This window comes from Pan paniscus, chromosome 21, assembly GCF_029289425.2.
Source record: "Pan paniscus chromosome 21, NHGRI_mPanPan1-v2.0_pri, whole genome shotgun sequence".
In the NCBI taxonomy this organism is placed as follows: domain Eukaryota; kingdom Metazoa; phylum Chordata; class Mammalia; order Primates; family Hominidae; genus Pan; species Pan paniscus.
In genome coordinates, this window is record NC_073270.2 from 69,014,107 (window position 1) to 69,126,540 (window position 112,434).

At 60.1% G+C, this 112,434-nt stretch overlaps 4 protein-coding genes across 29 annotated transcripts; 3 read left to right on the forward strand and 1 right to left on the reverse strand.

The window, feature by feature from the left end:
- Positions 1 to 8,000: 8,000 nt before the first annotated feature.
- On the forward strand, positions 8,001 to 13,111 carry BIRC7 (baculoviral IAP repeat containing 7). The gene is made up of 7 exons (XM_003809900.5): positions 8,001 to 9,017; positions 10,474 to 10,573; positions 10,968 to 11,049; positions 11,141 to 11,186; positions 11,735 to 11,806; positions 11,932 to 12,184; positions 12,834 to 13,111. Exons 1-6 carry the CDS (start codon positions 8,669 to 8,671, stop codon positions 12,177 to 12,179), a joined length of 897 nt encoding a protein of 298 aa, XP_003809948.2. The 5' UTR covers positions 8,001 to 8,668; the 3' UTR covers positions 12,180 to 12,184; positions 12,834 to 13,111.
- A 247-nt stretch (positions 13,112 to 13,358) lies between these two features.
- Positions 13,359 to 27,384, reverse strand: NKAIN4 (sodium/potassium transporting ATPase interacting 4). 6 transcript variants are annotated; one of them, XM_034946927.3, is made up of 7 exons: positions 26,983 to 27,381; positions 22,658 to 22,795; positions 21,538 to 21,618; positions 20,239 to 20,436; positions 16,687 to 16,747; positions 15,110 to 15,194; positions 13,359 to 14,083 (listed from the first exon to the last, which is right to left on the reverse strand). In XM_034946927.3, exons 1-7 carry the CDS (start codon positions 27,034 to 27,036, stop codon positions 14,074 to 14,076), a joined length of 627 nt encoding a protein of 208 aa, XP_034802818.1. In that variant the 5' UTR covers positions 27,037 to 27,381; the 3' UTR covers positions 13,359 to 14,073. The 6 variants fall into 6 exon arrangements, with proteins under 6 accessions (XP_034802818.1, XP_057156903.1, XP_034802822.1 ...); XM_057300920.2 differs by lacking the exon at positions 26,983 to 27,381 and adding an exon at positions 26,824 to 26,957; XM_034946931.3 differs by lacking the exon at positions 26,983 to 27,381 and adding an exon at positions 26,005 to 26,798.
- Positions 27,385 to 47,576: 20,192 nt separating this feature from the next.
- Positions 47,577 to 68,294, forward strand: ARFGAP1 (ADP ribosylation factor GTPase activating protein 1). 17 transcript variants are annotated; one of them, XR_610361.4, is made up of 15 exons: positions 47,577 to 47,733; positions 50,383 to 50,446; positions 50,898 to 51,007; positions 51,287 to 51,458; positions 52,013 to 52,113; positions 52,925 to 53,011; positions 54,551 to 54,647; positions 56,947 to 57,003; positions 58,417 to 58,449; positions 59,449 to 59,478; positions 60,461 to 60,517; positions 61,421 to 61,480; positions 62,129 to 62,205; positions 63,277 to 65,240; positions 65,387 to 65,499. XR_610361.4 is itself a non-coding variant. In XM_008962266.4 (15 exons), the coding sequence occupies exons 2-15, from the start codon at positions 50,387 to 50,389 to the stop codon at positions 63,336 to 63,338; spliced, it is 1,242 nt and encodes a 413-aa protein (XP_008960514.1). In that variant the 5' UTR covers positions 47,577 to 47,733; positions 50,383 to 50,386; the 3' UTR covers positions 63,339 to 65,499. The 17 variants fall into 17 exon arrangements, 16 of the variants coding, with proteins under 16 accessions (XP_008960514.1, XP_063457216.1, XP_008960513.3 ...); XM_008962266.4 differs by adding an exon at positions 61,743 to 61,981 and having other exon boundaries at positions 63,277 to 65,499; XM_063601146.1 differs by lacking the exon at positions 63,277 to 65,240 and having other exon boundaries at positions 65,387 to 68,293.
- A 579-nt stretch (positions 68,295 to 68,873) lies between these two features.
- Positions 68,874 to 107,669, forward strand: COL20A1 (collagen type XX alpha 1 chain). Of its 5 annotated transcripts, none has more exons than XM_055104558.1 (37): positions 68,874 to 68,979; positions 70,988 to 71,079; positions 73,773 to 73,883; positions 81,439 to 81,582; positions 81,947 to 82,126; positions 83,394 to 83,552; positions 83,875 to 83,994; positions 84,446 to 84,610; positions 85,237 to 85,401; positions 85,551 to 85,819; positions 86,300 to 86,429; positions 87,382 to 87,527; positions 87,613 to 87,736; positions 87,904 to 88,043; positions 88,408 to 88,537; positions 88,776 to 88,918; positions 89,101 to 89,233; positions 90,090 to 90,238; positions 90,419 to 90,548; positions 92,130 to 92,168; positions 93,440 to 93,578; positions 95,944 to 96,086; positions 96,373 to 96,482; positions 96,925 to 97,083; positions 97,177 to 97,254; positions 97,899 to 97,985; positions 98,905 to 98,958; positions 102,115 to 102,210; positions 102,287 to 102,340; positions 102,514 to 102,567; positions 102,942 to 102,995; positions 103,602 to 103,673; positions 104,693 to 104,728; positions 104,820 to 104,886; positions 105,072 to 105,239; positions 106,325 to 106,401; positions 107,456 to 107,669. In XM_055104558.1, exons 2-36 carry the CDS (start codon positions 70,998 to 71,000, stop codon positions 106,396 to 106,398), a joined length of 4,104 nt encoding a protein of 1,367 aa, XP_054960533.1. In that variant the 5' UTR covers positions 68,874 to 68,979; positions 70,988 to 70,997; the 3' UTR covers positions 106,399 to 106,401; positions 107,456 to 107,669. The 5 variants fall into 5 exon arrangements, with proteins under 5 accessions (XP_054960533.1, XP_054960535.1, XP_054960534.1 ...); XM_055104560.1 differs by having other exon boundaries at positions 85,662 to 85,819; positions 92,133 to 92,168; XM_055104559.1 differs by having other exon boundaries at positions 85,662 to 85,819; positions 92,133 to 92,168; positions 104,820 to 104,868.
- The last annotated feature ends 4,765 nt before the right edge of the window (positions 107,670 to 112,434 follow it).

Here is a 112,434-nt window from a genome sequence, read left to right on the forward strand (position 1 = left end):
ACAGGTGCACACCACCACACCTGGCTAATTTGTTTTTTTTGTTCGTTTTGAGAGATGAGGTCTCATTATGTCCCCCAGGCTGGTCTTGAACTCCTGAGCTCAGGAGAGCCTCTGGCCTCAGCCTCCGAAAGTGCTGGGATAACAGGCGTGAGCCACTGCGCCTGGCCTGTTTTGTCAGGCTTAAGAGCTGGGTTTTAATGTTAATACTGGTCAGACGTTTCTGAACTCCAAAACGAGGAGGGTCTCATGAGGCCTGTCTGGCCCCCACCTTCCTGTCATGGCCTAAACTTGGTTTTCAGGTTTCCTTGAGTACCGTTGGCCAAGAGGGGGGTCCATTCAGTCAACTAGGGGCTTGGAAATTTTTTTTGGCTCACATATGGTGCCCTGGCGTACTCACTGCTCTAAGTCAGAGGCCACTGAAGGGCGGCAGATGCCGGAAGAGGCTCTGCTGTGATTTTCCCTTTTCTGCCTTAGGGCCGGCCCCACCATGGGGAAGCGCAGTCACCTTCCACCCCTTCCCTGAAACCCCTTTTCTGCCTTAGGCCGGGCCCCACCATGGAGAAGCGCAGTCACCTTCCACCCCTTCCCTGAAACCTCAGAAAAGAGGGCAGCAGCCAATGCAGCCTTACCTGGACGGACCTGTCCCCCAGATAATGTCTCCTCTGGAGGTCATTCGAATTCCAAAGGGAATCACTTACAAGTTAGTTCCTGTCTCTGGAGTCCCTCCCTTCTCCCCGATGATCACTCATGCCCCATCAAAAGAACCATCCACACTCCCCGTCTCCCCTCCCTGATGAAGAAGGGTACAGGAGCACTGGCCTCCCGGCAGGTTCTCAGGCCATCCCCCTCCTGCGGCCCCACCCCACGCGTGGGGAACATGTCTCCCCCGGTAGCGGCTGCCGCTGCCTCCCTGGACAGGCTTCCTGGCCCTCCATCTCCGCTCTCAGCCAACTCATTGTGCCCCTCTCTGAGCCTCGGTTTCCTCACCTCTGAAATAAGCTCTGTGCCCATCTCGAAGGGTAACTGAGGAGATCAGTGAGGGAATGTGGGTGATGGCCTTAGCACAGGGCTTGGCACACTGTCCTGGTTGGGACCCTCCCAGGGAATCCCAAAGCAAGCTGACATCTAGCTGTCAGAGAGGAGACCATTCCTTATATTGTCTTATACTTAATTCCTTGTTTGCTGAAAAAGTAGAAGTTAGAATCGGCAGAAGTGAAAAATCATAGACAACTGGGGACCACATTTCAGGCCTGGTGTTAAAATTCAACCTCTGACCTCAGTGCTTGTGCTTTCTGTGGATTCAGACGTTGTGTAAAAAAGCATTATGAAACTCCCTGTTCCGTTCTGTTTCGTTCTGATTATTGGTGCATGCAGCCCCCAGTCATGTACCCCTTGCTTGCTCAATAGATCACGACCCCCCCCAACAGCCCCTTTAGAGTTGTGAGCCCTTAAAAGGGACAGGAATCACTTATTCGGAGAGCTCGGTTTCTAGGACGTGAGTCTGCCGACGCTCCCAGCTGAATAAAGCTCTTTCCTTCCACAATCCAGTGTCTGAGGAATTTTGTCTATGACTCCTCCTGCTACAGCTGGAGGGAAACTCTCTTCCTTCCTAGCCCCAGTTGTCTCTTTGTAACTATGATAGTTTGCTGCTGATGGACACGACAAGTCTGTATGCTGAGATGCTGGGTTGCAGCAAAGAAGGGGTTAATCATAGGGTCACTAAAGAAGTTGCTGGGAGGGAACCTCAAATCCATCTCCCAGAGGAATCTGGGGCTGGGGTTTGTTGTTGTTGTTGTTTGGTGTCTGTTTGGTGTTTGTTTGTTTGTTTGTTTGTTTTTTGAGACGGTCCCACGCTGGAATTCAAGGGCACAATCATAGTGAAATGGCAAAGATTTCCTTGTCCCCTTGCAGGGCCTGCGATGGGGGACTGGCTCGCTTCTTTGGGGCCCCGCTGCTCAAACCCCTAGGGGAGCATATAGACGGGCAGGGAGCCCCACGGCAGCTTCTAGGGGTGAATGTTTACAGCTGAACCTCCAGTGGGCATGTGCTACAGGGCACTCTCTTAGTTTAGCCATCCATAGGTGACTTGTGTTAACCAGCTCAATTAGGCCTCTGCCTTACCGCAAGGACAGAGGGCTTTCTGTATCCCAGGGTTCTTGCTGTGCCGGAAGAATCGGATCACACACGGGCTTGGAGAATGAGTGCAAAGTTTGATTGAGTGGAAGTAGCTCTCGGCAGATGGGGGAGCCAGAAGGGAGATGGCTTTCCCCTGGAATCAGGCCGCTCAGCAGCCAGGGCTCTTCTCCGACCATCCCAACCAAACTCTGCATCGTTCCACTAGCTGATCGCCTGCCGGAGTCTCAGTGTGCTCTTCTGCCGGCGTGCTCCCCCTGATGGCCTCTCGACGTCCAGCCGCTTGTGTGTTCTGCCAATGGGTTCCTCTCCGTGTCCTGGGCTTGGGTGCCTGCCCGCTAGGTCTCGGGGTTTCTATACGCACCAGGTGGGGGCGTGGCAGGGCAGGGTGGTCTTGGGAAATGCAACATTTGGACATGAAGGCAGGGTGTGTTTATCCTCACCTAGGTCCGTGGGCACAGGCCTGTGCGTGGAGCCCTAGCCAGGGACTGTGCCCTCCTCTAGCTAGCACTTCCCTGCCCACCACTCCTATCAGTAGTTCACTGCAGCCTTCAACTCCTGGGCTCGCATAATCCTGCCGCCTCAGCCTCCTAAGTAGCTGCGACCACAGTTGTGCACCACCGTGCCCAGCTATGTTTTTAAAATTTTTTTGTGGAGATGGAGCCTCGCTATGTTGTCCAGGCTGGTCTTGCACTCCTGGGTTCAAGCAGTCCTCCTGCCTTGAGGCTGGGGTTTTCCAGAGTTTTGGAGTGGGCCAAATGTGCAGATGGTTGATTAGTAGAAGGTTGCAGGGTGAAGCCACAGGACAGAGTGAAGAAGCTGTTCTCATGTGGATCCCGTCCCTCCATGAGGGTCTTCAAACTGGTTGCTGGAATTTGGGGTCTGAAAAACATCTTAAGGAATCAACAAAAGCCTCATGACTCTAATATCAGGGATCCTGTTTGTGGGAACACAGTGGTCACGACCGAGGGCAACGTGGTGATGTTTAGGAGCGAGAAAGCGGGCCACCGTGCAGTCTGATTAGTGCTTAATTATAATAATATTTCTGTCCAGAACCCGACATGCAATTCTTGTCAGCCCTGTGGAGACAGTTTTGTTACAGGAAAGGGGTCCGGATCCAGACCCCAAGAGAGGGTTCTTGAATCTCCTGCAAGAAAGAATTCAGGGTGAGTCTGTAAAGTGAAAGCAAGTTTCTTAGGAAAGTAAAGGAATCAAGAATGGCTACTCCATAGTCAGAGCAGCCCTGAGGGCTGCTGGTTGCCCACTTTTTTGGTTATCTCTTGATGATACGCTAAACAAGGGGTGGATTATTCATGCCTCCCCTTTTTAGACCATCTAGGGTAACTTCCTGATGTTGCTACGGCATTTGTAAACTGTCCTGGCGCTGGTGGAGAGTGAGGACGTCCAGAGGTCACTCTCGTGACCATCCTGGTTTTGGTGGGTTTTGTCGGCTTCTTTGCCACAACCTGTTTTATCAGCAAGGTCTTTGTGACCCGTATTTTGTGCTGACCTCCTGTCTCATCCTGCGACTTAAAATGCCTTCACCGTCTGGGAATGCAGCCCGGTGGGTCTCAGCCTCATTTTACCATTTTACCCAGCTCCTGTTCAACACGGAGCTGCTCTGGTTCACATGCCTCTGACGGTTTCACCTTCTGCTCAGAGCATTTGGACCTCCACAGGCTCTGACTCAGCCCTCTCATCCCAGGCTGATCCCATCCCCGTCTAAAAATCCCACTAACTTCCTTCTGAGAAAGTTGAGAGTCTTGTTTATACTAAAGTGTTAATGACTCACAAAGCATTCCCAGAGGAAAAGTTAACAGGAGGAGACTGTGAGGCTCTGGCGGTGAAAGGTCAGGCATGAGCCCTGGGGGAGATGTTTTCTTCTCTGGAGGCCCCTCCTGAGACCCCCCATCTCTGCACAGGAAGACGAACCCTGTGCCCAGCGGGTCCACCTATCTGCCCACGTGGCCCCAACCCCAGGCTTCATGGAGTAGAGCAGGGCTCATTCGTGTGGCACCCACACGCAGTTTCAGGGCATGGACTTTCCCAGATGGCTGGGTGGCTTCGGGGGAGGTGGGAGCTGTTGGTGGAGAATGCTGAGCCCGGCCCTGACGACGGTCCTCTTTTCCTGCCCTAATAGGCTAGTCCCCATCACTGTGGGGGCAATTTGGGGATATTCTCCTCCAACTCCTGCTGGTTCTGAATCTTGCAGGGAGCTGCAAATCCCAGTCGCTGTGGGGTCTTGGGGCTTCTAGGAGTCCCTGCTGGGCCCAGGGCTTTTTTCTCACTGACCTGGAGGCCTCTCCCCACGGCTCCCCATCTGACATCTTCTCAGCTGGGAGACTTAATTGTAAAGACTCACAGGGACCCAGGGGGCATCACAGGGGGCCCTCCTAGGTACTGACAGATGTTTATTCATTTTGAAAAATGGGCAAATAGCAAATAAAGATGTTTAGGGTATGTTTGGAAGAAAACAGCAAAATAGTAACAGCAGTGCTTACCGCTCAGCGGGGAGAAGGCATATGGGTTTTCCCAGCTTTTATTTGGAAATCATTGTAGATGCAGAATTGCAAAGAAGCCTAGAGGTGTCCATGCACCCTGCCCCACCCCACGGTATCATCCTGCAAAGCTGCAGGGCAACTGCCAAATCCAGACACACACGCCCCGGTGCCCACAGGGATGGCTCAGACAGTGAACTTCGCTTTCTTTATACTCCCAGTATTCCCGACACTTCTGGAATAGGCACATGACCCTTATTTTTAGCTCCTTATTTCTTTTTATTTAATTAAATAAGCAACATATGGATAGTCCTTGTTTTGAGAATTTTGGGCCGGCCGCGCACGGCAAAGTGGCTGAGCGCCCCTCAGCAGCTCCCCGCACAGTTACGCACTGGGATGGCACTGCGATGCGTGTGGAGAAACACGTGCTGGGTTTGGAGGTGCACAGGACCTCGGGGCGATCCCACCGGAGGAGCGGGGCTCGGCTTATGGCCCAGCTAACCCCAACTCCCCAGTGGGCCCCAGGGCCTTTCCTTCCACTTCCAGGAGTGACCCCAACCTTGTCTTCTCTCCGAGCCCCAAGCAGTGGGAAGAGAGGGTCCCATAACAGGCCATGGCAGTGGCCTCTGCTGCCTGCCCACCTCAGAGGGTCCCCAGCTTCAGAGTTCAGAGCAAACCTGGGTGCTGCATGTGTCTCTCCCCTGGAAGAAGCAGGCTGGAGACAGTGGCCCCTCGTCCCACCTCCCCAGTGCACTGCAGGCGGACTGGGAACCAGGCAGCAAATCCACCCAGCTTGAGGCCCACATCCTCCTGAAAGGGCCCCAGGCCCACACCCGGGGTTTTGCTGAAGTGACCAAAGGTAACCGCTGTGCTGAGGGGGCGCTGGAGGACAGAGAGGGGGCGAAGGCGAGGTGGGCGCTGGAGGACAGGGAGGGGGCGAAGGCGAGGTGGGCGCTGGAGGACAGGGAGGGGGCGAAGGCGAGGTGGGCGCTGGAGGACAGGGAGGGGGCGAAGGCGAGGTGGGCGCTGGAGGACAGGGAGGGGGCGAAGGCGAGGTGGGCGCTGGAGGACGGGGGGCGAAGGCGAGGTGGGCGCTGGAGGACAGCGAGGGGGCGAAGGCGTGGTGGGCGCTGGAGGACAGGGAGGGGGCGAAGGCGAGGTGGGCGCTGGAGGACGGGGGGGCGAAGGCGAGGTGGGCGCTGGAGGACAGGGAGGGGGCGAAGACGAGGTGGGCGCTGGAGGACAGGGAGGGGGCGAAGGCGAGGTGGGCGCTGGAGGACAGGGAGGGGGCGAAGGCGAGGTGGGCGCTGGAGGACGGGGGGGCGAAGGCGAGGTGGGCGCTGGAGGAGAGGGAGGGGGCGAAGGCGTGGTACCCTGAGATCATCCCAGAAAACACGCTGGGAAGTTCTACCTCGTGTCTAGCCTAACTCCTTTGCCGGCCCCCAGGCCCTTTCCCGACAGCCCTCCCCTCCTATGCCCCTGAGCTTCCTGCTGCCTCTCCCTCTGCCCCCTGCAGCCCTGGCTTCTGGGCTCTATCCTCAGCAGGGCCTGCAGACACCCCAGAGGCCTTAAGAGCCTGGGAGGGGTTTCCAGCCACACCCTTCACTTTGATTTCTGCAGGAAACCAGGTGGCTCTGGGCCTCGCATAGGAAAGGGTTGGGGGTCTCGCTGGGGCCTGGCAACACTGGCCTGAGTACGACCAGAACAGTCACCAGAGGCCTCCTGGGAGGGCGGGTGCAGCCCCCGCCGTGAGTGGGGGTGGGGGGGCAGGTGTGAAAGTGTGGTGGGCAGCAGCTGGGTCTATGCGGCTCAGCAGTGGGAAGAGAGCGGGCCAGGCTTCCAGGCGAGCTCAGGGACGGTTTTCACTGCAGCTAACCCTCTCCTGCCCGCCTGCGCTCCCCGTGGCAACCAGCGGCCCTGCAGCGTGCGACTCCTCTTTATTCTTCCAAACTCTGTGAGCCTGCACGCTCCCATCCAGGACGGAACAGCAGGGGAGAGTGGCTGAAGGATGACAGGGAGTTTTAGGGCCAGGTGGGTGGATGAGCTGGGTCTGCTGGGGTTGAGGGCTCAGTCGGGGGTTGGGGGGTGTCGAAGTCTGGGCCCCATCCAGCTGTCCTTTTTGTCCCGCCCAGGTGTCCCTGGCGTTCCTGTTCTGCCCCTGGCTTCTCTGGGGTTCAGTCCTCCTCCCTGTTCCCTCACTGTGGGGTTTGGCGGCGTGGCACAGTGTGGAGCTTGGACTGGCAGCCAGGGTCACAGCAGACCTCAGGAACTCCGATTCCAGTGCCAACACTGAGTAATCCTCTTTTGGGGGCATCAGAGCCTCTCCCTTGGCTACCTGGGGAGGCTGGTACGGAGGGAGGTGGAGGGAGATGGGGGAAAGTGAGGGGAGGTGGGGGAAGGAGGGAAAGAGGGGGGAGGGGGAAGGGGAGGAGGAAGGGGAAGAAGGAGGAGGAGGAAGGGGAGGAAGGAGGAGGAGGTAGGGGGAAGGGGGAGGAGGAAGGAGAAGAAGGAGGAGGAGGAAGGGGGAAGGGGGAAGGGGAGGAGGAAGGGGAGGAAGGAGGAGGAGGAAGGGGGGAGGGGGAAGGGGAGGAGGAAGGGGAGGAAGGAGGAGGAGGAAGGGGGGAGGGGGAAGGGGAGGAGGAAGGGGAGGAAGGAGGAGGAGAAGGGGGAAGGGGGAGCGGGAGGAGGAAGGGGAGGAAGGAGGAGGAGGAAGGGGGGAGGGGGAAGGGGAGGAGGAAGGGGAGGAAGGAGGAGGAGAAGGGGGAAGGGGGAGCGGGAGGAGGAAGGGGAAGAAGGAGGAGGAGGAAGTGGGGAAGGGGGAGGAGGAAGGTGGAAGGGGAGGAGGAAGGGGAGGAAGGAGGAGGAGGAAGGGGGGAAGGGGGAGCGGGAGGAGGAAGGGGAAGAAGGAGGAGGAGGGGGAGGGGGAGGAGGAAGGGGAAGGAGGAGGAGGAGGGGGAGGGGGAGTGGGAGGAGGAAGAGGAAGAAGGAGGAGGAAGGGGAGGGGGAGCGGGAGGAGGAAGGGGAAGAAGGAGGAGGAGGGGGGAGGGGGAGCGGGAGGGGGGAGGGGGAGCGGGATGAGGAAGGGGAAGAAAGAGGAGGAGGGGGGAGGGGGAGCGGGAGGAGGAAGGGGAAGGAGGAGGAAGGGGGAAGGGGGAGCAGGAGGAGGAAGGGGAAGGAGGAGGAGGGGGGAGGGGGAGCGGGAGGAGGAAGGGGAAGGAGGAGGAGGAAGGGGGAAGGGGGAGCGGGAGGAGGAAGGGGAAGGAGGAGGAGGAAGGGGGGAAGGGGGAGCGGGAGGAGGAAGGGGAAGAAGGAGGGGGAAGTGGGGAAGGGGAAGGGGGGAAGGGGGAGCGGGAGGTGAGGGCAGCTCGGGCCCTTCTTTTTGCTCTGATCTTCCTGGCCTGAGGACAAGAGCTGCTCCCAGACCTGTGGAGGCCCCTTGGGGCAGAGGGATGTTTCAGAGAACAGCCGGGTGACCTGCCTCCCTGCTCTGCGTGATGCAGCCCTAGGCCCCTGTGAGGCTAGAGTCACCCCTGCAAGGTGGGAGGTCACGGCCCCTGCCTGCACAGGCAGCACAGCTCACATGTCCTTCCTTGAGCCTTCTCTGCTTCCGGAGGCTGCCCTGGGCACCTGACCCTGGAGCCATCATCTCCAGCTCCCCAACCCCTCCCCTACAGCCCTGGGGCAGGCACCAGCCTGGGGAGGGGTCTCCATGCTCAGTTCCTTCCTGTCTTGTTCAGAGAGACGTGGCCTGCCCACGTGCAGTCAGCGGCATCCGCAACCCTGCCAGGGGCCCCATGACACGCCCCCGCTGCACAGAGCATGTGACCCCAGAGGCCACCCTGGCCACTTCCAGAAAGCTGTGGGCCCTGGGATACTCCCCTCCCAGGGTGTCTGGTGGCAGGCCTGTGCCTATCCCTGCTGTCCCCAGGGTGGGCCCCGGGGGTCAGGAGCTCCAGAAGGGCCAGCTGAGCATATTCTGAGATTGGCCATCAGCCCCCATTTCTGCTGCAAACCTGGTCAGAGCCAGTGTTCCCTCCATGGGGCCTAAAGACAGTGCCAAGTGCCTGCACCGTGGACCACAGCCGAGCCACTGGGCAGCCGGTGATGGTCCCACGCAGGAGCGCTGTGGACCCGGCTCTCTGGGCAGCCCTGTCCTAGGCCTGGACACCTGCAGAGCCTGGGACCACGTGGATGGGCAGATCCTGGGCCAGCTGCGGCCCCTGACAGAGGAGGAAGAGGAGGAGGGTGCCGGGGCCACCTTGTCCAGGGGGCCTGCCTTCCCCGGCATGGGCTCTGAGGAGTTGCGTCTGGCCTCCTTCTATGACTGGCCGCTGACTGCTGAGGTGCCACCCGAGCTGCTGGCTGCTGCCGGCTTCTTCCACACAGGTCAGTCCCGGGCGGGGGGGCCTTCCTGCCGTGGGCCTGGGCACGATTCTGGACCCTTCCAGCCCAGGGCTCTGCCTCCTCCGTAGCATCCATCCCCCAACAGGAAGGGTCTGGCCTGATGACGGAGCAGTGGTCCTGCAAGCCCCTCCAGTGCCCATGGGCTCGTGCCTGACACCCTCCCCCGGAGTCTCTGCTGGCTGAGTTTTCAGACCGTGGGATGTGAGGAGGGGCTGCCTCTGGCCACAGTCTGAGGGTCTCAGCTGTGGAGGCCGCCAGCTTGGTGCACAAGTACCCCTTTGTGATAGAAGTGGGTGGGGCTGACATTGCCTGGGGCCCTCACCTTCCCCGCTGCTGTTCTGCACAGGGAGAGGAGGTGTTTAAAGAACAGGATCAGGGTGACCAAGGCAGGCAGTGGTCAGCCAGAAGGTCCTGGATGCTCAGCCTGTGGGGAATGTCTCCAGGTCCCAACCTGCAGCTACTGTCTGGTCTTCCCCAACTGAATCAAGTCCCCGGAGTACCTATCCTAGTCTTGGCCTGGGCCTGTTCCTCCGCCCTACAGCTGCAGACCATGTGGTCAGACCTGAGTTCAGGTCCCAGCTCTGCCACTTCCTGGCTGAAGGACAGGGCAGCAGGGCCCACCGAGGGCTTTACAAATACTGGCACAGCCATGGTCATTGTCAGCAGTGGGCTCTGGGGGGGCACCATCCTGGTAAGGCTGGACCAACTTAAGACAGCTGGTCAGGGGGACAGTGGCTGGGACAGTCAGAAGCCGTGGCGTGAAGGGGCAGGCCCAGCTCACCCACCTCCCTGGAGGTCCAAGGCTCAGCAGGCAAAGGCCAGGCAAGAGGCATGGCAGGTGCAGAGCCGGGGTCTTTGGGGCTGGTAGAGGGCCAGTGCCCGATGCGGCCCAAACCTGTGATGTCAGTGGCAGGTGACGTATCGCATGGATGCCGATGAGGGGACAGGGTCGCCAGGAGGTAGAGAGATGACGGGTCCCCCACCCCCAAAGGGAGGCGTGAGTTCCTAAAACCAAGCCTGGCCCCAGACTGGCCTTCTAGGGCAGCCTCCCTTCTTCTTCTCACTGGGAATCCATCTTGGGGAAGCAGAGACCTGGGGAGGGGCCCTTCTGGCTCCTGAAGCCCCAGGGCTATAGATGTACCAAGCCCTGGGGGGCCCCCACTGCTCACTCTGGCAACAATGCAAATGCCAGCTCAGTCCTTTCCTGAACATTCTCGCCCATCCTGGCCGGCACCCCAGTCACCCTTGTCCCCTTTTCACCTTTGATGCTAATGAGGTACAAGTGACATCCCCCACCAAGCCCCCTGCCCACCCCCTCCTCCTTCTTGCCACCTGGGAGCTCCCCTCCAGCTGAAGCTCTCATAGCCTTGGAAGGACACACCGGGGGCCCGGGGACTGGGTGGGACCTGGCTGGGGCCAGCATCTCTCCGCACCCCAGGCCATCAGGACAAGGTGAGGTGCTTCTTCTGCCATGGGGGCCTGCAGAGCTGGAAGCGCGGGGACGACCCCTGGACGGAGCATGCCAAGTGGTTCCCCAGGTACCGGCTGCCCCTGCGGGGCCCCGGGTCTGATCATGGGTCGGGGGTGGGCCCCCAACGGCTCTGTCGACCCAACACCAGGCCTGCTTTGCCTCCCTGGCCCCACAGGGCACTGGGGAGGCCCTTCTGTGGGAGGTGCTTCTGGCCGGCAGGTACCCACTTTTCCTGTGAGGGCCCCTTTTCAGAAGGGCTGCTGGGGGCAGAAATGCCTCTCCCATGGGACTACCCTGAGGCCCCATTGGAGGCGTCTCCAAAGCAGCCCTCCTCACCCATGCCCACGGGCACTGCAGGGTGGCGGGAGGAGGGGGCCCAACCCTGACCCCTGGGGATCCAAGGGCTTGAAGCAGACAGTGGGGGCCCTGAACCCCAACCTACACCTCTGGGGCATCTGCAGCTGTCAGTTCCTGCTCCGGTCAAAAGGAAGAGACTTTGTCCACAGTGTGCAGGAGACTCACTCCCAGCTGCTGGGCTCCTGGGTGAGTGCCACCTCTCCTCGGGGCTCCGGGTGGCAGTGGGGTCCTGCCCCTCCTATTTCCCCAAGGCCTGATGGTCTCTGGCTCCTTCCAGGACCCGTGGGAAGAACCGGAAGACGCAGCCCCTGTGGCCCCCTCTGGTGAGAGCTGACACCACCCCTGCTGACTCCTTGTGCGCCTGCAGCCTGTGCTTGGCCAAGGCCACTGGGTGTCCCCACCCTCCCAGACAGCAGGGAGAGTGACGGGCACGTGACAGGGTGTGACGTTGCTGCCTGGGTTGGCTTCAGGGGGCTGTGCCATGTGAGGGTGGGGGCCGGGCGGCAGGGGCCTCCCCCAGTGCCAGGCCCCATTCTGCTTCTCTCCCAGCTTACCCCTTGGGCACAGCCCATTGCCCGTCGCCATACCACCCCCAACAGTGCCCAGCACACAGCATCTGCAGCTACTGCCAGATGGGCAGGATGTGCAGAGGGCCTTGGACAAGGGACAGGCTCTCTGGTGGCACCTCCAGGAAGCCTCTGGATCCTGTTATGCTGTGGGAGGGGTGGGAAGAAGTGTCGGGAGCGGGGATACTCTGCAGCCCCTCCACTCCCGGCCAGAACTGGACCCCACAGGCTGCAGACCTGTTATCTGGGCCGGCCCGGCCTTCTCCCTGGGAGTTAGGCCTCAAGTCTATCCTAACTGTCCACAGTCCCTGCCTCTGGGTACCCTGAGCTGCCCACACCCAGGAGAGAGGTCCAGTCTGAAAGCGCCCAGGAGCCAGGTGCAGGCTCGGGACCCCCTGGGGTGAGGGCTGGGGCAGGGGAGGGCTGGGAGACCCCGACCTTCCATGGCCCATAGAGGGTGGGGGCCAGGGTGTGGGGACATTTCGCAGGCCTGTCCTCCTAGGAGGGGTCAGTCCAGCCCAGGCCCAGAGGGCGTGGTGGGTTCTTGAGCCCCCGGGAGCCGGGGATGTGGAGGCGCAGCTGCGGCGGCTGCAGGAGGAGAGGACATGCAAGGTGTGCCTGGACCACGCCGTGTCCATCGTCTTTGTGCCGTGCGGCCACCTGGTCTGTGCTGAGTGTGCCCCCGGCCTGCAGCTGTGCCCCATCTGCAGAGCCCCCGTCCGCAGCCGCGTGCGCACCTTCCTGTCCTAGGCCAGGTGAGCGCCCCAGCACCAAGCGCAGCCAGCCCTCCTGCGGAGGGGGCCCTGAGCCGGCCGTGCCCGGCCCTCCTGAACCCATGCAGGCCCTTCCCGGGTGGCAGCGTCGGCTTGTTTTTACCCCGCTCCCAGGTCCCGCTGATAGCGCCCATCAATCTTACTGCCTCCCTTGACGCTTAGGTTGGGGCCTGGTCCTTCTCAGCACCGTGCCCTGGCGGCCACCACAGCTCTGCCTGCCTGCATTAACTGACGCCTGCTGGCTCCTCTCGGCCTTGATTTTCCTCAGTGGTCAAGGAAAGCCGGCTTTGGAGGCGTTTGGGGAAACGGGGTGGGCCAGGTTGGGCTTACACAAGCGAGACACTGGCCTGGCTTCAACCCGGGGCCAAGGCATGGTGGGAACACCTGCACGGGAAGGGGGTGTGTGAACCTGTTCTTAGAGAAGTGGGTGGGATACCCCATGCTGGCCGAGGGACAGGTGCTGTGACCGCTTCGGGGCTCCCCAGGGCCTCTGTAGTTACCCCCGGGATGTGTCTGAAGATCTTCTGGTGGGGGACAGAGTGGTCGGGCAGGGAACTCTGGGATCTGAGGCCCCTGGCTAGGTGGGCCCCGTCGGTTGCCATTGACTCACCCACCCCTCCTCTCCCTCTAGGTGCCATGGCCGGCCAGGTGGGCTGCGGAGTGGGCTCCCTGCCCCTCTCTGCCTGTTCTGGACTGTGTTCTGGGCCTGCTGAGGATGGCAGAGCTGGTGTCCATCCAGCACCGACCAGCCCTGATTCCCCGACCACCGCCCAGGGTGGAGAAGGAGGCCCTTGCTTGGCGTGGGGGATGGCTTAACTGTACCTGTTTGGATGCTTCTGAATAGAAATAAAGTGGGTTTTCCCTGGATGTACCCAGCAGCCTGTTCCAGACCACGAGCTGCCTCCCCACCCGCCCAACCCGACACAGGTCACCACCTCTCCAGGCTGGCAGGGCAGCACCTGCCCAGGTCCAGCTGGCTCCAGGCTGCTCCCCAAACTTCCCCCACTCCCACAGACACCCCCTTCCAGGCCCCTCACCTCCTTCCCCTCGCGCTTATCCTCCAGTATTTTAAGGACTGTTGGAACGGGCAGGCCACAGGCCCCACCTGAGATTGTACCCCTGACTGTCCCCCAAGCTCGGCATCTTCCAGAGAGTGGGCGAGGGCCATGTTCCTGTTTATTTACCAAGTTGATGATACCTGGGGGAGCCTTTGGGACTGTTTGCCCAAGACCCCCCTTTACAAGAGTACCGCCTGCTCGTCACCACCTTGTGCCCTGCCCTATGCCTTGGGGCCTGGCTCTGCTGTTCCTGGTCAAGCCCAGCCCCCACCCCAGGGCTCCATCAGCCTCAGCTCCTGGGTGGGGTGGGGGTTCTTCTGGCACGAGTTTGGGGTTAGGAACCCTCCATGTTCAACAGGGGCCCTCACCGCTTGAGGGGTCTCGGGCCTCACATTGACTTCCTGGGGAGGCTGCATCCCAGCAGCAGTGCTTGCAGCCCGAGGGTCCAGCAGCCCCAGGTGGGCACCTGAGGGAGGGGCTCCTCGACGAGACGACGGCCTGGGGGCAGAGCTGTGACCCCCACGTTGCCAGAGGAGGTGGGCATGTGGAGTTTTGCCTTTTCTTTTGTATGTTTTCTTTTCTTTTTTTTTTTTAAGAGAAAGGAAATTACAAACTCTCTTGACGCTGCAGCCAGCCGTGGCACTGCCCTGCCGCCCTGGCTGGTGTCCAGCACTTAGAACCCAGGGCAGGTGCTGCCGGCCGCCCGGGGGGTGCTGGGTGGGGGCGCGTCCCAAGGCCTGGGAGCTCCTGTCATTGTCACTGGTCGGTCGCTGAGGCTGGAGGCCACAGGAGCAGGATCAGCTGTTTCCTCACTTACGCAGGCCTGTGGGGACAAGGTCAGAGAGCACCTGGGGGAACAGGGCTGGGGCGGCCACTGGGGGCTGCCACCCCCTCCCCTTGGAGAACCTGAAATGGAACAAAGTCCAAGCAGGGGACGGCTTCAGGCCTTTGGCAGAAAGGAGATGGGTGGGGCTGAGGCTCTGGAAAGCCCCCACTGCCTCTCCCTGTGCCGGCAGGTCAGCGTCTTGTGCCTGTTTGCTGACATCTCAGTGGGGTCTGGCCTGTGGGGCTGGGAGTGGAGAGGGGGCTCACCCAGGGGTGTGCCTGGGTCCCTGGCTCAGGGTCTGCGTGTGACCCCACCCCTTCCCAGGTCTTTATTCCCCTGTTCTCTGACACGGGAGCTGGGCTCCTGCTACCTTGAACGGCCCCTGCCGGGACAGCCCTCATTTTTAGGAGAGAAGGGCCAGGGGCCACCCAGGGGCGTGCCATCGGGTGTCTCTGGGGGCCTGGGCAGCCCGGGGCGGTGCAGTCACCTATTCTGAGCCCCAAACTAGGATTGTGTACGGGGCGGGCTGTGTGGCAAAAGCTATTTCAGAGGAGGCCAGCTGGGAGCCCCGGCACCCCATGCCAAAGTCTGGGGTTTGCAGAGCTGTGGACACTGCCTTTCAAGAAACAAGTCTGGTTCTGCCAGATAGGAAACCAGGGCCCCAGCTCCTGCCACAGAGAGACCCCTACAGCACCCCCATGCCGCCTGCTGGGAAGTGGTTCTTCAGGACACCCTTGCGGCCCCTGACTCAGAGCCGACTCCTGGACCCAACCCCCTTCCACAGGCCCCATCTCTGCTGGGCTCTGAGCTTCTGGGACTGGGTCCTAGGTCTCTGCAGCCCCAGTACCACCCCAGAGCCTGGTATGAAGCAGATATTAGAAAAGTGAGGGTGGATGGATGGACGGATGGATGGCAGAACAGACAGGCAGGTGCCTGGTGAGGCCCCCAAGGAAGGCAGCCTCTCGCTGTGAGGGCCAGATTGGCCAGGCTGGCCGCAGAGCAGGTTCTGCCAGCCATACTTACAAGTACGCCTGCTTGGACAAGAGACTGGGTGGCTTTTCATTGACATGGTAGAGAGGAAATGGATCAAATCCACCAATGAAATCAACTGAAAGAAATCAAGACCCAAATAAAACAAAACCCACACAATGGAAAGGATGTCAGAGTGGAAAACAAGCCCAACCAGAGAAAGAAGCCCAAGGGGTCCCTGGGGGCACAGACAGTGCCCAAAGCCCTGACATGACAGCAGAGGGGACATGGCCTGGGGGGACAGGGGGGTGGGACAGCCCGGGTCCTCGGCCTGTGTGGGGACGGCATCGGGGGACAGTGGGGGTGGGACAGCCCGGATCCTCGGCCTGTGCGGGGACATGGCCTGGGGGGACGGCGGGCGTAGGACAGCCCGGGTCCTCCAGCCTGTGCAGGGGCTGCACCGTGTTCCACCCACTCTCCCACCGCCCTCCGTCACGTTCAGACCGATGGCTTCCTTGACACTGTGTCTGCACAGCCAGCAGGCGGCAGGGGCTTGCTGGGCAATGTCGAGGCATTTTGAACCCCAGGTTCAAATGGGGTTCCCATCTTAAAATGTTTGAATGGAACCAGTCGTTTGCCTCCTCCCAGGAAGCTGGCTGAGCTCTGAGTGATGGTTTAGGATCAGCAGCAGAGTGGCTGAGGGATGCTGGGCACTGGGGGCCGAGGCTCTGAGGGCATTCCTCGCCTCTGGAATCAGGCCTGGTCTGAGGGTAGGGTGCCCTTTGACACGTGGACTGCTGACCCCATGGCCCCTGGAGTCCTGGGGACAGATGGTTCTGAACTGGATTCTGACCCCAGGGATAGTTCTGTCCATAGGAACCGGGACCCCTGGCCACACCCAGACCCTGCTTGGCGTCTGCCCTTCCCCACCCGGCTCTATCCTTCTCCACAGGGTCTTCCTGTGAGACCACACCAGGACGAGGGGGCCCAGCGAGGGCGCCTGAGTGTGGACCACTCGTGTTGCAAATCACAGGAAAGCTGACAGGGGCTGGCGAGCAAAGGGAAAATGAAACCCTGCCTAGATGGGTCCAGGCTGCCACCGAGGGCCTGATGTGAGCGTCCCGGCCAGCGGGGCCCGGTTCTGAGCTGCCTAGATGGGTCCAGGCTGCCACCGAGGGCCTGATGTGAGCGTCCCGGCCAGCGGGGCCCGGTTCTGAGCTGCCTAGATGGGTCCAGGCTGCCACCGAGGGCTTGATGTGAGTGTCCTGGCCATGGGGCCCGGTTCTGATCTGCCTGGAGGCTGCAGCGGCCTGGACCTGGGCAGTCTGAGCTCAGACCTTCCTCCCGTGGCCACTGCGGGGATCATAAGGGCAGGCCCAGCCCGAAGCACAGGAGTCCTTGGACCGGGGGGCAGCTGACCCCTGGAGCCCCCAGGCTAGGACCTCTGCTAATCTCTTCCCTGGTGTGTGGCGAGTCCTCACTCAGGTCTACGGCCGTGAGCAAGGCCCTGCTGGGCGTGAGGTCCCTTCCAAGTGGGGAGGTCTCTCGCCTTGCCCCAGATGGGACAGACTCAGAGCTGCCACCTCTGTAGCCGTCTCCCGCCCCGCTGCCTGCAGAGGCCCCATACTCACAGCTGTCCTCTTCCTCCGTAAATACGCTGACCACATGGCAGCCACAGACAAAGCCCAGAAGCTGAAAGACACCACAGTCAGGGGCGTGAGTGCGGCCAGGTGAGCCTGCGGGGTGTCATTGCAGCAATGTGGGCGGAGGCACCGGAGCGCCCCTGACCACCAAGGCCCTGCCTCTCCTGGACCTCAGGTCCCTCCTCTGTGACTTGGAGTGGGAGAGCTGAACCGTGGGCATCCTCAGCTCTCAAGCTCCGGACGCGCCCCTGCCTTCCACCCCACCCCACTCAACTGGGTAGGGGGCAGGTGGGTGAGGATAATGGATATTGGGTGGGGAAGATGAGCAGGTCAGCCTGAGTGGCTGCAGGGAGCGGGGTGAGGACACAGAAGCCCAGGCTGGATGAACCCCAGGCCAGCACAGTCCCAGCCCTGCGTCCCCTCGGGCCTCTTGCCTTTGGCCCCAGCCCACTCCAGCCAGCAGCCACCAGGGGTTCCTCCTCCTCTGTGGAGCAAGCCATCTGGGATTCTGGTTTTGAGCCCGGCAAAGTGCAGGAGAGACAGGCTGAGGACTCGGGGTCCAGCGGGCAACTCCGGGCAGAGTTGGGGGCTGGCTGCTGCCTGTGGGGCAGGGGTCAGGCAGGGAGAGGGGAGGGACTGGGAGTCCAGGGCAGAGGGCAGGCCACTGCAAAGCCCCACACACCTCGCAGACACCTGCATCCAGGGCCACTGAGGGAAAAAGGGCTCTGGCAAAGGGGGGGCAGTGCTGCCGCAGCCAGAAACACCAACAGCATGAGCGAGAGGGCCTGGCCAGGGGCACTCCAGGCCACAGACACCGAGGGAGGCAGCAGTGGGTCTGTGACTGGAGGGACCCCGGAACGAGGCAGGAAACCTTCCTGGCTGCACCTCAGGCCAACCGCTCAGCAGCCGGGTGACCTCAAAAATTCACTTCATCTTCTGGTCTTGGTTTCTTCCTCCATAGACTTGGCCCAACAGCCCCCCGTGAAGGCCACCGTGCCCAGGAGAGGAGACAGGACATGCAGGCCAGGCCCCAAGGCTGGACATGCTTGGGCTCCGTCCCCCCGACCCCCCACCCCATCTGGTACAGGCAAGTTGGCAGTTGCTTTCCTGGAAATCCAGCTCCTTTCTAGTAGGGGTCAGTCAGGGGCCCGGAGACCTCTCTTACCACCAAGTAGGCAGACCTATCTCCTTGATATTGAGACAAACTCAAGAAGCTGTCCCAAATGGCCATTTCTGGTTCCATGCCATGGCCAGGGTGGGAGCAGGGGTGAGGGTGGGCAACCTCCATGGCTCGTCCCCCTCCTCACCCCAAAGGAGCCCAAGACGCCCCCATCCCGGAGCTGGCCGTGGCGCTGAACAGGCAGCCAAGCTTGGGGAGCCATTGGAAGATGCCCCTTCCAGCCAGTGCCCTCCTGCCTGGGGACCTGCAGGCCACCTCTGTCCCACACCCCCGTGCTCCCCGCCCTGCACACCACTGCCTCCTGCCCATCCTCCTGGCTCCAGCCCCAGGTCCACCCCAAAGCTCTCCCCTCTCCCTGCTGCATGGAGGCCTGGGATCTGCAGGCCCCGCACCCCACCCCCCAGAGCCTGGCCTTGTCAGACGACTCTCTTGCCACCACCGTTTCCGTCCCCAGCACAGCTGGGCAGAGGCCAACCAAGCCGCCAGCCTCTCCCAGACCCTCCAAAGCAAACAGCAGGGGCGAGCTCCCAGCGAGGACTAGCTGGCTGGAATTTAGAAACTACATCCTATCAAAGAAATTCCCATCCTTGGGAGTCAGGATAAAAGCCAACAGGAGGCCCCATCTCCCCAACCATGCAGAGCGCCCACTCCTCCAGCCTCGGCTCCCATAGCACGCCAGCTCCCTCCGAGAGACTCTTCATTCATTCCCCTCAAGCTTCCTTTTTTTTTTTTGAGACAGAGTCTTGCTCTGTCACCCAGGCTGGAGTGCAGTGGCGTGATCTCTGCTCACTGCAAGCTCTGCCTCCCGGGTTCATGCCATTCTCCTGCTTCAGCCTCCCGAGGAGCTGGGACTACAGGCGCCCGCCACCACGCCCGGCTAATTGTTTTGTATTTTTAGTAGAGACGGGGTTTCACCGTGTTAGCCAGGATGGTCTTAGTCTCCTGACCTCGTGATCCGCCTGCCTCGGCCTCCCAAAGTGCTGGGATTACAGGTGTGAGCCACCGCGCCCGGCCTAGCTTCCTTTCTGTTGCCTCCTCACAAAGCCTAACCTCAGGAGCTTTGATGTGCACACTTGGGAAATTGGCTCTTTCTCCTCCAGTGGCAGGTACCTGGGTTCCACACATTTTGGGGGCAATTGGGGCCCCCTCTGTGCCTTGCTGACTGGCTTTGGTGGGAGAAACAGGCCCTGACTGGAGCTGGTAGGGTGCGTCTGTGGCCCCTTGCTATGGGGCAGCACCTTCCTGGCCTGATTTCCTGCAGGACCAGAGCAGAGCCCAGGAAGGAGCCCCGGGAGCTCACGAGGCCACCCGCACCGTCACGTGTGCTCAGGCCACAGGCTCCTTAGATTTGGAATTCAGCTCCCACTGCCAGCTGCCGGCCACGGAGCCTCCTCCTGGAAGCCCCAGGTCCACCTGGTGTGTTGCGTCGACACCACCGTGCGCACCAGGGAAAGCCAGGGAGCCTCGAGATCGGTCAGAAGTTCCTCCAGCGACGGCACCAGCCGTGCTGCAGTCACATTGGCCCTGCCCCCGGAGCTCTTGAGGTGAAACACTGACCGAGCACCCTCCACACACCCGCCTCAGCTTTTGCCTCTTTCTGAGCACTTCAAGGAAGGCACTGGCACCATTTGCATTTTACAGAGGCGGGAGCTGAGGCACACAGAGGTTGTTAGGCTCACAGAGGCGGCACAGCGGGGAAGTGGCCGTGTGGCCATACCGGGAGCACATCGTAGCCCCTGTTCTCTACCAACCCATGCAGGGCCGGAGAGGACGGCAGAGTCCCGTTCCCGCACAAGCAACAGCTGCTCCTCAGCGCCACCCGGGGCCACAGAATCCCTGTCCGGTCAGACCTGGGTTACGTGGCGCCAGCCTTGCCAGGTGCATACTCCAGGGTTCCCGACAAGGCTGAGGGGCTTCTTGCCAGCCCAGCCTCAGGCTCTGTCCACTTCCTGTGACTGGCATGGGCTCGGGGCAGCCGAGGGAACAGGCGGGACACGCATGGATGGGTTTGTCAGGAAGATGCATGCCCCTCCTCCTTGGGGCCGTCAAAGCCAGAGGCGGGGTGTCTCGGCTGATCCGAGTCCTTCCCACTCCCCACAGCAAACACCACGCTCAATTGAGAAAGCGCCTGGGTTGGCCCCGCCTGGGGGAGGTGGTTTGCAGAGGAGGCACCGAGGTGCCAGCCACATGGGACCCACCCGTGATACCTTAACCTCTCCAGCAAGGGTGGGGGATGAGGAAGGCAGAGACAGGCCTGAGGCCAGATCAGCTGGCCCCGCCCCAGGGAGATGAGCCCCCAGCTCCGTGTCCCCTCCCCCATCAACCCATCCCCACCCGGGGGCCCCCTTCCCCACGCTCACCGCGATCAGGATCTGCAGGCCGCTGTGTAGGGCCTCCACATAGCTGGGCTCCAGGGCACAGCCAGCACCTGACACCAGGGCCTGGCCATGGGGGGCCCCGAGGCCCACTGCCGGCACCTCCTCATGCAGACAGCCTGGCCAGCGCTCACGCCACCAGGAGCGATGCCGGGAGAGGCTGAAGGTCAGTAGCTCGCTGTCCTAGGGGAGAGGTGCAGGAGCAGGGCCGGTTAGTACCAGGAGGTGGGCGGCTTCACCCACTGCAGCCTGCGGGGACGCCACCACACCGAGGCAAGGGGAGGTCCTGTCCTCCCACCTCCCCTGTCCTCCCACTGCACCCCGCCCCCGGGGCTCCAGCCATGGTGGGGAAAGGAGTACCAAGGCCCTCCCAGCCGCTCCTGCGCCTGCCCTCGACCCACACACCTCCTCCTCCAGGAAGGCCTCCCTGCCCAGACCCCAGAACTCGCTCTCAGGGGCACCGGGCCCCTTCCTCGTGTCGCTGGCCAAAGCTGCCATGTGACGTGTGTCTGCCTCGGGACAGTCTCCCCGGCTGCAGCCCCAGGTGTGGTTCCAGGAAGCGGGGGCCCGTCTGCCTGGCTGGGCACCTGCCCCAGTGCCCACCTGTGCTACACCGGCCAGAGCAGAGAGCCCCTGGGGGAGACCAAAATCCACCCACCCTGGCTTTAGGACCAACCTCTGAGCTGCAAGCAAAGTGCCTGAAACAGCCTCGGTTAGGGTCGGCTCAGCAATGGCCCCCGCCCTGTTTCCCCTGAACACCCTCGGTCAGGGTGGGCTCAGCAATGGCCCCCCACCCCCCCCCACCCTGTTTCCCCTGAACAGCCTCGGTCAGGGTCGGCTCAGTGATGGCCCTTCCCACCGCCCCCTCCTCCGTTTCCCCTGGTTCCCTGCATTGCAGGAGGCATGAGGATTTACCAGCCTGGAGGGTTGGTCGGGCTGGGACAAAGGACCCCACGTGGCCCCAGGAGGGTGGTGTCCATTCACCTGCACATCTCTGCCAGGGTTTGCCCCTGCTCTGAGGCCCCTCTTCCCCAGCTGGAGCCCCCTCGCCTGCCAATACCCACAGACGCCTTTCTTTCACCAATCAAATCACTGGTCTTTCCCCAAACCTTTACTGAGTTACCAACTACAGACCAGGGCTGTTCTGGGTGCTGGGGACAGAGCCATGCACAGACTGAGCCCCTGCCTCAGACGACAGATGAAGAGCAAACACAGGGGGTGTTACCAGGGGCCCGGCCCAGACCCCAGGGAAGGACCTCGCGCTGCCCCCCAGTCTGCACTCACCTGTAAGAGGCCACCGACTTCCAGGTAGAAGCAGATGATGAAGACGTTCCAGGTGACCCAGACGGCTGCCCACACCGTGTACTAGGGAGAGGAGAGGATGGGGCGGCGGCTGAACGCAGCTCCCGGGCACACCTGCTTGCATCCAGCCCCCGGGGGAAGGGGTCCCATGATCGCATAGGAGAGGCGGCCTCTGCTCCTGAGTCTGGCGGCCCCCAGATGCACAGCATGGAGAAAGGGGTCCCCCAAGCCCACCCTGGGACACGTCTCAGAGCTTTCCCACGTGGGTGCCCCAGGAATGAGGCGGTGGGACAGGCAGCTCAAGGGAGCCCCAGCGCAGGTCAGCGTACGGACACAGCATCCCTGGCTGAGCTGCCATGACCTGTCCTCGCCTCACCGGGCCGACATTACACGTGGACAGCACAGGCCTCCACTGCAGAGCACCCCAAAAGCCACCCCCAAGAGAGCACCCCAAAGAGCTGCCAGCTGCTTTTGTAAATAAAGTTTTGCGGACACAGCCACACCCATTTGTGCACACACAGCCCAGCTGCTTTTGCGCTGGGACTGCACGGGCCACAGCACCTAAGGTATTTACCATCTGCCCTTTACAGGAAAAGTCAGCTGCAAACTACTGGTCTGGACCGATGATTTGGTTCTGCACTGAATGAAAATGCTGACTGAGCAGAGAGACATTTTTCTGAACATTTTTTCAGCTTCTCCAGAGGATGCAGCAAGGACAGTACGGCCAGGGGTCTGCTGGGGTCCAGGTCCCACCCTGGGCTTGCGACAGTGATTCTGTGCCTGATTTCCCATCTGTAAAGCAGGGATCATGGCAGCACCCAGATCTCTGGCTACTGAGGGGATGAATTCGTGAAGGCATTCAGTGCCTGGGGCCCCCCAATATATGCAGCTGCTCCTTCAAGCAGCCTCGGAAAAGCCCCTCCGTCCGAACCAGAATTCTAGATGTCCAGGCAGCAAAGAGGTCTGAACCCAGGGGTCTGGGTTGGCATTTGTGGGGTGTTCAGTGGTGTCCAGGAAAATATGCCAGGATGGTGCCATGGGAGCCGCCATCCTGGTCACCTCAACCCACCTGCCCATAAAGGGGGCCAGGCCCAGGACTCACCACCATGACGTAGCGCAGCCGGTACTGGATGGTGCCGAAGAGTCCCAGGATGACGACGATGATGTGGACAAAGTTGGCCAGGATGGGCGCCCACTGGTAGCCCAGGAAGTCAAACACCTGCCTCTCCAGGGCGGCGACCTAGGAGCAGGGCAGGCGCCATGAAGGGTGGACCCGAGGGAGGCCCCAGGCCCGCCAGCCAGGTACTGGGCCAAGGTGACAGGATCTCAGCAGGGACTTCCTCCCTCACCCGCCCACCACACCTTTGTTTGACGAAGGACGCCAGGGCTCTAACTCCTGCCCCATGACCACCACCGTGCAGGCACTGAGCATCTACTGTGTGCTTGGCTCTTCCAAGAAGAATCCCCAAAACAGCCTGACAGGCCCCCTTGTGTCCCCGTGTGTCGCCGTCTGTCCCCGCGCGAGCGTTCCTCCCTTGAGTAGGCCCCATCCCCTCTGTCCCCAGTTTCCTCATCTGGAGAATGGGAACACCAGGGGCTGCTCTAAATCACAAACTGTAGGGCCAGGTGACAGACACACAGCCCAGAAAACGCCACTCGGGGGGGTCGGATGGCCGGGAGGGACGGACGCGGGTTCACAAGAGTACTGGACGCCGAGGCCCCAGCCTGCTGCCTGCATCTCGGCCTTGGGGACAGGGCTGGTGAGGCTGCTCTCTGGCAGGCAGGCAGTCTGCCCTCCACTTCAGGATATTACAGGACTCTGTTGAACTGGCCCTCTACACAGGGCTGAGAGAGAACCAATGAGGGGGGAGGGAAAGGTGCCTGAGGAATATAAAGTTGGTATTTTATATTTAGGAGACCAAGAAAACCTGAGCAAAGCCATGACCAGGCCGCTAACTGCAGGGACTGGTGCACTCGGCCCCACCCGTCACCAGCTCCTTCCCACGTGCTGGTGAAGCACAACCCAGAGAAGAGAAGATGCTGTGGAACCCACCCCATCCCCCACCCCAGCCGCCCTATCCCCCACCCCAGCCACTCCATCCCCCATCCCCCATCCCAGCCAAAAGACACCTGGGCCCGGGGGACCACTACCACCAAGATGCGGAGACCAGTAGTGGCCCTGAATGCCAGGCTGTGCTGATATTTATTGGATACAAGACAAAAGGGCAGGGTAAGGAGTGTGAGCCATCTCCAATGACAGGTAAGGTCATGTGGGTCACGTGTCCACTGGCCAGGGGGCCCTTGCCTGCCTGGCAGCCGAGGCAGAGAGAGAGGAGAGAGAGAGAGAGACAGCTTACGCCATTATTTCTGCTTATCAGAGACTTTCAGTACTTTCACTAATTTGCTGCTGTTATCTAGAAGGCAGAGCCAGGTGTACAGGATGGAACATGAAGGCGGACTAGAAGCGTGACCACTGAAGCACAGCATCACAGGGAGATGGTTAGGCCTCCATATAACTGCGGGCGGGCCTGACTGATGTCAGGTCCTCCACAAGAGGTGGAGGAGTAGAGTCTTCTCTAAACTCCCCCGGGGGAAAGGGAGACTCCCTTTCCCCGTCTGCTAAGTAGCGGGTGTTTTTCCTTGACACTGACGCTACCGCTAGACCACGGTCCACTTGGCAACGGGCATCTTCCCAGACGCTGGCGTCACCGCTAGACCAAGGAGCCCTCTGGTGGCCCTGTCTGGGCGTGACAGAAGGCTCACACTTGTCTTCTGGTCACTTCTCACTATGTCCCCTCAGCTCCTATCTCTGTATGGCCTGGTTTTTCCTAGATTATGATTGTAGAGCAAGGATTATTATAATATGGGAACAGAGTAATTGCTACAAACTAATGATGAATGATATTCATATATAATCATGTCTATGACCTATATCTAGTATAACTATTGTTGTATTATATATTTTATTATACTGGAACATCTCGTGCCCTTGGTCTCTTGCCTGGGACCTGGGTGGCTAGCCGCCCAGGAAACTCTTAGTCTCAGGCCTCCCCATCCTGCCCGGAGGACACTAACCTACGAGGAGGGATGTCTGCCCTGCCGGAGCCCCAGGGGGAAGGTAAGCGAGCCCCCCAAGGGGAGCAGTTCTTGCCCTGGCCCACTTTGCCTACGCCGGGCACAGTTCTGTGAGGTCTGGGCTGGCGGCTGGGGCAAGCTGCACATCTCGGCTAAGGGGTCTCGGCCTGAGGAGCAGCCTCAGGTCTGACTCCAGAATGGAGACCCTGCAGCACAGAGGGGCTGGGGGCGTCTTTTTCATCTCGAAGCCAAGGCTCCCAGAGGCTCAGGGCTCCATGACATGTGGCGACATGCATGAGCAGGGAGGCTCATGCCACCATGGAAGCAGGTGACCCTGGTGGCCCTGCCAGGACCCAGCCCCAAACCCCTTCCTGGGCCTTTGGCTCCCAGGGTCTCCTCAATGCAGCAGGGCAGAGCCTGGGAATTGGACGCAGCACAGCCCGGCTCAGAGCCAGCAAAGTTCACACTGTTCTTTGGGGAGAAAGGCGCTCAGAAGAGATGCCTGGGCCCTTTGTCCTGTAGCTTGGTAACACAAAATTCTCACACTTGTCAAAAAAAAAAAAAAAAGGGCTATCCAACACCCCCGCCCTTCCTCCCGGGCCCCCCACCCCCATGCAGTGACTAGAGCTGTGGTCAAGGACTCTTCTTCCCCAAGGCAGAGGAGGCACAGTGGGCTGCCAGATTGCCAACCCGGCCAGGACAAAAGGCCTTTGACAGCTCCCTGCTGCGGTTCAGCAGTGACCCTAGAGGCTGGCCCTGAGAGGACACGGCTCTGCCCAGTCCCTGGAGAGTCCCCAGGTCTGCTAGTGAAGCCCTGCAGCCCTCAAGCCAGAATGACTCTTTCCCTCTTGGCTGCAACCAAATTTCCAAGGGCCTGCATGTGCGCCCATCTGTCTACTGTCCACCGCAGACGTGAAACGGGAACACGACCCCACCCACCCCTCTGCACCCTGAGGTCACATCCGACCAGCACAGTCGTGCCTCACCCTGCACCTGAGACTGAAGCACCCACTTCTCCCGCCCAAACCCCAGCACCATCAACCCCAGCACATCCTCACACCACCTTGAACAGATGGAAACCAATGTCACTAGTGTCCCCCAAAGCAGCCTCGCTTCCTGACGCCCACGCATCACCAGCTGCCACTGGCCATGCTCCAAACTGGGGTACCGTCCAGGCTGGTGCCTGTCCTTCATGAGGTCATCCGACGGGCATTGGAGTCTTCGAGTGCACACCCTTGCTCTCCCCATTCCTGCTTCCAGCCCCTCCCCACCAGTCTCCTAAGGGACTCCTGCCGTTGAGGAGCCACTCACTGAAAGATACCAACTGTTCCAAGGCCTGGGATGGTCCTTGGGCCCCCCAGCCTGTTGCAGCACCTCAGGTTATCTCCGCGGCCCCAGCGGGCCTCCCCGGAAAGCTCCGGAAGCTCCTTCCTTCCTGGAGGAAGGACACGATGCCTCCGCCGTCCCTAGGTCCGCCCGCAAGCCCGTGCCCCTAAGCCGAGCTCAGGACACCCAAGCTGCACAGCCACGGACTCCGAGGGTTTTGCTGCTCAAAACTCTGAAACAGCCCCTTCTGGCCCTTCTAGCTTCAAGAGGAGGAGGGAGGCGCGCGGTCCAGCTGCGCTCCGCAGCCCACAAAGCATCGTTTCCTTTTTAAGACGGGAGACCCAGGGCCAATTAGCATCGAAGCAAAGCAGCTTCCCCAGCCTGGACTGGCGAGGCCTTTGTTTAGCCCCCTCCCCCGAGGGCACCGGGCTCCGGGAAAGAATCCGCCTCCCAGCCGTCCCAGGGAGCTTCGGACTCCGGGGCAGAATGGAAACTTGGCCGAGGGAGCCCCGACCAATCCCGACACCGAAGACGCCCGCGCTGCGCCCCGGGCATCGGCTCCAGCCCCTTCTCGCCTCCGTCATCGCCCCACCCGGATCTCAGAATCGGAACTTGGCCGCTCACTCGGCGCCCGGGGCCGGCTGCGGGAAACGCTCGCACAGAGACAGGCGCGCACCCGGGGCCACACACGACTCCCCAGGCGATGGGGTCCAGGCGGCCCCGCCCGAAGGCTTCCGTCCCGCCAGCCCATCCAGCCGCTGCCCCGCACCTGTCCCCGCCGCTCCGGACCCGCGGCCGCCCCCCGCGCACGCACACCGGGGACGGGACCCGGCGCCGCGACTCCCCACGCCCCGCAGGCGACGCCACCTTCGGCCGTAGCAGCCCGGGGTCCGAGGCATCCCCCCTCGGAGCTGGCGCGGGACCCAGCGAACGGGCCCCGGGGCGGAGGGACGCTTCGGGACCCCGCAGCCGCCGTGGGTCGGGCACCGGGGTCTCCAGGAGGCTCGCGGAGGGGTCGCCACTCACCAGCTGAAAAGCGCAGAGGACGACGAGCGCGCAGCGGCCGGAGCAGGAGCCCATGGTGCCCGCCTATACAGGAGGCCCCCGGGTGCCCCGCGCTCGGCTCCCGCCCCCTCTCCGCCCGCTCCCCACGCGCCGCAGCCTCGACCCCGCCCCCTCTGCATCCCGTTCCCCCCTCCCCGCAACCCCCGGCCCAGCCCCACCCCCGGGTAACAGCTGCGCTGCGTCTCCCCTCCCACCCCCGCCTGCGGCCCCTGGGGGCTTCGCGCCGGCCGGAGAGGGGGACCCTTCTTAAAGGGGCGATGGCGCGGCTTCTCGGGTAGCGAGGGGCGGCGCCGCGGCCCCAGGACAGACCCGCAGCTGAGGGGAGCCCGCCCCGGACGCGGTAGGGATGACCGGCGTCCGCCCCCTCCTGCAGAATGACCTGCCCAGCACCGGCTCCCGCCGTGCGCCCTCCGGCGTGAGATCCCCATCAACCTTCCCCGTGGGGGGTCTGAGCGACCCGCATCCGCGAGGCGTTTTCTCTGAGAGTCTCAGAGATTCCTTGGCTTGGAGAAGTCCTGGACCCAGGTCCCCTCCACGGGCGGGCGGGCCGAGGACTCAGGAGGAGGGAGTGAGCCGGGCTCGCCCATCTCCCACAGGGAGCTTCTCTGCTGGAAGGCTGAGACCTGAAGGCCAGGTCTGCTCCAACTGCCTGGACCGGCCTCCTGCCTGCGCGGGAGGGGCCTAGGGAGCCTCGGGTTGGGACAGCCTGAGGCCTTGTGCACGGTGGAGGCAGGACCCAGCTGTCCAGGGCAGGTCCTGGGGTCTGGATGGGGCTGAACCCCGTAAAGCCTGCGCTTCCGGAAGAAGCTTGTGCTGGAGGCAGGGAAGGGTCCCAGCCAGGCCCGAGAGGAGCAGGACGTGGACACAGTGAGCCAGAGTGTCAGCCGGTCGGAAAGCCCATGGGGGCAGAACAGCGGGAGATCAGGGCAGGTGGCCGGGCCAGGGCTGCCACTTGGTCTTTACTCAGTGGCAGGGCAGGCTCCCTGACTGCCACCTACCGCCTGAGGAGCCTGAGATGGGTTTCCCATGGCAACCTGAATTCCTGCCCCACTCGAGATTTTATGAATTACTGAGGATTCTTGCCTTCCTAATTTTGGTTGTGTGTCCCACAGTCCCGGGGATCAGGAGGGGTTAACAGAAGACCAAGGGTCAGGTTTTCTGCACTGCGGGGAGCCACCCCAGATCTGTAGTCCAGGCTCATGCGCAGGTGAGGGGGTAGCTTCCAAGCCCCAAAGGTCGGAGAGCAAAGGTGTGGCCAGTTGTGGAGGGAGGGGGAGCCTCAGGTTGTTTGCAGTGCTGGGGAGATAAGAATATTCAGGAATCAGATGGTGGTGATGGTTGCACAGCTCTGTGAATATACTGCAGCCCACTGAGCACTACACTGTAAAGGGGTGACTATTATGGTGTGAGGATTATATCCCAATTTTTAAAAGATGTGAAAAAATTAATGTTTATTTATACGATATATAAGACATTGATTTTTAAATACAGCGGTACCATCCCCGTCCCCCATAACCCTGGTTCCTCCAGGCACTTGGAGCCATTTGTGGAAGGACGTGGACTCCTAGAAGGTGATTCGCAAAGGTGCCACGTAAGCAGAGGAGCCAGGTAAGCAGAGGCCCGGTGCCACGTAAGCAGAGGAAGGCCCGGAGCCGGCTGCTGAGGTCCTGAGGGAGAGGGAGGGGCACCTGCTCAGCCTTGCCTGTGTGTGTGGATCCTTCTCTCTCAGGGGAAGCTGCCTGGACATGCATGCGCCTTGCAGTTCTGTCCTGCCAGGCTGCCTGCTCTTCCTCTTGAAAGCAAAAGCCTTCACTTGCTGAGGATGCAACGATGCCCTAGTGTCCCTTGCAGGAGCCAGTGTCAGAGCCAGGAGCTGTCGTGGGCATCCCCTGCTCCAAAGTTATGAGTTCTGGTGAAGGGGTCAGGACAGCCCCTTTGAGAGTTCAGCAGAGCAGGTCTGCACCGGACCCACGCTGCGCACAGCCCACACTCCACCTGCCCTGGTGCACACTGACGGCAGCAGCCAGCCGCGGGGACCCCAGGCGCAGTGTTGCCGCGTGAACGTTAGAGCAGCCTCCAGAGGCGGGTTCGGTCTGCACACCTGGTTCGCGGGTGACGCGGTTGTGACTTGGCCCAGGTCGGTTGTTGGGGCCTGGCCAGCTGTGGGTGGTGAGGTTTTCTCGGACGCTTCATCTGCTCTCGTTCTTGTTCGAATTCCTTCTGCCTAAGAATGACAGCTTTAAAAGCGAAATGGCAGCACGTCTCCGTCATTACACAGACTCCCACGTGGGAAGACCCTAGTCGGAGGCCCCCACCCTTGCCCGGAGCTGGACTTTGGGGCAGCAGCAAACTGCAGTGAGTGTGAGTCACACCTGAGGACAGGTGGGCTGTCTTCAGGCTCCCAACAGGTCTGTCGCTTAAGGGGCTGGGGAATGGGGGCTGGAATGCCACGGTCTGCCCACCTGGGGGACTCTGGGCAGAGCTGGAGCAGCCAGGCAGGAAAATATCCCCCAGTTTCCAGAGACTAAAAGCTGATGGTCCTACTGAGGTGTGAAGGACAGTGACGGACAGTGATGGAAGGTGATGGACAGAGGAGGACAGTGATGGACAGAGGAGGACAGTGATGGACAGAGGAGGGCAGTGATGGACAGTGACGGGCAGTGATGGACAGCAACAGAGAGTGGAGGACAGTGATGAACAGCAACAGACAGTGGAGGGCAGTGATGGACAGTGGAGGACATTGGAGGATAGCAGAGGACAGTGATGGACAGTAACGGACAGCAAAGGACAGTGAGGGACAGCAGAGGACAGTGATGGACAGTGGAGGACAGTGATGGACAGCAGAGGACAGTGATGGACTGCGGAGGACAGTGATGGACAGCGGAGGACAGTGATGGACTGCGGAGGACAGTGATGGACAGTGGAGGACAGTGGAGGACAGTGATGGAGAGTGGAGGACAGTGATGGACAGCGGAGGACAGTGATGGAGAGCGGAGGACAGTGATGGACAGTGGAGGACAGCGGAGGACGGCGATGGAGAGCGGAGGACGGCGATGGACAGCGGAGGACGGCGATGGACAGCGGAGGACGGCGATGGAGAGCGGAGGACGGCGATGGAGAGCGGAGGACGGCGATGGAGAGCGGAGGACGGCGATGGACAGCGGAGGACGGCGATGGACAGCGGAGGACGGCGATGGAGAGCGGAGGACGGCGATGGAGAGCGGAGGACGGCGATGGAGAGCGGAGGACGGCGATGGACAGCGGAGGACGGCGATGGACAGCGGAGGACGGTGATGGACAGCGGAGGACGGTGATGGACAGAGGAGGACAGTGAAGGACAGAGAAGGACAGCAATGGAAGGACAGGCACCCCAGTCAGCACAAACGCAGGCCGACTGGGGCCCATGCATTCCTGGGAGGACTGGCAAGCTGGGAAAGGCCTCCAGGGCAGGGAAACTCAGGAGAGTGACAGCTTGTTCAGGCCAGGACCTTGTGCATCTTCTCCTTTTTTCTTTCTTAGTAAACCCAGTGTATTCATTTCTAGTGGCTGCCATAACAAATTCCCATAAACTAGCGGCTTGAAGCCATGGAAGTTTGTTATGTCACAGTTCTGGAGGCTAGACATCTAACATCCAGGTATGGGCAGGGTTGCCCTGCCTTCGAAGCTCTGGGGAGGGTCCTTCCTGCCCCTCCCAGCTCCCGTGGCTCCCAGCGTCCTTAGCCTGTGGCCATTATTGCTCTGGTCTTTGCCTCCACCTTTGCATGACCTCCTCCTCTCCTGTGTGTCACTTGCTATGATGCTTGTGATGCCATTTAGGGCCCACCTGTGTAATCCAGCATGCTCTCATGTCAAGATCCTTAATCACATCTGCAAAGAACCTTGCCCCAAACTCCTGGCTTCAAGCAATTCTCCTGCCTTGGCCTCCCAACGTGCTGGGTTTGCAGGTGTGAGCCACTGTGCCAGGCCTAGATTTGGGGGCCACCATTCAGTCGCTGCTCTCCCACACCTGCAGCAGCCCCAGCCCGCCCGCAGGGCAGACCTTCCTTGTGGCAGAAACAACAGGAAAAGGAAAGGAAGAGGAACCCAGGCCTGGGTTCCCGGCAGAGCTGTCCGCAGAGCCTGTGCGGGGCTGCAAAGGCCCCTCTGTTGTCACACCACCCCTGTCCCCGTTTCAGATGAAACCGGGAGAACTTTCAACTGCAACAAACACTCCTGGAAAAGGAGAGGCCAATCCCCATGGCTCCACAGAGAGCACAGCCAGACCCCTTCATCCAGGCCCACAGGCAATGTTGTCGGCTCTGTTCTTCCTTTGAAAGAAAAGGGTGCTGGTTGGTTTCCAGTTTACTGCAGACACACAGAGAGGCCCCTCTCTGGCTCAGAGCCTGGCCCGGATCTCTCCAGTCCCAGCTTCTCCCTCCCGAAAGGAACCTCCTGCCCAACAATGCAACACGTGTGTGCACTCCCAGTGTGGGAATCAGGCTGAGCTGGACTTCAGGGGCAGCCCAGGATGCTTGCCTCGGGTGGGGCGTTTTCCCAGCGGTTTCTTGGGAGCTGCCTGGGAGTTGCCGAAGCTTCTTCCCAGCTGGCTTCAGCCCAGGCTTCCTGGGTGAGATTCTTGTTCCCTGGCCCCTCACGGTACGCGTGGTCCTGTTCCCCGCAATCCCCCACCCCCTTGAACTCCGTTCCCACACTCAGGACCCACCCAGATGCCAGCTCCCCGCAGAGCAGTGCAGCCCCCCACTTCCAGCCCTGACAGCTCACACCCTGCCCCCCACCACCATTTTGGAATTGTTCTTTGCCAGAAATACCGTTTCCCACCCTGTCTTCTTATTCTCGGAGGCAGAGGCACTTCAGCTTCCTGGGCCGTCTGTCACTGAATCACCCTGGTTTCCATTGGCAGTGCCGCCTCTCCCTCACTCGGATGCTTCTGTGCAGCCACGCGGGCTGTGTGTGCACAACCTCAGGGGACGCATCAACCACGTCCTCGGGCTGGCCGTAGAGACATGGCCTCGGCCTGAGTGTGGCCGTCAGACTCTCCCTGGTACTATAAGCCCTTGGCTGAGGGGGCAGAGGGGCAGCTAGGATCATGGCTGCAGCTCCCGGAGGGGAGCCCCCATCCTCCGGGCCGTCTTCCCGAGCCTGCTCCCCAGGCCGCGCCTTTCCTGACTTCCCTCCAGGCTCCTGTTGCTGGCGACCACAGAACCAGCCTCAGGGCTTTCCTGTCCTTCCTGTCAGGGGTCCTTTCCCAGTAGGAGCTCTGGGCGGGAGGGCCTGTCCCAGGAGAGTCACGTAGCTTGTTTAAGGAGAAGATCCCCGTGGCTCTTGTGTGCACATGTGGGGCCTCTCTCCCCAGGGGCTGCTGTGAGCCTGGGAAGTCCCGGGTGGTGTCTCATGCCCCAGAGAGCAGCCCCCTGTGCACCTTGCACACGCCCTCCTGCGGGTCTGCTGACTTTCTCCTCCGCCTCAGCCAAGTCTCCCACGCGGAGCAGGTGGGAACTGAATGAAGGCCTCACAGGATTCTGAGTCCCCGATCTGACACCCACCTGGCTCAGCACCTGCCTCCTCAGCTTCCAGCTGCACGGGTGGCCACAGGCGTCAGGGTGTGACGGCAAATGTGACGGTGAATGTGGCCGGTCCGGTCAGAGGTCTCTGCATCCTCCACACCTCTGGCCAGGTGAGACCCAGCCTGTGTCCCTCCCAGCTCTACTGACGGACGGCAGGAAGCTGAGACCCCGAGCCCGTGTGTCCTCGGTTCTTGGTGCTTTGCAATGCCCCTGGCCCTGGCTGCAGCTGCGCCCTGGCTGGGCCCCGAGCCTGTCTGCCCTGCAACACTCACCCTTCATGAAGAGGGAGCCTCAGCCGAGAGGAGAGCAAATAAGTGTAAGGGGAGAGGGTGCTTCCTGAGACACGCGGTGGGCCCAGGGCTCCTGCCTTGGCCATTCCGTCCATCTGTGGGAGGGCCTTGGCCTCTCTGCTTTTGGAGCAGGGCGCTGGGGCTAGGGGATTGCAGCCACAGCCACTCCACTGCACTGGTTGGGAGCTCGGATCACCTCGGTGCAGAGGAAGCTTTGACGGCAAGGGTTGGTGTGGCTCATCTGGCCCACCCCACAGCCATCGCCGCCCCGCAGACACCTCCGGATCCCGGCCTGCCATCCCTCCTCCCGAGCCTACATTAGGCTCCATCCTTCCCCAGGCCCCATGCCACCAGCAAGAACAGCCCAGCCAATGCAGACTGCACCCCTCGGCCTCGGCCGGGACCGAGCACACTGCCCTGTGCTTGTCCAGTGTGCTCTCCCTGGCCCCTGAGGCAGGTGGCCTGACCCCTGTCTTCAGAGGGGAAAGCTGAGTCTCGGGAAGGCCACACAGCCGAGGAGTGGGGGCAGAAAGAACCCAGCTCTGCGCCAGGCTGTGTCAAGCCGACATTTAGTGCCTAGCAGCAGCCACGGCCTCTGCAGGGCTTCCTGGAGCAGGTGTGGGCTCTTCCAGCACAGAGCATGGGCTGCACCAGCTTCGGGGTGCACCATGTACAGGTTAGGGCCGTGGCTGTGGCTGCTGGCTGACACCAGGAGTAAACGTGGACACCAGACCAGCGCAGCCTAGACCCAGCTGGGTGGCAGGTGCTGCCAGTGCCTCTCGAGGGGGCAGCAGGGTCAGCTGCAGATGAGGCTGCCCCAGGACTGGCTGCCAGCCCTCAAAGAGCCCCCTGGGTCCCCCCGGCACAACTCTCTGCATGAAGCCCCCAGCAGGAGAAGGGCTCACTGCCCTGAGCCCGACACAGTACGAGACGGAGGCCTCACTGAGTCCAGGCCCCGCACTGGCCCTCCCCTGGATCCTGAGTCCAGGCCCCAAGCCAGCCCCTCCCCTGGATCTCCCCAGACCCTCTCTGTGGGAGCCCAGGGGCTGGAGCCGCTCGACCACATCTTGGTAGCTCTCATTTGGGACCTCATCTTTAATCTCAGCAACTCAGGGATCAAAGAGAAAAGGCCGAGGCAGGCGAGGCTGGGGTTTCTTGCTCAAGCATTCGGATCATTGAACAAACGAAAAAAATCAGAGAAGGAAAGCCAGGCTGCTGCCTGTGGATCTGTCTGCCCTCCCCGGAGGCCAGCGCTGCACGCCCTTCCCTCCCTCTCTCTCCCTCTCCTCTCTGTGGCTCTCCTGATGGAGGCCCCACATGGGGTTAGGATTCCCAAATGTCACATGAATCCAGTGTTTGGGGAGTGTCTCACTCCGTTTGTGTTGCTGTAACAAATGCCTTGGACTGGGTTGTGTTTAAGAACTGGGTTTTTCTGGAGGCTGGAAGTCCAGCACTGAGGCAGGAGCAGGGTCACTGCTTGGTGAGGGCTGCTCTCTGCTTCCAGAAGGCGCCTGATTGCTGCCTCCTCCAGAGGGGACGAAGGCCGTGGCCTCACATGGTGCAAGGTGGGAGGGCGAGAGGGTGCTCCCTTCCCCTGGATCCCATTCACAAGGTGCTCATCCCGTCCCGTTCTCCCAGAGGCCACATGTCTGAATGCTCTCTTTCAACACAAATTTTGGAGGAGATGTCACTCAAACCAGAGCAGGAAGTGTGAGGAAGGACTCAGGAGTGCCCTCCGGCCACGTCCCGGTTTTGGAAGCACAGGAAGCGCCAGGCAGCCTCGCATTCTCCTTGCCCTCGTTAGTTTGGTTTTGCTTGAGGAGGACACACCAGTGCCCCCTCCCCAGTCTCTGCCCCTCCCTCTTCCTGCTGGAGCCCAGGAGGCCCCACCCTGCACTAAGAAGCCCCCACAGCAGCCGTAGCAGGGACGTCCTTCCCCACCGTCCTCCCGTCACCTCGAGGGACGTCCTTCCGTCCCCACCGTCCTCCCGTCACCTCCAGGGACTTCCTTCCTTCCCCACCGTCCTCCCGTCACCTCGAGGGACGTCCTTCCGTCCCCACCGTCCTCCCGTCACCTCGAGGGACTTCCTTCCGTCCCCACCGTCCTCCCGTCATCTCGAGGGACTTCCTTCCGTCTCCACCGTCCTCCCGTCACCTCGAGGGACATCCTTCCGTCCCCACCGTCCTCCCATCACCTCCAGGGACGTCCTTCCGTCCCCACCGTCCTCCCGTCACCTCGAGGGACGTCCTTCCGTCCCCACCGTCCTCCCGTCACCTCGAGGGACTTCCTTCCGTCCCCACCATCCTCCCGTCACCTCCAGGGACTTCCTTCCGTCTCCACCGTCCTCCTGTCACCTCCAGGGACTTCCTTCTGTCTCCACCGTCCTCCCGTCACCTCGAGGGACGTCCTTCCGTCTCCACCGTCCTCCCGTCACCTCGAGGGACTTCCTTCCGTCCCCACCGTCCTCCCGTCACCTCGAGGGACTTCCTTCCGTCTCCACCGTCCTCCCGTCACCTCCAGGGACTTCCTTCCGTCCCCACCGTCCTCCCGTCACCTCCAGGGACTTCCTTCCGTCCCCACCGTCCTCCCGTCACCTCCAGGGACGTCCTTCCATCCCCACCGTCCTCCCGTCACCTCGAGGGACGTCCTTCCGTCCCCACCGTCCTCCCGTCACCTCCAGGGACTTCCTTCCGTCCCCACCGTCCTCCCGTCACCTCGAGGGACGTCCTTCCGTCCCCACCGTCCTCCCGTCACCTCGAGGGACTTCCTTCCGTCTCCACCGTCCTCCCGTCACCTCCAGGGACTTCCTTCCGTCCCCACCGTCCTCCCGTCACCTCCAGGGATGTCCTTCCGTCCCCACCGTCCTCCCGTCACCTCGAGGGACTTCCTTCCGTCCCCACCGTCCTCCCGTCACCTCCAGGGACTTCCTTCCGTCTCCACCGTCCTCCCGTCACCTCGAGGGACATCCTTCCATCCCCACCGTCCTCCCGTCACCTCGAGGGACTTCCTTCCGTCCCCACCGTCCTCCCGTCACCTCCAGGGACTTCCTTCCGTCCCCACCGTCCTCCCGTCACCTCGAGGGACTTCCTTCCGTCCCCACCGTCCTCCCGTCACCTCGAGGGACTTCCTTCCGTCCCCACCGTCCTCCCGTCACCTCCAGGGACTTCCTTCCGTCTCCACCGTCCTCCCGTCACCTCCAGGGACGTCCTTCCGTCCCCACCGTCCTCCCGTCACCTCCAGGGACTTCCTTCCATCCCCACCGTCCCCACCGTCCTCCCGTCACCTCCAGGGACTTCCTTCCGTCCCCACCGTCCTCCCGTCACCTCCAGGGACTTCCTTCCGTCCCCTCCGTCCTCCCGTCACCTCGAGGGACGTCCTTCCGTCCCCACCGTCCTCCCGTCACCTCCAGGGACGTCCTTCCGTCCCCACCGTCCTCCCGTCACCTCGAGGGACGTCCTTCCGTCCCCACCGTCCTCCCGTCACCTCGAGGGACGTCCTTCCGTCCCCACCGTCCTCCCGTCACCTCGAGGGACGTCCTTCCGTCCCCACCGTCCTCCCGTCACCTCGAGGGACGTCCTTCCGTCCCCACCGTCCTCCCGTCACCTCGAGGGACGTCCTTCCGTCCCCACCGTCCTCCCGTCACCTCGAGGGACGTCCTTCCGTCCCCACCGTCCTCCCGTCACCTCGAGGGACGTCCTTCCGTCCCCACCGTCCTCCCGTCACCTCGAGGGACGTCCTTCCGTCCCCACCGTCCTCCCGTCACCTCGAGGGACGTCCTTCCGTCCCCACCGTCCTCCCGTCACCTCGAGGGACGTCCTTCCGTCCCCACCGTCCTCCCGTCACCTCGAGGGACGTCCTTCCGTCCCCACCGTCCTCCCGTCACCTCGAGGGACGTCCTTCCGTCCCCACCGTCCTCCCGTCACCTCGAGGGACGTCCTTCCGTCCCCACCGTCCTCCCGTCACCTCGAGGGACGTCCTTCCGTCCCCACCGTCCTCCCGTCACCTCGAGGGACGTCCTTCCGTCCCCACCGTCCTCCCGTCACCTCGAGGGACGTCCTTCCGTCCCCACCGTCCTCCCGTCACCTCGAGGGACCTCCTTCCGTCCCCACCGTCCTCCCGTCACCTCGAGGGACCTCCTTCCGTCCCCTCTGTCCTCCCGTCACCTCGAGGGACCTCCTTCCGTCCCCACCGTCCTCCCGTCACCTCGAGGGACTTCCTTCCCCACCGTCCTCCCGTCACCTCGAGGGACTTCCTTCCCCACCGTCCTCCCGTCACCTCGAGGGACGTCCTTCCATCTCCACCGTCCTCCCATCACCTCGTTTACTTTTCAAGAACCCTTGGAGGAAGCAACCATCCATTCTCCTATTCTGCAGATGAGGAGACGGGGGTGGTGACGCGCTGAGTGACTTACAGGAGACGGGGGTGGTGACGCGCTGAGTGACTTACAGGAGACGGGGGTGGGGACACGCTGAGTGACCCTCAGGAGACGGGGGTGGGGACGCGCTGAGTGACCCTCAGGAGACGGGGGTGGGGACACGCTGAGTGACCCTCAGGAGACGGGGGTGGTGACGCGCTGAGTGACCCTCAGGAGACGGGGGTGGGGACGCGCTGAGTGACCCTCAGGAGACGGGGGTGGTGACGCGCTGAGTGACCCTCAGGAGACGGGGGTGGGGACGCGCTGAGTGACCCTCAGGAGACGGGGGTGGTGACGCGCTGAGTGACCCTCAGGAGACGGGGGTGGGGACGCGCTGAGTGACCCTCAGGAGACGGGGGTGGTGACGCGCTGAGTGACCCTCAGGAGACGGGGGTGGGGACGCGCTGAGTGACCCTCAGGAGACGGGGGTGGGGACGCGCTGAGTGACCCTCAGGAGACGGGGGTGGGGACGTGCTGAGTGACCCCACAGCTCAGAAGTGGAAGGGCTGAGTTTCACTCCAGGTCCTGGGACCCCCAGTCCCCAGGGTTGGGGCTCTGGCAGCGCCTCCTCACCCCGGTGTGGGAGCGAACAGCATAGGACGCCTGAACTGCAGGTGCAGAGAGGACACCTGGACTGCAGTACAGAGAGGGCGCACCTGCAGACAGGTGGGGGCCCTCAGTAGGAGACACCTGTGTGCAGGCAGTAAGCTGCACCTCGTCACTAGTCACCCACGGGGCCACACACAGACCCTCCTGCTCCCCTGAAACCCCCTCCTGCTGGCCCCCAGTCAGTGCTTCTCCCCCAGAAGGAGTGTCAGAGACAAAACAACACATTTAGTTTCAAGATCTTAGTTGTGTTTTATTTGCTACTCTAGAATCGGGCAACACCTCTTTCCATAAAACAGAACGAATGCTCTCATGAGCCGAGGGGAGGTCAGAGGTCGGTTTCACAGACAGAAGAGGCCCGAGGAAAGTAGACAGAAACCAAAGGCGCACTGGTCACTTCAGAGTTACTTTTCCTGTAAAGGTTAAAGCAGAGGATTAAAGCCCACTCCTGTAATCCCAGCACTTTGGGACGCCAAGGCGGGCAGATCACCTGAGGTCAGTGGTTCAAGACCAGCCTGGCCAACATGGTGAAACCCGGTTTCTACCAAAAATACAAAAATTAGCCGGGTGTGGTGGTGGGCACCTGTAATCCCAGTTACTCGGGAGACAGCAGGAGAATTGCCTGAACCCGGGTGGCGGAGGTTGTAGTGAGCTGAGATCGAACCACTGTGCTCTAGCCTGGGTGACAGAGTGAGACTCTATCTCAAAAGAAAAAAAATAAAAAAGGTGGGCGCGGTGGCTCATACCTGTAATCCCAGCACTTTGGGAGGCCGAGATGGGCAGATCATGAGGTCAGGAGATTGAGACCATCCTGGCCAACGTGGTGAAACCCTGTCTCTACTAAAAATACAAAAATTAGCTGGGCGTGGTGGTGCACACCTGTAGTCCCAGTTACTCAGGAGGCTGAGGCAGAAGAATCGCTTGAATCCAGGAGGCGGAGGTTGCAGTGAGCCAAGATCACGCCACTGCACTCCAGCCTGGGGACAGAGCGAGACTGTCTCAAAAAAAGCAAAGGTTAAAGCAGAGGGGACTTCCTTATCATGTTGGCTTCTTGCTGGCTTCTGGTGGCCTGTTTGGGGATTCGGCTGCTATCTCTTCCTGATTTCTGGGAAGGATGGGGGCGGTCAGATACAGATCTTAGGAACCACAGCATGGGTGACTCCATTTTGGTTTTGTCTGTTGGGCCTCCTGCAGGAGATCCGTCCAAACCAATGACCTCTGCATTCAGTTTTCTTTGACAAGAGCAGGCATTGGCCCCTGCCCAGCACTGGTGGGTCTCGCCTGTTCTGGGGGATCCATGTAAGTGGATGGCGCAGCCCAGACCATGTCCAGTGTGGCGTGAGACTCATCTGTGTCCTGGTGGCAGTGGTCTGCTTGTTTGCGTGGCTGTGCAGTCCTTAAAGACGTGGACACGTGGCCGTCCACTTGCCATGCCCCTGTGCATTTTCTGGTTGCTTCGGCTGCTGGCTGTAGTGGGGACGGCGGCTGTGAGCCTTCTAGACTGTGCTGCTCGGGAACTCCAGGGCCAGGCACATGCCTAGCTGTCCCTGTGTCTCCAGCACACGAGAGGAGGCATGTGGCTTCTCCAGGCTCAAAAACACACCGAGTCTTCCTGCTGCCGGGTCTTTGCTTCCCTTGCTTCCTCACTACCCCGCAGCGCCCAGGGCAGGGCCAACACATGCACTGGGGCCCACAAGCCTGCTCTTTGTGGCGCTCACTGCCGTCCGTCTGATCATCCTTTGAAGGGGGACACCCCGAGTTGTGCCTGCCCCCCTACATACTCCCAGCGCAGAACCTGGAACCAGCAGACGCTCAAAAATGTCAATGTTGAATGAATCGACACTGGCCGTGTTGGATGACTAATTAGCAAAGTCATCTCAAAACAGAGATGTGAGTTGGGGACCCAGTGAGCATTCCTCAAAGTCTCTAAAGAAACAGATCTCATTTCTGAGACCTGGCCCAGCCAGAGCTGCCTGATATGAACTTGGGATTTCAAGAGCTCCTGTTTATCCTTAAAATGCACTTGAATTTCACTTTGTAATGTACTTAAGGTTGTTTTAATATTGAAACAATGTTATTTTTAGTTTATTTTTCTAGATGAAGTCTCACTCTGTCGCCCAGGCTGGAGTACATTGGTGCAATCTCGATCTTGGCTCACTGCAACCTCCACCTCCCCGGTTCAAGCAACTCTCCTGCCTCAGCCTCCTGAGTAGCTGGGATTATGGGTACCCACCACCATGCCTAGCTAATTTTTGTTTTTTTGGTAGAGACAGTGTCTTATCATGTTGGCCAAGCTGGTCTCGAACTCCTGACCTCAGGTGATCTCCCTGCCTCGGCCTCCCAAAGTGCTGGGATTGCAGGTGTGAGCCACGGCACTCGGCCTGAAACAACATTTTAAACTGCTGATCAGGCAAACAGTTTATATGCCTCTGCACAAGCCCTGCCCCCCTTTCCTGGGCAGGGGTGGGGTGGGGAGATGTCTCAGTGCCCCCGTAGCCCAGTCCTTTCTCTCCCCCCACCCTCCCTGCCCCGACCCTCACACTGCCCCGTCCTGCAGGAGAGAGGCATCCCAGTTTGGGAAGCTGGTAATGCCCACCACTCGGTCACCAGTGTTGGTACCACTCTGGCTGTCAGCAACTGGCTGGGCCTGGGGACACATGGGAACAACTCTGATCACACAGGAAGAGTCTCCCGGTCCCTCGGGACCATGGAAGCGCAGCCACACAGCGCCGGTTTGAGGCAAGGCTCTCAATACCTCACCCTCCGTGCCCAACACCTTGGTCTTCTGCTAGGGGTCCTCACAGTCTGGGGAAACTGAGTCCACATGGGCCTCAGGGCTGGAGCTTGGAGCCCAGGGCACCCAGTCAGCACATTCTATCCTCCTGGCCGGTGATTGTTTGGAAGTGGACACATGACCCCAGCTAGGCCCATCAGGGTGGAGCGTGAACTTTCAGCTGGGATGCTGGCGCAAGGCTACTTTCTCTTGCTGGAGGCGAATCATGAAGCTTGCAGCCTTAGAAGCTGCCAGAAGCATCCTGGGGTCTCAGGATGAAGACGGAACTGCAAACATACACAGAGAATCCTGGTTCTCAGCAATAGTGCTGAGCTGCTGGATCAAGCCACACCTGAAATTGAACTTTGTTCTAGAATTCTCATCACACAAATCAATACATTCCCTTTGCTAAGCCATTTGGGGTTGAGATTTTTGCCTCTAGCAACTAGAATCTGGAAAGATTCCTGGCTAAGATACGCACGGGAGGGTCCAAAGCAGGAGGACCCTGCGGGTCCAGCTGTCACAGCCCCAGGATCTGAGCTACCAGTTCTGCAATCTGAGAAGCTGGCCTTGTCTCAGCACATTCTTAGCTGTGACTCCTTAGCCGCCGTGGCCACGCGTAATTCAGCACAGCTGCAAGTTTCTTGGAGCTCAGGACAGAGCGGCTCAGCATTTTCGAGGAACATTTGTACTTCTGGGTGACGTACACACCCTGACATTCTTCCCATTTCCTTCTGTCCTGGGCCCCAGTTCTTCTGGACGCCACGCACAGGCAGCAGAAGTGGGGGCAGACGGGGCTGGAACCAGCCAGGTGGAGTCCCACCATGCAGCAGGCCAGAAGCCAGGACCAAGGCAGCACCGTCGTGGGCAGCCCCGGGCCAACCCCACGCGCTTCTCTCCAGGACCCAGGCGGCACCGTCGTGGGCAGCCCCGCGCCAACCCCATGCACTTCTCTCCAGGACCCAGGCGGCACCGTCGTGGGCAGCCCCACGCCAACCCCACGTGCTTCTCTCCAGGACCCAGGCGGCACCGTCGTGGGCAGCCCCGGGCCAACCTCACGTGCTTCTCTCCAGATACAGGACAAAGCTGTTTCAGAAGGACCTGGTGGTGGAAGATGATCAACAGGAGACAAAAATGGGCAGAGAAAAACACAGGCATCCACAGGACACACCATGGCCAGGGCGTGTTTGCTTGGCCTCACCACCATTAAGATGAGAAAATTAAACATCGATGGCGACGCGTGTGCTTAGAGCCCGGCGGAGACAGCCCCCTTGGTAATGGCAGCCAGGGAGGGGATGCAAGGAACAGGCACACTCCCATCAGCGCATCTGGCACAGGGGTTTGGAGGACAATTTGGTGGAATCTCCCAGAACTTACCTGGCACTTCCACCTCTAGAGGTCTATGTTGTGGAAATACTCGCACAAACAGAGAGAGGTCACCGCACAAAGATGTCCAGTGCAACATCGAAGGTAAAACAAAGTAATGATGATTGTGACAGGAGAGTCCTGTCTTCCAATCAGAGGCCAGTTAGAGAACGTAAGAGACCTCAGTGGTTAAGATGAACAAGCCTCTGCTATAGAGGGGACGCAAGAAAGCCACCAATCAAGGTGTGAGTAGCAGGGAAGCCCAGGCCGTGTGCCTGTTTATGCAGAAGACAAGATCTGGGCAGGTCCACCCCAAACTGCTGGCCGTGCTCCCTCTGGAGGTCCTGCCCAGGACCAAAGGGGCTTTCAAGCCTCCAAGGGGCACCCCCATGGTGCCCTGGGGTTGTAGAATGCCTCCTTCCTGAAAGCCCCTCCTGCGAGTCAGCTCCCCTGCCTCACTTCTTCCCCCTGTCACCGCTCAAGCCGGCTGTGACTGTGGTGGCAATGCAGGACCCAGCAGTTGAGCTACAGGAATTTCCCTGGAGCTGCCTCTGTGTGAGCCCTGGCCAGACACACCAAGAGACAGGGAGAGGGCGAGGGGACAAGCCAACCCTCCAGCAACTCCCAGGCAACGGGGCAGGGCAGGGCCAGGGGAATGACCAGAATTCTCTCAAGTGTTGGGTGCAGAGGGCATGGGTGAGTGAGCAGGGGCTGGAGGCCCCCAGCAGCTGCACGAGAGGGCGGGGCAGAGACAAGACCAGAACCTAAGTTCCTAGGAGGCCTGGAATGATGAGTTTATTCCTGGGATTTTATTCCTAGGATGATGGTGCTGAGCGAGGTCTGGGCAGAAAGAAGGAACTTCTGGGCAGGAGAACTTCAGGGGACTCTACCAGGAAGTGTGGAGCACTGAGCAGGGAACAGCCTGAGCATGGAGCAGCCCAGCAAGTGTGGGGCTCTTTCTGGCTTTGGCTCAAGGTGACCTGACTTGCAGGTTGATGCTGGTGATGGAGAGGGTTGGAGAGAGAGAGGTGACGATCCAGAAGGATTTCCCCTTTGCTATGCTGCTGGCCTCTCCCCTTCACCCCAACTAAGAGGTGCTGGCACCCATCACAGCACATGGCAGCCGGAATGCCAGCTGGGAGGGCTGCTGTCGTAGGTCAGGTTCCCTGGAGGCTGAAGACAGGGATTGCTGTGCCAGTGATTCTTTGGGAGGTGCTTGTCTTAATCTGCTCGGGCTGCTGTAAAAAAATCCACCAGACTGTGCGGCTTGTAAGCAACAGAAATTCATTTCTCACAGTTCTGGAGGCTGGAAGTCCAAGATCAAGGCATGGGGATATTCTGGGCTGGGTGAGGGCCTGCTGCCCAAGAGCCGGCACCTCCTCTCGTGTCCTTACATGGGAAAAGGCGTCGGGTCTCTCTGGGCCCCCTTTTATGAGGGCACTCATCCCATTCATGAGGGCTCTGCCTTTGACCCCTCATCACCTCCCAAAGGCCTCACCTCCTGAAACCAGCACACTGGCGGTTAGGATTTCAACGTGGGAATTTACAGGAACGCCAACATTCAGGCGTGCTCCCTGGAGAAAGGTGGGTGGAATGCAGGATGGGAGGAGCTGAGCTGGGAGGGGCTCTCAGCCACATGCATGGCCATGTGTGCTGGGCTGAGCCACAGGAATGAATGGGCTAAGCCTCAGTTTTCAAGGTGAGCTCCGAGTCCGAGTCCAGGGGAGACTAAGGGCTCTGGTGACGCTACGGTCAGATGCGCCTCTCATGGGGGCCTGGAGCCCTGGACAGTTGACGAGACTAAAAGTCATTTCAAGATGCCCATTGGTTTTGCCATGCAGGAGGGTCCAGGCCACTCCTTAGACGAGACAGCAGGGCTTCCCAAGAGCTGCACAAATTGCTGGAGTGGGAGGGTGCTTTGACCGCGCAGGGGCCCCAACCCTCTGGCTATGCTGGAGGCATTCCAGCAAGGCTGGCCCGGAGCCTCTGGGGTGGGAGTGGCCTGGAGCCCCATCTGTGTGCTGCTGCCATCCACTGTGGGACTTTGGGCATGTCTCTCCATAGCCTGAGTCCCTGCCCTGACAGTTGTGCAAGTGTGGATGCAGTGGGACCTGCCTTGCAAGGAAGCCCTAGGAGGGTGGCTGCCCTTGGGGATGCCCCATAACTGACCCAGTATGGTGACCCTAAGCTGATGAGCCTGAAGGCATGTACCCATACATGCAGTACAAATGCACGCTACACACACATGCACATATACACACATTGCACATACATGTGTGTACACACCCCAGCATTGGGTAGCTCTAGCTGTTCCTCAGGCTCTGCCACCCCTGCTGGGAGCTGGCTGGACCCTGTAGACCAGGCTGACTGGCTGTGAGGCCCATACAGGGTCACAGAGGACCTGTGCTCAAGGCCCTGCCCACTTTCTCTGTTCCTTGTGTTTAGAATGAAACCTCTGTGGTTCTCACCCCTGCAACTGACGCTGTATCTCCCCATCCCAGGGCCCACCTGGTCCTGGCCCAGCGGACAGCTGGCTCCACACACCCTCCCCTTCTATTCCGAAGACGGCATTACAGACTCTGGGTGCAAACCTTCGCACCACCACTTACCATCTTTTTCACTTTGGGCAAATTATTGAATTGTACTGTGCCTCGGTTTCCTCGTCTGAACAATGGGTTCACATCGGAGTGCACGGTTGCGCGGTTTAAATACGCTCTTCCTCATCGAGCCCAGGGCTGAAATTCTGGCAAGTGCTCAGCCAGTGTAGGCCTCTGGCTTGAAAGGGAAATTGGAGACCTTGTTCCGCAGATGGGTGACCTGGGTCTAGGGACCTTGTTCCACAGATGGGTGACCTGAGTCTGGGGAAAGGCAGTGCTTTGCTGCAGGTCCCACAACTTCACAGGTGACCTGGACTCCTGCCTGGCTCACAGCAGCTTCGTTCCTGCTCACCTGCCTGTGCCCCAGGCAGCTCTGCACAGCCATTTACTAGGAAGTTCTCATTTCACTGTTTTTGTATTATTCTGTTTGATTTTATTCACATCAAGACCTTCAAGACCTCGGGGAGGAAAGTACAGAGACGATCACATTACTATAACTGAAAATTAATGGACTGCTGGCACTTCTAGAAGAAAAACAAATTACCTAAATATTTTAGATGGGAAAATAGAACGTTTTCAATTTGCAGCTGCAGGTTCCGCCCTATTCCCCACTCCATTGCCAGATCTCACCACTGTGAGCAAGCTTTGGCCCCTCTGTGAGTTGGCCTCTGCAAGCCTTGAGATTGCAGAGAGGCGAGGCTGCTGTGGATGCTGTGGGGCAGCAGGCTACCCTGTCTTTGGAAGGGCCACGCCTCTAATCTGAGCTTTAGGAACTGAGGCGGCCTTGCTCTGGGGATGGAGATAGCCCCAGACCTCCCAGAGTCCGGGTGGGCCTGGTTGATGAGACAGCACTCTGACTTACTTGCTTTACAATCAGAAAACTGCAAGTTCAGCATCCACTGACTGTTTGGTTACCCAATGCCAGATGTTGGCCCCAACTGTGCCCCTTCCAAGACTGCCTTCCCTTTTCCTCTCCTCCTTTTCAGCTTCTCAACCTTCACAGTCTGCCTCTTCCAGGCAGCCCACTGTGACTAATCCAGCACATGGCTCCCACTCTCTGAACTGATGGTACCCACACAGTCCTGACCACGAGATCGGTGCTGAAATCTACACTGTTCCAACTTCCACTTGTGTAGATGCTGCTGGTGCCTGTGCACGTCACCTTGGCCCTTTCCTTTTTGTGCACGCCAGTGGTTTCTTACTGCAAGAACTGGCGACTCCCTCCTGAGGGCAAATAAATGGCACTGAGACACCATTTTGTACCCACAAGGCCTGCTGCCGTCAAAAGACTGACAATACCAAGTGTTGACAGAGATGCAGAGCAGCTGGACCTCACACATCACTGGCGGAAGCGTGAAATGCTTACCATCTTTTTGTTGTTGTTTAGAGATGCAGTCTCGCTTTGTCACCCAGGCTGGAGTGCAGTGGAGTGATCTCAGCTCACTGTAACCTTTGCCTCCAGGGTTCAAGCAATTCTCCTGCTTCAGTCTCCCGAGTAGCTGGGATTACAGGCATGCACCCCCAAGCCCAGCTAATTTTTGTATTTTTAGTAGAGACGGGGTTTCGCCATGTTGGCCCGGCTGGTCTTGAACTCCTGACCTCGGGTGATCCACCTGCCTCAGCCTTCCTAAGTGTTGGGATTACAGGCATGAGCCACTGCGCCCGACCACTTAGCATGTTTTAATAACGTTCCATACACACTTACCCAGGACCCAGAAATTTCACTTCTAGGTAATTACCTAAGAGGAAGAAAAAATATGCCTACAAAAAGACCTTTCAAGACAGCTTTATTCATACTAGCCAAAACTTAGACACCACCCCAGTGTGCAAAGTGTGAATAAATGAAGGAATGTGGCGTGTTTTCCATGGCACACTACTCGGCAGTTACGGATACGCACAACGTGGCTGAATCTCAGAGATATCACGTAAAGGGAAAGAAGCCATCACGAAAGTGTATTTTGCACGACTCTATTTGTGTGATATTCCAGAACAGACAAAACTAAGATATGGGGATACTGGAATCAGAAGAGTGGCTGCCTCTGATGGAAATGTTCTATAATTGACTATGGTAGACGTTACCTGGGGGTATGCATTTGTCAAAACTCATTGAACTGGACGCTTTGCGGTGTGTAGCTTATATCTCAAAAATGTTTATTCTCCATCATTTCGAAAGTCACCCAGATCAAGGAGGAATACGTGGAATGCACAGAAAAGCACAAAGTAAAAACAAAACAAAAAGTGACCTGCAATTAACCTCCCACAGGTGATCGCTTTTTCAGCTTTGTACCTTCCTAGTGCAGACTCAGGTCCCACCATGGCGCACCTGCGCTCTGGGGCGTCTGCGTGGCAGGGGTGGGGGCCCGCAGACGCTCTCAACCCCGCCGCCTCCTACCAGGGCCCAAAGGCTCGGGTGGTGGGAGACAGAGTCAGACCCCAGGGCGGGAGCATGGGCCCCAGGACGCAACCCTCCACCCCCGCGCCGGTCCCCCGGTCCCCTGCTGCCCACTGCCTGTGACCCTCGCCTCCCTGCCTGTCGCCCGCTGCCCCAGTCCTCCTACCCGAGTCCCCCTGCCGGTCCCCGGCTGTCCTGGCCCCTCTGCCCCCGCCCCGTAGACCTCGCTCCCCTGCCGGTCCTCCATGGCCCCCGGTCCTCCTACCTGCGTCCCCCTGCCCGGCTGTCCCAGCCCCGCAGCTCCCGCCCCAGGCCCCCACCCGCCCCGCCCCCGTTGTCGGCCCCCGGTGAACGCGCCGTCCCAGAAGCACCTCAGCTTGGTTCCGCGGATGAACGGACGCTTCTCCCGCCCGGCCCCCAAAGGCTGCCGTCCTCCGCGGCCACTACGACCAGCTGCGGTCCGGGACCCGGGGTGGGAGTTGGACTGCGTGGCTGCGCGTCCCCATGGCGACCGGGCGGGTGCGCGCCTCAGGGGCTGGGGCCTGAGGCGGAAGTCCCGCCCTTGCCGGCTCCCGTGAGACCTTGCAAAGCGCAACGTAGCCGGAAGCTGGTGGCGGCTGGTGGGCGACCGGGCGCATCCTCATTGCAGTGCGGCGGCCCTACCCCGGCCCTGGCCTGACCCCGGCGGCCCTGCCCGCCCCTCCCTCCAGGTAAGCGCGCGGCTCGGCGGCGCGGGCTCGGCCTGAGGTCCCGGCTGCCGCGGCGTCGTCCCCGGCCTTCGCGGGCGGACCTCCCTGCCGCAGCCTCCTCCACCCGGACCCCGTTCCACCCTGAGGCTGCTGCCCCAGAGCTTGGGGGCGCCCACCCTGACCTACCCCAGTTCCCTCGGCGCTGGGCGGCGGGGCCCTTCTCGCGCGGACGCCCCGCTGCAGCCGCCCCTCCGCCGTGCCGCCCCCCGCCCCTCGTGCCCCCTTCCGTACGAAGCTGCCCTCCACCCGCACCCCGGATCTGGAATCTCCCACCGGTTACGGGAGTCCAGAGGGTCCCTGCCCACGCACGTCGCCTCCCGGGGCGCGAGCAGGACCCTGCCCCGTCCCCTTCAACACCCTTTTCCCGAGCTCCTTCGGACCCAGGACTCGGCCTGGACACATCCCAGTCAGGTGGCCTCTGAAGCCCGGTGGAGCTTCAACCCCCTAAGAAGTGAGGGTCCTAAGAAGGAGATATATTTTTACATCTTGGTTTCAAGCGTTCAGAGTTTTTGCGTTATTTTTCAAGATAAACCATATTTGTACTTTTGAAGGTTAGGAGGTATTTGCTTTCGTGTTACTAACTTTAACATTTCAGGGAACTAGGGCTCTTGAATATCCAAAATAGTCACGTAGAGGAGTTCCTCTTAAATCCAAGCCAAGTCCTTTCCTTTACACACTCTCTCCCTCCGGTAGTTCTGTGAGTATCCTGTATGTTTTACAGTTAGAAATTCAAGCCGTCTCCTCATGGTTCTGACTTTTGTTTGCCTGTGTCTGTTGACCAATACATAAGCCCCGAGGGCAGGCGTGGTGCTATGGAAAGAGTACAGCACCGAGTATGGCGACCAGGATTGGTGTCGTCCTGCTTTGGCGGCTCACCTCCTCTCCGTGGGCCGTGGCTTCTGCATGTGCCGTGGTTCTGCACAGGGCCCTCAGTGGCTGCTGTGACAAGAATGTGTCCCGAGGCCCTTGTAAGCTCAGTCCCGCTCCCCGCTCCGCCAGGGCACCTCTCCACACAGGTTTTCCTTATTCCATCCTCAGTCGGCTGTATGGGTGGATGCTCAGTTTGATGACGGTATCCACCTGAATGAGTCATGCTGGGGTCCAGGTCCTGCGGTCAGGAGTGAGCATTCAGATGTCTGCCTCATGATCTGTGCTTCCTGGACACTCTTACAGAAGGCACAGAATTATGGAGCAGAAGGGAGCCCAGGGTGAACTTTTGGTTTTGTTTTGATGAACTGCAGAAAACAGGTGTTTATTTCCTAACTTTGAATAGGTTTAAGGTGGGCACTGGTCAATACTAGGAGTCATGGGCTTCAGAATTTAGAAACTTTGGCCGTGTGGAGTTGGGACCCCCCCCCCCCCCCAGTGAATATCTTATTTCTGGATACTGAAGATTAGAAATGAAATATAAGACAGAGGTTTTTCTTTTTTGTTTTTTAAAAACTCTGCCTACACTGAATAGGAAAGCTGGTCTACACAGTCCTCTTAAACACAGTGAAGGAGGGAAGGGCTGGCACTGGGAAGGTCAGCAGTACACACGTGTGTAGCTTCCCATGGCTTACAGAGTTCACCGTGTTCTCTGTGTAGTGAGAGGTAGAGGGAACAGCACACGGCTCCGTTCATATTGAGAGGGGGATGAGCCTCAGAGAGACAATGCACTGAGGCATGGGCTGGCAGGCATCCAGGTCTGCTGCCTCCAGGCTGGACTGTCTTCTACAGTTTGCTCGGTGGCGTGGTGTGCAGGGCCACTGGGTCATTCTCCTTTGACGCTGGGGTTGGTACCACCCCTTCCTCTGGCTTTGAATCTTAACTATATCAATTTTCCTGGTCCTGAATTAGATGGGCCACCAGTTGAAGTTGTACTTTGCTAAAGCTAGGAGAGCTGCAGAGACATCCATAGGTTTTCTCTTCACCCTAAACCTTGTTGCTGCTGTCCCACTAGGGTCCCCGTGAGTCACCGTGGTGGGGGCTGATGGTCTGAAGCCACTCTCCTTGTCCTGCAGCAGCCACACTGTCGCCCCCATGCCTCAGAACGGCCCCAGAAGGACCTACTGCAGGTCCCCCAGTAGGCTGGACTTTCCACACACTCCAGGCAGCAGGGCACAGGCGGGAGCCTCCCTGCACTGCGTTGGGAAGGTGGTGGGGAGGCTGGAGCGCAGAGTCCCTGGGCTTCCTGTCGTTGGCAGTGATCAGCCCAAGTGTGGTGTGTCGCCTTTTAGGTGGAAAATCGAATTTTGCAGCCAATCTGTGTGTGTTTTTAAAGACTACCCCTTGCTGTGGATTTCACCATTAGAAAACAGGACTTTTCATAAATGGTGCAGTCTTGGTGATGAATAAGCTTAAGCAAAGAGGCAGCAGTAATTATATGGTCTTCCTGATCATCTCCCTGGCCGCAGCCTGGGAGCCTCCTGGGGGTATGGGGAACAGATTCTTCAGTAAGTGGTCCCCGCGGACCCCTGCTGTGAGTGGCCCTGTGACCGGGGCTTCCAAGCAGCTCAACAGATTGCCCCTCAGGTTTTCTGTTGTGTGGTGTTTTTGGACAGATGTTATTTTCTTTTTTGTAGAGTAGCCTGTTTGTAAGTTTAAAGTGTTTGTTTTTCTCCTTTGCAGCATCATGGCCAGCCCAAGAACCAGGAAGGTTCTTAAAGAAGTCAGGGTGCAGGATGAGAACAACGTAAGCCTCTGTCCCCCCACCCCCCACCCTAAGGCTTGGTCAGGGTCAGTGAGTTCCGGGAAATTGTACTCTGAGCCTGTAGTTCTGGGACCCTCCTGCAGTGGATGGTGGTTGGCGTGGCTCTGGACGTGCGTGGCTTGTGCTGGCTGGTGGCCTGGGTGGCCGGCTCTTAGAGTGGTGCCATTTCTGGCGCTCATCACTGCTGGCTGTCAGGGGTGGGGGCTCCTCCACATTTCTCAGGTCACTCGCTCTAAGGACAGGTCCGCCTCGTCTTCCCGTGTCAACATTTTATTACACGGAGGCTCTTTCCCCTCACGCCTTGCCCTGACCCACACCCCCGGCCACCCTGGGCAGCCCTCTGCATTCGCTCCTTGAGGCCACCTGTCGGGTCTTTGGGGTCCCTGGGCTCTGCCCTGAGCCACCTGGTGAGTCACTTGTGGCCCCTTTGCAGGTTTGTTTTGAGTGTGGCGCATTCAATCCTCAGTGGGTCAGTGTGACCTACGGCATCTGGATCTGCCTGGAGTGCTCGGGGAGACACCGCGGGCTTGGGGTGCACCTCAGGTCAGTGTCCTGCCACTCCGGCTCTGCGGAGAGCCTGCGGCCACCCCAGCATCTGTTCCTGACACCGGAGGTGCTGACGCCAGGGAAGCTTGGGGGCCACCTCCCATTGCTTTGCCAGTGTCCACTCCAGTGACGCCATGGCACAGAGTTCCAGCTGCTGGCCACTCGGCCTCCCTGTGGCTGCTGCTTGCTGTGTCTAATTCTCAGGACGATGCTGGGTCGAGGGTGTCCCTGGGTGTCCCCGGTGCTGGTTGATCTGCTCGATCCTCTGCTTTCCAGCTTTGTGCGCTCTGTTACTATGGACAAGTGGAAGGACATTGAGCTTGAGAAGATGAAAGCTGGTGGGAATGCTAAGTTCCGAGAGTTCCTGGAGTCTCAGGAGGATTACGATCCTTGCTGGTCCTTGCAGGAGAAGTACAACAGCAGAGCCGCGGCCCTCTTTAGGGATAAGGTAGAGATGGGCCCGATTCACTCTTGCCCATGGTGTGGGGCTGCTCTGCCGTTTGTGGCAGCTGGACTGTGGCCTTTAGTGGTTCTGGAGTCGGTTCTTTTGCTGGTTCTAACACACCCACTGGGCCACACACAACTTGCCACCCTGGAGCAGAGGCTTCCTGCCCAGAGGGGAGGCAAATGGCTTGCGGGGGGAGACAGACCTTCCCCGCCTCCAGGGGAGAAAGCAGCTGTGACCGTTTATTGCCTCTGTGACCTGTTGGGCACAGTGTTTCTAAGAAGTTTGGAGGCCAAATAGGTGGGTCCCCCTGTGTTGGAAGTTGGAGCTGCACCAACTAGGAGCTCCCCAGCACTGTTGTTCATTGTAAAGTGAGTCCTGGCCTCGCATCCACACCTGGTCTGTGCACCTGAGCAGGGGCCATCGAGGGGGGCCTGGAGGAGGCTGCGGGTGGTGGGTGCTCCAGGCGGGCCGTGGGGGGTGCGCTAGAGTCAACGGTGCCCGAGGGCATCGCCAGGCGCCTTTATGCTCTCTAATGTCCTGTGTCTCCTTGTCAGGTGGCCACTCTGGCCGAAGGCAGAGAGTGGTCTCTGAAGTCATCACCTGCCCAGAACTGGACCCCACCTCAGCCCAGGACGCTGCCGTCCACGGTGCACCGGTAGCTGCTCCTCATGGGCCTTAGTACAGTTTCCACTGGGTCCTGAACTTAGTAGATTGGGTTTCTCCACAGAATTCTCCCCTTCTTTGCTGTTGTGACAGCTCTTTTCCCAGAAGTCAGTGGGAAAAACAGCTTTTTAAAATTGCCAAAACAATACAAGCTTTTAGTAAATTTAGACACCCATAGAGCTGTCTCAGATAGCACCCCAGGTGAGCTCCACACACCTTCCAGGTGTGCACACAGCCGTGTCTGCCCTGGCGCTGTGGGAGTTCACATCTTCATCTGCTCACGGGGGTGTTGTCTGCCCTTCCCCAGAGTTGCCCATCTGCCTGTGGCACTGGCCCTGGCACCCTTGAACTGACCCCGTCATGGATGCATCCCACGTCCTACTGCAGGAGCGTCCCGGGTGGGGTGACTGGGTAGCACGAGGCCTCCCCACCTCATCTGGAGCCCTGTAGTCCTGCCACGTCCACGTGCTTCTGACAGAAGGCTTTGCACTGTGGGCAACTCCGGCTTGATTCCAGGCCCTCGGCCCTCTTGCCTCACCTCTCCCCGCTGCCTCCTGCCAACAGGGAGAGCGCAGAGCCCACTGTGGAGGCCTCTCGTGTTGCCCATGAGGCTGGCATTGCTGGGGTTTCAGCACCTGAGCCCGAGCAGCCACTCAGAGCTGAAGGCCACCCTGGCCTCAGGTGCTCTCAGGGGTGACGTGAAGGCACTGCCCATGTAGGCCACATGGTTCTGGGGGTGCTTCTGGGGTTACCTCAGACTTCACCCAGTTTTGGCCTTACCAGCCTTCGATTCTCGGTTTCAGAGCCTCTGGCCAGCCGCAGAGTGTGACTGCCTCCTCGGACAAGGCTTTTGAAGACTGGCTGAATGATGACCTCGGCTCCTATCAAGGGTAAGGACTTGAGAGCTGGGGACACCTCGGGTGGGCCAGGCCCACAGGGTTCAGTCTGGTGGGTAGGGCTGCTTCCCTTGGGGCCTCCCATGTGCAGTGGGTGTGGGACCCAGGTATGCGCGGTGCAGGGTATGCAGGTGAATTGGGGGTCTTGGGTGTATTGCAGTGAGTCCCAGCCAGCCCAGGTGTGAATTGGGGATCTTAGGTGTATTGCAGTGAGTCCCAGCCAGCCTGGTGTGAACTGGGGGTCTTGGGTGTATTGCAGTGATCCCCAGCCAGCCCAGGTGTGAATTGGGGGGTCTTAGATGTATTGCAGTGACCCCCAGCTGCCCAGGTGTGAATTGGGGGTCTTGGGTGTATTGCAGTGAGCCCCAGCTGTCCAGGTGTGAATTGGGGGTCTTGGGTGTATTGCAGTGACCCCCTGCTGCCCAGGTGTGAATTGGGGGTCTTGGGTGTATTGCAGTGAGCCCCAGCTGTCCAGGTGTGAATTGCGGGGTCTTAGATGTATTGCAGTGACCCCCAGCTGCCCAGGTGTGAATTGGGGGTCTTGGGTGTATTGCAGTGAGCCCCAGCTGTCCGGGTGTGAATTGGGGGTCTTGGGTGTATTGCAGTGACCCCCAGCCACCCAGGTGTGAATTGGGGGTCTTGGGTGTATTGCAGTGAGCCCCAGCTGTCCAGGTGTGAATTGGGGGGTCTTAGATGTATTGCAGTGAGCCCCAGCTGTCTGGGTGTGAATTGGGGGTCTTCGGTGTATTGCAGTGAGCCCCAGCTGTCTGGGTGTGAATTGGGGGTCTTGGGTGTATTGCAGTGAGCCCCAGCCAGCCCAGGTGTGAATTGGGGGGTCTTGGGTGTATTGCAGTGAGCCCCAGCCAGCCCAGGTATGAATTGGGGGTCTTGGGTGTATTGCAGTGAGCCCCAGCCAGCCCAGGTGTGAACTGGGTGTCTTGGGTGTATTGCAGTGAGTCCCAGCCAGCCCAGGTGTGAACTGGGGGGTCTTAGATGTATTGCAGTGACCCCCAGCTGCCCAGGTGTGAATTGGGGGTCTTGGGTGTATTGCAGTGAGCCCCAGCTGCCCAGGTGTGAATTGGGGGTCTTGGGTGTATTGCAGTGACCCCCAGCTGCCCAGGTGTGAATTGGGGGTCTTGGGTGTAGAGAAATGCTAACACTTAGAAGAAAAGCATAACACATTTTCTGCCTGGAATCTGCTGGACCTATAAATGAATTTTTATCCCCAAAGCTGTCATATTAAGTTGTTTTGATCCTTCTTCTAGTACTTCTGTGGCTGGGTTTGGGGACTTGCTGGGGACCCTGTGGTGATGTGGCAGGAGGGTCTTTTTAAATGAGCAGAAAGCACATCTCTCTGCTGCCGGGGAGCTGCCGAGGCTCCTGCTGCCATAGGAGGCAGCGTGCATGTCCTGTGCGTGGGGACATTGGCACATCCCCCAGAGCCCCAGCCTTGCCTCTGTTCAGGGCCCCACGCCTTCAGGAGGAGCAGGGTTCATGCCAGCATCTTCGGCCGCTTGTCCGCTTTGTTTTCAGGGCCCAGGGGAATCGCTACGTGGGGTTTGGGAACACGCCACCGCCTCAGAAGAAAGAAGATGACTTCCTCAACAACGCCATGTCCTCCCTGTACTCGGTGAGGACTTGGCCCTGCAGAGCATCTCCCATGGGCAGACCCCGGCCTGAGGGCACGACGGGCCATAGTGGGCAGTGTGGCAGTCCTGGAACATGTGCTCTTTGCCTTGTTCTGATCTAAGGACCCCTCTCTTACCTTCAGCGACGTTTTCTTTCAAAAATGTGGCTTAAATTTTTCAGATCCCAAATGTATTCAATCACTTCCTTTTTTTTTTTTTTTTTTAAGACGGAGTCTTGCTTTGTCGCCCAGGCTGCAGACTGGAGGGCAGTGGTGCGACCTCAGCTCACTGCAACCTCTGCCTCCCAGGTTCAAGTGATTCTCCTGCCTCAGCCTCCTGAGTAGCTGGGATTATAGGCACCTACTATCACGTCAGGCTAATTTTTGTATTTTTAGTAGAGATGGGTTTTCACCATGTTGGCCAGGTTGGTTTCGAACTCCTGACTTCAGGTGATCTGTCCGCCTCGGCCTCCCAAAGTGCTGGGATTACAGGAGTGAGCCACCGTGCCCGGCCGTCACTTACTTCTAACACAAAATGTGTGTATTTCAAATCTAACAACAGCCATTCTTCCAAGGAACCCAAGGACTCTGATGGCAGCCACTTGGCCAGGTTCTCTGCAGAGGGGAGTGCTACATGCATTGGGAAGCTGGCTCTGTGCTTGGGTCTCTGGCAGCGCTGGGAAGTTGCTCGGGCGCTGCCTGAGGTCACTCAGGGCCATTTCTGGTCTGGGGATGCCTGGAAGCTCCAGGTCAGATGTTCAGAGTATGACACCCTGGGCTTGTTGCCATTTTGCTATTAACAGGAATATATTTTGTTCCACTTTCTTTTTCCAAGGAAATTTTTACCATCTTTAAAAAATGATTTTTGTAGGTGTGATGGCTCACGCCTGTAATCCCAGCACTTTGGGAGGCCAAGGCGGGCGGATCACCTGAGGTCAGGAGTTCGAGACCAGCCTGGCCAATGTGGCGAAACCCCGTCTCTACTAAAAAAATATAAAAATTAGCCAGGCGGGGTGGCATGTGCCTTGTAGCCCCAGCTACTGAGGAAGCTGAGGCAGGAGAATTGCTTGAACCCGGGAGGCGGAGGTTGCAGAGAGCCGAAACAGCACCATTGCACTCCAACCTGGGCGACAGAGTCCGACCCCATCTCAGAAAAAAAAAAAAAAGATTTTTATTCATTGCAGCATTGTTGTCCGTGACACCAGCAACCTGAGCCTTTGGCCACGGGGGCCGCTTAAACGGGAGCTTGCGCTGAGAGCCAAGGAAGGGCTTATTTCGTTTTTTGTTTTTTTGTTTTTGTTTCTTTTGGAGACGGGTCTTGCTCTGTTGCCAGGGCTGGAGTACAGTGGCATAATCATAGCTCACTGTGGCCTGGAACCCTGGGCTCAACCATCCTCCCACCTGGGCCTCTCAAGTTGCTTAGCCTCCCAGAGTTCTGGTATTACAGGCATGAGCCACCACGCCTGGCCAGAAAGGGCTTTTTAATAACTAACATGACAAGATCTTCTAAGTATGTTAACTGGAAATAAGCAGGTTTAGAACGGGTGTCTTCATCTGCAAGAGCCCCCAAGTGTGTGGAGCTTCCAGTTGCTCGGGGTGGCCTGGTTGCACCTCTGGCCGCTGACGGCCGTGGTTGCTTGCCCTTGCAGTCATTGCTACATCTTTAGGGAAGAAAAGCGCATTTTTCCAGCCTGTGCGTGGGCTTCATTTTTGTGGCCCTTCCTTCTGCTGCCTTTTGCTGGGAAGCTGCTCTCTGGGGAAGGCAGCTCAGCTTGGTGATCTCTCAAGTGAGGGTGCCTTTGCGCTTCCTTTAGGAGGAAGAGGGTGAGTTGTGATTGAAATGAGACGTTTATTTTTTTAAATAGCTTTAATTATCTTGGGAGGCTCAGAAGGAAACCCTGAGCATAGATGAAGCAGAGCAGGTTACGGTGGTCGTGACCCTACACGCCTCACCTCTGCCTGTTCCTCTAGGGAGGCAGGAGGGAGTGCCGGCCGTGGGGAGGGGTCCTGCCCTGCAGGGTGGGCTTGCTTCTTGAGGGTGGTGGGAGCCACGGGAGGCTGGTTTGCGCTGTGTTGGGAGCACTGCAGTTGGCGAGGTGGGGGTAGAGGGTGCATGTCTGTTGTGCCCTGGGTCCAGTTGCACTCCTCCAGCAGCCTGGAGAAGCAGGCGCGGTGGGGTCAGGTTGGGATGGGGGCCTGGGGCAGCCTCTGCCTTGGTCCTTTTCCTTGCTGAGATACTCTGCTCAGCGCCGGGTTCCTGGGCCCCAGTCCTGATGTGGCTGCTCTTTGTCGCCTCCCTCAGGGCTGGAGCAGCTTCACCACTGGAGCCAGCCGGTTTGCCTCGGCAGCCAAGGAGGGCGTAAGTCACTGTCCCCGCCATGCCACTGTCCCCACCAGGCCCTCGGGACACTGGCCGCTGCTGGCCTGGGGTTCTGGGAGCTGCAGAAGGGATGTGGGACACAGAGGGTTTCTGGGTGCTGTAACCATAGGCTGTGCCAACGCAGTACCAGCCAGGGTGGTCCCAAGGCCTTGGAGGTTCTGCAGGAACACAGCAGCCCAGGCTGTCAGGAGCCGCTCCTGTGTCAGACCAGCTGCTGGCAAAGGGGTCCTGCCCTGATGAAAGTGAGGGAGATGTGAGCCCCATTGATTCCTAGACTCCACCCTATCCAAGCAGGGCAGGTCTCCGGCACCCTGTGCCCTGGAGCTTCTTCTGGGGCTCAAGTCGTGTTTTGATAGCGATTTCTCTCTTTCGCCTGCTCCTCAGCCTGAAATGAGGGGAGGATTTGGGGCTTTCGTCAGGGCAGACAGTGAAGCATGAGGCAGAGACCCAAGAGCAGGCCTGACACCAGGATGGGGCGTGGGCCCCCAGGGGCTGGGCTGTGGTGTTACAGGAGAAGGGGAAGCCCAGAGCAGGGCAGCGCGGGGCAGCTGGGTGCCTGCAGCTGCCCGCACAAGCAGCCAAGGCACCTAGGGTGGGGCTCTTGTGAGCGGAAGTCACGGTGCGCACCTGTCAGATGTCCCCGTGGTCACCCTGGCCCCATGTCTTCCCCCGTCACAGCGCTCACCTGTCACATGCCCCTGTGGTCACTCTGGCCCCGTGTCTTCCCTGGGAGAGGAAGGCCTGGGAGGGCCCTGGAAGGGGCAGCAGGCCAGGTGTCCATGCTCCAGCTCCCACGGCCCCGTGACTTTGCCGAGCGTCAGCTTCTGGTTCCCGCCAGGGCCTCCGTTTTCTCGTCTCCACGGGAGGGCTGCGGCCTGGGGAGGCCCAGGTACCTTCCAGCCAGAGTGTCACGACCGGGCCTTTTCTCCTCCCCCAGAGCTTTAAAGTGACCAAGGTGCCTGGACTGTGCTGGGCATGGAGCCGTCCCCACAGCGGGGTAGATGGGGCTGGGGCGGTGGCATTGTCCATTGAAGATAGCGCTGGTGTGGCTTCCCCAGCCTGTCTTCTGCTCCAGCAGGCCCCGGCCCTGTCCTGAAGTCTGGAGGATGGGGTTGGCCCTGATGTTCCCTGGCCTTGCACGCTGCTCATTGTGCCCTCACCCCAATAGCACACCGAGCTGGCCTCCCTCTAGGGAGAGGCCAGCATTTGTGCTAATCCAGTGCCCGCTGCAGCTCTTCTGGGCATCTGAGAGTTAATAGGGCCCGCCCAGAGCCGCTGGCAGCCCGGGGGCCATTGAGAGACAGTCCTGGACCTGAGTCTGTGGGCCCTGAGGAAGGATGCCTGGCAGCCCGTGTTAAGTCTGTCAAGCCTTGTCTTTGTTTTTCATTTTAGGCTACAAAGTTTGGATCCCAAGCGAGTCAGAAGGTAACAGAGGAGAAGCTTCTGCACCCTGGTGCATCTGAAACTATCCTGAGTCTGACGTCACATGCAGCACCTGAAGCTGCCTGGTTGCCTCTTCTCAGGCCACATGCTCAGAGCTGAGGGGTCCCAGCGTAGAAGGGGGTGTTCCTGCCATGTTGTTCCCCTCCTCATGCCTGGGTGGCTGCCTCATGGACCCGCTCAGGGCCTGCAGGGCCAAACTCGTTTCCTGCTCACTGGTAGCTGGTACCGGTGTGCGGCCACTGTGGCCGGCCACCTTGTTGGGAGCAGGACTGCCCGGCTTGGCAGATGGCCCGCGCTGGCGGTGGCCGCTCAGCCAGAAGGGCCGCTGTGGTTGGTGCTGTGCCTGCGGCACACCGGACGCGTCTGCGCTTCGAGGCAACGGGGCGTCCCTTTGCTCTGGCCAGGGCTTCCCCCAGTTGGGGCAGTGTGGCCTCAGGCCTTTGCATGTTTTTTATTCTTTAGGATGTGGGTAGGGGCCCCGCAGTCCCCACTTGGTGGTCAGGGCTGTGATCTGGCTGTCCTCGGGTTCAGAATCACACCCAGGAGGCAGTACCCATGTGAGGCTCACCATGAAAGCTCAGGACTGCAGGCGTGGAGCTGTGCATGGCTCTAGGACGCGCCTTTGCCCCCTGGGCGAGGGAGTCCTTTCTCACGAGGTGCCCATCCGTCACCCCCGTGGCCCATATCACCCCTTCCTCTCTGAGGGAGTCTCCCCACGTGCCCACCACCAGCTGCAGGGACGCCCATCTGGCTTTTTCGCGGGCCTCCCAGGGTCCTGAGGTGCAGTCGCTCGCGCAGTTTCTGAAGGTGGTGGTCAGTTCCAGGGCAGGGAGCGGCTGCTCCAGGGTTGTGTTGCTGAGAGCCTGCCCGGTGCTGCCTTAGTGTTGCGGCACCCCATGGCGGGTTCGAAGGCACTGCTGGTTACTAATGCCGCCCCTCACCTTGCTCTCTCCTCACCTGTCTTCTTGCTGTCGGGTAAAGTTTTGGGGTCACAAGCAGCAGCCGGAGCCGGTAAAGCCCGTGTCTGCTCGTGCATGCCGCCCGCATCTCCGCCGAGAATGTGCTTGGCTTCCTCTGTCCCTCCTGCGTGCTGCCACTGTCTTGTGTCACCTCACATGTGCGCACGCTCAGACCCTCTCCCTGGCCTCGGTCCATGGCTCTCCTTTAAGATCCAGGATCTGCATCAGGCTTGGCTGTGTGTGCCTGTCACTCCTGCGCAGTACCACTGCGCTCCCCCCAGGCAAAAAAATGAGACCCCCATCTGCAACACACAGACCCCCAACCCAGGCCTGCTGCCGGGGAGGTGCTGGAGGGAGGGCGGGGGCACTGGGCGCAGAGCTGCTGAGCAGGGTTTCCTGGCCACCTGCGCTCCCTTGAACGCAGTGGAAAGGGGAGGATCTTTGCTCTATGACGAGTTCTTCCCTTTCCGGCCTTTGATCCGTGCTGCTCCCTGCCTTTGAGGGAAGAGGAGGCCTCACACCACATCCCCAGGTGGCCACGTGGCCCCGACTCCACTGACCCAGGATCAGGAGAGGCTGAGCTCCTTTCTCAGCAGCTTCTTCCTATGGCCCCAGCCTCCGTGCCCTCTTCCCTCCAGGGGGGACTCGGTGACTGCCTGGGGAGGAAGGAGAGGCGTCGCAGGTCAGCATGGGGTGGCTACAGCTGGCGTTGGCCTCAGGCACAGGCTCCACAGGGCATGTTCCCACCAGCCCGGCCCTGCCGGCCGCATGGTGGCGCGTGAGGGAGGACCCTGGAGGGGGACCTTCCTGCAAGAATTGGTGGGGGCCGCGGTCTCCGCCTTCTAGAGGTGGCGGCCTACTGCCCTTCAGGTGTTGTGTGCAAAGCCCCGTTTCCTGCTCCCTGCGCTTGTATCCTGCTGCCTTCCCTCCTGCTGGTGAAGCTCGTGCTGCCCTTTGCTGGCCTGTGCTGCCACTGCCGACCCATGTCCCGTGGTGGAGCTGTCGTGGGGCTCACGTGACTTCCCTTCCTACAGGCGTCCGAGCTGGGCCACAGCCTGAACGAGAACGTCCTCAAGCCTGCGCAGGAGAAGGTAACGGGCAGCTCTGGGTGGTTGTGCCTGGAGCCCTTCACTCCAGGGGACGTGGGTGTGTCAGGGGCGTTAGGGGGATTGTTTGTCCAGCAGCTGGGACTCAGCAAGGCCCAGCCTCACACCCCACCTCTCCAGCACAGGCGTCCTCCTTGGGGCCTGGGCGCCTCTTGGACCCCCCAGCTGGTCCCTTCCCCTGGCCTAGGGCTTCCCTTGCAGTGCCCCCAGCCCAGCACCCCCAGCCCACCTCCGTTCCTCTGCCTCACCCCTACAGCTGGTCCCCCAGCCCAGCACCCCCAGCCCACCTCCGTTCCTCTGCCTCACCCCTACAGCTGGTCCCCCAGCCCAGCACCCCCAGCCCACCTCCGTTCCTCTGCCTCACCCCTACAGCTGGCCCCAGAGCCCAGCACCCCCAGCCCACCTCCGTTCCTCTGCCTCACCCCCACAGCTGGCCCCCCAGCCCAGCACCCCCAGCCCACCTCGGTTCTCTGCCTCACCCCCACAGCTGGCCGCGGAGCTGTGCCCAGAGGAGGCTCTGGTATGGGAATGATGCCTGCCATCCTAGGGGGTCAAGAGCCCCACCAGCTCCCTGCCTCCTTCGGGGCCTGACTGGGACAAGTGGGGAAGACCCACCTGGGGCAGCGTGGGGTGTCCTCAGGTCACGTTGCTATTTGTCAGCAGTGGCTGGCAGGGGCCACGTTTGCAGACACCAGGCCTCACAGTGACATGGTTTCTTGATGCTGGAATCCCTTTGGGGCCACTGTAGAACTTTCTGGGGCTCAGCCTGATGGGTATCCACATGCCTCTGATATTTCGGATGCCCTCACCAGGGAATTTCTGCACTCCTGAAGCTTTAAGCTTTCATCTCTCCCGCCCCCATTAATGCCGCTGTCTTCATCCGTGCAGGTGAAGGAGGGAAAGATTTTTGATGATGTGTCCAGTGGGGTCTCTCAGTTGGCGTCCAAGGTAGGGAGCCTGCCAGATACGCGGGCACAGTCGAAGCCAGTCTCCATATTCCACGGCCCTGGGCGTGAGAGCAGGGTGTGCCCCGTGCAGCCCTCAGCCCAGCTTGGCAGTGGCCGCTGTCCTCTGAGACGGGAGGAGAGCTGCCCAGCCTGACAGCCCGAGGGATATGGGAACAGCTTGGCCCACTGCGGCCCGGTCAGCCACTAACTGTCACTTCTTCCTCTGCTCTTATCTTGCTGCTGCTGGCCTTTTCCTCGGTAAGTGCCAGCACCGTCTTTGCTGCCATCAGTCCCACTGCTCTGCGGGCCATTTGGGGCGTGCATTTTGTCCTGTTTCCTGGCATGAGGCGCTCTGCGGACAGACGGGGAGGGAAGAGCAGGCCTCGCTCCTCTCCCCCAAGCATGTGGTGGGAGCTCTTGAGGTCTGTGCACGAGGCTGTCCTCGCTGCCATGTCCCACACTACCTGGCGCCGCTGCAGAGTGGCCGGGCGCATCTGTGTCTGTACGTGTGTGCGAGGCACCTCTTGTTTCTGGATTTTGCCTGGGTCTTCTCAGCGGGACGGCGCGCGCTGGCTTGCGTGTGGGGGCCTCCTGAAGCTGCTTGTGCCGCGACAGGGCCTGCCTAACCTCTCTTCCTGTCTCCTTCCAGGTCCAGGGAGTCGGTAGTAAGGGATGGCGGGACGTCACCACCTTTCTTTCGGGGAAAGCAGAGGGCCCCTTGGACAGGTACGCTGTGTCCCCTCCTGGGCCTTGCATCCCACTCCCCTGCCTTGGCCACTCCTCCCACAGGGTCTCCAGGAGGTGGCTGGCATCCTTGCTGGGGAGGGAAGGGGCACTGTGGAGCCTCTCCGGGAGGTGGCTGGCATCTTTGCTGGGGAGGGGGCACTGTGGAGGCTTTCCGAGTGCTCTGCAGCTGCAGAGGCCTGTCCTGCCTGTCTCTGTCCTGCTGTGTGCTCTTTGGAACCCTGCAGGAGCTGGGCTCCCCAGGCTAGGGTGGGAGGGAGGGTCTCACCCACACGCCCCCACGTAGGAGGAGCTGGCGCTGCTCTGCTGTTCCTCTGTCTCTCAGACTCTGGGTGGATGGAGCAGGTCGGGGGCCAGGGGACAGGAAGGCTGGGGCCCCAGAGACCTGTCCTGGACCCCATGTCCAGCTCTGCCCTTAGTGCTGGGCACCCCAGGTGCTTGTGCTGGAAGCTGGCTGCTGTTCTCGGCCTCTGACCCCAACAGGGGAACCACCGGGGATCTCATCGGGCCTGGCCTTGTGCTGTCTACTGAGAGGCCAGCCCTGGTGGGCACAGATGCGCTGCCCACTAGGTGGGTCCAAATTTTCCCTGCAGACACCACGTCCCTTCTCTCCCTCTGTGTATGTGGTTTTTCAGTGGTGTGATTGCAGCTGAGGACAGAGGGCAGGGCCAGATCTGGGGCCAGAGTAGCTGAGGGCGTCGCTTGGGAGGGCCTGTGTCCGGGCTTGAGGCCAAGTGCCCCTGCCCCTCCCCACTTGACTAAACCACTGTTTTATTGCAGCAGTTTGGAGCTGGTAGAAAAGGAAGTTTTCTGTAAAACTGTCCTCCAGTTTGGGTGGTTGATAAAGAGTGGGCCCTGGTTCTCCAGCTCCCCAGCAGTTTCCTCTGCTCTGAAGCGGGAGAAACAGATCCCACCTGGTGGGGCTGCTGTGGACCCCGAGTGCTGGCCTGGGAAGGCGGTCACTGTCCAGGTGCAGAGCTCTCGGCGGCACAGAATTCCCAGTGGTGGACTGAGTAACAGTCATTTAGAGTCCCCCTTCTGTCTCTTTAAAAGCCCCTCGGAGGGCCACAGTTATCAGAACAGCGGTCCGGACCACTTCCAAAACAGCAACATAGACCAGAGCTTCTGGGAGACCTTTGGAAGTGCTGAGCCCACCAAGACCCGCAAGTCCCCGAGCAGCGACAGCTGGACGTGCGCGGACACCTCCACCGAGAGGAGGAGCTCGGACAGCTGGGAGGTGTGGGGCTCGGCCTCCACCAACAGGAACAGCAACAGCGACGGCGGGGAGGGCGGGGAGGGCACCAAGAAGGCAGTGCCGCCGGCCGTGCCCACTGATGATGGCTGGGACAACCAGAACTGGTAGGGCCCACCGCGCCCCCATCCCCAGCGCCCCCGGGCGACTTCGTGTTTGCACTCTGCCCTCGTCGTTCCTCCTCCTTCCATTTGACCCAAGAATCAGCAACTGCAGTGTGAGGACAGCGTCTCGGGAGGCAGGACCCTAGGGAGACCCGGGTGCGCGCCGCCTGCGCGTGGGGAGTCTCGGTGCGTGGGGGCGGCTTGCTGTCCAGCCTGTGTGGGGGCCGTCCCGTCCCACACTCCCCTGGGCCTTCTTGGACTCAAGGCCGGGGCTCCGCGTGGCTTGCTGGGAGGTGGGCTGCAGCACAGAGGCCTGTGACCGCGTTCCAGCGGCCGGTTCACTACGCAGTGTCTCTGGGGCCTGGGACCAGCCACGTGCCGAGCTGTCAGCGACGTGAGGTGTCCCTTCTTGTTGAGATATTTAACTTTGGCTTTGCTCTAGTTCTTTCTTTTTGAAGAGAGTGACTGGAGTGGTAAAGATGGAAATGCTGGAAACGATACTGGCGCTCACGCTGCCATCCGACCACCCTCGGCTCCCGAGTCCACGCCTGCCTGGGCCTGTGCTGTCAAACCCGCGTCGGTCGTAACCCTCTGTGGCTCCCCTGCATCAGCACCATCCCACCACCAAGTTCACCAGGTTCACCAGAGACGGCCTCCACAATAGCCACACCCACACCTGAGCTGTTCTCAGTGCTGAAACTTGACCATCCTGGAACACCCTGGAAGAAAAAGGAGCGCAGGGTGGGCCTTCGGCCCTGATGCAGGAGGGTGCGATAGCGGACGTGGCCAGGCAGGAGGGGCCGGGTTCAGGAGCTGAGCAGGGGATGCCTGTGCGTGGTGCCTGGGTCTAGGGAAGCTCCAGCCCCGGGATGGGGCTGCCCTGCACACCGGTGCCCACCACATGCCAACCCTCACCTCCCCGAGGACTGGATGATGTGCTGCCACGTGTGACTCGTCTCCCTTGTCCGCCCTGTGTGACCCTCAGTCTTGCCAGCCATGCATGCGCCCGAAGCTCGTGCAGTTTGTACGTGAGGTGCTCTCTTCCCTGCCACCGTGCTCATCACTGTGGCTTTGGCCACGCTCCCTGGTCACCCCACTTCCTGGTCGCCGTCTGCAGCGCTCCTGGAGCAGCCTGGGCCCTTCAGCCCCTGTGCTCGTCCCACCCTGGGGACTCAGCCACTTGCAGAACAGGATGGGACCGAGATTTCAGCGAGCCCTCCTGGCGCCCGGTCCTCCCTGTGGGCACCAGCCCTCTTGGTAGCTGGTGTGGAGGGCCGGTGTCCTTGGCTGCCACGGAGGGATTTGATCACCGAAGCAGCCACCTGCTGTAGTTGGACCTGAGGTCAGAGGTGGGGGATCAGAGGCTCAAGGTGCTGAGAAGCCACCGGGAAAGCGGCCAGCACAAAGGGCCCAGGAAGCCAGCCCCCGAGAGCTGAGCGTGGGGGTCTTTGCGTGTCTTTCTCCAAGCTGAGACGTGGGCGGCCGCGTGGTATCTCCCGAGGGCTGCTTGGACCCTGGTGGGCTGAGTGCTCCGAGGAGGGGTGGACTCCACCCTGGACAGTGGGATGTGGTGTTCCATGTGCCTGTTTCCACGCCAGCACCTTGACTTGGCAGCAGGGAGCCAAGGTCTGTCCCCACCCAGGAGGGTGCCTTCCTCGGAGGTAGGGGGACGGCCCACTCTGCCCCAGGGAGTCCCTTTTGATGGGAAGTGCAGTCAGCAGCGTGGAGGTGTCTGGGCCACCTTCAGAAGGTGGATGTGGTGGCCGAGACCCCGTCCACGGAGGGTGACGGCCTTTCCCTTCCGCAGGTGCGGGCAGGTGGGCCTGGGACCGGTGCTGGGGCCTCTCCTGGCTGTGTGTGAGGGCCCGTGTGGAAGGCGCAGACCTGACAGCATTCCAATAAAGCATACGGGAACATGCAGAACGTCTGGGTGCATCCCAAGGGGCCACTTCCAGTGCTGTGCGAGTAGGGTCATGGGACCCCCGGGAAGGCAGGGGTGGGACACTAGGAATCGTGGGCGGGCTCCCTCACTGCTCCTGGCCCCCTCCACCTAGCCCTCCTGGGGAGGCCCTGGCATCACCCCATCTAAGCCAGAGCTTCTGGGGAGTAGGGGAGCAGGCAGCTGGGTGACCCAGCCAGGGAAGAGTTTACGGGGTCCTGGCATGTGCCTCCGGCTGGCCAGCGAGACACTGTGGTGGGGTCCAGTGACCTTTGGCCCGGGGAGGTGGGCAGTGGCTCCTGTAGTAGAGGATGGCACCAGGGCCTGTGTCTAGGAGAGCTCCTGCCCCTCCCAGAGATTCAACACCGCTCATGCTGGGGACGATCCCATCCCGTATCCAGGAAACTCCAGGTGCCACCTGATGCTGGGGTTGGAGGGCAAGGAGGGTGGCTGTAGCCAGGAGAGGCCCACAGAGGTCCTGGAGTCTCTGTGTCTCAACTGGGCGGCTCCCAAGGGTCAGCCTGCTCTGCGGCAGCGCTTTAGGGCAGGTGGGCTGAGGTCAGAACTGCCGGATGGGGAAGACGAAAGTGGCGGGTCCCGGCCAGGCTTTGTGGGCCTGGAGTCCGTTCTTGGTTGAAGCCTGGTCTCGGTCTCTGGCCAGCTTGGTGGGGCATGGGCAGTAACGCTGCACAGCTCCCGGCCTCCAGCATGCAGTTCCACCCCTACCGTGGCTCCAGGAGTCCAGGCTGACCACGCTGGGCACCTTCTGCCACCCGTCCCTTCCCTTGAGCCAGCCTCTGCTGTCTGTCCCCAGATACTGGCGTGACCCAGTGGATGCTCAAGGCCAGCTTCTGCCCTTCCCGAAACTTTTCTAAGTGCACTGGGTTTCCCCTGGCCACCCACTCATCACGCCCACTGGCCCCCTGTTGAGCCTTCCAGGGACAAGCCCTACCCTGTGAGCCTTCATTGCTGGCCGACAGAGGAGGCTGGGTGAGGCTGACGGCTGTGGGGCCTGGCCCTGCTCTGTTCTGACCCAGCCAACACAGTCAGGCGGGGGTTGGGGGTCAGTCCCCAGAGCACTGAGGCTTCTCGGGGGCTGGAGGCTGCACAGGAAGCCACTGGGGCCATGTCCCCAATTCTGGGACCTCTGGGCCTGGGATCCCACCTGGAACCGGGTGATGTGTGACTGGCCACAAGCATGCGGGGGGTTCCTGTGGGGTTGGGGCCTCAGGCCACAGTACCCTGGTGAGGAGAGGACAGTGGCCGACCCAGGTTCTGTCCTGTCCCTTTGTCGTTTGTGACCCCGGCAGCTCGCCGGCCCTGCCTGAGCCAGATCACTGCCACGTGGTCTGAGGGGTGCTGCAGAGGTGTCAGGAGTCCAGGAGCAGGGGCGGGGTGAACGGCAGACGGGTCCGCCCTTGGGGAGCTCACATTTCATGAGCCAGGAATGCTGGGTTCCTGACTGCCTGGTCTGTGATGACCCTGACGCTGGCTTGCATGTGTGGGATGTGGGTGCACACGCCTGTTCCCAGGAGCCTGTGAGCCGGGGCTGCACCCCTGCGCCTGGTGCCTGGTGCCTGGTGCCCGTCTGCCAGGCTGGGCGCCCTCCTCTGGCCATGGCCGGGACTGCAGGCACCAGCGGTCCCCTGGGAGCCTGCCACTGCGACGACCTGACACCATCTCCCAGGCTGCTTCCCCGGGACAGCCAGTTGGTGGATGGGCTGTGCAAGAGGTGGCCATGGGCCGGGTGCGGTGGCTCACACCTGTAATCCCAGCACTGTCGGAGGCCGAGGCGGGTGGATCACCTGAGGTCGGGAGTTCAAGACCAGCCCGGCCAACATGGTGAAACCCCATCTCTACTAAAAATACAAAAATTAGCTGGTTGTGGTGGTGGGTGCCTGTAATCTCAGCTACTCAGGAGGCTGAGGCAGGAGAATCGCTGGAACCCGGGAGGCTGAGGTTGCCATGAGCCGAGATTGCGGCATTGTTCTCTAGCCCAGGTGACAACAGCGAGACTCCGTTTCGAGAAAAAGGAGGTGCTCGTGAAGAGGTGTATCCTGAATCCGAATCGGTGTGGCCCAGGGATCCAGGGAGGTGATGGAGAGGTTGGCCCCTCTCCTCCGCAGCATCCAGCCTGGGCCTTTGCCTCCAGCAGGTGTCACCTCTTCCTCTGTGGCCGCTGTGCCAGCGCTGGCCTCTCACCGAGCACCTCCAGCTCATCTTTTGCCTCTGGAGGCTGAGCCTGGGGCCAGGCCAAGTGGTTTCTCTTCAGCTACCAGAGCAGCAGGCGGGGTCGGGAGAGGCTCATCCTCCCTCAGGCCTCAGGCAACCCAGGGTCGGGAGGCCTCAAGGGGGCTGGCCCTTTCGCACTGTCCTGAGTGCAGAGGAGGCATGGACTTGGGGACTGGGCTCACAAGGCCGACAGCTGCCTCCAGTGGCCCTGAAGCACCCATGCGACGCGTGGTATTAGGCTGGGGTCCTTAAAGACAGAGGTCGGGACAGGTATTTGGGTGCACTCGGGTGTATCAGGGCGGCAGATGCCTCGGCCAGATCCACCTTGAGCTGTGGACAGTGAGTTTCTCAGGAGGCTGTGCAGTGAGGCCGGGATGCCTACACTTGCGTCACCACCCAGTCATTGGGCAAGGGCCGCTGGGGTGCATCTGTAATCTCCCAGGCAGTCCCGGGGCAGGGACAGCTGTGAGCGGCGGGCCCTTTATAGCCGGCAGGTGCTACGGGACTCCGCGCTGCCTAGGTGGGGCCTTATGTCACAGCAGGGGTGGGACAGGGGCAGGGCCAGGGCAGGGGCAGGGCCAGTGTTGGGCTGCTCCAGTTGGGAGCAGCCCAGGGTCCCGTCGGGTCAGGGGCCTGTTTTCCAGGCCTGGGCACCTGCTGAAGCTCTGGTTACCGGCACCAGTCTGCAAAGTGGGTTGGGTGGTGGCAGCCTTTAGGATGGGCTGGGAGGGCATACTGGGGGAGGGGAAGGGTGACCTCATGGGTGGGGGACCAGGTGCCGCTGCAGCCTGCTCCCCACAGTGGGCAGCCAGAACCCCTAGTGTCCAGCACCCACACGTGGCGGCCTTGGCATCTGAGTGGCTTTCCCTGTGAGCCTCTCCTTGTAGGATGGACCCTCTGGGAGTGAGAAGTAAAAGTGTTGGGCCGTGCAGCCCCTGCCTCCTCACTGGTGGGACCCTGCCCTGCTGTGCAGTGGGGTCCTTCATGCTGGGATCTTTGTGGTCCCCGTTCTTGGAGAGATGCCCGGGGCGGCAGACAGGAAGGGTGGAGGGCAAAGGGAGGGGAGGAGAGAGAGGCAGGCCGAGGGGTGGGTCGGGGGGTGGGCTGGGGCAGTGACTTCCGTGGAGGAGAAGCCTTTCATAAGCTCCAGCCTTCCTGTGGCCACAGCAGGACGAGAGTGGACCAGCACACCCCAGGAGAGAGGACTGGGGTCCCAGGAGTAGGAGGAGGTGGGTGACTTCCCTGTGGTCCTGAGGCTGGGTGGATAAGGGGCTGCCAGGGGATCCACTCAGCCTGTGATCTGAGGGTGACTGACTTTCAGAAAAGTCTAGATAGAGGCCAAGTGCCCCTGTGAGCCATAGGACTGGGGTGCCCAGCACACACGGGGTGTGGCCAGGAGGGGCCGGGGCAGTGGGAGCCCGGGGCTGCCTGAGCTCTCACCAAGGGCTCCCTTCTGGGGGTCTCATACAACATCCAGGGCTGTGGGGGAACGAGGAGGGTGCACATCGAGCAGAGAGCGGCTTGCACTTCAGGCTGGATGCCTGTGGCCCTGGCAGGGGTCCCACTGAGTCAAGCCAGGTTTCTGGGGTGGGAGGATCCAGGGACTTGGGGGCACTCGGGCTGCCCACTGGCGCCTCTGTGATCAGTTTGGGAGCCCAGCCCTCAGGTGCCTCCTGTTCCAATGCCTGGGTCTTACCTGACTGCCCTTGGCTGGCCGGGCGGGCGTGAAATCCCTGATTTAAGCCGGTGGCTTTCCCACCGGGTGAGGCCTTTCCCTTGCAGAGGAGCAGATTCCCTGGTGGGGATACTGGGGTCACACACTGGGAGGGAGCGTGTATTGGGGGGGTCTCTGTTTGGCTGCAGGGGGTGGGAGGGCCTGGGTCACTCAGGACCCTAGAACCCTACTGTGTGGGAGGCTGGGGCTCACAGAACCAGGGCCTGCACTCAAGCCATGCCCTCAGCTCAGCACAGAGGGGTAGGGGCCCGGCCTGCCGGGAGTGCTCTGTCTGCCTTCTAAAGGCCCGAGTTGGTGCGTGGGGTGAGGGGCTGGCATGAGCAGTCTCGGGGAGCGGGAGTGCAGGGGAGCGGAGTGCAGGGGAGGGGGAGTGCTGGGGGAGGGGGAGTGCAGGGGAGGGGAGTGCAGGGGGAGGGGGGAGGGGGAGTGCGGGGGAGCGGAGTGCGGGGGGAGGGGGAGTGTGGGGGAGGGGAGTGTGGGGGGGAGGGGAGTGCGGGGGGAGGGGAGTGCGGGGGGAGGAGGAGTGCAGGGGAGCGGAGTGTGGGGGTAGGGGGAGTGCGGGGGGAGTGGGGCTGTGGAGGAGCGGGAGTGTGGGGGAGTGGGGCGTGCAGGGGACTGGGGGTGCAGGGGAACGGAGTGCAAGTGAACCCCCGGCATTTCTCCTTCAGCCCTGGGCGTGGTGGCAGGTGGAGGACTCGGGCCTGGCAGCTGACATGCTCCCCACCTCTCCGAGTGGCACCTCTGGGCACTGGTCACTGGGTCACCCTGGCCTCTGAGTCCCCCTCAGCTGCTCCTCAGAGCACCCCAAATCCAACCTCCACTCCCAGCCCCTTTGAGTGGGCCAGGCCTGGTTTTTTCTGGTCCTCCTTGTAGCCCACTCAGCTCTCCAGTGGCCCTGGCCGCCTCCCTGTCTCGGCCTCAGAGCCGTGTGCCCATGGCACACACACCCTGCACCCCCGGCTGGCGTCCCCCAGACCCACCCGCTCCCCACTCCTACTAGGCAGCTCTCACTCTCCTCCACAGGTCTCTGATGACCCTTCCGCCTCCAGGGCGAGGCTGGGGCCGCAGGGACTCCACATGTCCAGCAATCAGACATTGCCTGGAGAGCTCGCCCCTTGCCTCAGCCCTCCACGGCCCTCTGGAGCCCCACAAGCAGGAGGCCCCATGCCCGTCCCAGCCACCCCTGCACTGGGCGTGGGGACAACTGGGGGCTGGGGGTCCTGATGTCACTCAGAGCAGCCCCCAGTGGTGTCAATGCCAAGAGTGGGGTGGGCGTGGGAGGCAGCCCCAGCTCTAGCCTTGGGTCCTTGAGTTTTAGGCAGCTGGGAGGTATCCCCTAGACAACAGGTTGCAGGCCTCTGGTCCTCACACATGTGAGGGGTGGAGCCCGGTGTGGGGACAGGCTGCCTGGCCCTCGAGGATGTGGAGAAGCTCTGGCGTTGTGGTCGGGGAGGGGACAGACGGGGGGACGGCTGAAGGGCATGGCCTCTTTCCCGCCACAGCCCGAGCACCATGAGCTCCGGAGCCCCTGCACACCTCGGCCTCTGCCTCTGGCTGTGGCTGGGCGCCACCCTGGGAAGAGAGCAAGTTCAAGGTAAGGACACTGGCAGTGGGCCCCTGCTTGCCCCGAGGCCACGCCTGCCCCACCAGTGCCTACGCGGGACGAGCCCTCCGCCCCTGAGCCCGGCCTTCCTCCTAAGTTGAATGCCTGCTGAATTCACAGCAGCTCCCACAACAAAGGCAAGACGGGAGGGAGCGTGTGCTCCCGCCAAACCCTCAGCCTCGCCTTGGGAGCGCGTCTCTGTGGTTTAGTTGTCTGTTATATTAATGCTTGGCCGAGAGTTGTTCCACGAACACCTTTCGGAGCAGTCTCCAGGAAGCAGGAGGCTGGGGTAAAGATGGAGCCGCCTTCCCTTCCCTCCTGCCTGCTTCCCACCGCCGCCTCCCACTGGTGTTTTGGGCACATAGCCCTCTGGCTTCTCTCGGTGCGGCACTCGCATTTCCACGCAGCACCACCCACTCCGTGCGCATCCCTGGGCGACAGCACCACGTCCTCAGAAGGCCCCTCCAGTCTGGCTGCTACTGGTTGGGGCGTTTGGGTAACGTAGGGCACCGCCCATGGCAGCAAAGGGAAATGGCAGAGGATGCTGTGGGCTCACCTGTCTGAGCAGCTTCTTCCTCCTGTTGAGAAATGTGGGTTTAGATTGATTCTAGGAAGGTGAATTTCCGTGTCTGTGGAGAAGGCTCCGGGGCCTCGGCCACGCTGTAAACTTGTTCCTGGGCTGGGCCAACGCGGCGCCTCCCGGCACCTGCAAGCTCCTGGGAGGTTCCGGGCTCCCACTGAGCGATGGTTTTGTTCCGCTGGGGTGAAAGGCAGGAGACGGCAGCTCCCCCTTCTACTGTGCGTCTAAAGGACCCCCACCAGGGCCTGACAGGCCGGGGCGAGGGAGCCTCCACGTGCCGCTGCCATTGCAGAAGGGCGGGTGAGATGCGGGAGCCCCGGTGTAGCGTGGAGCCGCCTGTTGAGACCCTTCCGGATTTCACGGCTTGTCTTGCCATGCTGAGGTGCCAGGTTTGCCCTTCACACAGGCAACAGACCATTGCATGAGCAGGTGCCTTGGTCCCCTCAGCTCAGACAGGGTAACCCTGCCCTGGGGCCAGTGGGGGCTGAGATTTCAGTTTGAAAGAAGCTTGCACTGTCAATTTGAGCCAAATCAGTAAGTTGATTCTACAGAAACAACTTGAGTTTAGGTGAAGGCAAATCTAGTTCTATCTAGTTCAGGATTCAGCATGATGGGGCCACCCCTCACAAGGGCCTTTCGGGGGCCATTGAGCCCCTGAGGACAGCCAGGTGGGCTGGGGGCACTGAGTCCAGCTCAGGACGGGTGGGAGCCCACACGCTGGGGCAGCCCTTCCCAGGATGGCCCAGGCTGGGTGCGGCCACAGTCCAGGGAGGGGAGCATGGTCCTGGGTGGGGCCCTTCCCACCAGCCGCTGTCTGCCCAGTGCCCTGCTCAGGCCCCAACAGTGCTGTCCTCCAGCAGGGAGCTGGGGAAGGGGTCCCTGACGTTCTCAGGCAGAGTGGAGCAACAGAAGGCTCTTCACAAGCAGGGGCTGCGGGAGGGGCCCTGCTCACAGCTGGCCTTCAGAGCCCCCTCCTCATCCCCCACACATTCCTGCCTTTCAGCCCCATCCGGAGACCCGGCCCAGCTGCCGCCTGCTCTGAATGGGTCATTGTGTCTGCCCCAGTGCCCCCCAGCCCCTGCTCTTCCCCCCGAGCCCCAGCTTTCCAGGGGGCAGCCCAAAGAAGCCCATCTCTGTCCCCATTTTCCAAAAATAGCTGTCCCTACTGCAGAGCCCCGGAAGCTTTCAGGGGGCACCAACCCTCTCCAGAGCCCTGGGAGGTTGGCCAGGCCCCTGCCGCCCCCTCCTGCTCTCAGATGGCCTGGACACCCATCCCCCATTGCGGGAGGCAGCCTCGTCTTGGGGGCACGGACTCACACATGTACCAACATGCACACACGTGCCAATGTGCACACACTTCCAGTGTGGGATTCTGCACCCACACTCCCCACTGAGGTGGCACGTGCACCTGGCAGTGACCTTGGCAGCTAGGGGTCTGCAGCTGCATGGCCACTTGTCCTGGGGACCCAGCCCAGGGGACTCAGCCCAGGGGCCCCAGCTCAGGGGACTCAGCTCAGGGGACCCAGCCCAGGGGACCCAGCTCAGGGGACTCAGCTCAGGGGACCCAGCCCAGGGGACTCAGCCCAGGGGCCCCAGCCCAGGGGACTTAGCTCAGGGGACCCAGCCCGGGGACTCAGCCCAGGGGCCCCAGCTCAGGGGACCCAGCTCAGGGGACTCAGCTCAGGGCCCTGGGCAGGTTGCCAGCTGCTGTGTTGGCTCGGGGCCTCCGATCATCAGTGGAGTGGTTGCTGTCCTCCCAGACATGGGCCTGAGCCTCTTCCTGGTGGGAGGACCCCCGGAGAGCCAGGCTGGGGCCTCCCTGGGTGGGACTGGACTCCCTCTCACCAAAGCTACCGGAGTGGCCCTGTGACTGTGGACCCCGGGGAGGGCCGGGTTCTCCTCAGCGCCCAGGCGAGGCCTCGTATCCCCAAGTGGGGCTGAGTCCGCCTCAGACACCCTGGGTGGGCTTCTGTCTCTTCGGGGTTCCCCGGGATAGGACTGTGTTCCTCCCAAATGCTGAGGGCAGGATGCCTGTACCCCCCACAGCTGATGAGGTGGATGGGGAGGCCAGGTCAGTCCTGACCACTATGTCCTGTTTCTGTAGCAAGTGGCCTCCTGAGGCTGTCTGTGCTGCCTGAGGACCGGCTGCAGATGAAGTGGAGAGAGTCGGAGGGGAGCGGCCTCGGCTACCTGGTGCAGGTGAAGCCCATGGCAGGTGAGGACCTGCGCCCTCCCAGGCCCCCTTCCCCATCAGCACGTGCTGAGGACAGTCAGTGTGGTGGCCGCAGCCACCACTCAGGCCCACAGCATCCCTCCCACCAGCCCCTTAGTGTCAGCACCTCTCTGGCCTTGGTCTCTGCTGTCCCCACATTCCTTTTCCCCGTCACATATGACATGGAAGAGGGAATGGGGCTCCTCTGTCCCTGGCACGCAGCCCCTGCAGAAGGCATTCAGTACATACGTTTAATTTTTTTGATTTTTAATTTCAATTTTTAATTTTTTTTAAAGGCAGGGTCTTGCTGTGTTGCCCAGACTGGAGTGCAGTGGTGCGATCACAGCTCCCTGCAGCCTCAATCTCCCGAGCTCAGGAGATCCTCCCACCTCAGCCTCCTGTGTAGCTGGGAGTACAGGTGTGTGCCACCACTCCTGGCTAATTTTTGTATTTTTTGTGGAGAAGAGGTTTCACCATGTTGCCCAGGCTGGTCTTGAACTGGGCTCAGGAGATCCGCCCCCCTCACCCCCTCACAGTGCTGGGATTACAGGCGTGAACCACCATGCCCGGTCCATATTTTTTAAAGAAACGACTCCCTCCTCAGAACAAGTCACAATGCGTCAGGGGCATTCAGAACAGCCTGGACTCTGCACAGCGAACCCCAGAAGCACCTGCTCCCCACGCGTTAATCCTTGTTTACAGGAGCAGGGCCTTGAGGACACCTTTTCAGGGAACCCTGTTCCTAGAGCAGGAACAGTCCTAACCTGACAATGGGTGCTAATTTTAAAGCTTTTCAAAACTCAGATGGAAAAGCACACGGGCATAAATGCTAACTGTATGAATCAGCACTGTGGGGTGGCCAACTCAAACCCCTCCTGGGGTGGAAAACGACCGTCCCGGGTGCCCCGGTGCCCTTGCCAACGTCCACCCTCCCCTGCTCCCTGGACGGCCGCCTCCAACAGCATGGACTAGTTTGCCTGTTTCAGAACATTCTCTAAGTGGAATCACACTGTGGCGACTCCCTCATGTCTGTGTCTTTGGTGGGCATTTTGTGAGGTTTGCCCTGTGGTGTGTAACAGCCATCCATTTTCTTTGCTGTATAGTATTCCCCTGTGTGATCTCTTCTGCTATTGATGGACGTGTGGCTTGTGTCCAGGTTGGCTGTTGTGTAGACGCCGTGTGAGGGATCCCGCATGTGTTTCTGGTGTCCGTGCGCCTGTTCTGGGTGTAAACCCAGGAGTGGAAGTGCCACAGTGTGTGCACAGTTTCAACGTTAGTAGAAAATGTTGAACTATTTTCCAAAGGGGTCGTGCCAGTGTATACTCCCGTCGACACTGTATGATTGCTTCCATTGCATGACACCCTTGGCAACCAACGCTTGGCAGCCTGACTGGAGCTACTCTGGTGGGTGTTCAGTGGTATCCTGTGTTTCTTTGTTGAGCTGTAATTTACGTGCAGAAATATTCACCCTTTTGAGAAGAGGTCTGTGATTTGTATTTATCACATGAATTCAATCCTGTAGCCACTATCACAATTGATGTAGAGAACAGTTCTGTTACCCCAAGGTCAGCCCTTAGCCCAGTGCCCGTGACCACTGAGCTGTTTTCTGTTTTGCCTTTTCCAGATAGATGGACCTTATCAGGTTCAGTCCTGTGCTGTTCCTACTTAGGCTGAGTTTTTGTCAAGAGAATGCATTATTTTTTCCAAACTTTTTCTTCAGTGAGGTGGTTATTTTCTCCTTTATTTGATTAATGTAGTAAACTACAGTGATTGATTTTTAAAATATAAACATAATATATACATATATACGTATATATACGTGTGTATACATATATACGTGTGTGTGTATATATATATACGTGTGTGTGTATATATATACGTGTGTGTGTATATATATATATACGTGTGTGTGTGTGTGTGTGTATATATATGTATACCTTAAGAGACAGGGTCTCTCTCTGTCACCCAGGCTGGAGTGCACAGTGCAGTGGCACAGTCATAGCTCACTGCAGCCTCCATCTCCTGGCCTCAAGCAGTCTTCTCACCTTGACCTCCCAAAGCGCTGGGATTACAGGGGTGAGCCACTGTACCTGGCCTGTCCCCTTTTATATATTATTAAATCAATTTGCAAATATTTCATCTAAGATTTTTATACTTATATTCATGAGGGAATATTGGCCAATAACTACCCTTTCTTATAAAGTCCTTTTAAAGTTTGGTATCAGCTTTATACCTCATAAGATGAGGTGGGGAAGGATTTCTCTTATTGTGTTTTCTGGAAGAGTTTGTGTAATGTTGGTGGTATTTTTTTCCTTAAATGTTTGCTAGAATTCACTGGTACTGACTTCTGGGCTTGTGGGGTGTGTGTGTGTGTGTGTAAATACTTCATATAATTGATTCAATTTCCTTAACAGACATAGGACTACTCAGATTTTCTAATTTTTTTGGTCAGTTTTGGTAAGTTAGTTTTTTAAATAGGAATTTGTATTTTATATCAATTTCCTGATTAGTTGGCATAATGTTTTTCATATTACCCCATAGACTCTATAGTTATAGCACCCTTTTCATTCCCGTTATTGATTGAATCTTCTCTCTGCTTTCAAAAGGCAGTCTGGAAGTTTATTTACTTTATTAGTCTTTTAATAAAACACATTTTGGCTTGGTTGGTCTGTCGTTGATTTTGTTTATTTTTTATTGTTGTTTCTATTTCTTTTACTCTGTGTTTAATTTTCTGCTCTAACTTAAGATGGATGCTTAAGTTCATTCATTTTCTGCCCTTTTACAAGATTTGAAATTAAAACTATTGAATTTTCTTCTAAGCAGTAGCTATAGTTGCATTTTGATATGTAGAATTTTCATTATCATTCAGGTAAAAATATCTAATTTTTGTTACGATATTTTTATTTGACCCATAGGCTACTTAGAAGTGTGTTTCTCAGTTTTAAAACATGGGGGATTTTCTACTTATTTTTTGTTTTGGATTTCTTCCTTCATTGCATTGTGGCCAGAAATGTACAATATGCTTTCAGTCCTTTGGAAAGTACCTTGCTGGCCGGGCGCGGTGGCTCACACCTATAATCCCAGCTCTTTGGGAGGCCAAGGTGGGCAGATCACTTGAGGACAGGAGTTTGAGACCACCCTGTCCAACATGGCAAAACCCCGTCTCTACTACACATACAAAAATTAGCTGGGCGTGGTGGCACACACCTGTAATCCCAGCTACTCAGGAGGCTGAGGCAGGAGAATCGCTTGAACCTGGGAGGTGGAGGTTGCAGTGAGCCGAGATGGCACCACTGCACTCCAGTCTGGGTGACAGAGCAAGACTCCGTCTCAAAAAAAAAGTACCTCGCTTTATGGTCCAGCATATGATCAATTTTGGTCAATGTTCCATGTGACTTTGAAAATATATGCAATTTGCAGTTGTTGGGTAGAGTTTTCTAATGTTCTAATTAAGTCATTTACCTTATTTTTCAGATTTTTTATATAGTTACTATGTTTGGGGTCTACGTATGCTGTTACTGAAAAAAGTATTTCAAATCTCCATTCTAATTGTAGATGTGTCTTTCTTGTGGTTGTCTTACTGTTCTTTGCTTTATGCATGAGGCTCTGTTATTGGGTACATACAAACTTAGAATGATTGTATCTTCCTGGTAGGTTGACCCTTTTTCATTTTGAAATGCTCTTCATTATCTCTCTAGTGCTGTTTTTTTCCTTACATCTTACTTGTTGTGATGGTACTATTGCTTCACCAGGTAGTGTTTGCATTAAATCTCCTTTCCCCTTCTTTTACTGTTAATCTTTCTCCAGCCTTTCATTTTAGATGTGTCTTCTAAGCAGCATATAATTGGGTATTGTTTTCATCCAGTGTGACAGTCTTTGTCTTTTTATTAAAAGATTTTTTCCATTTATATTTAATGAAATTAATGATACATTTGAGTTTATATCTATAATCTTCCCTTTTTATTACACTTGTTATAAGTTTTTATTCTCTGCTTTCTTGTCTTTGTTTGAACTGATTTTTCAATGGAAAAATTTAAACACAGGCAAAAGAAGAGACCATAGTATAATGAAACCTCATGTTTTCATGATGTAGCTTTCAGCAATTATCAGCGTGTGGCCAATATTGTTTTATGTCCCTCTCCTCAACCCCCCTTTACATTCTATATTATCTTAAAGCAAATCCCAGGCATTATATAATCCTGTCTATAAATATTTCAATATGTTTCTCTAAAAGACTCAATCATAACCCCAATACCATGAGCAGCTCCCAAATTTAAAATGTTTCAGTACTATCATGGAATATTTAGTTGTGTAGAGTTTTCTAACTTGATGCATGTCTTTTATTAATTAATTAATTATTGAGATGGAGTCTCACTCTGTCACTCAGGCTGGAGTGCAGTGGCATGATCTTGGCTCACTGAAGCCTCCTGCTTTCAGGTTCAAGCAGTTCTCCTGCCTCAGCCTCCCGAGTAGCTGGGATTACAGGCACGTGCCACCATGCCCAGCTAATTTTTGTACTTTTAGTAGAGACGGGGTTTCACCGTGTTGGCCAGGCTGGTCTCGAACTCCTGACCTCAGGTGATCCACCTGCCTCCGCCTCCCAAAGTGCTGGGATTCCAGGCATGAGTCACCGCGCCTGGTCTTGATGCATGTCTTTTACAATTGATTTGTCTGAATTGGGGTGTGAACAGAGTCTACACACTGTGTTTGGTTCCTGTGTCTTAAGCAATTTTTAATCTAAAGCAGTTTCCCCCTCTCCCTTTTCCTTGATATTTATTTGTAGAAGAAGAAACAAGATTGTTCTGTCGAACTTCCCACTTTCTTCTCTTGCCAGTGGCATCTTTGGGGAGCCGTTTAGCTCGCTCCTTCGTCTCTCCACCCTGTCTCCCATAGACTGGCAGTTACATCCTGGAAGTTTGGTCAGACTCAAATTTGATTATATTTGTTAACAAGAATTCTTTATCAGTGGTGCTGTGTGACTCCTGCGTTACCACAGCTGGCGGTACATAATGTCTGGTGTGTCTTGTGAAGTTAAGATTGTTCAGTAGGTATGGGGTGATTATTCCCTGATGCCATCAACTTGGTGATTGTATATTCTTTTACCCTTCAAGTAACCACACTAGTGACCGCAACATGCAGCCTTGATTTATCAGCATATGATATACATAATGGTTGTCTCAGCTGTCCCCAGGCAACGCTAGGACCTTAGAACATCACAATAATATTTATCCCATTTTCAAGTACTTGTGTTTATTTATTGATTTTTGAAATGGGGTCTCACTATACTGCCCAGGCTGGACTCAAACTCCTGGGCTCAAGTGATTCTCCCACCTCAGCCTCCCAAGTAGATGGGATTAGAGGCATGTCCGGCTTTTAAAATTCTATATTTATATTAAATGTCATAAAACTTTTTCATTATTGTCATTGCTTGTTAATCACGTGTTTGTGCAGGAAGCCTTGGGAATATGACAGACCTGGGCTTCTATCCCACTTCTACTGCGGAGTAGCTGTGTGATTGGTCCTTTGTGCCTCAGTTTTCCTATCTCTAAAATGGGTGTAATGGAGTTGTGAAGATTATGAGGCTTGATACCTGTGAAATGCTTAGGATACTGCCAGGCACACAGTGAAAACTCAATAACAGTTAGCTGTTGATGGTAATGACAACACCCCTGCCTCCCATTTGCTCAGCCGAGAACAGAGTGTCCTCCCTGGCTGGTCACTCCCTGGCGCGGGGCTGGGTAGGGCTGTGGGGAGCCACTCACTGCACAGGGAGGATGGTGTCCCTTTTCTTTCCAGGCGTGCAGGTGTGGGTTCCTCCCTCCCTTCCTCCCTCCCTCCCTCCAGGTGTGCAGGTGCTGGCTCCTCCCTCCCTTCCTCCCTCCAGGTGTGCAGGTGTGGGTTCCTCCCTCCTCTTCTCCCTGCGGTGCGCAGGTGTGGGTTCCTCCCTCCCTTCCTCCCTCCAGGTGTGCCAGTGTGGGTTCCTCCCTCTCTTCCTCCCTCCAGGTGTGCAGGTGTGGGCTCCTCCCTCCTCTTCTCCCTCCAGGTGTGCAGGTGTGGGTTCCTCCCTCCTCTTCTCCCTCCAGGTGTGCAGGTGTGGGTTCCTCCCTCCCTTCCTCCCTCCAGGTGTGCACGTGTGGGTTCCTCCCTCCCTTCCTCCCTCCAGGTGTGCAGGTGTGGGTTCCTCCCTCCTCTTCTCCCTGCAGGTGCGCAGGTGTGGGTTCCTCCCTCCCTTCCTCCCTCCAGGTGTGCAGGTGTGGGTTCCTCCCTCCCTTCCTCCCTCCAGGTGTGCACGTGTGGGTTCCTCCCTCCCTTCCTCCCTCCAGGTGCACAGATGTGGGTTCCTCCCTCCCTTCCTCCCTCCAGGTGCGCAGATGTGGGTTCCTCCCTCCCTTCCTTCCTCCAGGTGCGCAGATGTGGGTTCCTCCCTCCCTTCCTCCCTCCAGGTGTGCAGGTGTGGGTTCCTCCCTCCTCTTCTCCCTGCAGGTGTGCAGGTGTGGGTTCCTCCCTCCCTTCCTCCCTCCAGGTGTGCAGGTGTGGGTTCCTCCCTCCTCTTCTCCCTCCAGGTGTGCAGGTGTGGGTTCCTCCCTCCCTTCCTCCCTCCAGGTGTGCCAGTGTGGGTTCCTCCCTCCCTTCCTCCCTCCAGGTGCGCAGGTGTGGGTTCCTCCCTCCCTTCCTCCCTCCAGGTGTGCAGGTGTGGGTTCCTCCCTCCTCTTCTCCCTCCAGGTGTGCACGTGTGGGTTCCTCCCTCCCTTCCTCCCTCCAGGTGTGCAGGTGTGGGTTCCTCCCTCCTCTTCTCCCTGCAGGTGCGCAGGTGTGGGTTCCTCCCTCCCTTCCTCCCTCCAGGTGTGCAGGTGTGGGTTCCTCCCTCCCTTCCTCCCTCCAGGTGTGCACGTGTGGATTTCTTGCCCTTTTCTCCCTTGTCTTAGCACTTGAGACCCAGAGAATCACCCAGTGCCCACAGTGCCTCTCCAGGTCTGACTGCTGCCTCCTGAGTGCTCTTTCAAGGCCATTTCTTCTTACTCTTTCCTCTGAGAATATGGCAGTGTCCCCTTTGGAATCATTTGTTTGCTTTTCACACTTGAAATCCAGACCTAACTTTAGAATCATGGAGTCACACAGCAGAAAATACTTGCAGCTGGTCGGTCCGTGCAGCCCATAGGGTAGGAGCCTGTGGGAGTGGGCAGGGCCCTGGCCCGGACTCTTCCTTCTTGTACCTGGCCCCTCGGGTCGTCATCCCCTCCCTGGGCAGCCCTGTCTTCATACCTTGACAGTATCTCTGAGGGTGGATGGGTTCTCACCTCACCATGCGACGGATTCCTCTAGGGGGGTTTAGTAAGTGACATCTTCTTTTCACTGCCCCAAGACCCCCATTCTCTGTCACATTATTACCCAGGAGCCCACGTCCCTTCCATCAGACCCTCTCCCTTTCTGTCTCCCTGGCTTCAAGGGGAGCAGCTGGGGTGGGGAGGAGGAGCCAAGAGGGTTTCACTCCCCGCCGTGACAGATACACACACGTGTGCCCACCTTGGCCTCTAAAGCTCTCCCCACCCCTACCCAGGGGACTCGGAACAGGAGGTGATACTGACCACCAAGACCCCTAAGGCCACAGTGGGGGGCCTGAGCCCCTCCAAGGGCTACACCTTGCAGATCTTCGAGCTCACTGGCTCTGGGCGCTTCCTGCTAGCTCGGAGGGAGTTTGTGAGTAAGTCCACCGTCTGCCAGCTGGGTACCCCCTCCTCCAGGCCGGGTCCCACCCTCCTCTGGGCTGGGGTCCCACTGTCCTCCAGCTGAGTCCCACCCTCCTCCGGGCCGGGGTCCCACCCTCCTCCAGGCTGCGTTCCAGCCCCAGGGGTTGGTGTGTGTGAAGCAGTTCTGGGCTGTGCTAGGGGCAGATTCAAGTCCTGACTCACCAGCAAGGCTGCCTTGCCCCTGACATCTTTGCATGCCTCCCAGGCTCCTGCGCCCTCAGCACCCACAGATGCGCCCTTGAAGGGGTGTATGTGCAGCTGCCCCAGTGGACCAGGCCCTCCACTCCCACCCTGATGGCTCTTTGTGTCTCCCTGCAGTTGAGGATCTGAAGAGTAGCTCCCTGGACAGAAGCAGCCAGAGGCCCCTCGGCTCTGGAGCCCCGGAGCCCACCCCCTCCCACATGGGGAGCCCAGACCCTGAGCAGGCTTCTGAGCCCCAAGTTGCCTTCACACCAAGCCAGGATCCGCCCACTCCTGGTGGGTCAGAGTGGAGAGAGAGTAAGTCTCCGGGGAGGGAGTGACCTTTGGTTTCCCACATTTCCCACCATGAGGCCAGGAAGTTCTTCCTTGTGTCTGACCACACAATCTCTGACCACGAGGCCGGGAAGTTCTTCCTCGTGTCTGACCACACTGTCTCTGGCTTTAACTTAAGGTTGCCATGTTCCCAGGTTCACTCAAGCCAGGCCACTGGGAGCAGGTTGTCCCACTACCTCTGACCCCTTTGGGAACCTCCAGCCTGGGTCTAGGGGGTGGTGAGAGGGGTGGGTCATGCTCCCCCAGGAGTGGGATCAGGAGCAGAGCTGGTCCGGGGGCCCCGGAGGGAGGGCCCTGCCCAGCCGGCCCCAGGCGTGGAGAGGTAGAACCACACCAGGACAGAAGAGAAGCCAGGTAAGGGGTGGGCACAGACGGGGGCAGTGCACTGTGTCTGCCCATAAGGCCCCCGTAGGCGGGGCTGGGCTTCCCCATAGAACTGGGAGGGCCTGGCTTTGTCTCCTCCATCAGATTGGGGTCCTCAGAAGCAGGATTCTACCTCCCCCGTCAGACTTGGAACTGAGGGAAATGTTCTCCCCAGACTTGGGCATATCCCCTCCAGAGGGTCCTCGGGTCCGCTGCTGTCCTCCCCTCAGGGTGCTGGGCTCTGCTGGGTCCCCTGGACTTGGGCTCCCCTAGGGGAGTGTCCCCACCCATGCAGGCCTCAGGGCAGCTGGGCCTCTTCGGTCGCCCCACGAGGGGCTCCACCGTGATGGCTGCTGGCCTCGTTCAGGCATCTCCCCGGGGGTCTGGCCCTGGCTCTGGGGCCCGCCTCACCAGGCACTGCCCCTGCAAAACCCCAGGGAGCGCCAGACCGGGGATGGGGGCTTTGCCTCCACAGTGCCGCCCTGCGGTGCTCACGGCGGCTCTGCTGGGGCTCTCTGTGGTGCCCACCCTCCCCTCCTTGCCCGGTTTGCACCCGGTGGGCTTCTGGGCCTGATGTCTGGGCGGGCAGCTGCATGCAGCCGTGGAGGGCAGAGGTGCCCGAGCACCAGGCTGCCTCACATTAGCGGTGGCTGGACTGTGCAGCCGTGCCGGTGTGGGGCTGTCTAGTCCGGTGAGGTCTGAGGGCCTTGGAGTCCTTTCCCCTGAAACCTGGCCCAGCCTGCCTCACTCTTGTGGCTGGAGCCCCGGGGTAGGTGATATGGGGGCTGAGGCCAGGCCCGGAGCAGTTTGGGGGTCTTGGACCAGGGATGGGCCTCACCTAGCACCTGACCCGCTCCCACCCCCCCAGCCGGCCCCCAGTTCCGCTGCCTGCCCCCCGTGCCTGCTGACATGGTCTTCCTGGTGGACGGGTCCTGGAGCATTGGCCACAGTCACTTCCAGCAGGTCAAGGACTTCCTGGCCAGCGTCATCGCACCCTTTGAAATCGGGCCGGATAAGGTCCAAGTAGGTGGGTGCTGGCCCGGCCCGCCTCCTGCCCCACCCGGGTGTGGTCCCCACAGCTCTGCCAGAGGAGGCTGTGACCTGTGGGGGTCCCCGTACCAGCCAGGGCTCTCACCTTGTGGGGTGGGACGCCTGCTCCACATGGGGTGTTCTGGGGACCCCTCCATGTGGAGGCCCTGGCTCTGCAAGCGTCCTCTCCCTGGGTACTGGCTACTGTGGCCAGGTGACCCCACAGAGGCACGTGCAGCTCTCAGGTGTGGCCTTGTGCCAAGCTCCCTGGGCATCTCAGCATTGGAAACTCAGTCCGTGGCCATGCCCCTGCTCCCCAGGCCTGACTCAGTACAGTGGGGATGCTCAGACTGAGTGGGACCTGAACTCCCTCAGCACCAAGGAACAGGTGCTGGCAGCTGTGCGCCGCCTCCGCTACAAGGGGGGGAACACGTTCACAGGTACGGCCCAGGCCTGCCCCTCCCTCCGTCCTGAGGGCGGACCTCCTTCTGCCGCCCTCCCAGATCCCGAAAGCTTGTGTGTAAATCGAGCTCCCAGTGGTGTGGACCTGAGCCCTGTTCACACCTTTATAGAGGGCAGAGTCACCCCCTTGTTTACCTTTGATGAAAACGAGGGCCTGTGTCCAGCGCGTGGCTCCTCTGTTCCACATTAGCAGCTCTGGCTGGGTCCACACCCGGCCCAGTCGGGGTGCTCACCTTGCAGGTAGGGTCTGGCTGGGGAACTTGGGGCCCTTCAACAGGCAGACCCTCCCTGCTCCCTTGGGCTGCTGCGGGGCCTCCTGATACCCCACAAGGGAAGGAGAGGAGCATCTCTGCTGTCCGGTTGCTGCCAGCCGAGCACCAGGAGGGGATGCTGGCAGCTGCCTGTCACTTTATTCCTGCTGCTCCCAAGGCCTTGCCCTGACCCACGTGCTGGGGCAGAACCTGCAGCCGGTGGCTGGCCTCCGTCCAGAGGCAGCCAAGGTGGTGATTCTGGTGACGGACGGCAAGTCCCAGGACGATGTGCACACTGCTGCCCGTGTCCTCAAGGACCTGGGCGTGAACGTCTTCGCTGTGGGTGAGCACCATGCGGCTCCCCTGGCCCTGGAGTCTCACCGCCGGGTGGGTTTAGGGTCGCAGCAGGGAGCTTGCATTGGGCACCTGGTCCCTGAGCCCCAGCTTCCACATCTGCGGCACGGAGCTGCACGCAGAGCCAGGCACCGCCTGGCACTCAGAGGCGATGGCACAGGCGGGCTGCTCCTTTCCAATCGCCTGGTGTTGGGTGCCTTCCGTGGAACCCCCCCAACCCTCCCCCTGTGGCGTGAACTTCCCTGGTGAGATATTCACTGAGCAGCTCCAGCTGCCCCCTCTGGCCACCATCCCTGTGCCTGGTGACTCCCGCCTGCTGTGCCCTGGCAAGGAGCTTCCTGGCATCCTCCAGGGCCTGGGACTCACAGGCGAATCAACTCTGTCCTGTGGGGAGGAAACCCCAGATTTCGAGGCAGGAGTCCCGGGAGCACAGACCCTTCCTTGATGCCCCCAACCCCTCGGGAGCGCCTGGCCCAGAATGTGGGTGGCAGGTGGGCCGAGTACAGCCCATAGGCCTCTTTGCTCCTGACCCAGTCTCCATGGAGACCCCCACTGCAGGTGGCCCCGCCGGGTGACCCCGGTGCAGGCCAACCCCACTTCCCTCCTCACGAGCAGGTGTGAAGAACGCCGATGAGGCTGAGCTGAGGCTCCTGGCGTCCCCGCCGAGGGACATCACCGTCCACAGCGTGCTGGACTTCCTGCAGCTTGGCACACTGGCTGGCCTGCTCAGCCGTCTCATCTGCCAGAGGCTCCAGGGTGGGAGCCCGCGGCAGGGCCCAGGTGAGGGGCGGGGTCACCCACACAGGCTGCAGCCCCCCCGGCTGCTTTGGGCAAAGGGTTGGGGGGACGCTGTGGCTCCCGTGTGGTACCTGAGGCCGGCTCCTGTGGCTCTGAGGGGGTCTGCAGCACCCTCTTACATCTGTCCACAGAAGGGCTGGGGAGCAGCTTTCCTGTCCCTCCTGTGAGTGGCCACCAGGGGGAGCGTGGACACAGCTGCCCGTGCAGTGACCACCTGCCCCCCACTCCCGCTACTCCAGCAGCAGCGGCTCCAGCCCTGGACACCCTCCCTGCCCCCACCAGCCTGGTCCTGAGCCAGGTGACCTCCTCCAGCATCCGCCTGTCCTGGACTCCAGCCCCCCGGCACCCCCTCAAGTATCTGATCGTTTGGCGAGCCTCTAGAGGTGGCACCCCCAGGGAGGTGAGGGGGCCGGTATACAGGGCTCCCCGAGCCGGTCCTCAGCTGTAGTGGGATCTGATGAGCCAAAGGGAGGGCAGGATTAAAGGCCCACAAATAACTGGGTCCAGGCTGAGAAGGGGGTGTCGAGGGGCTGACAGCCCAGGGACTCACTGGGGAGCTGCGTCTGGGAGGCAGCCTGGGATGAGTGCATTTTAGTGGCCAAGGAGGGCAGAGCAGGGGGCGTTCCGAGGGTGCTGGGGTTAGGGTCAGACTCAGAGCTCCTTCTCCCTTTGATTGATCGATCGATTGATAATTGTGGTGGGCCTGCCCATGCCATGCCTGGCACTGCTCTGTCGTAGGTACAGGGAGCCCAGGCCTGTGGGAAGTGGGGCACCCTGCGGGCCCCAGCTGAGCTCACACTCCAGCTGACGGAGTTCCTGTCCTGCTCCCCATCCCCCGGCACCCCCCTTCCTGGCTCCGTCCTTGCCCACTCTGTTCCAGGTGGTGGTGGAGGGGCCCGCCGCCTCCACGGAGCTGCACAACCTGGCCTCCCGCACAGAGTACCTGGTCTCCGTGTTCCCCATCTATGAGGGCGGGGTTGGCGAAGGCCTGCGGGGCCTGGTGACCACAGGTAGGTGGGGCAGAGGCAGCGGCCAGGTTCTGGGTGGGAGGCCCCACTCACGGCTGTCCTTTGGAGCCTGGCACCCCAGGGCAGCATAGCGAGCAGCTCTGGATCTTAACCACCCACAGTTGGCACCATCCCCAGCTTGCTGTGTGACCAAGGCCGAGTCACTGGGCCCCTCTGACCCTGGGTGTTCTCTTCTGAACACCAGCTATACCGTTGGTGTCATCACCTCAACTGTAATCACAGCCCATTATGCTGCTTGTCCACGGTGTTCATGGAGCTCCCCCCTGCTTGGCCTCCAGCACGTGGCTTAGCTCGCTGGGTTCTTGGACCCCCAGGGACTGCCATGAGCCCGTCTGTAATAGCCTTGTTGAGATGTAATTTACACACCATACAACCTGCCCATTTAAAGTGTACAACTCCAGTGGCTTTGGTATATTCAGAGCTGTCACCCATGGCCACAGTTCATGTTAGATCATTTTCATCCCCCCAGAGGAACCCTGCACCCCTAAGCACCCGCCCCCCCGGCCACCCCGAGCCACCTTCTGTCTCTGGATGTGCCTGTCCCAGACGTTTCCTGCAGGTGGAATCACACCGTGCAGACTTTTGTGTCTGGCTGTTTCCCGAAGCCCTTTTCATCCCCCGGAGGCCACATTCCTCCCATGACCTCAAGGCAGATGGCCTTAGACAAAACTGTGGGGTGGCCTTGTGTCCCCAGAGCTGGAGCCACAAACCTTGGCCCAAGGTGAAGCCTGGGAAGTGCCACTTCGAATCCTGTGCACCTGCCAGGCGGTGGCCGCGCCCACCCGCTGTGGTGTGAGGGTGCCCCGTGCGTGGGTGTGATCTCTGTGTGGGCTCCTTCCTAAAGCGCCCACCCGCTCTGGTGTGAGGGTGCCCCGTGCGTGGGTGTGATCTCTGTGTGGGCTCCTTCCTAAAGCGCCCCTGCATGGCCCCCCAGCACCTCTGCCTCCGCCCCGGGCGCTGACCCTGGCCGCAGTGACGCCCAGAACCATCCACCTCACCTGGCAGCCCTCGGCCGGGGCCACCCACTACCTGGTGCGATGTTCTCCTGCTTCCCCCAAGGGTGAGGAGGAGGAGCGAGAGGTGAGCTGGGCCGGGGGGTGGCGGGGGAGGCAGAGGAGTGGGGCAGAGAGAGTGGGGGCTGCCCTGGGACGTCATGTCTCTGCAGGTGCAGGTCGGGCGGCCCGAGGTGCTGCTGGATGGCCTGGAACCTGGCAGGGACTATGAGGTCTCGGTGCAGAGCCTGCGAGGCCCTGAGGGCAGCGAGGCCCGGGGCATCCATGCCAGGACCCGTGAGTGCTCCAACCCCGGCTGCCTGCCCACGGGCGGGTGCCCCATCTTGTTCCTCAGCCTTCCATGGCATGGGAGACCTCAGGCCCCCTCGGTCCCAGCCACTGCCCACCCTTGCCCCTGCCATGGAGGCCGCGTGCTGGCCTTGAGGCTCTGCTGTGCTTTGCAGCCGCCCTGGCCCCCCCGAGACACCTGGGCTTCTCAGACGTGAGCCACGACGCGGCACGAGTGTTCTGGGAGGGTGCCCCAAGGCCTGTGCGCCTGGTCAGGGTCACCTATGTCTCCAGCGAGGGTGGACACTCGGGGCAGGTGAGAGCAGAGCCCGCCGGGGGCCCGAGTGTCTTGAGGGACCACGGGGCCCTGTCTGGCAGGCATGGGGTGGAGCCAACCATCAAATAACACACTCAAAACCACAGCGGCCACGAGGCGCAGCGGGGGCACCTGGTGTGGGGGCAGATGTGGGTGTGGGGTCTGGGGGGAACCAGGCTGGGGAGGCCCACCCCAGCCGTCCTGCAGTTCTGTTGCCCTCCCATCCCTCAGGACAAGCCCATTTTCCCCGTTTTTGGGGGGTCATGGGGTAGTCCTGGCTGCAGGTGCTGGGCCTGATTCTCCACCCCAGCAAGTGCTCCAGGCACCGGCTGGGCCTGCCATGTCGCCCTCCCACCTGCTGCAGACAGAGGCTCCTGGGAACGCCACCTCGGCCACGCTGGGGCCTCTCTCTTCCTCCACCACCTACACTGTCCGTGTCACCTGCCTCTACCCTGGGGGTGGCTCCTCTACGCTGACTGGCCGGGTGACCACCAGTGAGTGGGGAGAGGCTGGGGCTGGGGGTCCAGCAGGGTTTCTGTGTCCTTCTGCCCCACTAGACAGTTCACATCAAGTGTTTTGGGAGCCTGCCCTGGGTCAGTGCTGAGCCAGGTGGGGGCGGGCACCTGGACGGGTGTGATGGGGGTATAGGGTGCTCCTGGGTGTGGCTGCCCCTCCTCTGAGGTGCCCAGGCTCAGGGGCTACACCCCCAGCCTGTGTCTCCACTTCCTTCAGAGAAAGCTCCCAGCCCAAGCCAGCTGTCCGTGACGGAGCTGCCAGGCGACACAGTCCAGCTGGCGTGGGTGGCCGCAGCCCCGTCTGGCGTGCTTGTCTACCAGATCACATGGACGCCCCTGGGAGAGGGGAAGGCTCACGAGGTGGGCAGGGGTGGGTTTGTCCTTCCGAGGGGCCCCCTGTGGGCCCCCAGTCCTGAGGCCAAAGTCTAGGGCTCAGAGCCATATGTGCGCCCACCCTGTCTCCCAGGGATGCCTCACTGCCCGGCCCCCCAACCTGAGGACCCCACTGCACCTGGTGACCCCTGGGGCTCTCCTCTCCCCAGATCTCTGTCCCAGGGAACCTCGGCACGGCCGTCCTGCCTGGCCTAGGGAGGCACACAGAGTACAACGTCACCATCTTGGCCTACTACAGGGACGGGGCCCGCAGTGACCCTGTGTCCCTCCGCTATACCCCCTGTAGGTGCCCCTCCACTTCCCCTCTGCTGGGTGTGGGGCAGGGATGGCCCAGGGGATCCCTGACTCACCCGCTGCACAGGCCCAGGACCCTAGACTCCCAGAACTGCTGGCTCCAGAGCCCTGATCACTGGGCCTGGTCGCTGGAGTCTGCAGCACTTCCTTGAGCCCACACGGGGATAGGTGTTCCCCCAGTGGCCGAGTGCACAAACCACCTAGTGTCCCGCAGGGCAGCCCAGGCAGCAGCCCTGGTTGGGGGTATGGTGAGGGCCCTGGCAGGTGGCGTGGTATGGGTATGGCAGGGGCCCAGTGTGGGCTGTGGCAGGGGCGTAGTGTGGGTGTGCCAGGGGTGTGGTGGGGCGTGGTGGGGCACGGTGTGGGCCGTGGCAGGGGCGTGGTGTGGGTGTGGCAGGGGTGTGGTGTGGTGTGGCGGGGTGCGGTGTGGGCAGTGGCAGGGGTGTGGTGTGGCATGGTGGGGTGCGGTGTGGGCTGTGGCAGGGGCATGGTGTGGGTGCGCCAGGGGTGTGGTGTGGCGTGGCGGGGTGCGGTGTGGGCAGTGGCAGGGGTGTGGTGTGGCGTGGCGGGGGCATGGTGTGGGTGTGCCAGGGGTGTGGTGTGGCATGGTGGGGTGCGGTGTGGGCTGTGGCAGGGGTGTGGTGTGGCGAGGCACGGTGTGGGCCGTGGCAGGGGTGCAGTGTGGTTGTGCCAGGGGTGTGGTGTGGGCTGTGGTAGGGGTGTGGCATGATGTGGTGGAGGCATTACACAGAGCAGGGTAGGGGCTGGGCAGCTGGTCCTCTGGCCACCGGGTGCCTCCTTTCTGGAGGGGCCTGAGCCCCACACAGCCCATGCTCTCGGCCAGCCACGGTGAGCAGGAGCCCACCCTCCAACCTGGCCCTGGCCTCGGAGACCCCCGACAGCCTGCAGGTCAGCTGGACACCCCCGCTTGGCCACGTGCTCCATTACTGGCTCACCTACGCCCCCGCCTCTGGCTTGGGACCTGAGAAATCCGTGAGTCTTGGTAGAGCCTGAGGCTGCCCCACCTCGTGGGGCCTCCTGGAAGGGGCATGGCCACACTGTCTGCGAAGGGTGGCAGCTCTGCCATGGCAGGACGCAGAGGGAGGCAGCTGAGCCGCATGGACGAGTAAAGTTGCCCAGGAAGTGGGGACCAGGCACCCTCCCTTCTCCTAGGTCTCTGTGCCAGCACCCAGGAGCCACGTGACACTGCCCGACCTGCAGGCAGCCACGAAGTACAGGGTCCTGCTCTCAGCTATCTATGCAGCAGGCAGGAGTGAGGCTGTGTCTGCCATGGGCCAGACAGGTGAGTGGGCACCAAGACCCCAGACCCAGGTAGACCCAGACCCTGGCAGGCCCTAGCTCCCAGCCCCAGCCGGGCCCTAGACCCCAGACCTTGCCAGCTCCAGACTCATCCAACCCCAGACCCAGCCAACCCCAGACCTAGTTGACCCCAGGGGTCACAGGCAGGCAGGGGTCCCGGGTGGCTGGAGATGACTGGTTCCGGGCTGGCCCCACCTGGATTCTCCAGGGATGAGGACGTGGTCACACTTGCCTGGGGTCTTCCACGGTGGGAGCTGCTGTTGCTGGTTTTTTGTCTCTTGCTGGTTTTCCTGGAGAACCACAGGTCCAGGGCAAGGGCTCTGAGAGGCATCCATCCCAACCTTCCAGCTTCCCTCTGGGCTCCCCATTGTGGGGTCTTCCAGTCTTGGCTTGCACGCCCTTGGGGACGGGGTCCTCACTGCCTGGACAGCTTCCCCGGCAAGGCAGCCTTCCCATGGGAGGGGAGAGCGGCTCCTCCCATCAGGAGTGCTCCTTCCTGCCTTCTCTGCCCATGAAGGGTTCCGAGCACCTGCCATAGAGCAAACCCAAGTCCCTGGGCCCCCAGGACACGCATGCCCCCAGCCTGCCCGCACACCAGGCATCTCCCTGGCCCCCAGGACATGCGTGTCCCCAGCCTGCCTGCACACCAGGCATCTCCCTGGCCCCCAGGACATGCGTGTCCCCAGCCTCTCCTCACACCAGGCATCTCCCTGGCCCCAGGACACGCGTGTCCCCAGCCTGCCCACACACCAGGCATCTCCCTGGCCCCCAGGACATGTGTGTCCCCAGCCTCTCCTCACACCAGGCATCTCCCTGGCCCCAGGACACGCGTGCCCCCAGCCTGCCCGCACACCAGGCATCTCCCTGGCCCCAGGACACGCGTGCCCCCAGCCTGCCCGCACACCAGGCATCTCCCTGGCCCCAGGACACGCGTGCCCCCAGCCTGCCCGCACACCAGGCATCTCCCTGGCCCCCAGGACACGCGTGCCCCCAGCCTGCCCGCACACCAGGCATCTCCCAGGCCCCAGGACACGCGTGTCCCCAGCCTGCCCGCACACCAGGCATCTCCCTGGCCCCAGGACACGCGTGTCCCCAGCCTGCCCGCACACCAGGCATCTCCCTGGCCCCAGGACACGCGTGTCCCCAGCCTGCCTGCATACCAGGCATCTCCCTGGCCCCCAGGACACGTGTGCCTCCAGCCTGCCCGCACACCAGGCATCTCCCTGGCCCTGCCAGTTCAGGGCACTCCTGGGTGACCAGTACCCTCGAAGGGTATCACACCCAGTGAGATGCCTGGTACGACCCGGGGCCCACCGGGCTGTCTTGGGGGCAGCTGCTTCACTCAGTGAGATCCAGAGGGGCAGGGACCATCCCTGTTCCCTTCCTTTTCTGGGAGGCGTGAGGACCACAGGCCTTGTGGGTGGCAGATGGGACATAGCACAGTCCCACCTATACAGATGGAGCACAGGCTGGGGCATCGTCCATGAAGTGGCCCCTCCCCAGTGGTCTGTCAGGCGTTGGGGGCTGGGCCGCTCCCACTCACACTGACCCTGTCTCCTCTCAGCAGCCTGCCCAGCCCTCCGCCCCGACGGCTCCCTCCCAGGTGGGTCCTGCATGCCCTCCCCTGCCTGCCCGCCCACAGTCTCTCGGGCTCTTCCTGGGCTTGGGGGCCAAGGGTGTCGTGACCTGGGACCCAGTGGTGGTGCAGTTGGAGGATGTTTGGGCGGGTTTGTGCCTCCACAGACGTCCCTGTGGCTGGCTGGGCGGTGGTTATTCCTGCTTCTCACTGAGGGAGCCGAAGGTTATGTAAGGTCAGTGCCAGGACCCGGCAGAGTCCAGGCAGCGCTGGGGGCCCTGGGTCCTTTCCAGCCCCATTCCAGGGTCTCTGCTGACCGGAACTGGGGGTTTGAGGTGCTGAGCCCGGGGTTCTCATTCGAGTTGCCTGAGAGTGAGACCCTCCCCAGAGAGGGGCTGAGAGGTGGACAGCTCGAGGGCAGGGGACAGTGCCCCGAGGGTGCAGGGAGGGCTGCGGGTGGTGAGGACTGTGAGTCTCACCTAAGGCTTCAGTGAGTGAATGTTTGTGGGGCTGTGACTGCTCTGAGCCTGCAGCAGGGACAAGACAGGACTGTGGGACAGGCGGGGATGGTGGGAAGGCAGGGACTGCCTACTTGAAACAGGCCTTGGAAAGGGCTGCGGCCTCTGCCGCCTCCTGCCCGGTGCCTGCTGGCAGCGCTGATAAGCTGCAGTGTGAATGGGATTTCGCCCTTCACTTTGTACCAATTAGTGCCGGAAAGGAGCTGGGGCTTCGAGGGTGGTGGCTGGCACCTGCGGCTCTGCGCGGTGGGGCTCGCCAGGGAATGGGGTCATCGCAGGCCCCCAGGCAGGGTGGATGGAGCGAGCTGGCCACGCTGTGTGCCAGCAAAGGGGAACTCACTGACAGAGTCTTCCTCAGAGGGAAAACGACCCTGGGCGGGCGGGGGACGCGGTGCAGTGGGCTTGCTGGGGGGCAGGGGCGAGAGGTGGGAGTTGGGGCTCATGATCGGGGCCTGGGCGTCCACCTTGTCCATCTCTGGGTCTCCGAAGCTGGGCATTTGGCCCAGTGATTTACCATGGTGGCCTGGGGAGTGGCCCCTCCCAGTGTGTTGGATTCCCCTGGGGAGGGGTGGGGGGCGATGCCCAGCCCAGGGCCTGAAGCAGACCCCCACCCACCCCCCAGCCCCTGTGCTGACTTCCCACCCACCCCGCTCCGTCACCCCTCCCTCCCACCACACTGCAGCCCCTGGGTCCCTCTTGAGTCCCCGCTCCTGCCCCTTCCTCCCTCCCCTGCCATCTCTGAGGGTCCCTCGGTGCCCCTTCCCCCACCATCTTCCCCAGGGTTTGACCTGATGGTGGCCTTCAGCCTGGTGGAAAAGGCTTATGCGTCCATCCGGGGCGTGGCCATGGAGCCCTCTGCCTTCGGTGGGACCCCGACCTTCACGCTCTTCAAGGACGCCCAGCTGACAAGACGGGTCAGGTGTGAGGGCGAGGGCTGGGGTGGAGCTGGAAGCCCAGGCTGGGGCCGCTGAAGATTAGGAGGACATGGTGGGGGGGCGGGCATGGGCCGGAGACCTCCTGGAGGCTGTGGGACAGGGCAGCGCTGCTATGTCAGCAAACGGCTGACTCACCCCAGTACTCACACTTCAGAAATTCACATTTTACAAATTAATAAAATCTCCATGGGCAGAGTGAGGCCAGCCCCTTGGCATATTTTTGCAACCAAGTATGGATCTATTTCCCATGTGAGCTGAGGGCTGATCAAACACGCAGGAGCCCCAGACTGACCTGAGGCGATGGGCCAAATCTGCCAGTAGCCGGATTTAGAGGAAGCGATCACTCAAATAGCTTTGCATGAGATTTGGGACAATTCCTGATATCTCATGACCACCCTCCCTTATTTACAGAGATGTTGTTCATCGTGACCCTGAACTGTGATATAAGCTGCATGACAGTTTAAGTTAAAATGGTTGATGATAAAGGTGGAAGCCAGGTGTGGTGGTGCACACCTGCAGTCCCAGCTACTGGGGAGGCTAAGTCCAGGAGGTTGAAACCAGCCTGGGCAATGCAGCAAGACCCCATCTCTACAAATAAACAAACAAACTTAGCTGGGTGCGGTGGCAGGCACCTGTATTCCCAGCTACTCAGGAGGCTGAGGTGGGAGCATGTCTGTCTCAGGAGACGGAGGCTGCAGTGAGCCAGGATTGTGCCACTGTAGTCCAGCCTGGGCACCAGAGCAATACTCCGTCCCTTAAAAAAAAAAAAAAAAAAAAAGAAGTTACAAAGATGAGTTATATTCTGTAACAGAGATTTTAAAATTATAGAAATATATATATTTAAAAACTCACCTAGCACTGTTGGGGCTTAGGAATGTCTCTCCCAGCCTGTTTTCTCCCCACACAGCCGCCGGCCCATGTGCTATGCTCGGCCCTGGCCCCCTGGTCACCACGGTATCTTCGTGGCTGAACTCGATGACTGTTCCCCGGCTTCCCTCACCATCCTCTCCCTCCCCCCAGTCTTGCTGCACATGCCCCCTGTGCTCCGCCCCCATGGCAGTTTCTCTTCAGGGTGGTATAGTTGCCCTCTGCCCTCCTCTCTGGGCAGCAGGCTGCAGAGCCCTCTTCCTCGATGGCGTCAGGTGGTGTAGACGCCCCCCGCCCCCCTCTCCTCTTCCTCGGTGGCCTCAGGTGCACGTGCTGAGCTGGGTGTTCTTACGGGTGGGTGAGGTGGGAGCTCTGATCGCCTGCAGCCCGAGGCAGCTTCAAGGCCTCCTGGGTGCCTCCCAAGCTCTCTGCTCTCAAGCAAACCCTGCTGGGACCAGGCAGCCTCCACAGGGTGGCTGTTTCCATGAGTCCCTGTTCTCAAATGAGGGCTCCTCCCAGCCTCGTGGCATGAGCAGGCACTTCCCATGCCTGTTTGCCCTTCCAGAGCTCACAGCCCGAGAAGTGGGGGCAGATGGTTCTCCAGGTGCGGCCAGCCAGGGTGGACCCCCGTGAGGGTTGCCACACCGAAAGAGGAGGGCTCCTGCTGTGTGGGGTCGGGAGGCTCCTGAGGTGGCATCACAGGTGCCCAGGCCCCAGACCAGTCTGCTCTCGGGATGGCAGGAAGGTGGCTCGGCATCCTAAGAGTGAATGGAAGACAGATAGGAGGCTACGGCCATTGGGACCCAAATTCTATCAGGGGCCCGAGACCCTGCTCCCTGGACCCCGATTCTATCAGAGGCCTGAGACCCTGCTTCCTGGAACATTAGGGGACCAAGACCCTGGTCCCACCCCTCAGGGTGTCTGGCTGGGCACTGGCCAGGACCCGCTGGGCGGTGCCAATGAGTGTGAGTCGGGGGAGCTGCTCCCGAGAGCAGAGCTGCCTTTCAGTAGTGATCCTGAGACTCCCCTGTGGGGTGTCCTGGGCCGGCACCCCTCACCCTCACGGGCCCCGGGAGCATGGGTCTTGGTGAGCCCTTGCTGGGGTCATCTGGGATGTGACCTGGGATGGCCCTGGGCCTGGTGCCTCCAAGTACTTCTGTTGAATCCTCCTCATTCAACAGGGAGGGATTCTGTCCTTTATGTACCCCGTGTTACTCATGGGGAAACCAAGGCAGGGAGGCCCCAGTGTGGCTTCATAGACCCTCAGCTCTGTGGAACCACCAGTCTGGGCTCCTAGGAAGCCAGCGGCCTCCACACTCAGTCTACAGCTGGGAAGGGTGTGCGGGTGCAGGGGTCCACCATGACCCTCAGAGCAGCTTCAGGGACTGGGACTGGGGCTGGGGCTGGGCGAGCGGATCGTCCTGCCAGGTTTGGCCGCCCTCGGGTCTGCTCATGTGGCTCCCCCTCCCCCAACCCCCACAGTGACGTCCTCCCAGCCCCCCTGCCTCCAGAGCACACCATCGTCTTCCTTCTGCGCCTACTTCCCGAGACACCCCGCGAGGCCTTCGCGCTGTGGCAGATGACGGCCGAGGACTTCCAGCCCCTCCTTGGGGTTCTGCTGGATGGTGACGTGGGCCCTGCGTCGCCCCCAGCAGTCAGGAGGAGTAGGGGCAGGGAGGCCCCAGAGCCCTGGGAGGCCTTCAGAGGAAGTCCAGCCTCCAGGCCAGGCCCTCAGCACCCCCTGGGTGGGAGGCAGGTGTCCCGGGCAGGGGGCTGTGGGCCACATTGAGGGTCACCTCCAGCTTGGCACCCTCAGGGCTGCTCCTGGCCTGTCGTGGGGGCCGCCCTGCTCAAGGTATAGGCCAGGCTGGTCGCAGCCCGTTCTCACCTGCTCCACCCCTTCCCTGGCAGCCGGGAGGAAGTCCCTGACCTACTTCCACCGCGACCCCAGGGCTGCCTTGCAGGAGGCCACCTTCGACCCGCAGGAAGTGAGGAAGATTTTCTTTGGGAGCTTCCACAAGGTCCTGGTGCAGCTCGCGCCCCTCTCCCCCGTTCCCCCAGCTCTGGGGCAGCCCAGCCCCACAGGGACCTGCCGGATGCCAACTCCTCTCCCTAGGAGAGCAGGACCTTCCTTGGGAGGGAACATTGACCTGGGGCTCTGTTCCTCTACCCCAGCTCTTCCATCTTAATTGGAGTTGAAGAGCCTCCCAGCCCGTCTCTTTGGGACCCACAGACCCCGGGAGGCTCCTGCAGCAGGTGCCATTTGTTCCATTTTACAGAGGGGAAGCCGAGGCCCAGCAAGGGGGGGTTCTCCCAGGGTCCCCCGAAACCTGAGGTGAGGTCAGGTTCCTGACCCCAGGCCCCAGGGATGGGTGTTACTCCCCAGCTCTGGCCTGGCCTTGGGGGCTCAGGTGGGCACCGGCCCCGCCTGGGCTATGGAGAACCTCCCGTGCTGTCTCACAGGTGCACGTGGCTGTGGGCCGCTCCAAGGTCAGGCTCTATGTGGACTGCCGGAAGGTGGCTGAGCGGCCCCTTGGGGAGATGGGCAGCCCACCCGCTGCCGGCTTCGTCACGCTGGGGAGGCTGGCCAAGGCCAGGGGCCCCCGGAGCAGTTCGGCCGCGGTGAGTTGGGCCCTGCCCACCTGCTGGGCCACGCTGGTGGGGGCTGGCAGCCTCTTTGAGCCCTGGGGCTGAGCCAGCTCCCCTGTGTTGCAGTTTCAGCTCCAGATGCTGCAGATCGTGTGCAGTGACACCTGGGCCGATGAGGACCGGTGCTGTGAGCTCCCTGCCTCGGTGTGCCCCGTCCCTTGCCCCTGTTCCACGAAGCAAGTTAGGGCAAGTGCCCACTGAGGGTCACAGTGCCTGGGGTCAGTTGGCCTGTCCAGATTGTCACCGTGCTGGGAGAGATCAGGGAAGGCTTTCAGAGGAGGCAGCCTCAGGGCCAGTGGATGAGCCCAGAGGGGCTGGACAGAGAGTCCTGGAGGCCCTGGGGCAGGCTGGGAACCCCTGGCTGCACTCGGCCATGCCCACCTCTGTGGGCCCAGCCAGGTGCAGATGAGTCAGGAAGGGGCACATGGCCAGACCAGAGAGCCCCTCTCATCCTCAGTGACTCCTCTGTATACCCTGTGCTGGGCTTGGCCATACTGGGGGCCCAGACAGGGGAGAGAGGGAGGGAGAAGGCACCATTCTGTCCTGGGGCTCATGCGGACAGCGTGGCAGGGTGGGAACCCAGGGCCGGCTGGACATACAGGGGCTTAGTGGCCTGAGTCCTGGACCTGCCCACTATGCACTTGTGCCCCTGACCTTCACCCCTGCCTCCCAGGTGCGGGTCTGGAAGTCTCCCTGGAGCCCAGGTGTCCTTGGCTAATCTCAGCTCTAGGGTCAGGCAAGAGCCAGGGAGAGGGTCTCTCTAATGAGCAGGGTCTCTCTTCTTCCAGAGGGATGGAGAGACCTGCCCGGCCTTCGTGTCTGCCTGTTCCTGTTCCTCAGAGACCCCTGGGCCCCCAGGACCTCAAGGACCCCCAGTGAGTCCAGTGGCGTCTCCCTGGGGTGACCAGGGAACCCTGGCCAATGTATTGCTGCCACTGGTGGATGTGTAACCCAGGCCCTCCTGCCCCGGTCCATCCCCCCGTCCTGCTGCAGAGTTGGGATGTATTTCATGAGCCTCTTCCCTGCTGTGCCCGCCCTGGGCCAGGAGACAGAGGCCTGGCCCAACCCCTTCCTTCCCCCAGGCTGGGCCTCCCCTGCGAACCCTTCTCTAGTGCGGAATCCAGTGATTCTCACTGTCAGGGTTGGGAAGGGGGGCCAGGCGCAGCTCCTTCCTTCCCCCAGGCTGGGCCTCCCCCACGAACCCTCCTCTGGCGTGGAATCCAGTGTTTCTGAAGTGTGAGGCTTGGGACGGATCCAGGCGCAACTGGGATCCAGAACTGTGCTGTGGCCACAGGGTGTGACGTGGGCCGGCTGTGAGTCACAGCCACTTGGACGGCCACTGTCCTGGGTGCTGGCAGCCCAGCTCACCTGCAGCAGGAGCTATAGGGGTACCCAGGCCTCAGGGAGGCGGCCTTCCAGGCCTGGACCCCTGCCATGGGGTGGGTCCTGAGAGGTCCTTGGACCTGCCATGGCTGCAGCTGCCTCTGCTCACCCCAAGGTTCCAGCACCCCACAGGTCACGGCTGACACTCACTCTGAGCTCAGTGTCCACAGCCCTGTCTACTCAGGGGGCCAGGGTTTGAACCCAGAACTGCCTGACTATGAGAGGGAAGGATGGGCTAGTGCGTCCTTGCCCTGGAAACCCCTTCTCTTCCCTTTGACAGCAGTGGACAGTCTGGGGCTGGGTAGGGCTAGGGGCTCAGGGTGGGCCAGGCATGGGGCTCAGGGGCTGGTCTGTGCCCCTCTACCTCGGTTGGGTGGTTCTGGGGGCTTAGCCCTGTTTGTGCCTCTGCAGGGCCTCCCTGGGAGGAATGGCACCCCAGGAGAGCAGGGCTTCCCAGGGCCCAGGGTAAGTTTTGGGGAGCCCTGGGAGGTGAGGGGCCTGGATCGTACCTACCAGAAGAGAACACCCCTCCCAGTGCGTTCCTGAGAGTGCAGGGAGCTGCACGCAGCCTCCCTAGGCAGGGTGGGGTCTCCCCAAGCTGCAGACAGGCAGGGACCCCAGCACCCCAGGAGTCCAGGGGGTTTAGGCTGGCCTCCCCCGTGTGCCTGCAGGGTGCCTGGCCCAGGCCTGGTTATGGTGCAAGTCCCCTTTTCACCCAGATAGGGAGGATGAACCCCATGGCCCAGCGGGGGAATCTGAGGCTTGGGGAGGTGAGGCCACCTGTCCTGTTGGCCCTGAAGGCCGCCCTTGATTTCCATGGGGCAGGCATGAGCCAGATGCCTTCTGTGTGCTGGGCTGGGCCCAGGAGCTTAGGCCCACAGAGTATTTTCAGATGTCTCTAGGCTCAGCGCATGCGCGGCGTGCAGGGAGTTGTTTCGGGGGCGGACGTTCTGGTTCTGCAGAGAGGGATGTTGAAGACAGCGCGCCCAGCGATGGCAGCAGCCCCCCACCCCAGGCGCCAAAGGGCCGCCCTCCAGGCTCGATTCTAAACATTTACCTAAACCACGGTACTGCACAAGTGTGACACAGATGCCGAAGGCGTGGTCGGCGTGCAGCAAGGCCGCCCTCCTCCCGACCCCGACACCCACCTCTCCCCCGGCAGCCTTCCAGCGAGTTCCACATCCCCGTGAGCAAAGACGTGCGCCTGGCTCTGGCGGGGCTGTCCTTTTGCACCTGCGCTGCCATATTCCCTTTGTCTGCGGTTGTGCTGGAGCCTCAGAGCACATCTCAGGCACAGAGTCCCTAGGACAGTCGCTGGGTGGAAGGGCACACGCCCCTGTGCTTTGGGGTGGATGTCCCCACACTGGCCCGGCAGAGCCGTGCGAGGCGCTCCCCCGCGACGAGCCAGCGGTGACCTCCCACCCCCATCTTGCATTCCTGGCTGCTTTGGGAGCCGCGTCTGATAGATGAAAATGCATTTCTCTTCCAAGCAGCGTGAATGCCCTTTGAAAGTTGCCAATATTTTCTTGCTGGAGATGTCCTCTGACTTCTTCTCCACTGTTCTTTTTTCTTAATAATTTGTGGGCACGCTTTTTACTTGCTGGAACCAGCCCTGTGTCTGTGATGTGAGTTTTGACTGCGTTTGGCATTTTCTTGTCTTTTGACCTTGTTTGCGACGTGCGTTTCCATACAGATTTTAAAATAACTTTTACGTAGTCCATGTTACTGCTCTGTTCTATGGCTTCTGAATTTTGTAGCCTGTTTTAAAAGATCTTCCTTATTCCGAGAGTAGAAAGCGCGCCTCCTCCTGGTTCCTCCTGGTGCTTCCAGGCCCTTTTCGACACTCCCAGGTGGATTCGTCTAGAGCTGATTTTGTTACAACGCTGGGGAGGACAGAGGACGGGGAGGACTCCAGCTTCACCTCTTCACAGACCACCCCTGGTCGCCTGAGTCTTTCATTACACAGCCAGCCCCTTGCAGAAGTTGAACGCCCTGGCTCTCGTGCTGTCCTAAGGCCCCTGTGTATTTTGGGGTTTTTCAGATGCTCCAGTCCGTCCCGTTGATGTGTCTGTTGTTCACAGGCGAGGGCTGTGCTGCTTAAATTATTACAGATTTCTTTAAGATGTCGATGCCAGGCGGGCTGGTCCTCCTTTGTATTATTCCCCCAGAATTTTCCTGGCTCTCTTTGCTTATTTCATTGTTCAGTGAACTGTAGAATCGACTTACCCGTTTAACCTAAACAATTCAGTTGGTGTTTTTACTGGAACTGCATTCGCTTTATAGATATACTCGGGAACAGATGATGTCTTCATGATGTTGAATCTTCTCATCCAAAAACACAGCCATCCTGCCTTTTGTTCACAGGGCCTGTTGTGGCCCTCAGTGCAGTGTGGGGATGGTCTCTTCCTACAGACCCGCTCGGTTCTCCTTCATCCCTACTTATGTCCTCTTTTTTGTTGCTATTATAAGTGAGGTGTTTTCTCTCATTACAGCTTCTACCTCATTATTTTCACACTGGCCGTGACCGCTGTGTGTGACTTTTGTACCCAGTTTTCTTTCTCAATTATCTTCTTTGTGATTTTCTTGGATTTTCCAGGTTTACAGTGACATCACCTGCAAATACACACTTCACCTTCGGCTTTTCAGTCTTGATCACTCAAATTTCTTTTTCTTGTCTAATGGTGTTGGTGAATACTCCAGAATTTTGTCAGAGAACAGTGGCCGTAGCAGATACTCTCATTTTCTTCTTGGCCTAACAGAAGTGCTTCTAGCATTTGACCGTTAAAGTGCTGTCCTGGAAGCGGAGACAGGTGCATTTTGTCATGTGGTAGTGAAGTCCATCCACTCTTCTTTTATTAGATTTAAAACACCAAGAATGCACATTAAACAAGTTCTAGTGCTGTTATGGACATAATGAAATGACTGTGCATCTTGGAGCTATTAATTGTAGGATATCCCTAAATACTGGATGATTCCTGCATCCGTCGAAAATCTGACGTGGTCGCTGAATTCTCGTTATCCATGCCATGTGCTGCAGAGTTCAGCTTGCTGACATTTTGTTTTGGATTTTGCACTGATGCTTCTAAATAAGACTGTCACAGTTTTCTTTATAGTGTTTGGAACCTCAGTTTGCTTTGTTCAAAAGATAATTTGAGTTTAAATAGCAGCAGTGTCCTCTGCCCCACAGGGTTGGATTTCCCGTAAAACCTGAGTCTAGTGTTTTGGGGTCCAGGGCTTAAGAAAGTTTTCTGTCTCTTCCATACAGTTGGCCTGTGGGGGTCTCTGGCTTTTCCTCGGTGATTTCTGCAGCGACCCCACACCCCGTTAGAACCCAGAGTTGGGCAGGGGAGGGCTGGGGGTGAGGTTGGTTGGAACTGGCTTCACAGGCTTGGCTCTGCCGTTCTCTAGCTCTGCAGACCCCTGCTGTGGGTTCTCCCAGACCCTCCCAGGGTGAGCAGTGAGGGTGCTGGGGCTGCCCCTGCTCCTTTAATGGAGGTGTCTCCATGTGGGTCTGGGTCTGAATGCCCAGAGGGCTGGGAGGGCTGGCTGTGACCCAGAGGGGCCACAGGAGGGGTGGCAAGCGTGACCTTGTCAGGCCCTACCCACTGCCTGTGTCTCCAGGGAGAGCCCGGGCCACCCGGACAGATGGGACCAGAAGGTCCTGGAGGCCAGCAGGGCTCGCCGGGGACCCAGGGCCGCGCAGTCCAGGGGCCTGTGGTAGGTGTCACTCCTTCCCTGCCCTCCTGCCCTGTGCCCCCTCCGCTTCGCTGTCCAGCCCATCTCCCCCCTCCAGGGTCCACCAGGGGTCAAAGGAGAGAAAGGAGACCATGGGCTCCCAGGCTTGCAGGTAGTGTGGCTGGGGCCAGGGGGCCACAGGGGTTGGTGGGGGTGGGGGAAGGACAGGGATGGAGATGGGGAATGCATGGGGGGCACAGGGGTTGAGGGTGAGGCCTCACAGGCAGGGCCACCTCTGGATGTGACCCTGGCCCCTGCCTGGCCGGCCCCTCTGTTCTCTCCCAGGGCCACCCCGGCCACCAGGGCATCCCCGGGAGAGTTGGCCTCCAGGGACCAAAGGTGCTGGCTCTGGGCTTGGAGGGTTCTGTCAGGGTGGTAGAGACTGGCCTGGGGACGGGGGGCCTTGGAGATGGAGGCTGTGGGGTAGGGAGGGGGAGGTGCTTTCTCCTGGGCTCCTGCCTCACCTGCTGCACCACCCCCTTCAGCCTGTGGCCTGGCCAGAAGGCTGGAGAGCTCCAGCCCACCCCAGGCAGGAGCTGTCACTGAGGCAGGGTGGGTGGGGGAGTGGCTGGGTAGGAGCCTGGCAGCCTCAGCTGCCTCACCTTTGCTGCTTGGGTTACAGGGTGTGTTGGGTGCTGCTGGGGGGCTGTCACCATGGGAGGGCTGGGTACAGGTACAAACCCCACCCAGCTTGCGCCTTCCTTTGCCATCAGGGAATGAGAGGCCTGGAGGGAACTGCTGGCCTGCCTGGACCCCCTGGCCCCAGGGTAGGTACCGACCTCCCATGACCCCGACCCCCACCCAGGGTTCCTGTGTTCCAGGGGTCAGGCAGAGGCCAGTCTGAACACCAGCTGCCACCCCTAGGTTACCCCAGGAAGTGCCTGGGAGGGCCTCACTTCTGCTGGAACTTTCTGCAGGGCCCTGTGGGTGGGTGAGCGTCTGCTCAGGAGCACTGCATGCTCCCAAGTGAGGGCTCTGTGCTGAGGACTCAGTTCCTGGGAGACCTTGGAGGGGGGTCTCCTGGCGTCGGCCTTGGGCTGAGTGCTGGGCAGGCCAGGTTGCCTCCCTGCAAGCGCCACTTCAGGGGAAGCCCAACTTGCCGTCACACTGGAGCAGCTGGCACAGCTGGGGACGTTTAGAGCAGCGTGGGTGCTGACAGTGCTGGAGGAGGGGTGCAGGGCATGGGGAGCCAGGGCCTGGAGGCAGGGGAGGCACCACCTGCCGGAGGAATGGCCTGAAGGAGGCTGGGGCCAGCCAGGCATCCACCGCCCTTGTCAGGTCAGGGGGCCCCTGGGACATCTGGGAACCAGGGCTGAAGTGGGAGCAGATTTGCTGGGGGCCCAAGCCAAACCCTGACTTCTGTGTCTATGCAGGGGTTCCAGGGCATGGCAGGGGCCAGGGGCACTAGTGGAGAGCGAGGACCTCCAGGGACCGTGGGGCCCACAGTAAGTGCATTTCCAACACCCACCAGCCAACCAAAGGTGGGGGAGCGAAGGGTGCAAGCCCCACATGCAACCACTCAGGGACTTCCTACTGACCACCTAGGGACTTCCTGTTGACAGCCCACAGACTTCCTGTTGACAGCTTCCTGTTTACTGGCCTGGAACTTCCTGTTGACCCCCCTAGGGACTTCCTGGTGACAGCCCATGGACTTCCTGTTGACCACCCAAGGACTTCCTGTTGCTCTCCCAAGGACTTCCTGTTGACTGCCAGGGACTTCCTGTTTACCACTCAGGGACTTCGTGTTGACGGCCCGGGGACTTCCTGTTGACCACTCAGGGACTTCCTATTGACCACCCAGGGACTTCCCATTTGTTGTTGGAGGCCTGTTCTGAGCTGGGAGCTTGGTGTTGGTGCTAGTACAAGAGAGTGTAGCTAAGGGCTGGTTCTGCACCTCTCCCAACCCCACCCAGGACAGACGTGGTGGAGGGGAGGTGGTGGGGTGGCAGGCTCCATGGAGGGTAGGGGGACAGACGTGGGAGATGGGGGTGTAGTGTCCCCTGGGGGATGCCTTGGCCTTCAGCAGCTCCATGGGCCCCCCCTTAGGTGGGCTCCAGGTTCACCAAGGAGCTGGGGAGGTGGAAGAAGACAGAAGACGGCAGGGAAGTGCCAGCACAGGCCTGACCCGGGCCCGGGGCCCGGGAGGGGTCTGTTCTCTGGGCAGTGTCCCACACCCGCCATCTCCCCTAGCACAAAATCTACAGCCAGAGGCAAGTCCTTTGTGGCACAAGTTCCAGCCCCACTCAGGACTCTGCTGCAGAACCGAGCCTCTCACATGCCTGCTCTCGGGTGCAGGCGAGGACCACAGGCTCCTAGGATCTGGGAATTTGGGATGGGGCTTTCACACCGCCACTGTGGCTATCAGGCTGCCTGAGTGAGGATCCACCCCAGGGCCATCTCACACTTGTCACGTGTGGTCTCAGGCCATCTCTGCTGACTTCTTTTCTCTTCCCCTCCTCATCAGGGACTGCCAGGGCCCAAAGGGGAACGAGGAGAGAAGGTAAGTGAGGCTGAGATCTTTGGCTCACTCGGGATCTCCTGGGAAGGCACCTGCCACATGGGTCCCAAAGCTGCACCACCTTCCCTTCCAGGGCGAGCCGCAGTCCCTTGCCACCCTCTACCAGCTTGTGAGCCAGGCCTGTGAGTCTGCCATTCAGAGTGAGTGAGGCCAGCAGCCCTGCACCTGTGCCCACCACACCTGTCTGTCCTCACAATGGTCAGGCCGAGGGAGGCCGCCTTCACCCATTGTTAGCACACCTGGGCCAGGTGTCCTGGCGTGGCCTGCACAGGCCTCGCATCCCCGGGTCCCCACTGTGTCCTGCTGACACCCCTCCTCCCCACAGCTCACGTGTCAAAGTTCGACTCCTTCCACAAGAACACCAGGCCCCCCATGCCCATCTTGGAGCAGAAGCTGGAGCCGGGCACTGAGCCCCTGGGGTCCCCTGGCACCCGCAGCAAGGCCCTGGTTCCTGGAGAATGGGGGCGTGGTGGCCGCCACCTTGAGGGCAGAGGTACTGGGCTCCTGGCTCTTGGGGAGGGAGTTGTGGCCGGTGGGGGCGCCGGTTGTCCCCTGGTCCTGGGGCTGGGGCTTCAATCTGTGTCAGCACAGCAGCTCCTGCTGGAGATGCCACTGTCCAGCCTCTGGGGTGCTGGGGTGAGGACACAAGGCTTCCCTGAGCCCACACAAAGCCAGTCATGGCAAAGAGGTCAGCCTCGGCCTGGCCTTCCAGGGCCCTCAAGGTGACCTCTTCCCCAGTCTTCAGGAAACATGAGCTGCCTGCTTAGGGCCACACAGGAGAGCCCAGCCTACCTCCCATCCTTCCTCCCTCCCTCCCGCCCTCCTGTCCTCCTTGTCCTCCCCACTCCCGCCCTCTTATCCTCCTGGCTGCTGCTTCCTCCGCCTCTCCCCACCCAGCGCGCAGCCGCAGGCTCCCGTGACCTTGTTGGCGCTCCTCCTCCTCTGAGGCAGCAGCGGTGGGTCATGACTTGGACTCTGAGATGGAGGAGAGGCTGATTCGGGGAGCTGGAGCTGGAGAGGGGCGTCCGCGGGGAGAACAGACGGGGGATGACCCAGCCAGACGAGGACTGAGTTCTGCACTGGCCGGGGCAGCAGCGGGGGCATCTCTGCTCTGTTCGGGCATCGGCTGAATCCCACCCCTCATCCCACAGACGTCTCAGGAAACTGGGGGCAACCTGGGGGGAGCCCCGTGGGCTGTGGGAACCCCTGCCCCCGGCTTGGAAGCTGCCCACGGTGGCCTGGTTGCAGCCTGGCAGATGAGGGGTACATCACTACTCAGAATAAACGGCCCCCTCTGCACCCACCTGTCTAGACGAGGGTGACAGGCACCGTCACAGGGCCCCCACCTGACACCTTCCCACCTGGCCATGCCCCCCCAGAACTGTCATGGAGCCCAGGAGGCGCCTGTGTGGAGCACGGGGACCTGGCATGCTGCTGCCCCTAGATCTCAGACTCCATCTGAGGACCAGACCTGCTGCCTGTGCCCAGGGAGGGGCCCTGACACCCTCTGTCCCCGTCAGAACAGGGCCCCAAGCCACTGCATTGCTCCGTCCTCACATGCCCTCCCTTTCCTCGCAGGGGAGCCTGGAGCTGTTGGTCAGACGGGCAGCCCTGGGCAGCAGGGGGCTAGCACCCAGGGCCTCTGGGAGTGACAGGTGAGCCCATGCTGCCTGCACCTGCCAGGGCTGAGGGCATCCAGGAAGGAGGAGCTCCTGAGGGGCCAACGGGTGGGGCCTCGTGCTGTCCAGGGTGGGGTGCTGGGAGCACAAGGCCCAGCAGAGGCAGGCGAGGTGGCCCTGGGGAAAGTAGGGTCAACTATGGACCCCGTAGGGGCAACAGGAAGGTGGGGTCACAGGGTGTGGGGTCACAGGGCGTGGGGTCACAGGACGTGGGGTTCCGGAGATGGATTGGCGTGCTGGGAGTCTGCTCCACCTCGTGGGATGCAGAGTTGCATGCTGGGGCGGAGGAGGCCCTGACCAGGGTTAGCGCAGCAGGGAGAGTGGAGCTCAGGTGTTTGCTCAGTGGGCACCTGGTCCAGGTGTGGGAAAGCTCACAGGAGTCTCAGGAGGGGCGTGTGAGGCCCTGGGTATGTCGAGGAGAGAGGCAGGGTGGGGGCCATAGTAGCACCAGGTAACCTCTGCCTTCCTCAGGAAGCGCTGGGCAGGCGGACCCTGTGTGCAAACTTAGCTGAGGGGCTGGTCCCAGCAGCAGGTGTGGGGACAGGGTCCCAGGAGCAGGTGGTGGGTACAGCACAACTCCGGCCTCAAGTAGCTTCAGGGGCCAGAGCGTGGCGCAGGGTGTGTGACCTGGGGCCCATGAGGGGCCGGCACCTTTGAGCTAGGGGACTCGGCAGGGGCTAGGAGGGCTGAGGAGCACAGGCAGGAGACCCAGGGGCTCCTGGTAAGGCTGGGGCAAGAGGGCAGCTGCCTGAGATGCCCAAGAATCAAGTCAGAGCCCAGGGCTAAGAACAAGCAGCCTTGCTTCTCCTCCACAGACCCGTCAGAGAATAACCCCACCCACGGCCCTGCCCGCAATCCTGCCCACTCACGGCCCTGCCCATGGCTCCGCCCACTCACGGCCCTGCTGGACGCAGTGTGCAGAGACCCAGGATGCGGGCTCTCAGGGTGGCCACAGTGCCAGGCGCTGGCCCTGAGCCGGTGTCCAGCTGTCTTCGGTCTTTCACATCTGTCCTCCCTTCTCTCCTGCCAGGACATTTTCTGCACTGCCCCGAGGAACGCTGAGCCTTCCTCCCTGGGTTTGTCTGGACACCGAGAGCGACCACATCCTGGAGAAGCCAGGAGAAAAGCTCAGGAAGAGCCTGCAGGTGGAAGGAGAGAGAAGCAGCGGCCTCGGCCAAGGCCCACCCCATGCTCTTGGCTCTGTAGCATTTCCAAGTTCAGATAAACCCCTGAGTGCTCACCCAGCCAAGCGAGGCGGGAGTCATTTCCTGGGAGAGTGTCCCCCACCCTGGCTCCGTACACCCCACCTTGAGGCCCTGCAGCTTCAGCCGCAGTGGGGAAGGGGAGGGGCTGGGTTGATGGCGAATTGGGTTCAGGAGGGCAGCCGTGCCCTGTGGCCGTCTCAGTAGCTCTAAAACAGGCTCAACAACAGGCCCCGCCCCTTTCTCTGGGCCTCATCTAAGCCTGGCCAGGGCCCTGCGGGCCCGCCTCTCTCTGCGCCTCACGCAGGCAACAGATGGTTCCACTGCTGGCCCACCAGTCACCTGCACGATGGCTCCTCCCTCAGAACAGCACTCCCACCCCGGCCCCAGCACCTTCACATCTGGGCACAGGCAGGTCCCTGCCTGCCTCATCATCCCCTCTGTCCCCAGCCCAAGAAGGAGTTCAGATCCTGTGTGTGAATGGCCACCCCTCACCCACCCAGCCCTGTGCTGAGTTCCTTGTGCAGGGACATTGCTTTGAGACTTGGCACCATCAGCCCCTGGTCCTTAGGGTCTCAGAGCAAGGTCATCCCTCAGCAGGCTTCTGGCCTGCGTGCTCCTCAGCACCTCTGCCCAGGTCTCTCCCAACCATCACAGACGCTGTGTGAGCCTGGACTTCCTGCCTTATCCCCACTGTGGCCCAAACAGCATGGGGGCAAGCTCAGAACACACACCTGGGCTTCTGGGCCTTGTGGCCCGTGGGGGTGATGTGGGAACTTCTACTTCCTTTCCAAACAAATATTCAGTAACTAGTCCACTGTTACCACTTAGGCAGCTAAGCAAGAAAGGTGCCAGAAATGAAGAGGGAAGCCATATCATTGAGGAGAGAATGAAAAGTATTAAAAAGGAACAAAGAGAGACCCTTGATATTGACAGAAGGAAAACCCACCAAGATCACTAGTGCAGCATTGCGTGCACCAAAGCATACCCCAAAGAGGTGAGCGCAAAACAGCTTCGGGGCAAACACTTCATCTATGATTCAACTGTTCCAGGAACTGACCAGACCTGGAGACCAAATAGAGAGTCATAGGCAGGGTCAGCAGGATGGGAGAGAGTGCCTGCACCCACAGGAGCCACAGCCCTGACTGAGGCCAGGAAGCAGCCCCAAATGCCAGCTCCCACTGCAGCATGAGAACAGAAACAGACCACTGAAAATTCCCAAAGTCTGTGGACAAATCAGACGTCGAAGAAGTCAGGTGGCATCGAGACAGATTTTGCACTGAGGGACAAGGAGAGCATGTGGCCAAAGTAGGTGCAGGTAAAGCAGCATCTGGGGCAGAGTTATAGCCTTCAGTGCAGGTATCAGACACAGTTGTTGAGAGCAGCAGCCCAAGCCAGCCCCTCCGTCCTGCAGGGAGGACACCTAGGTCACTTGGCTTCTGTTGGGGAGTTGAGTTGCTTCAGATTGTGTGACCAGCAACACAGCTTGGTTGCTCTCACTTGGTTTCTCCGGGGCAGGGAATTACATGTCCCCACCTGAACTGAGAAGGCTCTTTGAGCAGTGGAGTGAGCAGGCTTTGTCATGAGGCAGGAGTGGGGCTAGAATCAAGCCCAGAGCCCACAGGGCATCCAGAGCCTTCCAAAGGAGCCCCTTTCCTGGGGCTCTCCAATTTGATGAAGGGACTGGGCACTGGGTGGCTGAGACCACATTGGCAGCCAAGAGGAGGCAGCCTGGCCGGGGGGAACCACGGTGGCTCTAATCCCCACCACCCCCTCAGCTGCCCTACCCCCCCGCCACCCTGGTGTGACACCAGTGATGCTCAGCCTCAAAAGGGGAGTCCAGCTGTCTTCAGGAAACTGACTTTATGCTGGAGGCCAGTTAAAATGGCACAGCAAAGGCAGCGGCCAGCTGGTGCCCAGGCAGCTTAGGGACTGGTCCCTGAGGCCCCACCCACCCCAGCCTGTGCAGTGGAGCTGAGTACGAATCAAAGGTGAGGATGGCAAGGGAGCTGAGAGCGGCCTCCGGATGCACCAAACCGGCCTGGCTCCTGTTTGCAGGAAGGCAGCCTCCCCGAGACCCAGCCGACCTGCACGTCTCCCATCAGCCCCGACTCCATCGCATCCCTCTGGGTTCTTTTAGGAGCCCCCAGGGACTGAGCTGGGGCTCACGCTCCTGGCCAGAGCGCTGGGTTTCTGGCAATGCCTCCCCTGCTGCCTTTACGGCCACAGTTCTCCCCTCCAGAGGCCCCTCTGTAGTGGGCCTCGGTCCCCTCTCCACCCCCAGAGGCAGCACAGCTTCAGCCCTACGCAGTGTGGGGGCTCTGGGAGGAAATGCAGGGAGGTGCTTGGTCTTGGCCCAGAGCTCATGGCCTTAGGTGCTGCCCCGGGTCACCCCCGTGCCCATGCAGCCCGGAATGTTCAGCTCGGGCCAGCCACCAAGGTGGTGTGATGCAAGGCTGATCTGACGCTCAGCTCAGGCCGCTGGGGTCATGGGGGTTGTGGGAAGGTCATGGAATCACGGGGCTCACGCTGGGGTCACAGGGTGGTGTGGCTGTGCGGACTGTAAGGGGCGTGCAGCCGTGCGTATCTGACCTGCCCTCCCTAGGTCTGCAGGCAGTGCCGAGTGGCTCTGCCTGAGGCCCCAGGAGCGACCCTGGAAGCTCCAGGCCTTCACAGCCCCTCTGAGAGCCACCTGCAAGGTGGGGAGCTGGGAAGAACGGCTCAGTGATGAGCTCGGAGGGAGGGGTGGGCACAGCCCCCAGGAAGGCAGGTGCGTGCAGGCCTGGGAGGAATGTGTAGCAGGAGGCAGGGGGTGCTGTGCCCGCAGGACCAGCAGGTGAGGCGTGTCCACCCACAGAGGATGGCTCTGGCCCAGGCAGTGTCAGAAATGGGAGCTGAGGAAACCCAACCCCGGCTGTAGAGGAGCCTGCCCCGATGCCATCTGCACCTGGGGGGCGACGTATGGCTGCCAGCCTCTTCATCTACCAAGGACCAGGGCAGTGGGGACGGGAGAGCTGGGACACGTGGACCCACACCAGGGCAGATGGTGGGGGAAGCCAGTGTCTGTAGATTCAGTGCATTTCTTGGGGAAGGGCGTGGAACATTTGGACTTGAGCCAGAGCACAGAGACGATGTCATAATACAGCCCCCCCGTCGTGATCTGATGGTAAGTACGGAACTCCTTGCCCAGTGGAGTAACACTCTCCTCTCATGTGTGGAATATCCACACACTAACCATGAACTGGGCCGTAAGAAACCTTACATTCCAAAGGATCCTGCTGTTCAGAACTCACTCACTGATGAAACTGGAAAAACAACCAATGATAACAAGCTAAAGAATACCTCTAGAAGCTAAAAGACACACCCATGACTCCACAATAATTCATGGGTTAAAGAGAAAAAAGAAAACGTGAAGATACTTGTAACCAAATAATGATGGATGCAGCACCATGTCAGAATCTCTGTGCTGCAGCTGCAGTGGTACCTAGAGGGCAATTTATAGCTGTAAATACAGTGCTTTGTTTTGTTTTCTTGTTTTTTGAGACAAAGTCTTGCTCTGTCACCCAGGCTGGAGTACAGTGGCATGATCTCGGCTCACTGCAACCTCTGTGCCACCCTGGGCTCGTGGTCCTCCCACTCCGGTCTTCTGAGTAGCAGGAACCCCAAGCGTGCGCCACCACGCTTGGCTAATGTTTTTTGTATTTTTTTAAATTGAGACAGGGTGTTGCCGTGTTACCCAGGCTGGTCTTGAACTTCCGAGCTCAAACGATCCACCCTCCTTGGCCTCCCAAAGTGCTGGGATTACAGGTGTGAGTCACCTCACCGGCCCTTAAACACAGTTTTTAGGGAAGATTCCAACTCAAACAATTTTAAATAGTAGAAAATAAACCCTGAAGCAGCGTGCATTCATTAGTACTGTGTTTGGCTGTATTTAATTAAAACCTGATTGCCATTGGCTTCCCTAAATCAGTTTTTGCCATCACACGTAAAGTCCTGTGGGCAGGAATGGACAATGAGGGAATCCCGGGCTGTTTGGCCGTCCTTGGCATGTAGCTGCCCTTCATCACAAGATGGCGGATCCCTGCCCTTCATCACAAGATGGCGGATCCCAGCCTGTTTGGCTGTCCTTGGCATGTAGCCGCCCTTCATCAGAAGATGGCAGATCCCAGCCTTTCATCACAAGATGGCGGATCCCTGCCCTTCATCACAAGATGGCAGACCCCAGGCTGTTTGGCCGTCCTTGACATGTAGCTGCCCTTCATCAGAAGGTGGCAGATCCCAGCCCTTCATCACAAGATAGCAGATCCCAGCCCTTCATCACAAGATAGCAGATCCCTGCCCTTCATCACAAGATGGCGGATCCCAGCCTTTCATCACAAGATGGCGGATTCCAGGCTGTTTGGCCGTCCTTGGCATGTAGCCGCCCTTCATCAGAAGATGGCAGATCCCAGCCCTTTATCACAAGATAGCGGATCCCTGCCCTTCATCACAAGATGGCGGATCCCAGCCCTTCATCACAAGATGGCGGATCCCAGCCTGTTTGGCTGTCCTTGGCATGTAGCTGCCCTTCATCACAGGATGGCGGATCTCAGCCCTTCATCACAAGATGGCAGACCCCAGGCTGTTTGGCCATCCTTGGCATGTAGCTGCCCTTCATCAGAAGGTGGCAGATCCCAGCCCTTCATCACAAGATAGCAGATCCCTGCCCTTCATCACAAGATGGCGGATCCCAGGCTGTTTGGCTGTCCTTGGCATGTAGCCGCCCTTTATCAGAAGATGGCAGATCCCAGCCCTTCATCACAAGATA

What these genes read in the sequence shown, in the direction of transcription:
- BIRC7 (XM_003809900.5), top strand. Translation starts at nt 8,669, where the DNA reads ATGGGGCCTAAAGACAGTGCCAAGTGCCTGCACCGTGGACCACAGCCG. An exon ending in TGCCGGCTTCTTCCACACAG is followed by an intron (nt 9,018 to 10,473) that starts GTCAGTCCCGGG and finishes TCCGCACCCCAG; the next exon opens with GCCATCAGGACAAGGTGAGG. An exon ending in TGAAAGCGCCCAGGAGCCAG is followed by an intron (nt 11,807 to 11,931) that starts GTGCAGGCTCGG and finishes CTGTCCTCCTAG; the next exon opens with GAGGGGTCAGTCCAGCCCAG.
- NKAIN4 (XM_034946927.3), bottom strand. Translation starts at nt 27,036, where the DNA reads ATGGGCTCCTGCTCCGGCCGCTGCGCGCTCGTCGTCCTCTGCGCTTTT. An exon ending in GGCTGCGCTACGTCATGGTG is followed by an intron (nt 21,619 to 22,657) that starts GTGAGTCCTGGG and finishes TCCTCTCCCTAG; the next exon opens with TACACGGTGTGGGCAGCCGT. An exon ending in GCCTGCAGATCCTGATCGCG is followed by an intron (nt 16,748 to 20,238) that starts GTGAGCGTGGGG and finishes GGTGTCTTTCAG; the next exon opens with CTTCTGGGCTTTGTCTGTGG.
- ARFGAP1 (XM_008962265.4), top strand. Translation starts at nt 50,387, where the DNA reads ATGGCCAGCCCAAGAACCAGGAAGGTTCTTAAAGAAGTCAGGGTGCAG. An exon ending in GGGCTTGGGGTGCACCTCAG is followed by an intron (nt 51,008 to 51,286) that starts GTCAGTGTCCTG and finishes TCTGCTTTCCAG; the next exon opens with CTTTGTGCGCTCTGTTACTA. An exon ending in CCTCGGCAGCCAAGGAGGGC is followed by an intron (nt 57,004 to 58,416) that starts GTAAGTCACTGT and finishes TTTTCATTTTAG; the next exon opens with GCTACAAAGTTTGGATCCCA.
- COL20A1 (XM_063601175.1), top strand. Translation starts at nt 70,998, where the DNA reads ATGAGCTCCGGAGCCCCTGCACACCTCGGCCTCTGCCTCTGGCTGTGG. An exon ending in GCGGGGCCTGGTGACCACAG is followed by an intron (nt 86,430 to 87,381) that starts GTAGGTGGGGCA and finishes ATGGCCCCCCAG; the next exon opens with CACCTCTGCCTCCGCCCCGG. An exon ending in GCTTGGGACCTGAGAAATCC is followed by an intron (nt 90,239 to 90,418) that starts GTGAGTCTTGGT and finishes CCCTTCTCCTAG; the next exon opens with GTCTCTGTGCCAGCACCCAG.